Source organism: Panicum hallii, chromosome 2 (genome assembly GCF_002211085.1).
Source record: "Panicum hallii strain FIL2 chromosome 2, PHallii_v3.1, whole genome shotgun sequence".
NCBI lineage: Eukaryota > Viridiplantae > Streptophyta > Magnoliopsida > Poales > Poaceae > Panicum > Panicum hallii.
This window is the reverse complement of record NC_038043.1, coordinates 33,085,822-33,228,204: the sequence shown is the minus strand read 5'-3', so window position 1 is coordinate 33,228,204 and position 142,383 is coordinate 33,085,822. Positions and strand designations below refer to the sequence as shown.

At 47.9% G+C, this 142,383-nt stretch overlaps 8 protein-coding genes and 1 non-coding gene across 13 annotated transcripts; 3 read left to right on the top strand and 6 right to left on the bottom strand.

Annotated features, from left to right (window-relative positions):
* The first annotated feature begins 31,506 nt into the window (after positions 1-31,506).
* LOC112883675 lies at positions 31,507-31,645 on the top strand. The gene has a single exon (XR_003226929.1). It is a non-coding gene; the product is annotated as a small nucleolar RNA Z247 (small nucleolar RNA).
* Positions 31,646-40,669: 9,024 nt separating this feature from the next.
* On the bottom strand, positions 40,670-41,350 carry LOC112880955. The gene is made up of 2 exons (XM_025945681.1): positions 40,880-41,350; positions 40,670-40,786 (listed from the first exon to the last, which is right to left on the bottom strand). The coding sequence occupies exons 1-2, from the start codon at positions 41,348-41,350 to the stop codon at positions 40,670-40,672; spliced, it is 588 nt and encodes a 195-aa protein (XP_025801466.1).
* An 18,185-nt stretch (positions 41,351-59,535) lies between these two features.
* On the bottom strand, positions 59,536-60,190 carry LOC112882864 (acyl transferase 15-like). The gene has a single exon (XM_025948031.1). It carries the CDS (start codon positions 60,052-60,054, stop codon positions 59,617-59,619), a length of 438 nt encoding a protein of 145 aa, XP_025803816.1. The 5' UTR covers positions 60,055-60,190; the 3' UTR covers positions 59,536-59,616.
* Positions 60,043-60,906, bottom strand: LOC112882863 (acyl transferase 15-like). Its single transcript, XM_025948030.1, has one exon. It carries the CDS (start codon positions 60,886-60,888, stop codon positions 60,070-60,072), a length of 819 nt encoding a protein of 272 aa, XP_025803815.1. The 5' UTR covers positions 60,889-60,906; the 3' UTR covers positions 60,043-60,069.
* Positions 60,907-81,439: 20,533 nt separating this feature from the next.
* LOC112880954 lies at positions 81,440-85,066 on the top strand. The gene is made up of 3 exons (XM_025945680.1): positions 81,440-82,428; positions 82,517-83,010; positions 85,056-85,066. The coding sequence occupies exons 1-3, from the start codon at positions 81,440-81,442 to the stop codon at positions 85,064-85,066; spliced, it is 1,494 nt and encodes a 497-aa protein (XP_025801465.1).
* A 1,559-nt stretch (positions 85,067-86,625) lies between these two features.
* LOC112880179 (probable serine/threonine-protein kinase DDB_G0276461) lies at positions 86,626-95,751 on the top strand. Of its 5 annotated transcripts, XR_003226259.1 has the most exons (10): positions 86,626-86,944; positions 87,086-87,700; positions 88,227-88,392; positions 88,477-88,527; positions 88,676-88,858; positions 88,987-89,092; positions 89,296-90,026; positions 90,694-91,193; positions 95,337-95,494; positions 95,664-95,751. XR_003226259.1 is itself a non-coding variant. In XM_025944686.1 (9 exons), the coding sequence occupies exons 2-9, from the start codon at positions 87,234-87,236 to the stop codon at positions 91,078-91,080; spliced, it is 1,983 nt and encodes a 660-aa protein (XP_025800471.1). In that variant the 5' UTR covers positions 86,626-86,944; positions 87,086-87,233; the 3' UTR covers positions 91,081-91,488. The 5 variants fall into 5 exon arrangements, 2 of the variants coding, with proteins under 2 accessions (XP_025800471.1, XP_025800470.1); XR_003226260.1 differs by lacking the exons at positions 95,337-95,494; positions 95,664-95,751 and adding an exon at positions 91,930-92,255; XR_003226258.1 differs by lacking the exons at positions 95,337-95,494; positions 95,664-95,751 and adding an exon at positions 91,788-91,923.
* On the bottom strand, positions 92,385-94,646 carry LOC112880181 (alpha-galactosidase-like). Its single transcript, XM_025944687.1, has 10 exons — positions 94,186-94,646; positions 93,948-94,006; positions 93,804-93,860; positions 93,686-93,720; positions 93,447-93,550; positions 93,272-93,347; positions 93,112-93,170; positions 92,961-93,026; positions 92,802-92,882; positions 92,385-92,670 (listed from the first exon to the last, which is right to left on the bottom strand). The coding sequence occupies exons 1-10, from the start codon at positions 94,326-94,328 to the stop codon at positions 92,553-92,555; spliced, it is 798 nt and encodes a 265-aa protein (XP_025800472.1). The 5' UTR covers positions 94,329-94,646; the 3' UTR covers positions 92,385-92,552.
* On the bottom strand, positions 95,693-115,762 carry LOC112880952 (alpha-galactosidase-like). Its single transcript, XM_025945679.1, has 15 exons — positions 115,707-115,762; positions 98,231-98,289; positions 98,093-98,149; positions 97,959-97,993; positions 97,701-97,804; positions 97,493-97,568; positions 97,171-97,229; positions 97,019-97,084; positions 96,842-96,925; positions 96,596-96,660; positions 96,436-96,518; positions 96,269-96,359; positions 96,125-96,174; positions 95,907-96,047; positions 95,693-95,779 (listed from the first exon to the last, which is right to left on the bottom strand). Exons 1-15 carry the CDS (start codon positions 115,760-115,762, stop codon positions 95,693-95,695), a joined length of 1,113 nt encoding a protein of 370 aa, XP_025801464.1.
* On the bottom strand, positions 115,523-116,859 carry LOC112880763 (holotricin-3-like). The gene is made up of 3 exons (XM_025945522.1): positions 116,702-116,859; positions 116,524-116,602; positions 115,523-116,392 (listed from the first exon to the last, which is right to left on the bottom strand). Exons 1-3 carry the CDS (start codon positions 116,708-116,710, stop codon positions 115,971-115,973), a joined length of 510 nt encoding a protein of 169 aa, XP_025801307.1. The 5' UTR covers positions 116,711-116,859; the 3' UTR covers positions 115,523-115,970.
* Positions 116,860-142,383: the final 25,524 nt, after the last annotated feature.

Genomic DNA, 142,383 nt, shown 5'->3' with positions numbered 1-142,383 from the left:
AAAGACATATCCCGATCTCTTTGCTAGCTAACCTATTCGAATCTCAGGACGAGATTCCTGTAAGGGGGGTAGGTTTGTAACACCCTAATGTAATTTTCCCAAATTTAAAGGAATTTATTTGGGCTTAAATAAAGTTTCCAGGGTTTTCCCTAATTTATCTTGCATTTAAAGTGATTTTATAACACAAGGAAATAAAAATTTATCATAGGATTAGATTGATTGTGCATTCATGCTGCAGCATTGTTTTATTTGTGTTGAGTTTATAGGTTTGAATTCAAATTGTATCTTGAATTCAATTAGATTTGTTTGAATTAGTTAAGTATAGAAAAGAGGAAGGAAAAGAAAAAGGAAAGGAGAAAAAGAAAAGAGCCTAGCCTAGTTGGCCCAAACCTCTCTCCTCTCCCTCACCCGCGGCCCTCTTCTTCCTTCCCTCTCTTTTCCCCAGCCCAACTCCTCCCCAAGGCTAGCACTTCTCCCTCTCTTCCCCCCCCAGCCCAGTTCCCCAACCCGTGCGCCACCACCCCCGCTCTCTCCTTCTCCCTCTGCAAACCGGGGCCCGCACGTCAGCATCCTCTTCCTCTCTCCTTCCCCTCCCCTGTTTCTTCCCCCGCCGGCCGGCCGCCCTGCCGCTGACAGTGGGCCACTCCGCCGCACCCCTGGGCTCCCTTCCCTGCGCTCGCAAGGCCCCACTGGCCAGCACCCGAGCCCCTCTTCCTTCTAGAAGCGCGCAGTGCTCGGATAGGGTCAAGCCGCAACGCATCCACGGGAGGCGCGGGGGCCGTTGCGCGAATGACCCGCACGCCGAGGCCACCCCACCTTTTCTTAGCCCCAGCTGCTCTCTCGCGCTCCCCCTCAGCCGTCACTGCTTTCCCCAGCTTCCCCCGTGCCCTTGCGTCGCCGTGCCGCCGCTCGACCGAGGACAGCGCCGCCACAATTTCACCCTGGCGCCACCAATCTCCGACCGCTAGCTGCCGCCGTAGCACCTTGGGGTGGTAAGGATCGCGCCGTGCCCCTTCTCCCTTCCTCTCTCCCTCCGCGCGAGCGCGTCCCCCTTGCCGCCGTGACCCCGAGCCGCCCACGCCGTGGGGAGCACCGAACCGAGCCCTAATTCGCCTCCTTGAGCGCCTAGATGAGTTCCCCACGTCGTGTTCTACCTCCAGGGCTTGACCTCATCCCGGATGGAGGCCGGACGGCCAAGATAGGCCAGCTCCGGCGAAGCGCCACCGCGGGAGTCGAGCTCCGGCGACCAGCGCCGCCGCCCCGAGCGCCCACCTGTCCTGGGCCGTGGGATTCAAGGTGGACGGTCACGATTAGATCGTGCCCTAGGTAGATCAGGAGCGTCGGATCTGAATCCGACGGGTGAGAAACACGCGTACCAGTTCGGCCTTGTCATTTTGCTAAAGAGCCCCCGGCTTTTCCTGGAATCAACCCGCACTCCTGTGTAGTTCAAAAGAAATTGCTGTGAGGTCCTGTTTTATTCGTTTAAGCCCCTGAACTCCTAGGAAATTGAACCCGCCGTCCAAGCTCTGAGTTTTTGCGGGTTAGACCCCAGATCTAGCCTTTAATTAGGTTTAGGCCCTCGGTTTTTGCGCAGAACCCCTTAGAACCCTAGTTCTCTTACAAATAGGTCCCTGAATCTTGTTTTTAGCCTAGGTTTTGCGTTTTAGCTCCGATTTAAGCGCTCTTTATATCCACGCGATCGTTGTAATGCGTAGAATAGTTCTAGGCTAGTTTTGGGTGCTGTTCTATTGTATTGGTGTACTATTTTCTTATAGTTGCTATTGTTTGTGCATGTGTGTATGTGTGGACTATGCTTGATGATCGTGAGTAGACGCTGAGCCTTTGGATGAGTACCAGGAGCCACCATCTTCTGAAGCTTTTGAGCAGCAGCAGGAGAACTTCGAGGAAGGCAAGTATAACATGAACCTCCTATCACTTTTTAATACAAATTTCATATTGCATTTTAATTCTGTATGCCTATAAGGATTTCCTAGCCACCTTTATCCTTATATATATCCCTAGGTTGCATTGTGGTTAGTTTTGCTAGGTGCTGCGCTCTCACCTATGTTGGTCCTTGTTAATTAAATTTGATTAATGGTTCTATGCAACTTAATTCTGAGAGTGGTCCTCTATGCTGTGTGCTTGAGTGGCTCGCGTCTCCTTAAAAGATGTTTTTGATAGAAACATGGTTTAGGGGGCCAGCACGGTGCTTAGTGCTTGGTTGGCCACTCTCCATAAGGACCGGTTCATAGAGCGACAACCTGGGACAACCGCGCAACCACAAGACTGGAATGGGACAGTCTTGACTTACTAATTAGGTCGTGTTGGTTCGGGAGTAACTTACCTGCGTGGGCAAGAGGGGTGGTAAGCTTCAATGGTCCCTGCTCCTCCGGCTTGGTCTGTGCTGTGTGTCTTGTACCCCGGAGGTGGGCCCCATCGTCGCTGATCCAGAATCCTTAGCGGTTACGCCTTACCAACATGATCCTTTGTAACGGTCTCGTAGTGTGCTTGCTAGCCATCTCACCTAAGGAAGTGTGATGAATAACTAGCGTAGCTCACGACTTGTGGGTAAAGTTGTGCAACCTCTTGAGAGTGTAAAACTGATATATCAGCTGTGCTCACAGTCATGAGCGGCCCAGATCCTCCGTCTGATTAGTGGGGTTATCTTGGCGGTTTGGATGGTTCTCAGTAGTTCTTAATTAATATTGATGAATTTCTTATGCAATTCGGGTTTATGGTAATTCATCCACTTGTAGTAATTCGCTTTAATAAAATTTTGCCAAGTCTAAAAGCTAATGCAGTTGTGTCAGCTAACCTTAGAGCCTCATAGTTTGTGTTATACGTGTTGAGTACAAGTTGTGTACTCACACCTGTCTCTTCCTATCTTCCGTTCTCTTTGGGATATCTTCGACTGCTGCTCAGTACCAGGCGACGTGGAGGACTACATCAGCGGACTCGACGATTTCTAGGCGTTGTCTCCCAGTTGACGTCCCTGTGGCGCCCCGCCCTTCATGTATTTATTTTACGCTTCCGCATTCCTTGAACTGATTCTTGATTTAGTTGTAATAAAGATATTCACTTTATAATTTATACGCTTTTATTCGTGACATGTGTTGTGATATCTTGATAATCTGTTGTATATATGTGTGACTTGATCTTGGCGCATATATGATTGCTCGATTTATGTTCTTATAAATCGGGTGTGACAATCTCCCTAGGAACCAATGTACTAAATATTAGAAACTGAGTCCGACTAGTGCTATGCTAATAGGACCGGTAGAAGTCGAGTGATTTCCTGTCACTCGCGCGATATATAAATTGATTGATTACAATTCTGCAATCACTATAAGGATGACGGACGGGGTTATGTGTAGCATCTTGGAAAGAAAGGATACCCCGTCTGTGTTGATGAATTTGGTTAAGGTCGCAGTGTGTGGTAGTGGCAGTTAAGCGTTTGAAAGTACTAGCCACATGCCGCGAATTATGGTAAGCGGTAAGCCTAGTAACCAATCGGCCCGGCAAGTGGACTCGTCCCCCACCACTCGACTTTATTTTATGATTACATGCACCGACTGTGGGAGTGCGTTCTGCAGAGCAGACGGGAATACGGTCATGTAGTCACGCTACAGACGAATGTCCTGCACATTGGACGTACGTATGGTCCAACAGTCGCTTGTGGTGGCTTTGTTCCACGACCCGGAATGAAAGGCAAACGCTTGCTTCGGAACGTCCTGTTGGTGTTCTAAGCGTGTGAGTTAGGTTTACCTTGCAAGGGTTGAAATTCGATTCAGAATCGTCCGTTTCTCACGAAGATTGAGACTGTTTAACTCTTTTGCCACATAGAGTAACAAGAGCAATGTATGTATAAGTAATGCTGATGTATGCTTAAAAGACTCTACCTTGCTCGAGTAGTTATAAGTGCTTACCTAGAATGGTTTAAAAGAACTAGAACCTGAAAGCTAAAATATAAAATAAGGACCTACTCTTTGTTGCTTTTCAGCAAAAGCTAAATCCAGAACTTTTGCAAAGCCTGCATGGTCTAGTTATGGGCTAAGTATACCCAATACCGGGTAAGTCTTGCTGAGAATTAGAATATTCAGCCTTGCGCTATGAATCTATTTCAGGTCCTGCCCCTGAAGACCCTGCTCTTCCGATGCCTTGGCCTTATGCCTTGCCTAATGGTTGGTCCGTGGAGTGGGACTTGTCCCCGGCCAACACCAACCCTAACGAATGATGTCATGCCCTGGCTTAGCATGATGTCAGTACTGATGATGTGTATAGTTATCGTACTTTGAATTTCCGCTGCTGTAAACTAGAATGTTTAACTGGGTTGTAATAACTTCTATCAGATTAGAACTTGTACTACTCTGAAGACTTTTGTAATATAAGTGCTTGTGATCTAAAATTTAATGGTAATCGTATCTCTGGACTCACCTTCGTATGAGGTAACCTTATTTGATCCTGTATCGGTGGTTTATCGGGATGCTACCCGACAGGCCAAGGGATTATACCGTTTGAAGTACGTTGGAGCCCTCTGGAATGAACTCGCGTACTTGAGCTGATATAATTCAGGTTGGTTCTGCCACATCTGTAACTTGGGTTATGGTAATTCATCCACTTGTAGTAAATAGCTTTAATAAAATTTACCAAGATTAAAAGCTAATGCAGTTGAGTCAGCTAAACGTAGAGCCTCATAATTCGTGTTATACTTGTTGAGTACAAGTTGTGTACTCACACTTGCCTTCTCTACTCTTCTGTTCTCTTTGGGATATCTTCGACTACTGCTCAGTACCAGGCGAAGTGGAGGACTACATCAGCGGACTTGACAATTTCTAGGCGTTTGTCTCCCAGCCGACGTCCCTGTGGCGCCCTATTCTTCATGTATTCATTTTACGCTTCCGCACTTCTTGAACTGATTCTTGTTTCAGTTGTAATAAAGATATTCATTTACAATTTATACGATTTTATTCCGTGGTATGTGTTGTGATATCTCGATAATTCTGTTGTATATATGCGTGACTTAGGGGGAGAATGATGGGATAAGTCTTTGTACTGTTGGTCTTTGTGGTCCTCGGCATGGTGGTCTTGCTACCCCAACTAGGATAGCATCTTGGACTAAGCTTTTAGGACAGCATCTAGGATAGCATTGTCGGTATTTTACTGCCTGCCCACCGAGGGGTATACCCGAGGTGGTAAGTTTTAGGTAGGGTGACGCCGAGATCAGGAACTCGAAGGTGCAAGGAACACAAGGTTTAGACAGGTTCAGGCCGCGATGTGCGTAATACCCTACGTCCCGTATGGCGGTTTATATTGCCTTGGGTGTTGATTGATGTTTTAGGGGGTCCATGCCCGCTCTTATATATCCGGGAGGATAGGGTTACATGAATCCTAGTCCAACACTAGCCTAGGAATCGTACTCGAGTACAACTCGAGTAGTTTCCTTCTATACCGGCTAGTCCTACTTCGCATGCGAGTAGAGTACAACATAGATAAGGTATAGGACATGTCTTATCCCCTAATCCTGTATGAACTACGTTATGTATATAGTCCCGTAGTCCCGGATCTGACAAGCCCCCAAACTCTTCGTAGCTGAGTACTGCAGGCTCCTCGAGTACTTTCGAAGTAGTCTTCGGCTTCTTTTGAAGCTCCGTCTTGAAGTTCTTCTTCGAGTACTTTCTTGGCTGCATCGAAGCTATGAGGTGCTCATGCCCCGAATTACTTCTTTGGTATGGTGTGCGATGAAAAATTGTACTCCATATGGAGTAGCCCCCGAGCTTTAGGTTGAATCGGAGAATCGGGCTGAGGGTCACATTAGTCTTGAATCTTCCTTACTTACTTTTTGAATAAATTCAAAAAATAAGTAGTCGATGCCATGTATCCCGCAGCCCCCGAGCCTTGAATCCAAATCTCTCAGGTTTGGAAAAAAGGATCCAAAAGTCGTGGCATGCAGTGAAAAAATCCCTTCGGAGATAATTGGTGTGATGATACAGATGATGAAAGTTAGATTTGGAATTCAAAAACCCCTTTTTTCGGGACAATTGACCCTGAAAAAATGATTAATCGAATAATTTATCTAAAAAGATCCACCAAATGACCCCTCATCTTCCGAATATTTCCTGAGACGACTCTTCAACTTTGAAACAATAAATCTGTATCTGGCCGCTGGTTATTTAACCCTGCAGTAACTCCGGGTAAAATCAGTGCTTCCAATCTTCAATCCGCCAAGAAATGTCTGAATCCCCAATCAGATCCGCGCTTCGCCTTCATCCCCTTTGAGAAGCCCCAAACTAGCCAAATCTCTCCGCCCCTTTCTCCGCAGCCCCTGAGCTACTCGTGGCAAACGGATCTGGAAATGGCACCCAAGAGATCCAGCAAGAAGGATGGGAAGGGGAAGGAGTCGCAGCCACCATCTGGGGAGTGGACTTACGGTAAGTGCTCCAACAACGAACTCCTGAATCTCATTTCCGAAGGTTTGCTTCAAGAAAAAAGTCTTGTCAACTGGCGTCCCTCTTTTCGTGAACTTCCTATAGAAAATATGGACGAAATTGTTTCATTTTACCATTTTTCTGAATGGGGTTTGGCTCTCTCCTCTTGCTCTTTCTTCCGGGGCCTTCTTTATTTCTACGGGCTTGAGCCCCATCACCTCAACCCGAATTCAATCTGCCACATTGCTATCTTCATCCATTTTCGTGAAGCTTTCCTTGGAATTGAGCCCCATTGGGATCTTTTCCTCTATCTTTTCCAGATAAAACCGCAATCCACCTCCAAAAATCAGTCCATTGTAGGGGGCGCCGGCATCCAGCTTAGACAACAAGCTGGCGATAGATACCTTTTCTACAAATTCCCGTCCAACATTCTTGGATGGAAAAGCCATTGGTTCTACATCGGAAACCATGTCCCCCAGCTTCCTAAAAGACCCGGTAAACCCCCTGTCATGAGGCCAGAGTGGAACACTGAACTCTCCAGGGGGGACATGGATCAAGTCAACGAGTTGATAGCCATCATAGCAGCCCATAAGGAAATAGGAGTGACCGGTGCGTCCGTGATGTTTTCCTTCTTGAAACGCCGGATCCAGCCAATCCAACAGTGCCATACACTAGGCTTCGAGTACATATACGCTGAAGATCCATCTTGGATGTGCGTAGAGGAGCTGACTGACGATGCCGCACTCATCCGGGTCAAGCGAGTGCTGCTGGACGTGAACGCAGTTCCCTACATCCCGGAGTTGTTTTATGCGCAAAATCCTCCAAAACCGGTAAGTATTCGACTACTTTTGGAATAAGTTTTGCTGTTCTGCAACCACTAATAAAAAATCCTCTGCAGGGACACACGGAGTTGTACCGGAGCTATCCACCACAACCCGATATCCCCCAACCGGACCACCTTCTTCCCAGCGCCACGGCTGAAGCAAAAAAAGCTCAAGCAGCCGAGGCTCTGCCCGGTAGCGAAACAACCAAAAGTGGGAGCCCCCTGGCGGAAAGGGAAACCGAAGGGAAGGCAAAGAAGAACAACACCCCAGGATCATCCGTGGAGTTGGCCGAAGCCTTACCAGTGGTCCCTCAGGGTCGTCGGGTAGTGCACAAACATAAAGCGCATGTAATCGAACCCCCCAGGTATGAAGTTGCTGTCTTGTAAATTTGTCACATATCGAAGTTGTTGCATGCTGACATTGTCTGTTTTGCAGTCCCTCGGCTTCTCTACCCGACCCCAAGCGCCAAAAGGTGACCGTAACCGAATTCGCCGAGGATGATGTTCCAGCAGGTGGCGCCGCAAAAACAGCTGGGACGAACCCTTCGACTGCCTCAGCAAAGATGGTGACCACTGCCGTGGCGGGCACCTCGCAATCAGCTGGTGTGAACCCGCCACCAGCAACGAGTACCGTGGTTAAAAAACCACGGGCTCTGAGACTAAAGAAAGCTGCCATGAAGAAATCTTCGCTGTAAGTGCAGATCCTTTATCTTAATGCATATTCTGTTCTTGTCGACTTGTTTAATGATACAACTAATTTTGCTTCATTAGATCTGTGACTGCCTTGGGGTTTAAGCCAAAGACTGTCTCGGCTACTTCAGCCCCCGAGCTACCAACCCCCGAGGAGGACACGACACTACCCGACCCACCACCCCCCAAGCCCCAGCAACCCGAAGCCAGTGCCGATGGTGAAGAACAAGTCGAGGCCACTGATGCCACTCCTACAGATGGCACAAGTAAGTGTCTGACATTCCATGGCTAACTACTTAGACCACAAACATCATGTACTGAATGCGTCTTGACTTGCAGGTACCCCACAACCACCAATTGAAGAAGCTACGGGTACCTCAAGAAACCTTGAAGATCTGCCAGTGTCCGGGAGTGGATACCAGAACATCATCACCACAGATCTAGTGGATGATCCACTCCTGACGGTCAACAACATGCGATACTTCCAGAAGATCTCCAAGGAGATGTACCAATATACCGTGGTAAGGCAAAATTACTCTTCTGCCATTATACTTTGTCGAGTCGTTTGTCTTAGTCTCTCCCCTTATGCAGAATGTGGCCAAACTCTCACAACAGAAATCCAAAAAGCTGAAAGCAGTCATGAGTGGCCTCCAGGAACTTCGAGCAAAGGATCAACGCATATCAGAAGAGAAGAATAAAAACATATATCTTCAGAGAGAGCTCGACAAGCTGAAGCTGGAGCGGACGCGAGAAACGTGGCTCCTCAAGAACGATCTCTGCAACCTTGAGAAGGCCAACTCCGAGCTCCAGGAACAACTCAAAGAGTAGAAAGAGGGGCACCAAGGCAAGCCCTTTCTTCCCTCGAGTACTTTCTCTTAACAATTTGAATTGAGTGCTGAAAAATGTCTTCACCACAGAGCTTAGGAAAATCTTAACATACAAAGAAGAGTTGCTTACTGATGTGAAGAATATGCTGTATCGCCGTACAGATGACGTCAAGAGGCTGCAGAAGGTGATCACCGACACCGAACAACAGTTTGTCGACTACCTTCAGCAGATCAAGACGCTGGGCGAAGAAAAGGAGCAATGCCAAAAGGAGCTGGAGCAGCGCCATAAGGAGCTGGAGGACCTTAAGGGGGCCGCCCAACAGCTTGTGGATATGGTGGATCCACAAGAAGGCAACAAAGCAGATGGGCGATCCCTGCTGGAGCGACTTCTCGGAGCACCGCAGAAAGTCCTCAGCTTCCTCACCGAAGGCCCCATCACGTGTGTCAACCGTGCGCTTAGTTTTGTAAAATCCTTTTGGCCTGAGGCTCAACTAGAAGTATTCGCACAGGGTGTGGCTGCAGAGTGCTCCAAAGAGCAATTCAGCGAGTATCTCCTAGAAGCCCGACCTGTAGCGGAAAAAATAGTGGAAAGTGTAATACAGGATTGAGATATTGTAAAAACAAGTACTCTTCTCCTTGTATATATCTGTCAGTGATGTCTCCACTTGGATTTGCCTTGTGACTTCTGGATTATCATCCATGTTCATAGGCTAAGTAGTAGATACTATCCAGGGTGCAACGACCCTGGAAGTAATCGAAGTAGCTCCTCATAGGAACCCGTCAACAAGTTAGATATGACCCGATCGAGCGGATCTAACCAGTTAGGAAAGAACGCGAGCATCATCGCAACTACTGGCATGCTCATGGCATGAAGTTGAAACTACCCCGAGTGCAATGACTCTGGGCATAGTCGAAATAGCTCCTCATGTGAGCCCATCCACAAGTCAGATATAATCCGATCGAACGGAACTGACCTGTTAGGAAAAACGCGATCGTCATCCCAACGACTGTCATGCTCATGGCAAGAAGTCAAAACTACCCCAAGTGCAGTGACACTGGGAGTAGTCGATATAGCTCCTCATGTGAGCTCATCCAACAAGTTAGAGAGAATCCGATTGAGCGGATCTAACCTGTTAGAAAAAAACACGATCATTATCGCAACGAATGACATGCTCATGGTAAGAAGTCGATTCATATAAAACATGAACATGGCTGTAGCCTCCGTATTTAACGACCATCAAAGCTCATGGCAAGCAGTCGATTCATATAAAACATGAACATGGCTATAGCCTCCGTATCTTGACAGAAAATTTATATTCCGAATTCTGTGGCACATAGCCTCCAAATTGAATTCCGAAGAAGAAAAAATCTAGGCGCTCGGAGAATGGCTATCCCTGCATGTTGTATTTATGGGTAAAACTTGCGAAGGTTCTGAACATTCCAAGAATTTGGGACGTCTTCGCCCTCGGGGTATTATAGTCGATAAGAACCCGGTCTTGTAATCTGCTTGACAACGAACGGTCCTTCCCATCTCGAGTTGAGCTTGTGTAAGCCGGACTCATCTTGGATGCGGCTGTGACGCCCGCGTTTCTACCTAATCTAAATTACAGCACGAATCGCTCGCTAGAAAATATTCTCTCGGCAAGCTCGGGTCGATCCTAAACCCTTACCGTCCGAACCCCTAATCGTCCGACACATCTCCCGACCTTTCGCCGCCTGAATTGACCACCATCCTTTTTCTTTCCTCGACCCCCACGACGTGCCGCATGCTCAACTCCGCACTCGCGACCGTCGCCGCGAATTCCGCCGACACGGCTCTTTCCCCTCACGCGTCGCGTCGCACGCGCGCGACCTCGCCGCGAATCCCGCCGACGCAGGACCTCCCCCTCCCTCCTTTTCTTTTCCCCTACCCCTTTTCCTCTTCTTTTCCCCTTTCTCCTTTCTCTGTTCCTGCTTCCTTCGCTCCCCTGCACGCAGCACAGCTCCGAGCAGAGCTCGGCGCCGGTCACCACCCTCCCTCCATTGACGACGACACAGGGCCGGCCTAACCAGGCCCCTCCCCTGCGTGCGCCGTACCCCGCCGTGCCGTCTCGGCGCTCGCGTTGCCCCTGCCGGCCACGGCACCGAACAGAGCCGGCTGCCGCGCGTCGTCCTACCGCTGGCCGCTGCTCCTGCACCGTGCGCCCCCAGGTCGCCCCTCCCCACTACACGCCACCGTCCACCCCTGCGCAGCGGCGACCAGCCCCTCCCCGGCCTTGCTCCCCCGTACCACCGCCGCCCCACCTCCATTACTGCCGCCACCGGCCTCCACCGCGCCGTCCTCTTTCCCTCCCCCCTCGCCGGCCTATAAATACACCCCGCCGCGCCCAGCCGCCACCACAACCCTCCCCCGCAGCCCTAGCCCCCTCCCCGGCCCTGCACTGCCGCCGCCGCCCAGACCTCCGCCCGCCGCCCCTGGCCTCCGTGGGCAGCCCGCCCCGCGCCACCCCGGCCCACGGTGAGTGGAGGAATGAGTTTCCCTCGCTCCCCTCCCCGCGTAGCCCTACCCCCGGCCGCCGCCGTGCCCTAGGGCCGCCGGATTTGGGTGGCGCCGCCGGCCCCTGTCCCCCCCTCCTCTGTTCTGGTAACGAGAGGAAGAAGAAAGGCAAAATTGCCTTGAGCCCCCTGCCCTTTTGCCTTTTCCCTAAAGGACCACACCTCCCCTTAAGCCCTTTTCCCAAATAACCCCCCCCCCTACTCATCCTATTTAGTAAATGAACCCCTCCACTGCACAAGATAATTACGGATAGGTCCCTGACCCTTTTTAGAGTACCCTGATTATTTCTAGAAATTACAATGAAGCCCTCCCCTTCCCGACAGAAATCACAAATAGGTCCTCAGGCCCTATTTCCTTCCCTAAAACCCCGTTCGGCCTATCATTTTATGCGCCAAAAATCCCCCGTTTGCCCTGAAACTTTACCACGACATTTCTAGCATAATGACGGCCGTGCCATCAAGAAATCCCCCGCAAATATTATTTCTACCATTTTTTTCTTAAGTTATTTCCGATTCAGACTTGTAGATAAAACCGTTACCTCTTTTCTTTATTGAATGTTGTTTATGTGCGCCGTAGATCACGAGGTGACCGAGGGAGAGCCCGTCGACGAGCAGTGCTACGAGCAAGAGTCCGAGAACCAGTGCCGCGAGCCAGAAGGACAGTACCTCGATCAGGACTTCCCGGAAGGCTTTGTGAATGGCAAGTCCAATCCCATCCTTTGATGCATTCTTATCCTAGATTTATAAATACAACCTATTGGCCTGTTTTGTAAAGTGCATTGTTTTATTGCAAGACCTGGTTGGATAGCCACCCCTTGATTGCTATAACCCTACCCCGATGACCTAGGATTTGCTGGGCTAGGCGTAAACTACATGACAGAGAAACCTGCTACCTAGTTTTTCCTCTCGTTATATTGTAAGCCATGATTACAATCGCTTTACTAAGGATAAGGGTACGGGTGTTTTAGAAGATCAGAACGGAATGTTGGGGAAACAAAAGAAAGGCTTAACCTGGCGGGATGGACGGCGTTTTCGGTGCGAAATGCCGCTTGCGTGCTTGTACCTTTGTGGTTGAGCATGAGATGTCCGTCTAGTCGGTATAAGGACGAACTGGGGTGTCATCTTGCCTAACCCTTTTATCGTACAACCACTCGACCGTTGTGTGGGCAACGGCTTAGCATAAACCCCACTAGTTGTTCTACTAGCCAAAACTGGAGAGCGGTAAGTAACGGGAGACCATGGGGAAGGGATACGATCTGTGTGAGTGATATTCCGGTTATGACTTCATGAGTCATTAATCCCGTGGTAGCTTCCGCGTTGGCTAGCTAGATCCAGCTAAGGTGGGTAATGGCTTTGTTAGGATCCGCCGCGACACTAAGGTGTTCGTAGCGCGGTACCCTACTTGTGGGTAAAGTGTACAACCTCTGCAGAGTGTAAAAATCTATTCGAATAGCCGTGTCCACGGTATTGGGCGCGTTACGGCATGGTCACTTCAATAGATGTTTCGGGATGATTGGTTTTGTGACATAGGTTGTTCTGAAAGTATTCGGCAGTTGCGCAGTAAGCTACTGCGGACGCCGGGTCCGATGACACTAAAACTTGGATCCTTCGTGCAGGATCAACACCACATAAGATTCGATTACTATAAAAATGTTTTGAGAAAGTGCTTTTACTAAATAAACCCTTGCATGTGTAAAATCTTGCTTTATCGCAAATAAACCCTAACCCCACCCTCGATATAACCTGCATGATCTCTGTTATCACCCCCTCCGCGGGTGTGGTTGGACTTGTTGAGTACCTTTGTACTCACCCTATATATATATGTGGTTTTCTCAGAGGAAGACCCGGACTACGTGATCGGAAACGACGAATAAGGGTTGTGTCCGCGCCCAACTCTGCCTGTGGTGTTGGCCCTCCGCAAGATGCTTCTGCTAGCGTGTTACTCTGAGCCCGAGTTGGATCCCGCGTGGGTCACGCTTTGGTGTATTACCATAGCTATTTTATTACTAGTTATCGTCTGTATCGAGTGCCCGCCTCCTCGGAGGTTTGTACGGTAATGTACCATCTGATGTAATAAATGTGTATCAGCCTCCTGGGACTGATTTGGATATCACATTTAAGTCTCCTCGGATGAGGGGACGCTTCAGGTGGTATCAGAGCCGTAGGTTGGCCGTATGACGTGACCCTAAGAGCGAAACCCCTTTTAGACCATAGGACTTGTTTTTGAAATTTCCTGCACAAACACTCACCACTGGTTTTTGCCCTGTTCCAGATGGCTGACAATGGATGGGTCAACGGAGTCTGCCACGCAGAACCTGGCCTTCCTAAATTATTATTGCTCAGCCTGGAACGCGTTGGGGTTATGGAACCACCAGAGTATGCTTATCGTGAATACATCTCCGGAGGCACCCTTCGGTGCGACATAATGATTTTTGTGGAGAAGAGCACTCGCTACCCTGATGTGGACCCTTGGTTCATCTCCACCGTTGGTTTCCGCTTTCCCGACACCTACCGAAAGGCCGCCCGTAAAGCCCTGCGACGGCTGCGTGTGCTTTACAGGCACCACCTTCAGCGGACCCCAATGGGATTTTTCCCACCCGCTGAGAGAAGGGGACGCACTTGGATTGCCCGGATAAGGGGGCTTGGACGAGAAGAAGAAGATTTGGAAGATACGGTTTCCCACCTATCCATCTACCTTACCGGCTTGGATGCACTCTACCGCGAACAGACGGCCCAACTGAGGGAACTAATCCACGGGATTGAAAAGTTAACCCAGGAGCTGGAGGAACAACGGGCAAGGCCGCCAGCGCCGAGTGTTCCTTAGCCGCCTCCAAGCCCAGATGCAAGAATACAGAACCGCCAACGGAATAGGTGGATGGATAGAGGAAGAAGAAGAAGAAGAACCCATGGAAACCCACTGGGATAAAGGCACACAGACCGAAGATCGAAGCCTCCCAATAAAGAAGCGCCCTCATGATCGAGGAAGAGTTTCCATGATAGGATTAGCATTCCGAGACCTTACCCACCACGTATCCATGAAAACTGTACCACCCCTGTTGTAATAATAAAAAATTATCTACTCTCTTTGCACCTATGCCAGATTGTTTACCCTGTCCTTATTTTCAGATGGCTGAGAATGGGTGGACCCAGGGCATTTGCCATGAGGAACCTGGTTTTCCCCGCCTTTTGATCAACTCCCTAGAGCGGCCCGTATTACCCCCAGGTACTACAGCAGGGAGTACGAATACCTCGGTTACTCGTCGCTGTAGGGTGGTTCTCTCCATCGCCAGAAGTACCCGCACCCCGACATCGAACCATGGCGAGTGACTGCCACGGGATTCCACATCAGGATGCCTATCCCTTGGCCATCAGGAAAGCTCTCCGTTACCTGTGCGGATCTTCGAAGAGCACCTCATTCCCACGCCAATGAGGCTCTTTCCTCCGGTCATCAGGACGCAAGTCTGGCAGGCCCGCATGAGGAACCTGGAACGGCGCCGCCAACGCGAAGACCTTTTGTACCATGTGGTCGCATACCTCGTCTCCCTGGACAAGCTCTTTGACGAGCAAGCCCAAATCTTAAGGGAGCAAACCCACCGGGCTGAGCAAGCCGAGCTTGCAGTGAGGATGCACCAAATCCGGTGGCTCAAGCCGAAGCAAGGACCGCGGCTGCTATAAGTAGCGAAGCCGTCGCTCAGGAAAGCCTCAGACAAATCCAGGATCGGCGCATGCAAGAATGGACCAACGGCGGAACGCCCGTCCCGGCAATCGGGGAAACCCGAGTCCTAATCGGAACACCCATCACGGGATGGGGAGGACTTTTTAGGACCCCGCAAGATCCACCCGAAGGTACCGGAGGGACAGCTGCAGCCACAGGAGGAGGAGCCGTCGAGCAACCCCAGGAAAATGGGATCCTCGAAGACGACGAGGAAGAGCTACTCATTCCACTGGAAGTGCACTCCGCCCCAGAAGACGACTCACCCCGTGAGTAGTATGCCCTAGAGGTGCCCCAGGGAGAAGCCGTCCCGGCCCCGAGTTTAGAGTCGTGCCTACCCATATGTTGTGCCTTTTGTACCCGATCGTGTAGTGCGTATTCCAGCTGTGCCCACCCAAGTGTTGTACCCCAGCGTAATAAATAAAACTATTTGCACTTGTTGCTTGTTAGCCTGTGTGATTGCCGGTAGTAAATGAAGGCTGCCTTTTCAAAAATAAAACATCCCTTACTACCAAGGCAAAGTCTCATAAGGGTTTTTGCCCAATGCACAGACGGCCACCAGGCGTAATATCAGGACCTTCCAGAGGCAGGCCCATGCCACTCCCAGTGCGGAGGGGCAGCAGGGTGTGCAAGGACAAGCCCCCGACCAGGAAGATCAGGAAGATCAGGAAGTAAGCCAGCAGGGAGGAGAAAGCCAAGTAGGAGCACGACATGCCCCACCACCACCGGCCATTGACCTGGTGCAAGTATTGAACAACCAGAACCTTCTACTGCAAGCCTTGACCAATGTCGTCGCCAACCCAAGGCCCCGGAGCAGAATACAAATGACAAACTGACGGCCTTTCTAAGGACCAAGCCACCACCTTTGCAGGCTCCTACAACCCCTTGGACGCAGATGACTGGCTGCGCGTTATCAAGAGGAAACTCGAACCATTTGAGCATGGAGACCGTGACAAGGTCCGTTTAGCTGCTCACCAGCTCACCGGAACTGCCTTAGCTTGGTGGGAAAACTACTGTGCAGCTGCGCAGGATGCCTCTGCTATTACCTGGAACGAGTTTGTGGATGAATTCCGTCGCTATCACATCCCAGCAGCCACCATGAAACGCAAGGCAGATGAGTTCCGTGAACTGCAGCAAGGCAACAGGTCGGTTGAAGAGTACACATACCAGTTCATAGAACTAGCCCGCTATGCACCGGAGGAAGTAGACAAGGATGAAAAGAAGCAGGATATGTTCAGAAGGGGTTAAATATCGAACTTAAGAAGCTGCTCTCCCCATGCATCTACCCAGACTTCAACACACTGATGAACATGGCTATCATCACTGAGAGAGCCATGGCAGAAGAAAAGAGAGACAATAAGCGTAAGTTCCTAGAAGCCAAAGCTCGTCAGCAGGACCGTTTCCAGAAACCAAGGCACTTTGGCCCTTCAGTGACCAAGTCTCAAGCCCCTATGCAGTATAGGACCCAGCCACAAGCCACTGGCTCTCAAGCTCCCAACACCCAGCAAAGACAGTTCAAGAGCCAGAGCACCATAAAGGCCCCACAAAGTAATACAAGCCAAGTTACTGCCAGCAGCAATACCCGAGCATGCTACAACTGCCGTGAGACAGGACACTTCATTGCAAACTGCCCATATGCCAATAACAAGCCGGCAGCACCGGCCCTCTCCAACTCAGTAAATGGACCAAGGCCAGCCTTATCAGGAGCCAATCGTGTACCCCTCCGCAATAATAATACCGGCAACAACAATCAGCAGATGGGGCCGCCCCAGCAGTCCTTCGGACGAGCCCGCATCAACCACATCAACGCCCAGGAAGCTCAGGACGCTCAGGGCGTAGTGCTCGGTGAGTTCCTAGTCAGCTCAGCCTTGGCAACAATATTGTTTGATTCTGGAGAATCACATTCATTCATATCCTCGAGTTTTGTGGAGAAACACAATATACCTACAGTGCTACTTAAGACACCCCTATTAACCCGAACGCCCGGAGGTGACATAAAGTGCCGGCTGGGTTGTTCTAGGGTAAGGATCATCCTAAGTGGGGTAGAATTCTTAGCAGACCTAGTAGTGCTTAAGTCCAAAGGCATAGATGTGATCCTTGGAATGGATTGGTTAAGCCTGCACAATGGCCTTATAAGCTGTGCTGACAAGGTGGTACACCTAACCAACCCAGAAGGAGAGCAAGTAACCTGCCATACTCGGGGAGGTGGACCGGATCCAATGGTTTTTAGCATGGAGGCCAAATTCTTGGAAGAAGTTCCAGTAATAAATGAATACTCAGACGTTTTCCCGGAAGAACTCCCGGGGATGCCACCAGATAGGGATATAGAATTTGTCATTGACCTTGTCCCTGGAACCTCTCCTATAGCTAAGAGACCCTATAGAATGGCAGCCTCCGAGTTGGCAGAACTAAAGAAACAACTGGAGGAGCTACAACAAAGTGGGTTCATTAGGCCGAGCTCATCACCATGGGGAGCTCCGGTCTTGTTTGTCAAAAAGAAGGACGGAAGCATGAGGATGTGCGTGGATTACCGCGCACTAAATGAAGTCACCATCAAGAACAAATACCCCCTTCCCAGGATTGATGACCTCTTTGACCAGTTGAAGGGAGCCAAGTATTTCTCCAAGATAGACCTAAGGTCGGGATATCACCAGCTCAAAATTAAGGAAAGTGATATCCCAAAGACGGCTTTCGTCACCCGCTATGGGCAATATGAGTTTACCGTGATGTCTTTTGGACTCACCAATGCACCTGCGTATTTCATGAACCTCATGAATAAGGTGTTTATGGAAGAGTTAGACAAGTTTGTCGTAGTTTTCATTGACGACATACTTATATACTCTAAGAGTGTCAATGAACATGAGCAGCACCTACGAGTGATTCTGGAAAAGTTGAGAGTGCACAAGCTCTACGCCAAGTTCAGCAAGTGTGAATTTTGGCTTGAGAAAGTAGCATTTCTGGGTCACATCTTGACCGCGGAAGGAGTAGCAGTGGACCCCGAAAAGGTCGATGCAGTCTCCAATTGGCAGCAACCCACCAATGTTAGTGAAGTCAGGAGCTTTCTCGGTTTAGCTGGATATTACCGGAGATTTATTGAAGGATTCTCCAAGTTAGCCCGACCCATGACAGAACTACTCAAGAAAGAGAAAAAGTTCACCTGGACCGAGTCATGTGAGAGAAGCTTCCAAGAGTTAAAGAGGAGACTGACAACCGCCCCGGTACTAACCCTACCAGACATCCAACGGGACTTTATCATTTATTGTGATGCATCCCGTCAAGGATTAGGATGTGTCCTCATGCAAGGAGGGAAGGTAGTGTCATACGCTTCCCGACAACTCAAGCCTCATGAGCAAAATTACCCGACCCATGATTTAGAATTGGCAGCTGTAGTACACGCCCTCAAGATTTGGAGACACTATCTGATTGGGAATAGGTGTGAGGTCTACACAGACCATAAGAGCTTAAGATATATCTTCACCCAGCCAGAATTAAACCTGAGGCAAAGAAGGTGGTTAGAACTAGTTAAAGATTATAATGTGGTAATTCATTACCATCCTGGCAAAGCAAACGTGGTAGCAGATGCTCTAAGCCGAAAATCTTATGGACCTAAGAGTGCCCACCTTCAAGAAGAGATGGCACAATTAAATGTGCACATCGTTCCCCAGGGCTCCAGACACGAGTTGAGTGTTCAACCTACCTTGGAAGACCAGATCAGGAAGGCCCAAAGCTCAGATAAGGACTTGATGAGAATCCGCATGCATACGGGGGAAAACAAGGCACCGGATTTCAGAGTGGATGACAAAGGAACCTTATGGTACAAGGATAGGATTTGCGTGCCTAAGGAAGGAGAGTTCCGACAGACTATTATGGATGAGGCCCACAACTCGGCATATTCCATCCACCCAGGATCCACCAAGATGTATGTGGATATAAGACAAAAGTATTGGTGGAATGGAATGAAGGCGGACATTGCAAGATTCGTCGCCCATTGTGACTCTTGTCAAAGGATCAAGGCTGAACATCAGAAGCCGGCAGGGTTGCTACAACCCCTACCCATCCCGGTTTGGAAATGGGATGAGATAGGAATGGATTTTGTGGTGGGTCTACCCAGGACACAGAAAGGACATGACTCCATATGGGTAATAGTGGACCGACTCACAAAAGTCGCTCACTTCCTACCGGTACGGACCAATTATGGCGGTGAGAAGCTAGCCCGACTCTATGTGGACAACATAGTGAAGCTGCATGGCGTACCTAGCAGAATCGTTTCGGATAAAGGAACCCAATTCACCTCTAGGTTTTGGAAAAGTTTGCATAAGGCCATGGGCACCAAGTTGGACTTCAGTTCAGCTTATCACCCGCAGACCGACGGTCAAACAGAAAGGGTGAACCAGATTATGGAGGATATGCTGAGAGCATGTGTCCTTACTTATGGCAAGGACTGGGAACAAAGTTTACCGTACGCTGAGTTTTCGTACAACAATGGTTATCAAGCGAGCTTAGGCATGTCACCATTTGAAGCTCTCTATGGGAGAAAGTGTAGGACCCCCCTGATGTGGTCAGAAGTTGGAGAGCGTGCCCTGGTTGGACCCGCGCTCGTAAAAGAAGCGGAAGAAAGAGTGGCCGAAATTAGAGAGAAACTGAAGGCCGCCCAATCCCGACAAAAGAGTTACTCAGACAAGAAGAGACGAGAAGTAAGCTTCAATCCAGGAGACTTCGTCTATCTCAAGGTTTCGCCTATTCGAGGGACTCGGAGATTTCAAGTACATGGGAAACTAGCCCCTCGGTACATCGGACCTTACCAAGTACTGAAGAGAATCGGAGCTGTAGCGTACCGTCTAGAGCTACCAGAAGGAATGTCCGATATACACCCAGTGTTCCATGTATCCCAACTGAGAAGATGCCTGAGGGTGCCCGAAAGGGAACGGGTGCCGGAAGAAGAGATAGTTTTACAAACAGATCTTCAGTACCAGGAGGTGCCTATCAAGATTTTGGACACGGTCATAAGAAGAACAAGGAACTCCGAAGTGCGGATTTGCAGAGTTCAGTGGAGCAGACATGGAATCGAAGAAGCCACATGGGAACGCGAAGATGCCCTTAAGAAAGAGTTTCCCCATCTATTTAGGAACCAGCCGAATCTCGAGGACGAGATTCATTTTAAGTGGGGTAGGTTTGTGACGCCCGCGTTTCTACCTAATCTAAATTACAGCACGAATCGCTCGCTAGAAAATATTCTCTCGGCAAGCTCGGGTCGATCCTAAACCCTTACCGTCCGAACCCCTAATCGTCCGACACATCTCCCGACCTTTCGCCGCCTGAATTGACCACCATCCTTTTTCTTTCCTCGACCCCCACGACGTGCCGCATGCTCAACTCCGCACTCGCGACCGTCGCCGCGAATTCCGCCGACACGGCTCTTTCCCCTCACGCGTCGCGTCGCACGCGCGCGACCTCGCCGCGAATCCCGCCGACGCAGGACCTCCCCCTCCCTCCTTTTCTTTTCCCCTACCCCTTTTCCTCTTCTTTTCCCCTTTCTCCTTTCTCTGTTCCTGCTTCCTTCGCTCCCCTGCACGCAGCACAGCTCCGAGCAGAGCTCGGCGCCGGTCACCACCCTCCCTCCATTGACGACGACACAGGGCCGGCCTAACCAGGCCCCTCCCCTGCGTGCGCCGTACCCCGCCGTGCCGTCTCGGCGCTCGCGTTGCCCCTGCCGGCCACGGCACCGAACAGAGCCGGCTGCCGCGCGTCGTCCTACCGCTGGCCGCTGCTCCTGCACCGTGCGCCCCCAGGTCGCCCCTCCCCACTACACGCCACCGTCCACCCCTGCGCAGCGGCGACCAGCCCCTCCCCGGCCTTGCTCCCCCGTACCACCGCCGCCCCACCTCCATTACTGCCGCCACCGGCCTCCACCGCGCCGTCCTCTTTCCCTCCCCCCTCGCCGGCCTATAAATACACCCCGCCGCGCCCAGCCGCCGCCACAACCCTCCCCCGCAGCCCTAGCCCCCTCCCCGGCCCTGCACTGCCGCCGCCGCCCAGACCTCCGCCCGCCGCCCCTGGCCTCCGTGGGCAGCCCGCCCCGCGCCACCCCGGCCCACGGTGAGTGGAGGAATGAGTTTCCCTCGCTCCCCTCCCCGCGTAGCCCTACCCCCGGCCGCCGCCGTGCCCTAGGGCCGCCGGATTTGGGTGGCGCCGCCGGCCCCTGTCCCCCCCCCCTCCTCTGTTCTGGTAACGAGAGGAAGAAGAAAGGCAAAATTGCCTTGAGCCCCCTGCCCTTTTGCCTTTTCCCTAAAGGACCACACCTCCCCTTAAGCCCTTTTCCCAAATAACCCCCCCCCTACTCATCCTATTTAGTAAATGAACCCCTCCACTGCACAAGATAATTACGGATAGGTCCCTGACCCTTTTTAGAGTACCCTGATTATTTCTAGAAATTACAATCAAGCCCTCCCCTTCCCGATAGAAATCACAAATAGGTCCTCAGGCCCTATTTCCTTCCCTAAAACCCCGTTCGGCCTATCATTTTATGCGCCAAAAATCCCCCGTTTGCCCTGAAACTTTACCACGACATTTCTAGCATAATGACGGCCGTGCCATCAAGAAATCCCCCGCAAATATTATTTCTACCATTTTTTTCTTAAGTTATTTCCGATTCAGACTTGTAGATAAAACCGTTACCTCTTTTCTTTATTGAATGTTGTTTATGTGCGCCGTAGATCACGAGGTGACCGAGGGAGAGCCCGTCGACGAGCAGTGCTACGAGCAAGAGTCCGAGAACCAGTGCCGCGAGCCAGAAGGACAGTACCTCGATCAGGACTTCCCGGAAGGCTTTGTGAATGGCAAGTCCAATCCCATCCTTTGATGCATTCTTATCCTAGATTTATAAATACAACCTATTGGCCTGTTTTGTAAAGTGCATTGTTTTATTGCAAGACCTGGTTGGATAGCCACCCCTTGATTGCTATAACCCTACCCCGATGACCTAGGATTTGCTGGGCTAGGCGTAAACTACATGACAGAGAAACCTGCTACCTAGTTTTTCCTCTCGTTATATTGTAAGCCATGATTACAATCGCTTTACTAAGGATAAGGGTACGGGTGTTTTAGAAGATCAGAACGGAATGTTGGGGAAACAAAAGAAAGGCTTAACCTGGCGGGATGGACGGCGTTTTCGGTGCGAAATGCCGCTTGCGTGCTTGTACCTTTGTGGTTGAGCATGAGATGTCCGTCTAGTCGGTATAAGGACGAACTGGGGTGTCATCTTGCCTAACCCTTTTATCGTACAACCACTCGACCGTTGTGTGGGCAACGGCTTAGCATAAACCCCACTAGTTGTTCTACTAGCCAAAACTGGAGAGCGGTAAGTAACGGGAGACCATGGGGAAGGGATACGATCTGTGTGAGTGATATTCCGGTTATGACTTCATGAGTCATTAATCCCGTGGTAGCTTCCGCGTTGGCTAGCTAGATCCAGCTAAGGTGGGTAATGGCTTTGTTAGGATCCGCCGCGACACTAAGGTGTTCGTAGCGCGGTACCCTACTTGTGGGTAAAGTGTACAACCTCTGCAGAGTGTAAAAATCTATTCGAATAGCCGTGTCCACGGTATTGGGCGCGTTACGGCATGGTCACTTCAATAGATGTTTCGGGATGATTGGTTTTGTGACATAGGTTGTTCTGAAAGTATTCGGCAGTTGCGCAGTAAGCTACTGCGGACGCCGGGTCCGATGACACTAAAACTTGGATCCTTCGTGCAGGATCAACACCACATAAGATTCGATTACTATAAAAATGTTTTGAGAAAGTGCTTTTACTAAATAAACCCTTGCATGTGTAAAATCTTGCTTTATCGCAAATAAACCCTAACCCCACCCTCGATATAACCTGCATGATCTCTGTTATCACCCCCTCCGCGGGTGTGGTTGGACTTGTTGAGTACCTTTGTACTCACCCTATATATATATGTGGTTTTCTCAGAGGAAGACCCGGACTACGTGATCGGAAACGACGAATAAGGGTTGTGTCCGCGCCCAACTCTGCCTGTGGTGTTGGCCCTCCGCAAGATGCTTCTGCTAGCGTGTTACTCTGAGCCCGAGTTGGATCCCGCGTGGGTCACGCTTTGGTGTATTACCATAGCTATTTTATTACTAGTTATCGTCTGTATCGAGTGCCCGCCTCCTCGGAGGTTTGTACGGTAATGTACCATCTGATGTAATAAATGTGTATCAGCCTCCTGGGACTGATCTGGATATCACATTTAAGTCTCCTCGGATGAGGGGACGCTTCAGCGGCGTAGGACCAAATCGCCAATACTGAACGACCGTTCTCTGATGTTGCGGTCGTGATATCGCCGGATCCCCTGTAGGTATCGTGCTGACTGAACGAGAGCAGTACAGCAAGCCTCTTCAACAGAGTCAAGCTCTAGCTGCCTTGCTTCGTCCACCTCGCCTTCATTGTACATTTCAACCCTTGGGGATTTCAACATGATGTCGGCCGGTAAGATTGCTTTGGAGCCGTATACAAGAAAGAATGGTGTTTGCCCTGTGGCTTTGGATGGCTGAGTCTTGAGCCCCCAAACAACATGTGGCAACTCGTGTATCCACTTCCCTCCTTTCTTGTTGTTTTCATCATAGAGTCTTTTCTTGAGGCCCTCGATTATCATGCCGTTCGCCCTCTCGACTTGACCATTGGCAATTGGGTGTGCAATAGAGACGTACTTGACCTTGATGCACGCATTTTCACAGAACTTTCAGAACTGGTTAGCCGTGAAATTTGATCCCAAGTCCGTGATGATGGTGTTTGGGAGCCAAAGCAATGCAACATGTCGGAGATGAAATCAACGACTCTATCTGGTGTGAGCTTGGCTATCGGCTTGTACTCGATCCACTTGGTAAACTTGTCGATAGCCACCAACACATGGGTGAAACCACCTGGCGCCATTGTAAAGGGCCCAATCATATCAAGGCTCCAGCAAGCAAAAGGCTAGGATGGCAATATGGTGATAAAATTGTGAGCTGGGACGTGAGATTGCTTGCTAAAGAATTGACAGTTTTGGCATCTCCGCATGAGGTCCTCAGCATCAGACACTGCGGTGGGCCACCAGAAACCAGCTCTGTATGCTTTCCCCACCAACGTTCTTGAAGCTGCGTGGTTGTCGCAACGCCCTCATGAATCTCCCGCAGTATGTTGTAGCCGTCTTCTCCCGTGACGCACTTCATGAGCACCCCTGACCATGCGCCACGCCGGTAGAGTTTATTGTCAACTAGGACAAAACCTTTGCTTCTACGCATGACACGAGCTGCCGCTGCGCTTCTTGTGTCCATCCCCGCTGGTAGTCTTTGGTCCCGGATGAAGTCGATATAAGCCTCTCTCCAGTCCTCTTCAAGCATCATAACCTCCCGATCAGGCTGTTGAAGGCCAGCATCGTTGGTTACCAGAGGTGAGGACTTGATGGATGGCTGTTTCAGCTCCAGGATGAAAACTCCTGCTGGAACTTGTGCGCAAGTGGATCCCAGCTTGGATAGTATGTCTGCGCCAACATTATGTTCCCGTATCACATGATGAACCTCCAGGCCGGAAAATTTATTTTCCAGCTTGCGAACTTCTTGTACATAGGCGTCCATTGTCTCCTTGTTGCAGTCCCACTCTTTGTTGACTTGCTGAACGACCAGAAGTGAATCACCGTATACAAGTATTTGCTTGATGCCTAGTGATATCGCCAAACGTAGCCCGTGAAGCAAGGCTTCATACTCGACTTCATTATTGGATACCTCCCAAAGGATCTGGAGGACATACTTCAATTGTTCGCCTCTTGGAGAAATAAATAGGACTCCAGCGCCACCGCCGTCGAGCTTAAGAGACCCATCGAAATAAATGGTCCAGTGCTCTGGCTTGTCAACTGGGGTTGGAATTTGATTCTCTCTCCACTCAGCCATAAAATCGACTAGAGCTTGAGACTTGATTGCAGTGCGTGGCTTGAAGTTGATTGACAAAGCCCCCAGTTCCATTGCCCACTTTGATATATGCCCCGTGGCATCTTGATTGTGAAGAATATCTGCCAACGGGAAATCCGTAATCGCAGTGATCTTGTACTCGTCGAAGTAATAGCGCAACTTTCTCGAAGTAATCAGTATTGCATATAAAAGTTTCTGAACTGCCGGGTATCGTACCTTAGATTCGGAGAGTACCTCGCTGATGAAGTACACGGGCCTCTGCACTCCAAACACATGGCCCTCCTTGCTGCACTCGGCTACAATGGCACTGCTGACAACATGAGTTGTCGCCACAATGTAGAGTAGTAGATCTTCTCCCGGCAGTGGTGCTGTAAGGACCGGAGATGACTGAAGGTGTTATTTCAGATCTTGCAGGGCTCGCTCGGCCTCCTCCATCCACTGGAACTTGTCTTGGCGTTTCAGGAGCTTGAAGAAGGGTAGTCCTCTCTCCCCGAGTTGGGAGATGAACCTGTTCAAGGCTGCCATACATCCTGTTAGCTTCTGCACATCCTTGATTGTGGCCAGAGCCCCCATGTCAGTGATGGCCATAATCTTCACAGGATTGGCTTCAATTCCCCAATTACTGACGATGAACCCGAGCAATTTCCCTGATGGTACTCCGAAGACGCATTTAGTTGGGTTGAGCTTCCACCGAAACCTGCGTAAGCTGCTGAACGTCTCTTCCAAGTCTGCAATTAGGTCATCGGGATTCCTGGTATTGATGACCACGTCATCCACGTAGGCCTCAATATTCCAATGCAACTGATCAGCGAAGCACATCTGAATTGCGCGTTGATAGGTTGCTCCTGCATTTTTGAACCCAAAGGCCTAGATTTGTAGGCGTATGTCCCGAACGAGGTGATGAACGTGGTTTTTATTTGATCTTCCTCCTTGAGTGCGATTTGGTGATACCCCGAATAGCAATCAAGGATGCAGAGGAGTACACAACCCGCCGTCAAGTCGACAACTTGATCAATGCACGGTAGCCCAAAGTGATCCTTTGGGCAATGCTTGTTGAGATCGGTGTAGTCAACGCACATTCCCCATTCATTATTCTTTTTCCTTATAAGGACGGGATTAGCTACCCACTCTGGATGGATTACTTCTTTAATGAAACCAGCCACGAGGAGTTTAGTTATTTCCCGTTTAATTGCCTCACATTTGTCATGAGCAAACCTTCGAAGGCATTGCTTTTTGGGCATAGCCTGTGGGTTTACATTCAAACTATGCTCGATCAGTTCCCTGGGCACCCCTGGCATATCCGCTGGTTTCCACGTGAATATGTCTTAGTTAGCCCGAAAGAAACTGATGAGCGTGAATTCCTATTTCTCATCTAAGGCTGCACCGATAACGGCGGTCTTGGATGAGTCACCCAGCACCGATAACGGCGGTCTTGGATGAGTCACCCTCCTGAAGCTGGATCGTCTTGAGGGCCACGTCGCTGGTCGACTGAATGCTCGACTTGCTGGCCTTTCTCGTAGGGATTTCCAGCCCAGCTTGGGAGAGTTGATGTGCGGCCACGAGTACTTCTCCAGAAGCATCTGGCACATGCGCAGTTGAAGCATACTGGATCGCCTCCTGGTTGCAGTCATACGACTTCTTCAAGTTACCCCGGAGAGTGAGTACCCCACTTCGTCCTGGCATCTTGAGAAGCAAATAAACATAATGCAGCACTGCCATGAATTTGGCCAGTGCCGGTCTGCCCAGTATGGCATGATAAGAAGATTCGAAGTTGGCAACTTCAAATTTGATGAACTCGGTGCGATAGTTCTCCCTCGTGCAGAAGGTGACTGGAAGAACCACCGTGCCAAGTGGGTGCGCCGCATTACCTGGGACAATGCCGTAGAAAGGAGACTTGCTTGGAACAAGCATGTCCATTAAGTCCAGGCCCATCTTTCTCAAAGTGCCGGCGAAGATGAGGTTGAGACCACTTCTGCCATCGATGAGTACTTTGGTGAGCCTGACTTCTGCCACCACCGGGTCAAGGACCAGGAGGAACTTGCCGGACTCCGAGAAGCTTGTTCACTGATCATTGCGTGAGAACGAGATGGGGACCTCCGACCAACGGAGTAGTCGTGGTACCGCCGGCTCGACAGACATGATCTCTCAATTTCTGTTCCCGCTTGGAACTGAAGTCCTCATCTCCCCCGAAGATGACGTTGACAGTTTTTGAGGCATCCTGGAACTTCACGCTGTGTGATTTGTCCCCTTGGTCATCCTCTTCGGATTCTTTATCCGCTGGCTTGTTCTTCTTGCCACCACCGGGATTGCTGAATGTCCTCCGGAGGTGGTAGCAATCAATTGCCGCATGATTGGCACCTGGATGCCATGGGTATTTCTTCTTGCCTCGCGAAGGACGATCCACAGCTGCAATGAGGTCGTCTGGCTTGCGCTTTCAGGGTGGACCCGAGTAGTCCTGCTGGCTCTTATCGTTACGGTTGTCATTTGTGTCTCGGGAACCGCTCCCTCATCTTTTCCTCCTGCTCGAACTAGTCATGCATCATGTCACGAAGCCCTGCAATAGTTTTCGGTCTGTTCTGCCCAAAGTTTCTGTAGATGCCTGGGTCGGTGATACCGTTGTAGAAGCAGTCGATGATGTCTTCCTCCGAGATATTCGCGATGGTGGCGCGCATGTCGAAAAAACGGCGTGTATAGGACCGTAGGAGCTCGTTACGTTCCTGTTTACATTGAGCGAGATCATGACGAGTACCTGCACGGGTGATCGCCCCCTAAAAGTTGTCGATGAAGACTTTCTTGAGCCGCTCCCAGGAGTCGATCGAGTAGATGACCTTAGTGATGTTGGAGCCCCCTACGACTTCAATGGCGGTGGAGTAACAGCGTAGCCATTGCTGAGGAGCTTGCTTGCCATCATACTTGGTGATCCCAATCGGCTTGAAGCCCTCAGGGTACTTGTAACTGCTGAACCGTGCGGAGAATGCTAGAAAATGGTCGCTGCAGTCGGTACCCTTTGTCTTGGCTACTTCACGCTCTCTGCAACTGGAATCGATTATGGAACACACATTGCGTCCTTCATTGATTCGCTGGCGCAGGTCTTCTGGAGGATTCCGATGATTGGCCTGTCGAGGGTTGCCTCCTGGAGGTGGCTGCTGCCTCCAGCCAGTGGCCTGACTCCCGCGAGCGTTGTCATTGTTGTTGCTGCGCTGAGGTTGAGGACGGCCGCCTGCCGTTTGACTGTGAGCCTGGCTGCGGCTTTTGCCCATGCGTTGTTCTCTGATGGTAGATGCCGGATTTTGTTGATCGAGCTGAATCCATGCCCTCTGCGCGTAGCAAAGTGCTTGACGCAGGTTTGGATCATTACTGCGCTCGAGTATAGCGGTAACCCTGGAGATGTTGGCCACAGGAGTTCTGAAGCCCTGCTCGCTTACGGCGGTGAATACGGCATCTAGCTCGCGATGCATAGATCGCATGCGCTCGTTGACCCTCCTTCGCCAGACTGCGCGAGCTCTGTTCCTGGCCCTCCGTGCCTCATGATCGGCGTCGTTTTCGTTGCTGGCATTGGCTGTGGCCTCATGTTCGGATATCTCATCAAGTTCGACGATGGGCAAGTTGCCATCATCCTCACCCTCCTCCACCATCAGCACCTGGCGTGAGATGAGCTCATCAGAGCTCACTTTGACTAGCTCGGTCAACTCCTCTGCCACGTGGCTAATGGCCTGCCCTCCTGAAAAGGCAAGGGCTCAAGGTGTGCCACAAGTCGGTCTTCGTCCTCGAGTAGATCAGAGAGTTTCATGCCCGTCCAATGCACCCTCCGACGTGCGGTGGCTTCGGGCTTTCCGATTCGGAGTAAAGAGTCCAAGTCTTTTTCCAATGCGGAGAGGGACTCGGAGTTGTTGGCCTCCTGAAGATTAGTGGCTGAATTGCGTGGACCGAGTCGCGATCGGTTACGCAAGTCCTCAGATTGGAACGAGTCCAACCCGAGCAAGGTTGTTGCAGCGCTGGATGGAGTCGTGTCGAAAGCAGACTCCTCCTCGGTCCTCATAGTGGAGCCATGGGTTGACAAGTCATCTAGATTATCGACGAACTCGTCGAGGTCGCTATGAAAACTCGCTGCAAGAGTTTTCGGCTTCATGTCGATGATAAATTGACGAAAACTGCCCTTACCATCTGCGACGCAAACGCACGAGCCGAAAAAGAACGTCGTGCCCTGAGGGGGCACAACACTGGTGAACTTGAACGATGCCATCGAGTTCGCCGGTAGATTTTCGATGCGCACCCCTACCTGGCGCACCAGCTATCAGTGTTTTACCGTCTGCCCACCGAGGGGTATACCCGATGTGGTAAGTTTTAGGTAGGGTGACGCCGAGATCAGGAACTCGAAGGTGCAAGGAACATAAGATTTAGACAGGTTCGGGCCGCGATGTGCGTAATACTCTACGTTCTTTACGGTGGTTTGTATTGCTTTGGGTGTTGATTGATGTTTTAAGGGGGTCCATGCCTGCCCTTATATATCCGGAAGACAGAGTTACATGAATCCTAGTCCGACACTAGCCTAGGAATCGTACTCGAGTACAACTCGAGTAGTTTCCTTCTATACCGGCTAGTTCTACTTCGCATGCGAGTAGAGTACAACATAGATAAGGTATAGGACATGTCATGTCCCCTAATCTTGTATGAACTATATTATGTACACAGTCCCATAGTCCTGGGTGTGACAAGCATCTTAGACTAGCTTTTAGGATAGCATCTAGAACAGCATCTTGGCATATGCTTGGCTGACTTGGCTAGCTATAAATATGTATCCCCAACCCCTCAGGCTGGCATAGCATTGTGTGAGAAGTAAACCAGAAAATTATCCTAACCCCTAGTGTCATCCTCTCGATGAGAGTAAGACTTTCGATACTAACACGTGTAACGTTAGTTACAAAATTGTGTTGAAATGCCTGGTAAATCGACACAGGAGCTTATCTCGCCAACTCAAAGTGCCTTTGTGCCAGGTAGTTCAATCACGGATAATGCTCTAATAACCTTTGAGTGTATTTATGCCATTCAAAACTCTTCATCAGCTAGAACGAATTTATGTGCGTATAAGTTGGATCTTTCCAATGCGTATGATCGTGTTGACTGGTCCTTTCTAGAAAATATGTTAGTGAAGTTGGGCTTTCAAGCAAAATGAGTACAGTGGATCATGTGTTGTGTTACCTCTGTACGTTGCTCTATATCCGCTTCAATGGGGTTCTAACAGAACCTTTCCAGCCGACATGGGGTTTACTTCAAGGAGACCATCTTTCTCCGTACTTATTTTTGTTTTTTGCTGATGCTCTCGATGGCTTTGCAGAAGGAATTCTCGGATGGTATGATGCAGCAGCTGAAAGTTACTCACAATGCTCCTGGTATATCACATTTGCTTTCCGCAGATGATGCTTTACTCTTTTTCAAGGCTGAGACAGGTCAAGCAGAACGAGTTAAGGAGGTGCTTCACCTATTTCAAGCTGGCACTGGACAAGCTCTCAGTCCGTCAAAGTGCTAACTCCTTGCAAGAGAGGACCTGCAGAATCAAGACGTTGCCGGTGATATCCGAAGAATTTTGGGAGTGGAAAGGTTGGACTTCAAGGCCAAATACCTGGGTTTGCCTACACCGGATGGATGTCTGAAACGGGAGAGATTCCAACCAATTTGAGAGAGGCTGGCAAAAAGAATTTCTGCATGGACTGAAAAGCATCTCTCGTCGGCGGCTAAGGCGGTACTGATAGTCACTGGGTTGCTTGGGAAAAGTTTACAAGATGCAAGAGCAGGGGTGGTATAGGCTGTTAGATAATATGGATGTAACACTTACGTTGTAACTCTCTCGTACTCTATCTTCTAGATAACCGAACTCTACTCCAATAAGGTCTAGGTGTCTTAGATCAGAATATGAATCGTATAGGCATTGGAGATTGTTTAGAGTCGGTTTAGGAAGATGCTCTTGTACACGTTTCTACCCATATATAAACAGCCGAGGCACTATGGAAGGGTCATCACTTTTCCAAATTTACATGGTAATCAGAGCTACCTTTTCCACAACACATCCATGGTGTCATCCTCTTCTTCTTCGTCTACTCCTCTCGGTCCTCCCGTCGCAGAAAAATTGACGAGAGAGAACTATTTTCTATGGAAGGCGCAGGTATTACCTGCAATTCGAGGAGCGCAGCTTATGGAATACCTAGATGGATACAAGAAAGCACCAGCTGAGACAATTGAAGTCGAAAAAGCTGACAAGACGAAGGAGACCGTCATCAACTCAGAGTATACCCAAAGGGTGCTCATGGTCAGACAGGTTTGAGCTATCAGCTCAACTCTCTCTCAAAGGAGGTGCTGCAATATGTCCTGAGCAAGACTACGGCTGTTGGGGTCTGGACAACGATCGAGACAATGTTCTCGTCCCAATCCTGAGCTCGCGTGACCAACTTACGAGTCATGCTTGCCAATGCCAAGAAGGGAGATCAATCTACCGCTGCGTACTTCTCCAAGATGCGTGCTCTAGGTGATGAACTCGCTGCAGCAGGAAAACCCCTTGAAGATGAAGAACTGGTGTCATATATAATCTCTGGACTCGATGTCAACTATCATCCTCTTGTATCCTCCATCATAACTTATACTGAACCCATGGGCTTCAGTGATCTGTATGCAAAAATCATGTGCTATGATATGCGTCTTGAGCATCTATTTGGCTCCAGCAACAGCAATCAATTTCACTCATCAGCAAACAATACTTCTCAAGGAAAAGGAGGATCCAATCAAGAACGTGGAGGTGGCCGCGGCCGAGGAGGTGGCTGAGGACGTGGTGGAAGAAGCACCACACCAAGACAGGGAGGCTCCAGCAACAGACCTTCTTCGGAAAAGCCAACTTGTCAAATCTGTGGCAAGGTTGGTCGCACAGCTGCAAAGTGTTGGTATCGCTATGATGAAGATGATGATTACCAGCAGCCAGATAAAGTCGCTGGTGCAGCCTCCACTTCCTACGGCATAGATACAAACTGGTATATGGATAGTGGTGCTTCGGATCATATCACTAGAGATATAGAGACGATTACCGTCCACAACAAGTACAAAGGCAAGGATCAAGTACACGGTGCTGATGGTACAGGTATGAGCATTAATAATATTGGTCATTCAATTATTCATACCCCTTGCAAAAATCTCTATCTCAAGAATATCTTGCATGTGCCTAGTGCTCGAAAAAATCTTCTTTCTGTTAAGCGCTTAGCATCTGATAATAAAGCTTTCATTGAATTTCATCCACACTCCTTTTTATTAAGGATCAAGCCACGAAGGAAATCCTTCATCAAGGTAGATGCAAGAACGACCTTTATCCCCTAGAGTCTTCAAGAGCAAGCATCAGCAAGCAAGTCCTTAGTGCTGTTAAAACTTCTTCTGTCCAATGGCATAGTCGTCTAGGTCATCCGTCTTTTTTAGTAGTTGAGCGTGTCATAAAAAATAATGAGCTTCCTTGTTCTAGTGAAGCTAGAGAGAATTTAGTTTGTGATTCTTGTCAAAAGGATAAAAGTCATCAACTTCCTTATTCAAAGTCCCTTAGTGTGTCTATGTCTCTTTTAGAACTCATATTCTCTGATTTTTGGGGACCAGCTCCTGTATCAGTTGGGAAATATTCATACTATGTAGGATTCATTGATGACTATAGAAAATATACTTGGATCCGTTAGCAGAATACCAGGTCCTCGTGCATGAAGGAATAAATAAGAGTTTCAGTTTTAAATTAATCTGAAGATAAATTATGACCATGACGATAATAGCGTACGGAAAACGAATAGATCTAAACTGGTCATAATGTAATTTAAGATAAAATATTACAGCAGCAAGATGAACCCTAATTAGATCATACTAGGTATGAAATGCATAGTTAGTGACAGAAACCTCACGTTTCTTGTCTGACCAGAATAACTAGGCAAAGAAGACGATGACGACAATCAGCACCTCCGCGCGCTTGACGACGCCGAGTCGCGCCCCACTGACGAGGAGGTAGACGAGCCGAGGTGACAAGGATGTAGAGGACGGCGATGTGGAAGTGTTCCATCAGTCGCGCAGAGCGCTTTCCAAAAACCTTATTCGCCCTCTCCTAGTGTAGGATCGCTGAGGACAAGGTTCCGGAGACCTGCTCTCCCGATCGCCGGTGCACGCCGACAAACGGGATGAAGTAGCATATGCGGCGGCGCAGCAGATAGGTCGAGGCGTATTGTGCGTCTTCTGTTGTGTACTGTTTCTAGTCGGCACCCGTGCGTATTTATAGGAAGGAACCGCTAGGGTTTTTGGCGTCCCAAAAACCAAGTCGGTTACGAGTTCCAAAAATTCCACGCATGAAATCCGTAACAGATTCAATATGGCAAAAGGAAGCCGCCGAGGAGCAATCGGCTTTCTAAAGCCAATTTCAGGACCTTTCACGCGCACGTCACGCGCCCTTCGCCCGAGACCGGAGAGCCGATCATGGGGAACAATCGGCTCTTTCACCCGAGACCGGAGATCTGATCACGGGGAACTATCGGCTCTTTACAGCCGTAGCAGAAAATAAATCTGCAAAAGAAAGCTGATTTCCTGCAAGAGTTGGACCCGGATTTTGGCGGACCATTCACGCACCCGTCGCGCGCCCGACCCCGGCCCGGCGAGGCGAGCGAGCGCGCGCGTGTTCTTCCTTCTTCCTCTCACCCACACTTGCAAGAGCATGGAGAGCATCCAACTATTTAAGCTAGGTTTCCTCCACCTCCACTAGCAAGGTGGGACTAACTTGTTGCCATGCACCTATGCACTAATGGGCCTTTGAGATTTTATAGGAATTATTTGGATTTACATGGGCTAGGCCCAAATATTCCAACAATTCTCAACCAGATCTCAAAGTCTCATTATGGCTTTGCCTCAACCCACTGTTGTTTGATATACCAGTATTTCAATGGAGACTGTTAAGTTGAACTTCCATCTAGAACAGCAAGTTACACTTATTCACAACTTGAACAATGGACTAAGCCTTGAATTGCAAGTTTTGTGCAAATGAGTTTCAGTTACAGTCAAACTGATACTTGACCTCCAGTAGGCTACTTCACGGTTGGAGCATATAGGTCGTACTTCCTGGTCTCTTCATAAGCTTAATAGAGATCACCCGAATCTCACAGACTGCAACCGTTCAACAGTCGGGGTCATATAGGTGTATTCTTTCAAGAATGTTCTGCAGAATAACGTCTTTGCTAATTAAAGCCAACAGAATACATTAAGGCCAATGCCAACCTACCATGCAATAATCGAGAGTATTGCATCCTTCTCGAGTGAGTTAAAAGATTACTCTCATGCTAACCTCTAGCTTGTTCTTCTCAGATCCTAATTCACGGGATCTCCGATCACATAGGTTGGGTTTCCACTAGGGAATAGCTTATACGGGTCTCAAACCCATCTCCTTGGATGCATTGTCTATCATATTGCGTGACAGCCCCTTAGTGAACGGATCAGCCAGATTTTTCTCAGTGTGGACATAACCCACAGTGATAACTCTGGAGTTTCTCATTTTTCCTGACTGATTTTAACCATCTCTTGATATGTCTTGAAGACTATATATTGTCCTTTGAACTGTCTACCTTGACAATCACAGTTTGATTGTCACAGTTCATCATTATTGTCGGCAATGGTTTCTCGACAATAGGTAAGTCCATCAAGAGCTCACGAAGCCAATCGGCTTCCACTGTAGCTGTATCTAGTGCTGTGAGTTCTGCCTCCATAGTAGACCTCATCAGGATCGTTTGTTTGCATGATCTCCACAAAACAGCAGCACCGCCAAAAGTGAAAACATATCCACTAGTGGCATATAGCTCATCTAGATCCGATATCCAATTAGCATCACTGTATCCTTCCAGTACTGCAGGAAAACTGGAATAGTGAATCCCGTATTCCATAGTACCCACCAAATAGTGCATTATGCGCTCAAGCGCATGCCAATGATCATCTCCTGGATTACTAGTGAACCGGCTCAACTTGCTAACAGCAAAAGAGATGTCAGGCCTCGTTCCACTCGCAAGATACATGAGTGAACCAATCATCTGTGAATATCTCAATTTGTCTCTACCAATTCTTTTGTTCTTTCGAAGGATCAAGCTCGAATCATAGGGAGTTGGACTAGATTTGCTATCCTTATAGCCAAACCGATTCAACATTTTCTCCACATAATGGGATTGCGAAAGAGTAATCCCATTCTCTCCCTTGATCAGCTTGATGTTGAGAATAACATCAGCCTCACCAAGATCTTTCATATCAAAGTTTTGACACAAGAATGTCTTGTCCTCGTTGATTATATCAAGACTAGTCCCAAAGATCAGTATGTCAACAACATATAAACACAATATAACTCCTTGACCCCCACCATAGCGGTAATACACACATCGATCAGCCTCATTGACACTAAAGCCTGCTGATATGAGTGTCGAGTTGAATTTCTCATACCATTGCTTAGGTGCTTGCCTCAGGCCATACAAAGATTTATACAACTCGCACACCTTGTCCTCATGACCCTCTACTACAAAACCATCAGGCTATGTCATGTAGATTTCCTCTTCCAGCTCTACGTTGAGGAAAGCTCTCTTAACATCCATCTGATGGATGAGAAGACCATGCGAGGTAGCCAGGGAGAGTAGAACATGAATAGTGGTCAATCTCGCAACAGGTGAGTAAGTATCAAAGAAATCTTCGCCTTCTTTCTGGGTGTAACCTTTAGCCACAAGACAAGCCTTGTACTTATCAATAGTACCATCAGGCTTAAGCTTCTTCTTGAACACCCACTTGCAACCCACAAGTTTGCAACCATACGGTCTTTCGACCAGCTCCCAAGTTCCATTGGAGAGAATGGAGTCCATCTCGCTACGGACAGCTTCTTTCCAATCATCCGCATCAGGAGATGAGAATGCCTTAGTGATTGTTTTGGGAGAATCATCTATGAGATAAATAGTGAAATCATCACCAAAAGACTTTGCAGTCTTTTGCCTCTTGCTCCTCCTAGGAGCATCACTGCGAATCTCCTGATGATTTGATTCAAGTGTGTGTTCATCATGCTCAGAAAATTCAACAGATTCAGGAGTTGTATTCACTGTTTCATTCAGAGGTAATGAAGATATAACATGCGAGTCTTTCATAGGAAAAAATATTCTCAAAGAAAGTAGCATCACGAGACTCAAGCAGTGAATTTACATGCATATCAGGCATCTCAGATTTAACTACTAGAAATCTATAAGCAATGCTATGATGTGCATAACCCAAAAAGATACAATCCATAGTTTTAGGTCCCAACTTGTGCTTCTTGTTGATTGGCACATTCACCTTGGCCAAACAACCCCATGTGCGCAAGTAAGAGAGTGAAGGTCTTCACCCAATCCACTCCTCGTAAGGAGTCTTTTCCTTATTCTTTATGGGAACTCTATTCAGAATATGACATGCAGTCAATACTACCTCCCCCCACCATGCCTTAGATAATCTAGCGGTGTCTAACATGGCGTTAACCAAGTCAGACAACATGCAATTCTTCCTTTCAGCAACCCCGTTTGATTGGGGTGAATAGGGAGGCGTCCTCTCATGAATAATGCCGTGTTCCGCACAGAATAAGTCAAAATCGTTAGAGAAATATTCACCTCCTAGATCGGACCTAAGTCGTTTGATCTTTTTCTCAAGTTGGGTTTCTACTCCAGCCTTATAGATTTTAAAGCAGTTAAGAGCCTCATCTTTCATTTTCAATAAGTACACATAGCAAAATCTAGTTGCATCATCAATCAAGGTCATGAAATATCTTTTTCCACCTTCTGTTAACACGCCATTCATCTCACAGATATCTGAATGGACGAGTTCTAGAGGTGCCAAATGTCTCTCCTCTGCCACCTTGTGAGGTTTTCGAGGTTGCTTAGTTGCACACAACTATGGCACTTAGAACCTTTGACTATGGAAAAATTCGAAATTAAACTCATGGTGGAAAGTCGAAACATAGAGCCAAAATTCAGATGATATAAACACGAGTGCCAAACAGATGCATCGCTCTCATTTATACCATCAGAAATTAAGTTCATGGACTTATTGCAGTAATCTGAAACTGAAAAACGGAACAAGCCTCCGCACTTATAGCTTTTACCGATAAATTGTCCACACTTAGACATGATAAATTTATTGGACTCAATGATGTCACACCCGATTTATAAGGACATAAACCGAGCAATCATATATGCGCCAGGATCAAGTCACGCATATATACAACAGAATCATCAAGATATCACAACACATATCACGAAATAAAGGCGTATAAATTGTAAATGAATATCTTTATTACAACCGAATCAAGAATCAGTTCAAGAAGTGTGGAAGCGTAAAATGAATACATGAAGAACAGGACGCCACAGGGACGTCGGCTGGGAGACAACACCTAGAAGTCATCGAGTCCGCTGATGTAGTCCTCCACATCGCCTGGTACTAAGCAGCATTCGAAGATATCCTGAAGAGAACAGAAGAGTAGACAAGGCAAGTGTGAGTACACAACTTATACTCAACAAGTATAACACGAATGATGAGGCTCTACGGTTAGCTGACTCCACTGCATTAGCTTTTAATCTTGGCAAATTTTATTAAAGCTATTTTCTACAAGTGGATGAATTACCATAACCCAAGTTACATAAATAAATAACCAAAATTAATCAAGAGTCTACTGAAATCCGAGCCAAACCACCAAGGATAAACCCTACTAATCAGACGGAGGATCTGGGCCGCTCATGATCGTGAGCACGGCTAGTATACCAGTTTTACACTCTCGAGAGGTTGCACAACTTTACCCACAAGTTGTGAGCTTCGCTAGTTGTTCATCACACTTAGGTGAGATGACTAGCAAACGCACTACGAGACCGTTACAAAGGATCACGTTAGTAAGGTGTAACCGCTAAGGTTTCTGGATCAGCGACGATGGGGCCCACCTCACGGGAGTACAAGCACACAGCACAGACCAAGCCGGAGGAGCAGGGACCATTGAAGCTTACCACCCCTCTTGCCCCGCAGGTAAGTTACTCCCAGACCAAAATGACCTAATTAGTAAGTCAAGACCATCCCATTCCAGTCTTGTGGTTGCACGGTTGTCCCAGGTTGTCGCTCTATGAACCGGTCCTTATGGAGAGTGTCCAACCAAGCACTAAGCATCGTGATGGCCCCCTAAACCATGTTTCTATTAAAACATATTTCAATAAGACGTGAGCCGCTCAAGCACACAACACAGAGGGCCACTCTCAGAATCAAGTTGCATATATCATTAATCAAATTTAATTTAAAAGGACCAAGTGTATGAGAGTTCAGCACCTAGCACAACTAACCAAAATGCAACCCAAGGTATTTATATAAAGGATAAAAGTGGCTAGTAAATCCTTATAGGCATGCAGTATTAAAATGCAGTATGAAATTGTATTTAAAAGTGATAGGATGTTCATATTATACTTGCCTTCCTCAAACTCTCCAGGCTGCTGCTCAAACGCGTCTGAAGAAGGTGCCTCCTGGTGCTCCTCCGGTGGCTCAACGTCTACTCACGATTGTAATGTCCAAGCATGGTCCACGCAGGCACATACATGCAAACAAAGGCAAAAGATAAGAAACAGTACATCAATACAATAAAACAGCACACAAAACTAAGCTAAAGCTATTCTACGCGTTACAACGATCACGTGAGCGCGAAAACCTCCTAAAACAGAGCTAAGACGCGAAAACTAGGCTAAAACAAGGTCTAGCGGCTTCTCTGTAAGAAAACAGAAGGTTCTAGAGGTTTCTGTGCAAAAACCGAGGGCCTAAACCTAATTAAACCATAGACGCAGGGTCTAACGTGCTAAAACTTAAGGTCTGGACGGCGGGGTCTATATCCAAGAAGCTCAGGGGTCTAAACGCTAAAAATAGGGCTTATCTGGAATTACTTTTGAACGGGGATGGACTGCGGGTTGATTCCAAAGAAACTCAGTGTCTCTTTAGCAAAGCTGCCAGGGGGAACCGGTAACTTCTAACCTGGGCCACTAGATCTAAATCTAACGGCTCGGATCTAATCTAATCCATTGGATCCCGATCTCGCGGCTCAGATCTAAACGGACCGCGATCTAATCGGGGGCGTTGGCTCGGGATCAGACGGCTCACGGGGTTTCGGCGCGCGGGGTGGCGGCGCCGGTCACCGAAGATGATTTCCCGCGGCGGCGCGCGGCTCGGGCTCACCGGACTTCGCCAATTCCGGTGCTCCGGTGGTCAAATCGAGCGGGGCTTGGGTCTGCCGTGATCAGCGTGACACGCGTAATCCACCTGGGACACTTGCGGGCATCGGGGGTGCTCGGGGACACTGTTGCGACAGCGGAGGCGGGTCTGGGTGGTGGCGTTCGCCGGCGTGCACGCATGCATGCTGATCTGGGCACAGGAGAGGGAGCAAATGGGGCCGAGCACGTGCACGGTGCAAAGGCAAGCCAAAACAGGGCAACAAGGCGGCGGTGTAGAGCTGCAGAGGGCCTACCCCGATGGAGCGGCGGCGGCGGAGTGCCGGCGTGCGTGGTCCGGCCATAAGGGTGGGCTACAGCCTACCAGACCTAGCGCAACAAGAAGAGAAGGACCACGTGGTGCTCACCGAGGGCTCGGATCGACCAGAGAGACAGCGCAGGGTAGTCGGCGGCGAGGTCCGAGCGGCGGGGATGGGCGGCGCTCGTGGGGGAGGTCAATGCAGGGCGTCTCCGGGCTTCTGATCCCCACGGGTCAGCTCGCGGTGCGCCTGCGGAGGTGCCATGAGGGTTAAGTGGGTCGGAGGGCTACCGGCGGCAAGGAATCGAGGGCGAGGAGCAACTCACGGCGGCAGTCCTCGGGTGGAATTCTGGCGCTACACGGGTCGGGGTCGTGAGGGAAGAGCTTGGGAAGCTTCCTGGCGCCGAGGTGGAGCTGATGCGGGGCTTGGCCGGGGCTGGGGTGCAGCGGAGCGGCTGGTCCACGGCGGAGCAGAGGGCCCAATGCGCCGGGGCGAGGCGGGCAGAGGCTTAGGGTTTAGGGCGGTGGCCACGAGTAGGGGATAAAGGCGCAGGGGCTTGCGGGCGCGTTTAAAGGAGAAGGCAGGGGTCTTGGGGGGTCGCGCTCGGGGTAGGCAGGCGGGGATCGCGGTGGCCGTTGCGCGGCCGGTGCTGCGAGGAGGAAGAAAGGAAGGAGGAAGAGGAGGCGCCGACAGGTGGGGTCGAGCGGTCAGTGAGAGAGAGAGAAGGAGAAAGGGAGCGGGCCGAGCTGGCTACTGAGGGAGGCGGGGTGAGGGAGCTGGGCCGAGCGTGGGAGGGGGAGAAGTGGGCCGCAGGTGGACTGGGTTGCTGGTTGGACTGCTTCTCTATTTCCCTTTCCTTTTTCTTTTTCAAAATCAAACTCAAACCAATTGAATTCAAATAAATTTGAATCCAACTCTAACCACGCAATCAAATAAAACTTATGCACCGGCATGAATGCACAAAACATGTTGAACCTAAAATAAATTTTAATTCTTTGTGTAATTTAATTTGGTTAAATGCAAGCTAGGCAAAATAAATCCTTAGAAAATTAATGGAGCCAATTTAAATTCATTATAAATCTCAAAATTTTACATTAGGGTGTTACAAATCACTACTTTAAAACCATCCCTACATAAAAGGGATCCACTAACTAGATTCTTGCCGATAGTAGGGACATGCTACACGTTCTTCAGCTGCACGATCTTTCCCGAAGTAAGCTTCAGATCGACCGTGCCAACACCACGAACAGTAGCATGCAACCCATTGCCCATCATCACTGTAGAATCCCGAGCGGACTAGTAAGAAGAAAACAAGGTAGCATCAGAACACACATGAACATTTGCACCAATATCAAGCCACCAACTAGTAGATTGAAATACTGAAAAAACCGAAGGTAAAGAATTGTACCCACTGGTTTCCACTCCAGCCATGGTGACCGTGTTTGCAGTCTTCTGCTCAGGTGAAGGCTTCCCTCCTTTGAGGTGTGGGCACTTCTTTGCCCAATGATCGGTAGATCCACACACAAAACAGTCTTGACCTTCCTTGAACTTCTTCTTCTTCTTGAAAGTAGTGGTAGGCTGCGGCTTGATCTTTTTTTCCTTGCCCTTGCCTTTGCCGTGAGACTTCTGCACCATGTTGGCACTAGTCTGGGCCTCAACAGCCTTAGATCGCCCATCCTTGGCCCGAGCTTTTTCCTCAACATCAAGGAATGCTATCAGATCAGACACTGATATCTCCATCCTCTTGTGTTTGAGAGTAGTGGCGAAATCCCTCCATGAAGGAGGCAACTTGGCAATGATGCCACCAGCCACAAACTTGTCGGGTAGGTTGATCTTGAGGTGCTCAAGCTCCTTGGCCATGCACTATATCTCATGAGCCTGCTCGACTACAGATTTCCCATCGGTCATCTTGTAGTCATGGTACTGCTCCATGATGTACAACTTAGCTCCAGCATCTGTGCCGCCATAGTCGGCCTCCAGGGCGTCCCATAACTTTTTAGCGCCTGTGTGATGAAGGTACACATCCTATAGATGATCTACAAGTGTACCAATCACAGAGCCCAAAAAAAGTGTGTTGGCCTCGGTAAAAGCCTTCTCCTGCTCAGGGGTAAGAGGCCCCTCAGGTTTGCCCTTGGACACCCACAGCACGCTCATGGCAGAGAGCCATAGAATCACTCTCGTTTGCCATCTCTTAAATTGCTCGCCAGAGAACTTCTCGGGCCTCAGAGCATCAACAAATCCAGCCATGAAACTGAAGTTCCTATCATAAGGTTTTTGGATTGAAGGAATAAATAAGAGTTTCAGTTTTAAATTAATCCGAAGATAAATCATGACCATGACGATAATAGCGTACAGAAAATGAATAGATCTAAACATGCTCATAATGTAATTTAAGATAAAATATTGCAGTAGATCAACCCTAACCAGATCATACTAGGTGTGAAAGGTATAGTTAGGGACAGAAAACCATACGTTTGTTGTCTGACCGGAATAACCAAGCAAAGAAGACGACGACGACGATCAGCACCTCCGCGCGCTTGACGACGCCGAGTTGCGCCCCACTGACGAGGAGGTAGACGAGCCATGCTGACGAGGACGTAGGGGACGGTGATGTGGAAGCATTCGAGTAGTCACGCAGAGCACTTCCCAAAAACCTTATTCGCCCTCGCCCAGTGCAGGATCGCTGAGGATGAGGTTCCGGAGACCTGCTCTCCCGATCGCCGGTGCACGCCGACGAACGGGATGAAGTAGCATACGCGGCGGCGCAGCAGGCAGGTCGAGGCGTATTGTGCATCTTCTGTTGTGTACTCTTTCTAGACCGCTAGGGTGTTTGGCGTCCCAAAAACCAGGGGAACAATTGGCTCTTTCGCCCGACATTGGAGAGCCGATCACGGGGAACTATCGGCTCTTTACAGCCTAGCAGAAAACAAATCTGCAAAAGAAAGCTGATTTTCCGCAAGAGTTGGACCTGGATTTTGGTCGTGCACATCGTGCCCGCGCCCTTCGCCCGGGCCAGGCCGGGGCCTGGCCCGGCGAGGCGAGCGAGTGCGCGTGTATTCTTCCTTCTTCCTCTCACCCACACTTGCAAGAGCATGGAGAGCATCCAACTATTTAAGCTAGGTTTCCTCCACCTCCACTAGCAAGGTGGGACTAACTTGTTGCCATGCACCTATGCACTAATGGGCCTTTGAGATTTTATAGGAATTATTTGGATTTACATGGGCTAGGCCCAAATATTCCAACAGTGCATGTCTGTTGTAACGGCCTGCGTGCCTATCCTTTAGCTGAGATCCGGTAGACCAGGGCTGTGTCACACCCGATTCATAAGAACATAAATCGAGCAATCATATATGCGCCAGGATCAAGTCACGCATATATACAACAGATTATCAAGATATCACAACACATGTCACGAATAACATTAATATAAATCGTAAATGAATCATGAATAAATTATTTTATTACAACCGAATCAAGAATCGGTTCAAGAGTTGCGGAAGCGTAAAAGAGATACATGAAAAGCTGGGCGCCACAGGGACGTCGACTGGGAGACAAACGCCTAGAAGTCGTCGAAGCCGCTGACGTAGTCCTCCACGTTGCCGGGCACTGAGCAGCAGTCGAAGATATCCAAAATAGAACAGAAGAGTAGAGAGACAAGTGTGAGTACAAACTCGTACTCAACAAGTATAACACGAGCATGAGGCTCTAAGGTTAGCTGACTCAACTGCATTAGCTTTTAGTCTTGGCAAATTTTATTAAAACTAATTACTACAAGTGGATGAGTTACCATAACCCGAATTGCATAAGAATTAATCAATATTAATTAGGAACTACTGAGAACTATCCAACCAAAACCACCCGGGGAATCGCCCTCGTCAAAGGTTGATAATCCCACTAATCAGACGGAGGATCTGGGCCGCTCATGACTGTGAGCACAGCTGATATATCAGTTTTACACTCTCGAGAGGTTGCACAACTTTACCCACAAGTCGTGGGCTACGCTAGTTGTTCATCACACTTCCTTAGGTGAGATGGCTAGCAAGCACACTACGAGACCGTTACAAAGGATCACGTTGGTAAGGTGTAACCGCTAAGGATTCTGGATCAGCGACGATGGGGCCCACCTCTGGGGGTACAAGACACACAGCACAGACCAAGCCGGAGGAGCAGGGACCATTGAAGCTTACCACCCCTCTTGCCCACGCAGGTAAGTTACTCCCGAACCAAAATGACCTAATTAGTAAGTCAAGACCGTCCCATACCAGTCTTGTGGTTGCGCGGTTGTCCCAGGTTGTCGCTCTATGAACCGGTCCTTATGGAGAGTGGCCAACCAAGCACTAAGCACCGTGCTGGCCCCCTAAACCATGTTTCTAACAAAAACATCTTTTAAGGACGCACAAACCACTCAAGCACACAGCACAGAGGGTCGGCTCCAGAATTAAGTTGCATAAGACCATTAATCAAACTAATTAAAAAGGACCAAGATTTGTTATAGCGCAGCAACCTAGCACAACTAACCAAAAAATGCAACCCATAGGAGATATATAAGGATATAAAAGTGGCTAGGAAGTCCTTATAGGTATACAGTATTAAAATGCAGTATGAAATTGTATTTAAAGGTGATAGGAGGTTCATGTTATACTTGCCTTCCTCGTACTCTCCCGGCTGCTGCTCGAAGTGCTCGGAAGACGGCTGCTCCTGGTACTGCTCCAAAGGCTCCGCGTCTACTCACGATCATCAAACATAGCCCACACATACACACATGCATAACAAGAACAAACTATAAGAAAACAGTACAACATTACATAGAAACAGCACATGAAACTAGCCTAGAACTAATCTACGCGTTACAACGATCGCATGGATATAAAGAACGCTTAAAACGGAGCTAAAACTTGAAAACTGCGCTTAAAACAGGATCCAGGGACCTAATTGTAAGAAAAACAGGACTTCCAGGGGCTTCTGGACAAAAACCGAGGACTAAAACGTAATTAAAGCATAGACTCAGGGGCTAGCTGGTTAGAAACCTCAGGCTGGACGGCGGGTTAGATTTCCAGAGAAGCCAGGGGCCTAAACGCATAAAACAGGACCTATCCGTAATTATTTTTGACTCACGGGTGGACGGCGGGTTGATTCCTAGAAAACCCGGGGGTTCTTTAGCAAAAGAAGCGGCTGAAGCGTTATCTTCTATTCTGGATCGCTGGATTAAGATCGGACGGCTCAGATTAGATCCGTCCCGCGAAAGGGTATCTGCGGATCTGGACGCTCGGATCAAAATCGGACGGCTCAAGAGAGATCTAGGGCTTGCACTCACGCGGGCCACAGGATTTAAAACGTGCGGCTGAGATCTACACCTGACCGAGATCTAATCCGATCCGTCGGTTTGAAATCTAACGGCCTGGATCGCGTACCGGTCTGGATCTAATCCAGACCGTATGCTCGGATCGGACGGCTGAGGGAGGCTCCGGCCGGCTCCGGCGGTGGGGAGGCGCTAGGCGCGGCGGAGGCGGCGGAGGCTCGCCGGAGGACACGCTACGGAGCGATTCCGCGGGCGATGCGCGACGAGATCCGGTCGGGGAGAGAGACGCGGACACGGGGAACTCAATTGGGGCAAAAGGGGGCGGAGGCGGTGGCCGTAGCGGCCGGGCGACGGCGGCGCGCGGCTCGGGGACGCCGGCGAGCGCGTGCGGCCGCGGAGAGGCGAGATCGAGGGAAAGGAGGGGCGGGGGAGTGTCCTTACCACCCCGGGGTGAGTTCCCGAGGCTTGGACGACGGCGGCGACCAACGAGGAGGCGGGACGGCGGCGGCCCGGGGCGCGCGGCGGCGGCGAGCGCGATTGGCGGCTAGGGTTAGGCGTGCGGGGTGTGGCGGCGACAGGGGAGAACCCTAGGTGCAGGCGGCGGCTTTGTAAGGCGGCTGCGGCACCCTGGCGCGCGGGCCCGGAGCAGGGGAGCTCGCCGGAGATCTCGGGAGGGAGGTTGCGCCGGGGAGAAGGAGAGGAGAGGGAGGAGACGGGGCTGCCAGGTGGGGCCAAGCAGTCAGCGGAAGAGGAAGGAGGGCGCGGGCTGAGGGGGAGCTGGGCCGTGGCACGGCCCGTGCGGGGAGAAAGGGAGAGAAGAGAGAGGCGCCCAAGGGAAGGAGGGGAGCTGGGCCGGGGCTCGGCCCACGCGGGGGAAGAGAGAAAGGAGGGGGGGTGCTGGCCCATGCGAGAGAGAGGGGAAAGAGGAGAGAGGGGGAAGAGATGGGCCGGGCTGGGTTGGGCTGCCTTCTTTCATGCCTTCTCCTTTTCTTCTTTTGTTTTTCTAACTCATTAATTCAAACAATTCTAATTGAATTCAAATGCGATTTGAATTCAAACCTATACACCCAACACAAATAAAACAATGCTGCGGCATGAATGCACAAATACTTTAATCCTATGATAAATTTTATTTTCTTGCGTTATAAATTACTTTAAATGCCACGAAAATTAAAATAAAGCTTGGAAAATTTGTTTAAGCCCAATTAAATTAATTAAAAATTTGAGGAAATTACCTTAGGGTGTTACAAACCTACCCCCCTTACAGGAATCTCGTCCCGAGATTCGGATAGGCTAGCTAGCAAAGAGCTCGGGATATGTCTTCCTCAGCTCATCTTCTCGCTCCCAAGTAGCCTCATCCTCCGTATGATGACTCCACTGAACACGGCACATCTTAACCTTCTTGTTTCTAGTAACTCTCTCAGATGTCTCCAGAATCTTTACCGGATGCTCAACATAGGTCAGATCCTCCTGCACATCCAACCCTTCTATCGGTGCTTGCTCTTCTGGCACTCTCAAGCACTTCTTCAGCTGAGACACATGGAACACATCGTGCACCCCCGACAGATTGAGTGGCAACTCCAGACGATATGCCACCTCACCTTTCCGTTCCAACACCTTGAACGGACCAATGTACCGAGGAGCTAGCTTCCCTCGTACATTAAACCTGCGGATTCCTCTCATCGGCGAGACCTTCAGATATACATGATCACCCACTGCGAAGGTCAAATCTCGACGACGCACATCCGCATAGCTCTTCTGACGAGTCTGAGCGACCCTCAGATTTTCTCGCACCTGCTGTACTAGCTGTTCGGCCTCCTCAACAATATCCGGACCAAACACCTGCTTCTCACCAATCTGATCCCAATACAGCGGAGTCCTGCATTTCCGGCCATACAGAGCCTCAAAAGGAGATTTCTTCAGACTGGCCTGATAGCTGTTGTTATACGAAAATTCTGCATATGGCAAGCATTTATCCCAGCTAGTACCATACTGAATAGCGCAGGCTCGAAGCATATCCTCCAACACTTGGTTGGTTCTCTCTGTCTGTCCATCGGTCTGGGGATGATAAGCCGTACTGAAGCGCAGCTTCGTATCCAACGAATCATGCAACTGCTCCCAGAACCGTGAAGTGAACTGAGATCCTCGATCAGATATAATCTTCTTCGGAACACCATGCAGACAGACAATCCTGGAAATGTACAACTCTGCGAGTCTAGCACCAGAATAAGTAGTGTTTACCGGAATAAAATGAGCAACCTTCGTCAACCGGTCCACTACTACCCATATGGAGTTGTACCCTTTCTGAGTACGAGGCAAGCCAACAATGAAATCCATAGTGATTTCCTCCCATTTCCACTCTGGAATCTTCAACGGCTGCAATAATCCTGCTGGCCTCTGATGCTCTGCCTTGACACGCTGACAAGTGTCACAAATAGCCACGTACTCCGCAACGGAACGCTTCATTCCAGACCACCAGAATCGTTCCTTCAGGTCGTAATACATCTTCGTGCTGCCCGGATGGATAGAATATGCTGTATCATGGGCCTCACTCAGAATCAACTTCCTGAGATCTGCTACATCCGGCACACATATACGACCCTTGTACCATAAGGTACCCTGCTCATCCTCTCTGAAATGAGGAGCCTTGCCAATCTTGAGCAACTCACGAATCTCCTGCAGCTTCTGATCCTCCTTCTGATGCTGCCTGATCTCGGCCTCTAGAGTGGGTTCCGCCTCGAATGACGTACCCGAGGTGTGATGCAAGAAACCCAGGCTCAACTACTCAAACTCCTCGCATAACTCCCGAGGCATCTGAAAAGCCACGGCCATGTTAACATAGCTCTTCCTGCTCAGAGCATCTGCTACAACATTGGCCTTGCCCGGATGATAGTGAATCTCCAGGTCATAATCCTTGACCAACTCTAGCCATCTTCTCTGCCGCATATTCAGCTCACTCTGGGTGAAAATATACTTGAGGCTCTTGTGATCGGTGTAAATATCACACCTCTGCCCAAACAAGTAATGCCTCCATATCTTCAGAGCATGCACAACTGCGGCTAACTCCAGATCATGAGTGGGATAATTCAGCTCGTGCCGGCGCAGCTGCCGCGAAGCATAAGCTATCACTCTGCCCTCCTGCATCAGGACGCAACCAAGACCATCCCTCGAAGCATCACAATACACGGTGAACCTCTTGCTCTGGTCCGGCAGAGTAAGGACTGGCGCCGTAGTCAACCTCTTCTTCAGCTCCTCGAAGGCACTCTGACGCTCATCAGTCCAAGAAAAACCCACATCCTTCTCCAGCAAGGAAGTCAAAGGCTTCGCAATCCTGGAGAAATTCTCAATGAACCTCCGATAATAACCTGCTAAGCCCAGAAAAGAGCGGACTTCCTTCACCGTCTGCGGTACAACCCAGTCAAGCACATCCTTCACCTTCCCGGGGTCCACAGCAATACCTCCCTTGGAGATAACATGACCGAGGAACGGAACCTCGTCAATCCAGAATTCGCACTTGCTGAGCTTGGCATACAGCTTGTGCTCTCTGAGCCTCTGCAACACAAGCCTCAGATGCTTCTCATGCTCCGCTTCTGACTTGGAATATATCAGGATATCATCAATAAATATCACCACAAAGGTGTCCAGATAATCCATGAAAACCTTGTTCATCAGATGCATGAAGAAAGCCGGAGCATTAGTCAAGCCGAAGGACATGACCGTATACTCGTATAAACCATACTTGCAGGTGAATGCCGTCTTCTGAATATCCTCAGGACGAATCTTCAGCTGATGATAACCCGAACGCAGATCAATCTTCGAGAATACACAAGCACCCTGAAGCTGATCAAAAAGATCCTCAATACGGGGCAATGGATGCTTGTTCTTGATAGTGACTGCATTCAGATCCCGATAATCGACGCACATCCTCTTCGCACCATCCTTCTTCTCTACAAGCAACACAGGAAAAGCCCAAGGAGAGAAACTGCGACGGATATAACCCTTAGCTAGCAACTCGTCGACAGTCTTCTTAACCTCCTCATGCTCGACAGGAGCCATACGATAGGGCCTCTTAGCAATAGGAGCTGTGCCAGGCAAGAGATCAATAGAAAACTCAATGTCGCGATCAGGCGGCATACCTGGCAAATCATCCGGAAAGACATCCGGGAATTCAGACACCACGCGAATACCATCCGTGGGTCTAGCCTCCATCTGATGAAGAAATCCAGAAGGCTCTGTAGCTCCAACAGTGACCTCCTGACCATCCGGTGCTGATAGGAGAACCGTCCTCTGAGCACAATCTATTCGGACTCCCCACTTAGCAAGAGTCTCCATTCCGAGGATCACATCAATACCCTTGGAGTCAAGCACCATCAGATTTGCACTGAAATCTACCCCCCTTATAGCCACACTAACTCTGGGACAGAAGACATGAGACCTCAACTGCCCTCCCGGTGAAGATACAAACATGCACCTCTTTAATGTGCTAGTAGGAATACCATGATGCTCAACAAAAGACTGGGTGATGAAAGAATGTGTAGCACCAGTATCAAAAAGCACTGTAGCAGGATGGGCATTAACCATGAACGTACCAATAACCACGTTAGGAGCCTCGGCTGCTGACTCGGCCGTCACGTGGTTCACCCTGCCCTGAGCTGGGGCCTTGGGCTGTGCTGCACGCCCCTGCTGCCCTGCCTGCGCCTTCCGAGGGCAGACGTTGGCGTAGTGCCCTGGCTCGCCGCAGTGGAAACACACTCGAGGAAGTGCCGGAGCCTGCTGCCCAGGAGGAGGAGTGGGCGCTCCCTGCCTCTGAGCTGGTGGAGCCGGAGGCGCTGGAAGCCTCTGACCCTGTCCCGCCTGCTGCTGCTGCTGAGGACGAGGCGGAAACTGCTGCCGCTGCTGGTACTGCTGGGGCGGCCTCTGCTGCTGCTGCTGCTGTGGAGGGTACTGGTAGCGGGGACGGGTGTTGCTGCCCGAAGAGGATGGAGCCATCTTCCTCTTCTTATCCTCAATCTCCCGGCGCTTGCGCTCGGTGTTGAGGGCCGCATCAACCAGCTGGTTGAAGTTGTCGAAGCGGTGGTTCAGCAGCGCATACTGGATGTGATCATCCAGTCCCTCCTTGAAGTACTCCTGCTTATCGCTATCACGAGCGACGTCGGCAGGGGCGTAGCGGGCAAGCTGAAGAAAACGGTCACGGTACTCCGTCACCGTCATAGATCCCTGAAATAACGAACACAGATAACAAGGATGGAAAACGCTCAATTGGTCAGGTTACAAAAGAATCAAGGATGGATCGAGCTCAAAAGGAATGGTAGGGAATTCCGTTAAATTTTACCTGCCTAAGAGCACGGAACTCCTTCTGCTTCATCTTCATGATGCCCTCAGGAATGTGATGGTTCCTGAAACGCTCACGGAACTGGTCCCACGTGAGAGCGTCACGATCTCGAGCTGGGTAGGACTCCCACCAGTCAAGAGCGGAGCCTCGCAGCTGCCCTGCTGCGTACAAAACCCGCTCTCGGCCGTCGCACTGCGCAACAACCAACTGGCGCTCCACCGAACGAAGCCAGTCGTCCGCCTGGAGTGGGTCCGTGGCGTGAGAGAAGGTCGGAGGGTGACCTCTCAGGAAATCCGCACGCCTGTCACGGGGCTGAGGCGGCGGAGGAGGCGGTGGCTGGGCATGGATCTGCTGCAGAGCCTGAACGGTGTTGTTCAGGGTGGCCATCATCTGCATCTGGAGCTGGAAGAACTGCTCCGGGGTCAGTGGTGGCGGCATCGGCAGCGGCTGACCAGTACCCTGGTTGTTCTGCTCCTGCTGGTCAGAACTGGAACCGGTGCGTCTAGTGTTCACCATCTGATTGCAACAAACGAAATTTATGAGAATAAGATATGGTGCCGCTGAGGAGATGAAACTTCGATAGGATATAACAGAGAGAAAAGATTATAGGTTTTACCCCCAACGATCTAACTCAATTTTTTTATTATTTAGTCCAAGTTGGGTTAGGTCGATTTGCATGAACAAGTTTAACTACTAGCCTATACAATCAACCAAAAATCCAAATCAGACATTTGCACAATAACAATCATTCAATATTCACAACTTAGTCGAGTTTTCCACACTACTCGACTAACACACTCGTTCTAGCGTAATTTCATCGGGACAACCTAAACTTATAACTTACCGGATTAGGCGACTCAGGCCAACGTCTACGAAAAACTCCAGCTACTTCTCCGGAAAGGCGGGAAAAACAGCAAATCGAGGGATTAAGACTCAAGGAATAGGAGCAGAAAAACGATGGCTGAAGATTTGCGGAGGCAAGCAAGAGAAATGAAGTCCTAAACTCGACCAATTCTACCTAGGCTTCGTCCTACAGTCGACACGGCTCTGATACCAATCTGTCACACCCGATTCATAAGAACATAAATCGAGCAATCATATATGCGCCAGGATCAAGTCACGCATATATACAACAGATTATCAAGATATCACAACACATGTCACGAATAACATTAATATAAATCGTAAATGAATCATGAATAAATTATTTTATTACAACCGAATCAAGAATCGGTTCAAGAGTTGCGGAAGCGTAAAAGAGATACATGAAAAGCTGGGCGCCACAGGGACGTCGACTGGGAGACAAACGCCTAGAAGTCGTCGAAGCCGCTGACGTAGTCCTCCACGTTGCCGGGCACTGAGCAGCAGTCGAAGATATCCAAAATAGAACAGAAGAGTAGAGAGACAAGTGTGAGTACAAACTCGTACTCAACAAGTATAACACGAGCATGAGGCTCTAAGGTTAGCTGACTCAACTGCATTAGCTTTTAGTCTTGGCAAATTTTATTAAAACTAATTACTACAAGTGGATGAGTTACCATAACCCGAATTGCATAAGAATTAATCAATATTAATTAGGAACTACTGAGAACTATCCAACCAAAACCACCCGGGGAATCGCCCTCGTCAAAGGTTGATAATCCCACTAATCAGACGGAGGATCTGGGCCGCTCATGACTGTGAGCACAGCTGATATATCAGTTTTACACTCTCGAGAGGTTGCACAACTTTACCCACAAGTCGTGGGCTACGCTAGTTGTTCATCACACTTCCTTAGGTGAGATGGCTAGCAAGCACACTACGAGACCGTTACAAAGGATCACGTTGGTAAGGTGTAACCGCTAAGGATTCTGGATCAGCGACGATGGGGCCCACCTCCGGGGGTACAAGACACACAGCACAGACCAAGCCGGAGGAGCAGGGACCATTGAAGCTTACCACCCCTCTTGCCCACGCAGGTAAGTTACTCCCGAACCAAAATGACCTAATTAGTAAGTCAAGACCGTCCCATACCAGTCTTGTGGTTGCGCGGTTGTCCCAGGTTGTCGCTCTATGAACCGGTCCTTATGGAGAGTGGCCAACCAAGCACTAAGCACCGTGCTGGCCCCCTAAACCATGTTTCTAACAAAAATATCTTTTAAGGACGCACAAACCACTCAAGCACACAGCACAGAGGGTCGGCTCCAGAATTAAGTTGCATAAGACCATTAATCAAACTAATTAAAAAGGACCAAGATTTGTTATAGCGCAGCAACCTAGCACAACTAACCAAAAAATGCAACCCATAGGAGATATATAAGGATATAAAAGTGGCTAGGAAGTCCTTATAGGTATACAGTATTAAAATGCAGTATGAAATTGTATTTAAAGGTGATAGGAGGTTCATGTTATACTTGCCTTCCTCGTACTCTCCCGGCTGCTGCTCGAAGTGCTCGGAAGACGGCTGCTCCTGGTACTGCTCCAAAGGCTCCGCGTCTACTCACGATCATCAAACATAGCCCACACATACACACATGCATAACAAGAACAAACTATAAGAAAACAGTACAACATTACATAGAAACAGCACATGAAACTAGCCTAGAACTAATCTACGCGTTACAACGATCGCATGGATATAAAGAACGCTTAAAACGGAGCTAAAACGTGAAAACTGCGCTTAAAACAGGATCCAGGGACCTAATTGTAAGAAAAACAGGACTTCCAGGGGCTTCTGGACAAAAACCGAGGACTAAAACGTAATTAAAGCATAGACTCAGGGGCTAGCTGGTTAGAAACCTCAGGCTGGACGGCGGGTTAGATTTCCAGAGAAGCCAGGGGCCTAAACGCATAAAACAGGACCTATCCGTAATTATTTTTGACTCACGGGTGGACGGCGGGTTGATTCCTAGAAAACCCGGGGGTTCTTTAGCAAAAGAAGCGGCTGAAGCGTTATCTTCTATTCTGGATCGCTGGATTAAGATCGGACGGCTCAGATTAGATCCGTCCCGCGAAAGGGTATCTGCGGATCTGGACGCTCGGATCAAAATCGGACGGCTCAAGAGAGATCTAGGGCTTGCACTCACGCGGGCCACAGGATTTAAAACGTGCGGCTGAGATCTACACCTGACCGAGATCTAATCCGATCCGTCGGTTTGAAATCTAACGGCCTGGATCGCGTACCGGTCTGGATCTAATCCAGACCGTATGCTCGGATCGGACGGCTGAGGGAGGCTCCGGCCGGCTCCGGCGGTGGGGAGGCGCTAGGCGCGGCGGAGGCGGCGGAGGCTCGCCGGAGGACACGCTACGGAGCGATTCCGCGGGCGATGCGCGACGAGATCCGGTCGGGGAGAGAGACGCGGACACGGGGAACTCAATTGGGGCAAAAGGGGGCGGAGGCGGTGGCCGTAGCGGCCGGGCGACGGCGGCGCGCGGCTCGGGGACGCCGGCGAGCGCGTGCGGCCGCGGAGAGGCGAGATCGAGGGAAAGGAGGGGCGGGGGAGTGTCCTTACCACCCCGGGGTGAGTTCCCGAGGCTTGGACGACGGCGGCGACCAACGAGGAGGCGGGACGGCGGCGGCCCGGGGCGCGCGGCGGCGGCGAGCGCGATTGGCGGCTAGGGTTAGGCGTGCGGGGTGTGGCGGCGATAGGGGAGAACCCTAGGTGCAGGCGGCGGCTTTGTAAGGCGGCTGCGGCACCCTGGCGCGCGGGCCCGGAGCAGGGGAGCTCGCCGGAGATCTCGGGAGGGAGGTTGCGCCGGGGAGAAGGAGAGGAGAGGGAGGAGACGGGGCTGCCAGGTGGGGCCAAGCAGTCAGCGGAAGAGGAAGGAGGGCGCGGGCTGAGGGGGAGCTGGGCCGTGGCACGGCCCGTGCGGGGAGAAAGGGAGAGAAGAGAGAGGCGCCCAAGGGAAGGAGGGGAGCTGGGCCGGGGCTCGGCCCACGCGGGGGAAGAGAGAAAGGAGGGGGGGTGCTGGCCCATGCGAGAGAGAGGGGAAAGAGGAGAGAGGGGGAAGAGATGGGCCGGGCTGGGTTGGGCTGCCTTCTTTCATGCCTTCTCCTTTTCTTCTTTTGTTTTTCTAACTCATTAATTCAAACAATTCTAATTGAATTCAAATGCGATTTGAATTCAAACCTATACACCCAACACAAATAAAACAATGCTGCGGCATGAATGCACAAATACTTTAATCCTATGATAAATTTTATTTTCTTGCGTTATAAATTACTTTAAATGCCACGAAAATTAAAATAAAGCTTGGAAAATTTGTTTAAGCCCAATTAAATTAATTAAAAATTTGAGGAAATTACCTTAGGGTGTTACAGGCTGGTACCTAGGAGTCTGTTACGGCACGTTCATGCCCTGCACATGTACAAATACACACTGAGTCAATACAATCGTTGTCGATTTGGCTCCACTCTCTTTCTTCTCTCTATTCCTCTCTCGTTCATGGTATCAGACGAGCGCGAAGATCTCTTTGTCAATCCCTTCGCCTCGCGATCCTCTCCTCATGCTTCCGCTCCAATGGATGGCCTCTTCGACCAGCACTCCGATGGCTCTTCCCCACCAAGCTCCCCCGACCAACTCCACGATGTTCTGTTTCACGCTAGCCGTGGCGGCAGCACCAACGGCTCCTGACCCTCCGGCGCCCACGGCTCCAGCCCGCCCCCTCCTCCGCCTCCTGCGACTACTTCGGCAGCCACCATCGAAATGGTGAACATCCTCGCTCATGATCTGGTCATCCTCGACATGTCCAATTCGAACTACGGTCAGCGGCGCTGGTTCTTTGAAATGGTGTTCACCAAATTTGGTCTGCGCCACCACATCGACACCGTCACTCCGCCGCAGAACCCCGACACCGAGTGGGTCATGAACAATGATAGCATCGTCAACTGGTTCTGCACCACCGTCACCACCGAGCTCCGCGGCTTTGTCATGCAGCCCGACGGCACGGCGTCCCAAATCTAGCGCGTGATTGAAGGCATGTTCCGCGACAATGTCCTCACCCGCGCCGTGTACATTGAAGCTGAGTTCCGGAGCCTTCAGCAGGGTAAGATGATGATCTCGTAGTATTGCAGTCATCTCAAGTCTCTCGCCAACCAGCTTCCCGACCTCAGGTATCCTGTTCGCGATGAAAATCAGGTGGTCAATCTCATCCGCGGCCTCAGTCCTGGATTCCGGCATGTTATCCCCTCCATCACCTCTCAGCGCACTCCACCCACCTTCCTGGAGGTTCGTTCGTCTCTGTTCCTTGAGGAACTTTGCAATGATCAGGATGCAAAATAGCAGTCTGGTCATGCCCTCTACACCGGCCGTGGCGCCCCCGGCGGCTCCCCGGCAACACCCCCAGATGGCTCCTCGGGTGGGCGCATGAAGAACAAGAAGAAGAAGGGTAATTTCCAAAGTCTTGTCGAAAGACAGTTCAACAAGAAAATTCTCTCTATGCAAATAGATTAGGGTGGCGAATATGAAAAACTGAATTCATTTTTTCAACAAGTTGGCATAACTCATCATGTCTCTTGCCCACATGCTCATCAACAAAATGGTTTGGCTGAAAGAAAGCATAGACATATTGTTGAAGTAGCTCTTGATTTATTGGCTAATGCTTCTATGCCTCTCAAATTTTGGGATGAGGCTTTTCTCACTGCCACCCATCTTATTGATCTGCTCCCTAGCAAAGTCATTAATATGGAAACTCCTTTGGAAAAACTTCAACATACAAAGCCGAACTATAAATTTCTTAGGACTTTTGGCTGTGCTTGCTGGCCTAATCTTTGTCCTTACAACTCTTGGAAACTTGCCTTTCAATCACAACAATGCATGTTTCTTGGCTGTAGTCCTTTGCACAAAGGGTATAAATGTCTTGATGTTTCCACATAACGTGTTTATATCTCTCGGGATGTACTTTTTGATGAGCTTGTGTTTCCTTATGAAAAACTTCATCCAAATGCTGGTGCTCGTTTGCGCCATGAAATCCTTCTTCTACCCTACCATCTTGTGCATCCGAGTTTTGATCAAGGGGGTGGTGATTGTGATGATAAAATTATAATGACTCTAACCCTTGTGATCAGCAGCATCTGTCCAATACTGTTCCTGCAGGTTCTCATGCTCATGAAGAAGCAAGTTCTAGAAGAAACGGTGTACAAAATTCTCCTCAAACTCAGTTTGAGTCTGCTGCTTACCCGATTGGGGTACACCACAATGCTGGGGCTGACTTCGAGATGGATCCCAGCACCAGATCCAATGATGATCTCGGCACAGCGGCAGGCATCGGATCCAACGCATATTTTATTCCAGCGGCGGCTCTTGGCTCTTCTATGCAGCGGTCTCCAACAAGAGCTGTGGGATCTTCTGCGGCTGTCGATCCAGCGTCGTCGCCTGCGCCACAGGGTTCTAGATCAGGTGCGACTCCTCCAGGATCTCCTGTGCCGAGTCATTGTACAACATCTGATGTTGAAGATCAAGCTGCTACACAACAAGCCTCTGCTCCTCCGCCTGTTACATGATTGCAGCATGGTATTTCAAGGCCAAAGCGTTTCACTGATGGCACTGTTCATTGGGGCTTATTTGGTACAATGGAGAACCGAAGGATTTGTAGGCTGCAATGCTTGATTCCAAGTGGAAGGATACTATGAACAATGAGTTTTCTGCTCTCATCAGGAATAAGACCATGCATTTGGTGATAGCAAATAAAGGCAGCAACTTGATTGATTGCAAATGGGTTCTATAGAATCAAAAGAGAGGTAGATGGTTCGATTGATAGATACAAAAGAAGATTAGTGGCAAAAGGTTTTAAATAACGCTATGGGATAGATTATGAGGATACTTTCATCCCTGTTGTTAAGATTGCTACCATACGTTTGGTACTAGCAATTGTTGTTTCTAGAGGATGGTGTCTCAAACAACTGGATATTCAGAATGCGTTCTTACGTGGTATTCTGAAAGAGGAAGTTTATATGGAGCAACCTCCTGGGTACGAGGACTCAAAGTTTCCAAACTATGTGTACAAACTTGACAAGGCCATCTATGGATTAAAACAAGCTCCGAGAGCTTGGTATTCTAGGATGAGCAATAAGCTTCAACAGCTAGGCTTTGCTTCTTCCAAGGCAGACACTTCACTGTTTATCTTCAACAAATCAGATGTCATGATATTTTTTCTTATATATGTTGATGATATTATTGTGACTAGCTCTTCGAGTCAAGCCGTGTCAACTCTATTGAAAGATCTTCGACAAGAGTTTGCGCTGAAAGATCTTGGAGACTTGCATTACTTCTTAGGAATAGAAGTAAAGAAGACAGATGATGGGATTCTACTTTCACAGGAAAAGTATTCTCAAGATATTTTGACTAGAGCTGGGATGTTAGCGTGTAAACCTTCACCAACTACTATCTACTTCAGAAAAGCTGTCGGCATATGAAGGAGAGCTACTGAATGCAGAAGATAGCACAAAATATCGTAGCATTGTTGGGGCACTTCAGTATTTGACTCTTACAAGACCAGATCTTGCCTTCTCAGTCAATAAGGTTTGTCAATTTCTGCACCAACCTACTGCAGCTCATTACACAGCAGTAAAAAGGATTTTGCGCTATATAAAACACATTAGGACTTGGTCTAGAGATAAGGCGGTCCTCTTCTATATTGCTGAGTGCTTTTGCTGATGCTGATTGGGCGGGTAGCTTGGATGATAGACGATCTACAGGTGGTTTTGCTATATTCTTTGGAGCAAATTTAATTTCTTGGAGTGCTAGAAAACAAGCCACAGTGTCAAGGTCAAGTACAGAAGCAGAGTACAGGTCTTTAGCCAATGCTACTGCTGAACTTATTTGGATGGAATCACTTGTCAAGGAACTTGGCATAAAATAAACTTCAACAAGCTCCATGTTTGTGGTGTGAAAATATGGGAGCAAAGCACCTTACATTCAATCCGGTATTTCATGCAAGAACAAAACATATTAAGATTGATTACCATTTTGTGAGAGAACGTGTTGCAAGTAAGATGCTTGACGTTCAGTTCATTTCAACTCATGATCAAGTAGTAGATGGCTTTACAAAGACGTTATCAGTGAAAGATTCTGAAAAGTTTCGACGCAACCTGAACTTGAGTAAGTTGAGGTTGAGGGAGGCTGTTAGATAATATGAATGTAACACATACGATGTAACTCTCTCGTGCTCTATCTTCTAGATAACCGAACTCTACTCCAATAAGGTCTAGGTGTCTTAGATCAGAATATGAATCGTATAGGCATTGGAGATTGTTCAGAGTCGGTTTAGGAAGATGCTCTTGTACACGTTTCTACTCATATATAAACAGCCGAGGCCCTATGGAAGGGTCATTATTGCTTTCCCAAATTTACATAGGCTTCAGAAACTTCCAAATTTTTAATCAAGCATTGTTATCACGACAGGCATGGAGGCTGATCGAGTCCCCTGATAACCTGTGTGCATGAGTACTGAAAGCCAAATACTTCCCTGACGGAGATCTGCTCGACACCGTGTTCGCAACGCCCGACGCAGGCTTCTCCGACCTGGAAGACAATCATGTATGGACTTGATCTGCTCAAGAAAGCAGCTATATGGCGTGTGGGTAATGGTACAAAGATCAAGATTTGGGGACAGGCATGGATCCCAAGAGCTATTCACCTAAAACCTGAGGGTAGCAAACGAAGATGCAGATTGAAATGGGTAAGCCGGCCAACTGATTGATGAGGGAGCAGGGACATGGAACGAGGACTTACTGCAACAGTTCTTTTTTCAGCATGATATAGATAAAATTATCAAAATTCAGATACCACGAAGGGCTGTAGAGGACTTTGTGGCATGGCACTTCGAAAAATCAGGCTGCTTCACGGTCAGAAGTGCAAACTTTGTGGCGCGGCCATTGTCAAGTATCTGAACAAGAAGGAGAAACAGAGATCGCCAGCCAGCTTCATCAACGAGACGTTAGAGGAAGCTTCCAAGCTGCCTAGGATGGAGTTCCATCACATAGGAAGAGAGCAGAATTCCTTAGCACACTCTCTAGCTCACCTGGCAAAGCGCTTGTTCCATAGTGCAGTATGGCGTGAGCGTTTCCCTGCGTGTGTGGAGCACATTGTGGCTCAGGATGTAATGCAGTTGGATAATCCTTAATAAAGCTCTTTTCTCTCAAAAAAAATTAGGGGCGTTGCTGGGGACAAACAACATCGTTAGGGGCGACCCTACACAGGAGCCGGCTGGCGTTGAATCCAGTTGGAAAGAGTGAGGGAGCAATCGCATGAGTTTGGGTCAGCAGCTATGGAGTGTCAAGGGAAAAAAGAACAAAGCACGAGAAGGGAAGGATAATAGGCTAAAGAGGAAGCCCATCTGAAAAGGTTGGATCTGGATCCAAATGGCTTAAAGTTTGAACCCCACAAATATTAAACCTAGAGGCTTGCACAACGAAAATTTTTTCAACGAATCTTGCACAATTAATTCATCTCCACGACACATACTTATAAAATTACAAGAGGCAGAAATGGCACGATAGAACGAAAAAGGGAGATCTCACACCAACTTGGCTAATTCTGCAAGCAAAGCGTCCGCGTGCTCCTCCGTGACCAAGGCCGCCAGCACACTGACGCTATCCCTCCCACTGGACAGAAAGCCCTGCACGGCCGGCGCTGGTGGCATATCTTTCCCGGAGGACGTCACTCTCGCCGGCCTCCCGCTCCCGAAGTCCACGCGGTCGAAGCCAAGGTTCCGCCACGACGACGCCATCATCATGTGGTACGTAGGCACCTTAAGCTTGCACAGCTCCTGCTGAGCCATCATCTTCAGCCGGCCAGGTATCTGATCCTTGGCGTGCTTGATCGCCATGATTACGTCCTTGACGTCTCCGTCCGCCACCGCGCCGCTAGTAGCCACGACGAACTGATCAATGATGCAGTTGCCGTAGTAGCCTTTCTTAGCACCGACGTGCTTGCGCACATCGGCGACGAACATGAGCAGGACTGGGGTCTATGGGTCGAGCCTGATTGCTCGCGTCCGGCACCGCCACAGGACGGCGAGGATCGCCTCGAACGTGGTGCATGGCTGGTCATGGAACCTGCCGCTGAAGTCAGATCTGATCTGGTCAATCGATTCCAAGGGGATGGTGATGTCCAGAGTGGCGAGATCGCCGTTCAGTGGATCGAGGCTCAGCATGTGCTCCTGCTCTTCGAGGACGGAGGGAGAGAGGCTCGGGAGCGAACCGTCCCACCTGACTGGAGCGACGGACGGCGATGGCAATCCGCCTGCGAGCTCGCCGACGGCCTGCAAGAACTGGCTCATCCCGGCGCCGTCGGCGACGCCGTGGTTCCAGATCACCCCGAGGACGAAACCGCCGCACGAGAACTCGGTCACCTGCACCATCAGCAGAGGGTCACCGGGGCCACAGATCGTCATGGCTGGGTAGTAGACGACAAGCTCATCGAGCAGCTTCCTCGCGTCCGGCGACCAGTCGAAGCAGATGACTTCCTTCAGGGCGTGACTGGTGGACGCCGCTACAAATACCACGCCCTCGTCGTTGCACTCGATGTAGGCATCGTCACCGTCGTCGCCGCCTCTGGCAACGATGCGACCAGCAATAGGGTAGTAATGGGCCAGTGCTCGGGACAGGGCAGCCTGTATGGTCCCGGCAGCGTTATGGATGGGATGCTCAAACAGGAGCAACGATGTGTTCGGAGCATTGTTCAGACCCTTGTCGAAAGACGAGAGTTTGATGGTGCCCCTCATCGTCACCGGCTCCGGCGATGGCCTGACCACCACGGGTGAGGACTTTCTCACCGCTAGGCTCATTGTCCTGTGTCTAGTATTGATGCACTAACTAAGGGCGGAGCTTGGCCACCAGCTTCCTTGGTTTATTATATAGTGGTAGCAGAAGCTACAATAATGTGCAAAGTCAAACATCTTGGCATCCATCGATGAAAAATAAATCAGATTTACTCGCCGACAGTCGATTGAAATTTGGTTATGCATCAATCGTCGACAGTCGCAGCATGTGGGGGAGCCAGAGAGCGCGGTGTGTGGGGGTCAGCACCGTGTTGATTTTTTTTTCCATTTTCATACCGCGAACGGATGGATTTCGTACTTTCCTGGTGGGGGTTTGGGCTTGGGACTAGGTGGGGTGGATCTACAGTCTTACCCAAGGTGGATCTGCATGTGGTGTATTTTTAGGTTTTGACGCCAAGGTTAAAAAAGGATCTGAAATGTGCTTACTGTTTTTAATGTGGGTGGAAAACTGCTCATATCTGTATATGGATCTATGTAAAGAATCTATTTAAAATGGTAGAGCATTTGTGCTGATTTTGTGTGTCTTTTATTTTGTTACTTTGCTTTTAGTAGCATTATGTTTAGTGTACTAGTTTTGTAAGTTCAACTGTCAAAATTATTGTCCATTTATTTACTGCGCAGGACAGTAGCGGTAGCTTCTTCAATTTCAACTTCCCGCCAGGGGGTTTGTCGTGTTGTTTCTCTGAATTTCTAGTAGTTTGGCTCAGAGCAGCTCACCGTGGTTTCATTTTCCGTCGAATAATAGTAGCAACTAACTTTTTTAGTGCTTCTTATGACCAGTAGAATACTGTTTGTATTTAGAGAAGTAATCTTTTGTGGTATCCATTCTAGTGGTTTAAAGTGTGCCCTTAATTCTTCACCAATGATTTTGCATGTAAAGCCAAATCTAACCGCTACAATTAAAGGCAAGTCCAACAGCTACCCCCTCCTGACAACATTGTTTTAATTAGAACCACAAATAGAGCCATCTTTTTGGTAATCAATGGTTGCTTTTTGTCTTTAATCCATTTATGCTTTGCACTGTATTCCTAGTTTTTGTTACCCAATAATTAGCGAAGTCTCTCTTTTTGTTTTTTCCTCTCGCGATGCTTTCATAAGTAGTGTGTATAAATATTACACTGCTATCATTTCTGTTATTCTAACATAATTATACTATAACTTTCTATCTTATTTCAATTTTTTGAAGGGTATCTCATTTAAATTTGACTTTGGTTAATCTTAATGAGCAATAGGCTGGCCAGAGAATCCTCACTCCATTTTTCTTGTGCCATCATGTTAGTTTTTGGCGGCCCCCTGTTGAAACCAGCCAACTACAAAAGTCTGAAAATGAAATATAATCCTAGGAACAGTACATATATTTCTAATGTAAAATCACTACTATCTTTTACTTCAGTAGAAGTTAATATGAGGTTTGTTGAATGTTATAAACGATTATGAAGGACAATTTTCCAATGAAATATGATCATTTGACATTTGTTAGCATGTCTATGCAAAATGTATTGTTGAAAGTTTGAAGTAGGACTGGTTGCTGAATTATAAGATCCCTTTTTTATCTTGTGCATTGCATGTGGTGCCTTTATGTAGTGTTTCTACTTTATCTTATCTTTCTTATCTGAAATTGGTTATCTGTATATTTGGCTAAAGGTGGCAATGTCCAAAATTTTAATTCATAATCTTAATCATAGTTTGAATTTTAGATCTCTTACAATGTAAGTTTTAGTGTAATTTGTGCATAAGACAACTGTAAGAGCCCTTTGGATCTTTATATTTCACAGTATTATAGTGTTATTTTTTCATCTCTGTGATTCTAAAAAATATGCATGTGCCCCTTTATCATTACATGTACTGTATGTAGCCCCTTTGCCATGTGCTTGTACTTTCATGATTCCTTCTTGTGTAGGGGCTAAAAGGATGTTAGTTTCTTTCCAACCAGTTCTTATTCTAACGATTCATATGATTCATTACTAATTATAATGTGTTCCTTTGTTCTTTCCTCCCCTAAGCAGAGCAAAAAAAAAAATCTCTCCACCTTCACTACAAGGGTTCAGGGTCTTTTTTTTGCAAGCAGGGTATTTTTCAAGTTTCTTTCCCAATTATAGTTTAAATATGTTATAGTTACATAGATGTTTTTGGTGTATATTGTGTGCACGCTTGCTGTAAATTTTTAGACTGAGGGGGTAAATCAATCCCCTTTGATTCAATATTCAGTAGCATCTGTTCATATATGCATCTTTGTGGACTTTATTTTTGGTATATAGGCTCATGCTTTTCTGGTAGGATGTACCGCTTCTTTTTGTTTGGCACATTTATCTGTAATATTTTTTGGTGATGCTACTTCCTTGTAATTGGACTCCTTTTTATTTCAATTACAGTTGCCTAATACTGTACCTACACCCAAAATTTTTATGGCTACTGTAATTAAAAAGATGTGCGTACAACTATACAGCAATCTATTTTTATTCATTCTCCAGCAGCATCTCTTGCTACTATGCATTTCTATTGCCACTTCTATGCTTTCAGATTCCACTTTGTGCTAACTCTAAATACTTTTTTGAACTCTAAACATGTTGCAAATTACTTTAGTTCTGCATGGTCCTATGGGAAAACTTATGTGGTCATTGTACTTAATTTACAACTAGAGAAGTTTGTGTAATTTCCATATTATTAATTTGTACTTTTTTCTGCACAGTAGAGAATGTCTGAATTATTTGGTCTAGTAAAGTTATATAGTAATATTATGAGCTTGTTTTGTTTGTGAAGATCAAGTAGTTAAATATAACTTCCATATTGTTCTGTTTAGGCTCGTAATGCTTTCATCATCTCATCAGATCAGTGTTTGTTCATTGATCTGACATGTTCTGTGTACTTCCAGATCTTTTCTTCTTAGTCTACTCAAAAGATCATTCAAGTAAATACATACATATTGTTTTTCGGTAGAAAATTTTCAATACTTTTGTACCTTTGTTTCTCTATCATTATGATATTTGGTCATATATAGCTCATGTTTGCCAATATATCAACTATCCGTATCTGTATATGAGTGTTAATGAAAACATATGGTAATGTATATGAATGTTACAGTGCTTGCATTTCTCAAATTTTAATGTACCAAAACTTTAAATTTTTTGTTTCTTGATTTAAATTTATCTAGATTCTCATTTTTCTATGTATTATTCATGTCATGCCAAAATAGACCTGTGAACATTTATGGCATATTTTTATAATGCCATAATAGGCTGCAGATATAAGTTGCAGCTTTCATTCGCCATTACTGACCTTTCCCTTTCGCCGCAATAAGTGACAAGAAATTTGAATGCTGCTTTTGCACAAGGCTCTGCTGTTTTTTTTAATCTTGGACTGCATGTCCTGTGATAGTATGGACCACCACTGCATGTTATACTGCTTTGTATGTGTAGATGGTTGATACGGATAGATGGAGTTCAATATTTGTTCTCAAGCTGGTTTTTAATTATTTTTTTTACTTCATTAGCTACGGGTTGCAAAAAGCCTGGCACATGTGCACAGTATTGCTCGATATTTGTTGTCAGCTCCATTGGATTGTCAGTTAGGACAATAGCTGTTGGAGTAATGTATCAGGCTAGTGTACAAACTTATAAGGAAGACTAGTGTGGTAGAAAATGTATTTGAGATAGATAAAAAAAGACTAGTTTTAAATACAAAATCACTAAAGATTTACTAGATTTTACACCTAATGTAGCAGTGCACTTTTTGGTGTTCTTACTGTAGTTTCCTGTATAAATCTGTGTGGTGTTATATTATTACAATTTCCTATATCTTTTTGGAGTGGGACTTCTTGTCTAATATCAAGAAATTGTGATAGATTTATATTGACTGCTGACTTTTCAATTTCTGCTAATGGAGCAGGTAAGAACATCTTGCTCAGGTGGACGCAACTCTGTTTTGGGCATGCTTTGTGTTGTTTTGTGCCATTGAGTTCAAGTGGACGCAACTCCTGTTGTTTTGTGTAAAATTTAAAATCTGTGTTAGCAGACATGTCCAAGATAAGGTACAACCTTTTGTATATAGTTTAACCGTGAAATATTGGCCATATAGCCCAAAATAGATTGTTGTATATGTTTCTTGTTTGGAATATGTGAAATAGGCATAAATTCTGAACAGACAGGGAGCTAAATGTTCCTTTTTCTTCAAAATTTGAAAATCCATATGTTAATGGACAGATGGTGTTATTGGTCTATTTTTGCGCTTAAAGTTGGTACAGAGAGCTGCTAACGGGTCCAAATCAACTCAAATAGGTTAAATGGGTTCGAAACTTACAAATAGTGGACCCGTTATTGCTTACAGGGCACACAACAAAAGAAAAGGTCGGACCCATTATGCTTGTATCGGTGTGGAGTGGTAGATAAAAGAGAAAATTTCCTATTTTTTCACGAACCTGCCTGAGCACGTATTTTAGCAAGAAGAAAGCAATAAGACTGTTACAATAGAGGCTATTAAGACGGTTATAAAATACCACCAAGCGAATGGCAGGCGACCCCAACAGAGCATGAACAGCAAGAACAATAGGGAGGGAACACACGCCAACCCACGAACCTAGACACAACCACACCTCTGACCCTGCTACAAGATACAAAAATGTCAAGGGTGCACAAAGTTACAACACGTCAAAGGTGGCTAAGCAACCACCTGACCAGAGCAACCAAGGCGGCCAAGCATCCACCTGAAGAGAAGCACCAACGCGACGACGGCAGCAAAGCATCCGCCAGAGCGAGCAAAGAAACGGCGGCAAAGCATTCGCCAGAAGACGACCTATGCAACCCAGACGACAAAGCAAAGGCAGACGCAGAAGCGGAGAGCAGACGACCACCGCCGGGCCAAGCGAAAGGGACTAGCGCATGGCATCGGCAAACACCAGAGCTTCCAAAACGATGCCTCAAGGGAGGGGCGACGGCACAGGCGCCGTCATCGTCCGACCAACATGGTCAAGGTTTTCACCCGGAAAGCTGACTAGATAGAAGGGAAACAGGGTGGAAGAATACGCACTCAAGAAGGTAAACGGCGCCAAGGGCGTTGCCGTTATTGGTCCGTAAGCAGACCCAAGGCTTTCGCCTTAGCCCCGCTCCCTCCCTAGAGCTGAACAAACCACCACGGGACCGAAAAGCACGGCGCGGACCGGGACAGCCCGCTAGCCGGATCCCTGCCACCGTGGGCCACCAGAGAGGGACGGCCAGTAGGGGTAGCAGTTGACCGCCCAGGTACCACTAAGAGGGGCGGGGGCGACACCCCAGGCCGAAGGATGGCAACCGGCCACCGAGTTATTGGTGCACCGAGCCCCCAGCGACCCAGGACGAAGTCGATCCCAGACCCACCGCGGGGCATGCAACAGGGAGGCCACGCATCCACGGACCCACTGCGGAGCAAGCGTAATAGCATGGCCGGACAAGCGCCGGCAGGGACCCACGCCCCCGCGGCCACACGAGGGACGGGAGCTAGCAGGGACCGCGCACCCGCACCCACCCCCAAGATGAGCGCCGGCAGTGTCAGTGTTTTACCGGCTGCCCACCGAGGGGTATACCCAAGGTGGTAAGTTTAGGTGAGGAGACGCCGAGATCAGGAACTCAAAGGTGCAAGGAATACAAGATTTAGACAGGTTCGGGCCGCGAGGTGTGTAAAACCCTACGTCCTGTATGGTGATTTGTATTGCCTTAGGTGTTGATGTTATGTTTTGAGGGGGTCCCTACCCCCCTTATATATCCGAGAGGATAGGGTTACATGAATCCTAGTCCAATACTACCTAAGGAATCATACCCGAGTACAACTCGAGTAGTTTCCTTCTGCACCGACTAGTCCTACTCTTATACGAGTAGAGAACAACATAAATAAGAGATAAGACAAGCCTTATCTCCTAATCCTGTTTAAACTACGTTATGTACACAGTCCCGTAGCCCCGGGTCTGACAAGCCCCCGAGCTCTTCGTAGCTGAGTACTGCAGGCTTCTCAAGTGCTTTTCGAAGTAGTCTTCAGCTTCTTTTGAAGCTCCATCCTGAAGTTCTTCTTCGAGTACTTTCTTGGCTGCATCGAAACTATGAGATGCTCATGCCCTGAATTACTTCTTTGGTATGGTGTGCGATTGAAAAATCACACTCCATATGGAGTAGCCCCCGAGCCTTAGGTTGAATCGAAGAATCAGGCTGAGGGTCACATTAGTCTTGAATCTTCCTTACTTACTTTTCAAATAAATTCGAAAAAATAAATAGTCGATGCCACGTATCACGCAGCCCCTAAGCCTTGAATCCAAATCTCTCAGGTTTGGAAATAAGGATCCAAAGGTCGTGGCATGCAGTGAAAAATATTCCCATGATAAATAACTGGTGTGATAATACGAATGATGGAAGTTAGATCTGGAATTCGAAAAAACCCCTTTTTTGGGGACAATTAACCCTGAAAAAATGTTTAATCGAATATTTTATCTAAACAATCCATAAAATGACCCCTCATCTTCCGAATATTCCCCGAAACGACTCTTCAACTTTGAAACAGTAAAACTATATCCGGCCGCTGGTTATCTAACCCCGTGGTAATGCCAAGTAAAATCTGTGCTTCCAATCTGCAATCTGCCAAGAAATTTCCAAATCCTCCAATCAGAGCCGCACTCCGCCTTCACCCCCTTGAAAAAGCCCCAATCTAGCCAAATCTCTCCGCCCCTTTCTCCGCAGCCCCCGAGCAACTCGTGGCGAGGGGATCTAGAAATGGCGCCCAAAAGATCCAACGAGAAAGATGGGAAGGGGAAGGAGTCGCAGCCGCCGTCTAGGGAATGGACTCATAGTAAGTGCTCCAACAATGACCTCATGAAACTTGTTCCCGAGGGTTTGTTTCAAGAAAAAAGTCTTGTCAATTGGCGCCCCTCTTTTCGCGAACCTCTTCCCATGGAAAATGTAGACGAAATCGTCACATTTTACCATTTTGCCGAACGGGGTTTGGCCTTCCCCTCTTGCTCTTTCCTCTGAGGCCTTCTTTATTTCTACGGGCTTGAGCTCCATCACCTCAACCTGAATTCAATTTGCCACATTGCCATCTTCATCCATTTTTGTGAAGCTTTCCTTGGAATTGAACCCCATTGGGATCTTTTCCGCTTCCTTTTCAGAGTAAAGTCGCAACCCACTGCCAAAAATCCATCCATCGTAGGGGACGCCGGCATCTAGCTTAGACAACAAGCCGGCGATAGGTACATTTTCTACATGTTCCCCTCCAATATTCCTGGATGGAAAAACCATTGATTCTACATCGGGAACCATGCCCCCCAGCTACCTGAAAAATCCGGAAAACCCCCTGTCATTAGGCCAGAGTGGAACACCGAACTGTCCAAAGGAGACCTGGACCAAGTCGACGAGTTGCTTGCCATCATAGCAGCTCATAAAGAAATAGGAGTGACCGGAGCGTCTGTGATGTTTTCTTTCTTCAAACGCTGGATCCAACCAATCCAACAACGCCACACACTAGGCTTCGAGTACATAGGCGCTGAAGATCCGTCTCGGATGTGCGCAGAGGAGTTGACTGACGACGCCGCGCTCATCCGGGTCAAGCGAGTGCTGCTGGACGTGAACGCAGTTCCCTACATCCCGCAGTTTTTTTCTACGCAAAATCCTCCAAAACCGGTAAGTATTCGACTACTTTTTAGAACAAGCTCTGCTGTTCTACCACTGCTAACTGAAAATCTTTTGCAGAGACACACAGATTTGTACCGGAGCTATCCACCACAACCCAACATCCCCCGACCAAACCACCTTCTTCCCAGGCCGTGGCGAAAGCAAAGAGGCTCAAGCATCCAAATCTCAACCAAGCGACAAAACAACCGAAAGCGAGAGCCCCCTGGCGGAAAGGGAAACTGAAGGGAAGGCGAGAAGGAACAACTCCCCCGGACCATCCGTGGAGTTAACCGAAACTCTGCCTTTGGTCCCGTAGGGTCGTCGGGTTATGCACAAACGGAAAGCACATGTAGTCGAATCCTCCAGGTATGAAGTTGCTGCCTTGTTGAATTGTCAAATATCGGAATTGTTGCATGTTAACACTGTCTTTTTTGCAGTCCTTCTGCTTCTTCTCCCGACCCCAAGCGCCAAGAGGTGGCCGAGACTGGACTCGCTGGGAATGATGTTCCAGCAGATGAAGCCGCAGAAACTGCTAGGACGGACCCGTCGACTACTTCCGCAGGTGTAGTAACCATTGCCGTGGCGGGCACCGCGCAACCAGCTGGTGTGACCCCACCACCAGCAACGAGTACCGTGGTTGAAATACCACAGGCTCTAAGAGTAAAGAAAGCTGTCATGAAGAAATCTTCACTGTAAGTGTAGATCTTTTCTTACATAATGTAGATCCTATTCTTTTCGACTTGTGTAGCAACATAACTGATTCTGTTGCATCAGGTCCGTAACTGACATGAGGTATAGGCCAAAGCCCACCGCGGCTACTCCAGCCCCCGAGCCGCGGCTCTTGAGGAGCCAGCCCCCGAGGAACCAGCCCCAGAGGAAGACCCAACACTGCCCGACCCAATACCTCCCGAGCCCCAGCAACCCGATGCCACTAATGCCGCTCCTGCAGATGGTACAAGTAAGTGTCTGACCGCCCACGGCTAGCTGCTTAGACCACAGACATCATGTACTGAATGCACCATCAACTGAAGATGCTGCAGGGACCACAAGGAGCACTGACGAGCTGCTGGTGTCCGGGAGCGGATACCAGAACATCATTACCACAGATCTAGTGGATGATCCGATCCTGATAGACAACAACATATGATACTTCAAGAAGATCTCCAAAGAAATGTACAATTTTACCTTAGTAAGGCATGATTACTCTTCTGCTAGTATACGTTGTTGAGTTGCTTATCTTAATCTTCCCCTTTATGCAGGATATGATCAAGCTCTCGCAACAGAAAACCGAAAAACTGAAGGCAGTCGTGAGTGGCCACTAGGAGCTCGTTGCAAAGGAAAAACGCATATCAGAAGAGCTGACGAAGAACATATATCTTCAAAGAGAGCTCGATAAGCTGAAGCTGAAGCGGACGCGAGAAACGTGGCTCCTCAAGAACAATCTCTGCAATCTTGAGAAGGCCAATTCCGAGCTCCAGGAACAACTCAAAGAACAGAAGAAGGCGCACCAAGGCAAGCCCTTTCCTCCCTCGACTACTTTCACTTAACAATTTATCTTGAATTCTGAAAATATCTTCACCGCAGAGCTTAAGAAAATCTAAACATATAAAGAAGAGCTGCTTACTGACGTGAAGAATATGCTGTATCGCCGTACAGATGATGTCGAGAGGCTGCAAAAGGTAATCACCGATACTGAACAACAGTTCGCCAACTGCCTTCAGCAGATCAAGACGCTGGGCGAAGAGAAGGAGCAGCGACAGAAGGAACTGGAGGACCTCAAGGGAGCCGCCCAAAATCTTGTGGACATGGTGGACCCACAAGAAGCCGGCGAAGCAGACGAGCGGCCCTTGCTAGAGCGACTTCTCGAGGCGCCGCAGAAGGTCCTCAGTTTCCTCACTGAAGCGCCCATCGCGTGTGTCAGCCATGCTCTTAGCTTTGTAAAATCCTTTTGGCAGGAGGCTCCACTAGAGGCGTTCGCGCAGGGTGTGGCTGTGGAATGCTTTAAAGAACAATTCAATGAGTACGTCCAAGAAGCCCAACCTGTAGCAGAAAAGATAGTAAAAAGTGTACTACAGGATTGAGATGTAGTAAAAACAAGCACTCTTTTCCTTGTATATATTTGTCTTTGATGTCTCCCCTTGTATGTGCCTTATGACTGAATTGTCATCCAAGTTCAAAGGCTAAGTAGTAGACACTACCCCGGGTGCAGTGACCCTGGAAGTAGTCGAAGCAGCTCTGAGTAGGAACCCATCCAACAAGTTAGATATAACCCGATCGAGAAGGTCTAACCAGTTAGGAAAGAACGCGAGCATCGTCGCGTGACTGCCGTGCTTATGGCAAGAAGTCGAAACTACCCTGAGTGCAATGACTCTGGGCGTAGTCAAAATAGCTCCTCATATGAGCCCATCCAACAAGTTAGGTATAAACCGATCAAACGGATCTAACTTGTTGGGAAAAATACGATCGTCATCGCAAACGACCATCAAAGGTCATGGCAAGAAGTCGATTCATATAAAACATGAACGTGGCCATAGCCTCCGTCAAAACTCATGACAAGAAGTCGATTTATATAAAATATGAACGTGGCTACAGCCTCCGTATGTTAATAGAAAAAATTTACATTCCAAATTTTATGACACGTGGCCTCCAAATTGATTCGGAAGAAAAAGGCCGCCTGGGCGCCCGAAGAACAGCTATCCCCGCACATTTTCTCATGGGTAGAATTGCGCAGGTTCAGAACGTTCCAAGAATTCGGGACATCTTGGCCCTCGAGGTATTGTAGTCGATACGACCGTGGTCTTCTAACCTGCTTGACGATGAACGGCCCTTCCCACCTCGAGTTGAGCTTGTGTAAGCCGGACTCGTCTTGGATGTGGCATAGGACCAAATCGCCTATACTGAATGACCGTTCTCTCATGTTGCGGTCGTGATATCGCCGGATCCCCTGCAGGTATCATGCTGACTGGACAAGAGCGGTGCAGCGAGCCTCTTCGACAAAGTCAAGCTCTAACTGCCTTGCTTCGTCCGCCTCGCCTTCATTGTACATTTCAACCCTTGGGGATTTCCACATGATGTCGGCCGGTAAGATAGCTTCAGAGCCGTAGATAAGGAAGAACCATGTTTGTCCTGTGGCTTTGGATGGCTGAGTCCTGAGCCCCCAGACAACATGTGGCAAATCGTGTATCCACTTTCCTCCTTTCTTGTTGTTTTCATCATAGAGTCTTTTCTTGAGGCCATCAATTATCATGCCGTTCGCCCTCTCGACTTGACCATTGGCCCTTGGGTGTGGAACAAAGACATGTTTGACCTCGATGAATGCATTTTCATAGAACTCCCAGAACTGGTTGGCCGTGAAGTTTGATCCCAGATCCGTGATGATGGTGTTCGGGAAACCGAAGCGATGCAGGATATTGGAGATGAAATCAACGACTCGATCTGGTGTGAGCTTGCCCCTCGGTTTGTACTCAATCCACTTGGTAAACTTGTCGATGGCCACCAATACATGGGTGAAACCGCCTGGCGCCATTTTGAAGGGCCCAATCATATCGAGGCTCCAGCAAGCAAATGACCAAGATGGCGGTATGATGATGAGACTGTGAGCTAGGACGTGAGATTGCTTGCCAAAAAATTGACAGTTTTGGCATCTTCGCACGAGGTCCTCAGCATCGGACACTACGGTGGACCACCAGAAACCAACTCTATATGCTTTCCCCACCAGCGTTCTGGAAGCTGCGTGGTTGCCACAAACGCCCTCATGAATCTCCCGCAGTATGTCGTAGCCATCTTCTCTCGTGATGCACTTCATGAGTACACCTGATCGCGAGCCACGCCGGTAGAGTTTATTGTCAACTAGGACGAAACCTTCGCTTCTGCGCATGACACGAGCTGCCTCTGCGCTTCTTGCATGCATCCCCGCTGGTAGTCTTTGGTTCCGGATGAAGTAGATATAAGCCTCTCTCCAGTCCTCTCCAAGCATCATAACCTCCCGATCGGGCTATTGAAGGCCAGCATAGGTGGTTACCTGAGGTGAGAGCTTGATGGATGACTGCTTTAATTTCTGGATGAAGACTTCCGCTAGAACCTGTGCATGGGTGGATCCCAGCTTGGACAGTATATCTGCGCCAATATTATGCTCCCGTACCACATGATAAACCTCCAGGCCGGAAAATTTATTTTCTAGCTTGCGCACTTCTTGTACATAAGCGTCCATCGTCTCTTTGTTGCAGTCCTACTCTTTGTTGACTTGCTACATGACCAGAAGTGAATCACCGTATACAAGAAGTCGCTTGATGCCTAGTGATATCGCCAAACATAGCCCGTGAAGCAAGGCTTCATACTCGGCTTCATTATTGGATACCTCCCAAAGGATCTGGAGGACATACTTCAGCTGTTCGCCCCGTGGAGAGATAAATAGGACTCCAGCGCCGTCACCATCGAGTTTAAGAGACCCATCGAAGTACATGGTCCAGTGCTCTGGCTTGTCAACTGGAGTTGGGATTTGGTTCTCTCGCCACTCGGCCATAAAATCTACTAGAGCTTGAGACTTAATTGCAGTGCGTGGCTTGAAGTCGATGGACAAAGCCCCCAATTCTACTGCCCAATTTGATATACGCCCCGTGGCATCTTGATCGTGAAGAATATCTGCCAACGGAAAATCCGTAATCACAGTGATCTTGTACTCGTCGAAGTAATGGCGCAACTTTCTCGATGTAATCAGAATTGCATATGAGAATTTCTGAACTGCCAAGTATCGTACCTTGGATTCGGAGAGTATCTTGTTGACGAAGTGCACGGGCCTCTGCACTCCAAACGCATGGCCTTCCTCGCTGCGCTCAAGTACAATAGCGCTGCTAACAACGTGAGTTGTCGCCGCAATGTAGAGTAGTAGATTTTCTCCCGGCAGTGGAGCTGTAAGGACCGGGGGAGACTGAAGGTGGTGTTTCAGATCTTGCAGGGCCCGCTCGGAATCCTCCGTCCACTAGAACTTGTCTTGGCGTTTCAGGAGCTTGAAGAAGGGTAGTCCTCTCTCCCCGAGTCGGGAGATGAACCTGTTCAGGGCTTCCATACATCCTGTTAGTTTCTGCACATCTTTGATTGTGGCCAGAGCCCCCATAGTAGTGATGGCCGTAATCTTCACAGGGTTGGTTTCAATTCCCCGGTTGCTGACGATGAACCCGAGCAATTTCCCTGATGGTACTCCAAAAATACATTTAGTTGGGTTGAGCTTCCACCGAAACCTGCGTAGGCTGCTGAACGTCTCTTCCAAGTCTGCAATCAGGTCATCAGGATTCCTGGTCCTAATGACCATGTCATCCATGTAGGCTTTAACGTTCCGATGTAGCTGATCAGCAAAACACATATGAATCGCGCGCTGATAGGTTGCTCCTGCGTTTTTCAATCCGAAAGACATAATTTTGTAAGCGTACGTCCCAAACGGGATGATGAACGCGGTTTTGATTTGGTCCTCCTCCTTGAGCGCAATCTGGTGATACCCCGAATAGCAATCAAGGAAGTAGAGGAATACACAACCCGCTGTCGAGTCGACAACTTGATCGATGCGCGGTAGCCCGAAGTGATTCTTCGGGCAATGCTTGTTGAGATCGGTGTAATCAACGCACATTCTCCATTCATTATTCTTTTTCCTTACAATGACGGGATGAGCTACCCACTCTGGATGGATTACTTCTTTAATGAAGCCAGCCGCGAGGAGTTTAGCTATTTCCCGTTTAATTGCCTCACGCTTATCGTGAGCAAACCTTCGAAGGCATTGCTTTTTGGGCAGAGCCTGTGGGTGTACATTCAGACTATGCTCGATCAGTTCCCTGGGCACCCCTGGTATATTCGCTGGTTTCCACGTGAATATGTCTCGGTTAGCCCGAAGGAAACTGACGAGCGCGAGTTCCTATTTCTCATCTAAGCCTGCGCCGATAACGGCGGTCTTGGATGAGTCACCCTCCTAGAGCTGGATTGACTTGAGGGCCACATCGCCGGTCGATTGGATGCTCGACTTGCTGGCCTTTCTCAAAGGGATCTCCAGCCCGGCTTGGGAGAGCTGCTGCGCGGCCGCGAGTACTTCCCCTGAAGCATCTGGCACACATGTAGTCGAAGCGTACTGGATCGTCTCCTAGTTGCAATCATATGACTTCTTCAAGTCGCCTCGGAGAATGACTACTCCACTTTGTCCTGGCATCTTGAGAAGCAAATAAATATAATACGACACTGCCATGAATTTGGCGAGTGCCGATCGGCCCAGTATGGCATGATAAGAAGATTCGAAGTTGGCAACTTCGAATTTGATAAACTCAGTGCAGTAATTCTCCCTTGTGCCGAAGGTGACTGGAAGAACCACCGTGCCAAGTGGGTGCGCCACATTATCTGGGATGATGCCGTAGAAAGAGACTTACTCGGAACCAGCATGTCTGTGAAGTCCAGACCCATCTTTCTCAAAGTGCTGATGAAGATGAGGTGGAGACCACTCCCGCCCTCGATGAGCACCTTGGTGAGTCTGACTTCTGCCACCACCGGATCCAGCATCAGGGGGAACTTACCGGGTTTCGAGAAGCTTGTCCACTGGTCATCACGGGAAAACGAGATGCGGACCTCCGACCAATGGAGTGGTCGTGGTACCACCGGCTCGACCGACATGATCTCCTGGAGAAGCAGTTTCTGGTCCCGCCTGGAGCCGAAGTCTCCATCTCCCCCGAAGATGACGTTGACGGTCTTTGAGGCATCCTACAACTTCGCGTTGAGCGATTTGTCCCCTTGGTCATCGTCTTCGAGTTCTTTGTCCACTGGCTTGTTCTTCTTGCCACCACTAGGATTGCTAAATGTTCTCCGGAGGTGGTAGCAATCAATTGCCGCATGATTGGCACCTAGATGCCATGGGCATTTCTTCTGCAGAAGCTTTTCGAACTTCTCCTGCGTCGTTTTCTTCTTGCCTCACGCGGGACGATCCACAGCTGCGACAAGATCGTCTGGCTTGCGCTTTCAGGACGGACCCGAGTAGTCCCGCTGGCTCTTGTCGTTGCGGTTGTCATTTGGATGCCTTAGGCTGCTATCATTGTGCCTCGGGAAACGCTCCCCCATATTTTATTCCTGCTCGAACCAGTCGTGCATCATATCACAAAGCCCGGCAACAGTTTTCGGTCTATTCCGCACAAAGTCCCTGTAGATGCCTGGGTCGGTGATGCCGTTGTAAAAGCAGTCGATGATGTCTTCCTCCGAGATATTCGCAATAGTAGCACGGACATCGAAGAAACGGTGTGTATAGGACCATAGGAGCTCGTTACGTTCCTGTTTACATTGAGCAAGATCGTGATGAGTACCTGCGCGAGTGATCGCCCCCTGGAAGTTATCGATGAAGACCTTCTTGAGCCATTCCCAGGAGTCGATCGAGTTGTTGCTGAGGCTCTCCAACCACATGAGCGGCGCAGGGTCCAAAGCCATCGGGAAGTAGACGACCTTGGTGATGTTGGAGCCCCCTGCGACTTCAATGGCGGTGGAGTAGCAACGTAGCCATTGCTGAGGAGCTTGCTTGCCATCATACTTGGTGATGCCGATCGGCTTGAAGCCCTCAGGGTACTTGTAACAGCTAAACCGTGCGGAGAAAGCTGGAAAACGATCACTACAGTCAGTACCCTCTGTCTCGGCTACTTCGCGCTCTTTGCACTTGGAATCGATTACGGACCGCGCATCGCGTCCTTCATTAATTCACTGGCGCAGGTCTTCTAGAGGAGGCCGATGATTGGACTGTCGTGGGTTACCCCCTGGAGGTGGCTGCTACCTCCCGCCAGGGGCCTGACTCCCGTGAGCGTTGTCGTTGTTGTTGCTGCGCTGAGGTCGGGGACGGCTGCCTGCCGTTCGACTGTGAGCCTGGCTTCGGCTTTTGCCCACGCGCTCCTCCCTGAGGGTAGACGCCGGGTTTTGTTGATCAAGCTGAATTGAAGGCCTCTATGCATAACGAAGTGCTTGACGCACGTTTGGATCGTTACTGCGCTCGAGTATACCCGTTACCCTGGCGATATTGGCCACCGGAGTCCTGAAGCCCCGCTCGCTTGAGGCAGCGAATTTGGTGTCAAGCTCACGATGCATAGATCGCATGCGCTCATTGACCCTCCTTCGGCGGGCTGCGTGAGCTCTGTTCCTGGTCCTCCGTGCCTCATGATCGGCGTCGTTTTCGTCGCCGGTGTTGGTTGTGGCCTCATCTTCAGATACCGCATCAAATTCGACGATGGGCAAGTCGCCATCATCCTCGCCTTCTTCCGCCATCAGCACCTGGCGTGAGATGAGCTCATCAGAGCTCACGTCGACTAGCTCGGTCGACTCCTCTGCCACGGTGGCTAATGGCCTGCCCTCCTGAAAAGGCAAGGGCTCGAGGTGTGCCACAAGTCGGTCTTCGGCCTCGAGTAGATCAGAAAGTTTCATGCCCTTCCAATGCACGAAACGCCCCTCCGAAGTGGAGGTGATCATCAGACCGTTGGCGCCAAAACAACCCGAAGCCCCCCGACATGCGGTGGCTTCGGGTTTTCCGAGTTGGAGTAAAGAGTCCAGGTCCTTCTCCAATGTGGAGAGGGACTCGAAGATGTCGGCCTCCTGAAGATCAGTGGCCAAATTGCGTAGACCGAGTCGTGATCGGCTACGCGAGTCCTCAGATTGGAACGGGTCCAACCCGAGCAAGGTTGTTGCAACGCTGGATGGAGTCACGCCGAAAGCAGACTCCTCCTCGGTCCTCGTAGTGGATCCATGGATTGACAAGTCGTCGAGATTATCAACGAACTTGTCGAGGTCGCTATGAAAACCCGCCACGGGAGTTTTCGGCTTCATATCGACGAGGAATCGACGGAAACTGCCCGCACCATCTGCGACGCAAACCCACGAGCCAAAAACAAACGTCGTGCCCTGAGAGGGTACTGACCTGGTGAATTTGAACGATGCCATCGAGTTCGCCGGTGGATCTTCGATGCGCTCCCCTATCTGGCGCACCAGCTGTCGGTGTTTTACCGGCTGCCCACCGAGGGGTATACCCAAGGTGGTAAGTTTAAGTGAGGACACGCTGAGATCAGGAACTTGAAGGGGTAAGGAACACAAGATTTAGACAGGTTCGGGCCGCGAGGTGCGTAAAACTCTACGTCCTGTATGGTGATTTGTATTGCCTTGAGTGTTGATGTTATGTTTTGAGGGGGTCCTTGCCCCCCTTATATATCCAGGAGGATAGGGTTATATGAATCCTAGTCCAATACTAGCCGTACCCGAGTATAACTCGAGTACTTTCCTTCTGCACCGACTAGTCCTACTCTCATACGAGTAGAGAACAATATAAACAAAAGATAAGACAAGCCTTGTCTCCTAATCCTGTTTAAACTACGTTATGTACACAGTCCCGTAGGTCCGGGTCTGACAGGCATGGACCCGCTCTGCCAGAGACCACGCCCGCACCAAGAACAGGGCCGGCCGGAGGGGTGGGGAGGGCGGCGAAACCGGCTGGGGACGGCCAGATCCGGCCGGGCAGACCCCGGATCCGGTGACAAGGAGGCCGGATCAGGCCCCGGCGGCCGGCGGCGGAGGGACCACATCAAGGTTTGGAGGTCGGGGGAGGGGAGGCGGGAGAGGAAAGAAGGGAGGGGAGAGGACGCGAGCTGAGCCGGTTTCGGCTCATCCGTAGGGCCGCCGCCGCCCGTGGCCTGGAGAGGGGTGGACGGCGGCGCGGTGGTCGCCCCCCCCCCCTCCCAAGTCGTTAGGAGAGCAACGCGGGAGGGTGGGGGGGTGTTCTCAACCCTATAGTAGAAAATTCCCTATTTGGCCCTACTAAATTTACCTTTCCTTCCTTGGCTTTTTTTTCAAAACTTTCCTATTCGATACCACAATATTCATTATTCCCTAAACTGGTCTTTCTATTACCTCCATTAGGTACCGCCATGAACTCCCAATGCAAACTTGTCAGATCTTTTAGGAACAGACTAAAATGCCCCTTCGTACCCCCACCAACTGTGGCAGCCACCAGCTGCACACCGCACACAACATCCACATTTCACCAGCTGCATGCCTGCACAGCATCTCGAGCGCCGCTGCAGCTCACCGTGCGTCCGCACGAGCACCTGCTCCAGCCTGGCGACCAAGGCCTGCGCAGCTGCACCACCTCTCCCACGCAGCGGGCACCACCTCCTCCTACAGCGACAGGCCCTGGCCGCGAGCGGCGCGTGCTAGCCGCCGGCCACGGGCGGCTCGTGCAGGCAGGCTGCCTTGCCCGGCCGCGGAAGACATGTGCGGGCCGTCGGCCACCTGGTCCCTAGCCGCGGGCGGCGCGTGCAGGCCGACCGTTGGCCCCTGGCCTGTCGAGCACCCCTCGGCCGCTCCTCTCTCCGAAGCTCATGTTTTTTTTGGATTTGTAACGGGTCAGGATCTGGCTCATGATCTGGTTCAGAAACGTGTACCAATATCAATTTGGTTATAGAAATACAAATAGAGGTAAAATGGTCTTTTCACGTGGCGGTTAATACCGTCGGTGCTCAAAACTGATGGAAGGGCCAGTTTAGGAAAGAAGAGAAGAATGAATATTGTGGTTTCAAATAGGAAAGTTCTAAAGAAAAGATCAAAGAAGGAAGATGTAATTTAGTAGGGCCAAATAGAGAATTTTCTCTAGATAAAAGGCTCGGAGTAATCTGGACGGTTGATATACCATCCAATGGCTGGTGGAGGTGATTGAGAGATAACACATATCTCAATCGATTGACATGGAGATACCTCCAAAATAAATAGGTATGGATCGGAGTTTCGTGCTATATATATTATTATATGGAAACTTTTTATTTCGTGCTCATATATGTTAATATGTCGAAACATTTTAGACAATGGGCATGTGTACTTTATTAATTAAACCGAGCTTATGCTGTTTATGAAGAATTGAAGATCTACATTATTCTCTCCGTCCACAAATACAAAGGATTTTGAGTTTATCCTAAATCAAACTGTTCTAAGTTTGATCAAGTTTTACGGAAAAGAATAATAATATCTATAATATCATGAGCATCATTGGATCCATTATGAAACATATTTTCATAGTTTATTTCGTTTACCCGGTTCTTTATGAATTTGATGAAACATATGATAATATTTCTTAGAACAAACCAACCCACTTAGTGCACTCTAGCTGTGATGAGCAACGTGTAAAATCAATTCAATACTCCCTCTATTTTTTTTCTACAAGGTGCACACACATTTTAATATTACAATTAAGAGAGCAATCATCACAAGGATTTCCATTAAAAAAATGGATACTATGGAGGCCGTGACTCCGCCAGCCTCTGCTCGGGGCTAGGCGCTATTCTACGACTTGGCATGTCTTCGTGATTTCGCCAGCCTCTCTGCTCAGAGGTTAGGTGCCATTCTACAACTCAGCGTGTCTCCATGATTCCGCCGGCCTCTTTGCTTGGAGGCTAGGCGCCATTCTTATGACCCATGATTCTGACCCTCGAGATTGTTCTGCGACCTTCTCAAGGCTCGGGAGCAACATCTAACGGGTGCTTCCAGGGTCGCATCCCGTTGTAAAACTTATGACTTCTCAAGCGAATGACCACTCAGCTGCCTGGTGCTCTGGGCTTGACGGAGGTAGATCCTAGGTTGTCCTTACATAAAGGGGGCCCAGATCTTCAGAAAATGGCCCCAGACTACGTTCCAGAAGTGCAAGGCACTAGGATAGATATGTGCCGGGTCCTTCGTTGATCGGATCTGCGTTGGACTCTACATCCCTAAAGTTGTAACCTAATCCAACTTGTTTCCTTGTAAAGCAACCCTTGATAGATTTCTAGCCTAACTTGTAACTCACGGTTATCATACTATATAAGGTGGTCCTGAGGATACCGCGTGTTTGTAAACCTTAGCCAACACCTCGTCGTAGCCCTAAGCTTCACCGAGTAGCAAACAGATGCAGGGTATTACGTGAGCTCCTCTCCAACGAGCTCACGGTTCGAACGTGGAGGAGCAGCTCGCGACCCTGCACATAAAGGAGACCGTACTTCTAGAGGGGGTGGGCATAAGCGACTACCCTCGGAAAACCTTACCTTCAGATACGGTCGCTTTAAGACACCCACATCTCGATTTCCATAGACAGTTCTTCAACCCTTTTGCTTGGCATTGTCCAGTTGGCCCTCTCACTGTTTGAACACCACGTTGACTCCATTAACCTGTCGGGAGACGATAATATATGTGTTTCCGATCCATCTCCAACTCACCACCTTGGCCGTTGGCTAGCTTACATTGGTCTCAAATCGTAACGATGCATAATAATAATAAAAATGCAAACATGCTCACGCAATCCCAAAGCCTTCATTCAGAGATCATGATCAATTTCACAACTTACCAATCACTCGTCGCAAAATACGTGGGACCTTCAATACAATGGATAGGTTTACCACCTCCCCCACGCATTTAGGTTATTTAATTGGTATATAAAGTTTATTATTTTCAGTTCGTTTCCATAATACACAGTAATCATAGGGACAATTGGTGGATGCCAGCCAAACAGTGCGCGTGGCGCTGACTCCGGAAGAGGGGAATACGATCGAGAAGGAAGAGGGAAGATGAGATGAGCTGTCCAGGCCATGGGGGTCACGCAGGTTTGAGTCAACCGACGGGAGATGCGCTGCATGCTCCCCACTCCCCAGCAAGCATCGTGGACCATGTGCAGCTCAGATCGAGTCAATGCCCCCAGCGAATATATATGACCATATAATAATACACTTGATCAATCTTTTATCTGCTATATATTCATTTTAATTTCCCTCTTCATTTCGTGATACTAGCTAGTAACAGATATTCAGACTGAAACCTTGTACGATCGGGGGGCAGGTCCGCGAGTTTAAGGGAAGGAACGAATGCTGGGGAGCAGGGCGGCGTGCGGGCGGCGGCGACAGCGGACGCCGGCGCTGCCGCTGCTGATGACCGCGGCGGCGCTGCTGGAGACCGCCAACGAGTGCCTGCTGCCGGCAATGTACAGGGAGGTGGGCGCCGCGCTGGGGGCGTCGCCCGTCGCGCTGGGCTCCATCACACTATGCCGCGCACTCGTGCAGGCGCTGTGCTACCCGCTCGCGACGTGGGCCGCGGCGCGCTCCGACCGCGCGCGCGTCGTCGCCGCGGGGACCTTCCTCAGCGCCGCGGCCACCGCGCTCGCCGGCGCCTCCACCACGGTCCTGCAGATGGCGGTCTCAAGGGGCTTCAACGGCGTCGGCCTGGCGCTCGTCCTGCCCGCGGTCTTCTCCCTGGTCGCCGACTACAGCGACGACGACACGCGCGGCTCCGCGTTGGGGTGGTTGTTCATGGCGCAAGGCGTGGGCGCCGCCATGGGGACCTCGCTGGGCGTCCTGCTTGCCCCCACCACGCCCTTCTTCGGCGTCCCTGGCTGGCGCCTGGCGTTCCACGCCCTCGCGCTCGTCAGCGTCGCGATCGCCGTCGCGACGTGGCTGCTCGCCGCCCACTCCAGGCCTGGAACGCGGAACACCAAGGCCGTGCCCACCGTCGCGGAGCTCGCCCGGGAAGCCAAGGCCGTGGTGAGCGTGCCCACGTTCCGGATCATCGTGGCGCAGGGGGTAGCCGCGCAGGTACCGTTGTCCGCGCTCACGTTCATGGCCATGTGGTTGGAGCTCGTGGGGTTCACGCACGGGGAGACCACCGTGATCACCAGCCTCAACTCCCTCTCCCTAGGGCTCGGCTCGCTGCTCGCGGGGTTCGCCGGCGACCTCGCGGCGCGGCAGTTCCCCTACACGGGCCGGATCGCGCTGGCGCAGGTGTCCAACGCGTCCACCGTCCCGCTGGCCGCCCTCCTACTTCTGCCTGCGCGGGCCGGCTGGCCAATGGCGGGTGCCGTATACGCCGGCGGGTTCCTGCTCTTGGGCATTGCTATCGCGTGGAGCACGGCTTCCACCAGCAAGTGGGATCAGACGATGACAACACCATTTTTTCTTGCTCCGTGCATTCCCATCTGCAAGCTAACTCGATTATCTGGCCTCGCCTGGCAGCCCTATCTTGGCAGAGATCGTGCCGGAGAAGGCGAGGACGGCCGCGTACGCTCTCGACATGTGCTTCGAGAACGTTGTCGCGTCGTTCGGGCCGCCCGTCGTGGGCATCCTGGCGGAGCGCGTCTTCGGGTACCAGCCGCGGGTGGGCGCCGACCGGGAGAACGCGGCCGCTCTGGGGAAGGCGGTCTTCGCGGAGATCGCCGTGCCGGCGACCATCTGCTGCCTCACGTACTCGGCGATGTACTGGACTTACCCCGCGGACAGAGGGCGGGCGCGGATGATCCTGCAGGAGGCGTCAGGTGGTGACCGGGAGAACAGCGGCTTTGAAGCAAGTGGGCCTTGTGTTGCTTCTGCGGCTGATGATGGCTTCAACCAGGCCTTACTATCTGTAAGGCTATCTCCAACGATATCCCCTAAATCTCATCCTCTATATCCATTCTCCATATCAATTTCATTCTCTATACCAAATCGAGCTCCAACGATATCCTCTATTTGCATCCTCCATACCCCACATTCTTATTTTTCTTTACTTTCTTCCAACGGCCGTTTCCACCGCCCCGCCGCCCCGCACGCCTCCGCCCGCGCCGCCGACCGCGCCGCCCCTCCCGCCCGCGCGCCCCTACCCCGCCGCCCGGCCGCGCTCCTGCTCCACCCGGCCGCGCTCCTCCGCGCCCCCCCTCCTCCTCCGCCCCCTCCTCCTCCGCGCCGCCGCTCCTCCTCCGGCCCGCCGCCCCTCCGCCCCTCCGCCGCCCCTTCCGCCGCCCCTCCCGCGCGCCGCCCCGCCGCCCCTGCTCCGCCCCTCCGCCGCCCGCGCCCCTCCGCTCCTCCGCTCCTCCGGCCCGCCGCGCTCCTCCGCTCCTCCGGCCCGCCGCCCCTGCTCCGCCCCTCCGCCGCCCGCGCCCCTCCGCCCCTGCTCCTCCTCCGCGCCTCCGCCGCCCCTGCCGCGCGCCGCCCCGCCGCCCCTTCCTCCGCCCCTCCGCCGCCCCTTCCTCCGCCCCTCCGCCGCCCCTCCCGCGCGCCGCCCCGCCGCCCCTCCTCCGCCCCTCCGCCGCCCCTTCCTCCGCCCCTCTGCCGCCCCGCCGCCCTTCCTCCGCCCCTCCGCCGCCCCTTCCTCCGCCCCTCCGTCGCCCCTTCCTCCGCCCCTCCGCCGCCCCTGCCGCGCGCCGCCCCGCCGCCCCTTCCTCCGCCCCTCCGCCGCCCCTTCCTCCGCCCCTCCGCCGCCCCTCCCGCGCGCCGCCCCGCCGCCCCTCCTCCGCCCCTCCGCCGCCCCTTCCTCCGCCCCTCCGTCGCCCCTTCCTCCGCCCCCCCGCCGCCCCTTCCTCCGCCCCTCCGCCGCCCCTCCTCCGCCCCCCCGCCGCCCCCTCCTCCGCCCCTCCGCCGCCCCTCCTCCGCCCCCCCGCCGCCCCTTCCTCCGCCCCCCCGCCGCCCCTTCCTCCGCCCCTCCGCCGCCCCTTCCTCCGCCCCTCCGCCGCCCCTTCCTCCGCCCCTCCGCCGCCCCTTCCTCCGCCCCGCCGCCCCTGCCACACGCCGCCCTCCGCTCCTCCGGCCCGCCGCGCGCGCGCCCCGCCGCGCCCTCCGCTCCTCCGGCCCGCGCGCCACACGCCGCCCTCCGCTCCTCCGGCCCGCCGCGCCCGCGCCCCGCCGCGCCCTCCGCTCCTCCGCCCCTCCGTCGCCCCTTCCTCCGCCCCCCCGCCGCGCCCTCCGCCCCGCGCTCCTGCTCCGCCCCGCAGCGCCGGCCGCCCCTTCCTCCGTCCCTCCCGCCCCGCAGCGCCGCCGCCCCGCGCGCCGTCCTGCCGCCCCGCGCGCGGGAGCCGCCTCGAGCGCGAACAGGGCGGGCAGGAGCGATGGAGGACGCCGCTCGCCGCTCCCTCTGTGCGGGACGCATGCCGCTTCCTCCATTTTACCGGACGCTTTGGAGTACACCGATGGAGCGCTAGCGGGCTACAGTATCCTCCGCGCATACGGAACCGAACGGTTTACAGCGCGTCGCTGGAGATAGCCTAACAGCGACAGAGTAGCAAACTCTGACGAGCAGTGGAGTACAGTACGGCAATCCTAGTACTGGCTGCATGAGCAAAACGGATGCCCTGATAGTGGAAGTGGAACGGAATGCAAAATTATTGGATTTCTAGCTGAATGTTTCAAAAAGATTGGTGGAGACGGAGTACAAACGCGGCCTCCGTCAATATATACTTAGTAAAAGTTACTTACGTGTTTTTAGAAAACCTAAACAAAAATTTTATGGTCATAAAAAAATGTAGTAAACAATTTATAGTTATAGCAAAGATGTAGATGTGGGAAGGACGTATTTTCAAAAATTCTAATAAATAGAATTATAGATTAATTAACTAACAATTTGCTGACCACAGATATATAAGTACTTAATAATTAACACACACAGAAATGATTTTGCATTAAATAAATTAACACATATGTTATAATTTTGCATTAAATAAATAAATTGAAAGAATTAAACTTGATCTTTTATACCATTAGTAATATTATAATTAACATCGTTGGTCATTTGTCATATGGATAGGTTTTAAATAGTCTAAATGGTGTACATCATTGAGTAATTAGTCACATGAGTAAGTTTAAAATAGTATGAAGGAACCGTCCCATTTATACTGGCTCAATCGACAATTAACAGGACAATAAGGCTAATGCTCCTGAAACGGTATAAACTCGGTAGCTCGTTGGGTGATTCGTGAATATTCCACTTACTAATTGTTCCGTTCTCATTGTTTGGTGCACCGGCTGGGGAATATACATCGTCATCTTCTTAGCTCGATAGCTAATACTCAAGATGCAAGAGTTTATACCAGTTCGGGTGGAAGACCTGCGTCCGATTTGGGTGGTACGGGGGTGAGTTCATGTTACTTGCGTTCAAACATTGGGTGCTTACAACGGGTTGCTTGCAAACATGCGTGCGAATGAGTTGTACGTGCATGAGAGTCGAGAGAGCAAAAAAAGAAAACCCAGCTCCCCATATATAGGCTGGGGTTGACTACAACGAGAAGGAACGGATTCTTCAACTCTGAGGTCGACATCCCACGGGCGAGGTCGGGAGTTCTACACGTATCTAACTAAGGGGTCTGTAGGATCGTTGCGTTCCGTCGTGTCGTGATCCTGTGGTGAGTCGTATCGTGACATGAGTGCAGCAGATCCACGAACAAGAGATAAAGAGGAGGGTGGAGTGAGGCGAGTGTGGGCATAGGCTGCTCTAGTGATAGCGTGTGCCAAGAATTGAGGAAGATGTCGGCGAATAAAGAGAACATGGGTAGAAATAAGGAGGCTGCTCAATGATATCTTGTACGAGGCAATTAGGTGTAGGAGTGGTTTAAAATACTGATATAAACCGACATAAGTCTTAAAAATTATATGGGTAGATCTTTTTAGAATACGTAAAAATATAGTTTATTATGTCCAATAAATATTACTATATACAAAAATTATAGTATGTTTTCAAGTTGTTGATACTTAAAACGCCATTTATTTGCGCCATATTTAGCCCTATCCTCGTGTATGTTTCCACGCGTTTTCGTGTTGTGACCAATCTACTAACGCTAGTGAGAAAGTCTAACCTACCTCATCGACAGCCTAAGAAGGATCTTCTGATTGCTTCTTTCTCCGTATCAGCCCATCTTGCACAGAAAAAAAGGACTTCGTTGAAATTTTTCGGTTTCTCCGACTCCAAGGGCCCTTTCTGTAAAATCGAGGTCCCACAACATCTCATTTTGATCAAGGTACTGTGTGGTCCGGGATTAAAAATAAATTCCTATATATTTAACATCAATTAAAAGTATCAAATATAGTTTAATTATAAAACCAATTATATAAATGGAGACTATTTTGTGACACCTATTAAACCTAATTTATTTAAAAATATTGTACTACAGTAAACATATATTAATGATGGATTAATTAGGTTTAACAGGTTGAATTAGTCTCTATTTATATAATTAATTTTATATTTAGATCATATTTAGTGTTCTAATTAGCATCCAAATTTCGGACACGGAATAAAAATAAGTCACGGCAGCCGAACACGCTAATAGGATGATTAACCCACAGCTGCAGCGTTGAAAAAAAAAAAATCCGCCAGAGGTGTTCGTTTCTAGTGGAAACCAGAAAGCAACAAAATTGACCGCCGCACCAGAATCCAGAGGGTTCGCTTCCCTGTTTCCTCTCCCACCGCCGCCACCCGCTGCACCTCGGCGCCGGCGACCTGACCGCCGGCCGGCGAGGGGCACGACGAGCCAGGCCTCTCCTTCCACCCAAGTCCTGCTCTCTCTCTCTCTCTCTCTCTGTGTGTGTGTGTGTGTGTGTGGGAGTTGCCGTGTCGGTGCCGCCCTCTACTGGTACGGGTGTCTGGCGTGGAGCGCAGATCCACCCCGGCCGCACCTGGATCGATCTCTTCGTTTGTTGGTGAGCGACCCTGACTGGCTTGAACCCACTGTTCTAGGATTTCCCTTTTGTTCTGGGGGATCTTCCATTTACTTTACTGTGACGGCAAGCCATCGAATCCGCATCGGTCGAATCTGATTCGTTCATCCATGATTCAATTAGGTTCCTTCTTATCGCGCAAGATTAGCATTCCCGTGGTGCCGTTGCACTCTCTTTCTCAAAAATTTGAGGGGTTGAGCTAAACCCCCAATCCATGCCCAGCTGTCACTTCGTCCCTGCAAGGTTTCTCTAGGATTTTGCAGAAACAGCCATGTGGAGGCTCAAGCAGTTCATCCCCAAGGAACAGCCTAGCGGCCTCGAGGGCCGCACCATCGATGTCGGCAATGTCAAGGTGCACGTCCGGGACGCCATTGCTGAGGGCGGGTTTTCCTGCGTGTACGCCGCCCGGGACATGGTCAACCCCGCGAAGCAGTACGCGCTCAAGCATGTGATCGTGCAGGATGAGGAGTCAATGGAGCTGGTCCGGAAGGAGATCACGGTCATGAGGTCGCTCAAGGGGCACCCTAATGTGGTTATGCTGGTCGCGCACGCAATACTTGATATGGGCCGGGCAAGGGAGGCACTGCTGGTGATGGAGTTCTGCGAGAAGTCGCTGGTTTCTGTGTTGGAGGACAGGGGGGCAGCCTACTTTGAAGAGGAGAAGGTGGCATTGATCTTCCGAGATGTTTGCAATGCCGTCTTCGCGATGCACTGCCAGACGCCGCCTCTTGCTCACAGGTGATTCCGCTACTTCCCATCCTGCGAATTGGATTGGAGTTCCTCTACATAATATTTTGGCAAGCAATACTCAGTTTTGCATACATGGCTGACTCTTTTTTCTGTGGTTGTCTTTCCATGAACTTATGTGCTTGTTGAACAGCATTGATGTAACTATCTGACAAGTGAAAATAGCATAATAGTCATATGGCAGTTGGTCTATTGTATGATGAACATAACACAACATTATCTCACAATATTATTCTACTGTATATCAAGTAGAACAAGGTGTGGAGCTGCAGTTGGATCAATTTATTTTGTTTTATAGCCGGCTTGCACACTAGACAATAACAGGAGTATTTTTGTGTGTGTGATGGCTTATTATACTTCTTTTTTGTGCTGTCTCATTTATTTTTAATACATTCTTTTGGTTGGCTGCTGTCTAAGGCATTCAAGACTATAGTTGGTTGTAGCTTGCTATCTATAGTTGGAACTTCTAGGTGAGTTTTATTTCAGATATATTACAGAAAACATAATTTATGTGCAGGGACCTAAAGGCTGAAAATGTTCTTCTTGGTGCTGATGGGGCCTGGAAACTATGTGATTTTGGTAGTGTGTCGACAAATCATAAATGCTTCAACAAACCTGAGGAGATGGGCATCGAAGAGGATAACATTAGGAAGCACACCACTCCTGCATATAGAGCTCCTGAGGTTTATATTGAAAATCCCTATTTTGAATCCTTGCTCAGCCTGTTCCACACATTTACTTGTTTTATGCTTGTTTACTGATTGCAGATGTGGGACTTGTACAGGAGGGAGGTTATCAGTGAGAAAGTAGATATATGGGTAAGCCATCTCTTCAGCTATTATATTACATTCTGGTTCAATGTAATCCGATATTATCTATTGTATTATTGGATTGCCATTATTATCTTTTTATCTGATTAATTAGTAATATTGCGACTAGTTAAGGTGGTATTGTGGTATTTTGCAGGCTCTTGGATGTCTCTTGTATAGAATCTGCTACTTCAAATCAGCATTTGATGGTGAATCAAAGCTTCAGATACTTAACGGGAATTACCGTATCCCAGAATTGCCAAAGTACAGTTCTTCCATTACAACTCTGATCAAAGACATGCTTAATTCTTCTCCAGATGCCAGACCGGACATTACACAGGCAAGGGCTTTGCTTGATTGGCCATTCACTTCCATGAATTTAGGTTAGTCTTAATTAGTGCATATGGGATGAAACTGAAACGTAGGAGGTCTTCTGTTTCTCTGTTGTTGATTAATGTTTTGTTATAGGTGTGGTTCCGTGTTAATGAGTTACTTCCATTGGAGCTGCAAAAGGATTTACCTGATGGATCCCCGTCTGGGTCAGCATTTGAATCTCATACTGCTATCGATGAAGGTTTGCGTACTAGCATCTTGTACTTTTGGAGAAATTAAGCCACTGTGTCTACATAATGATCAGGAAGCGTAACAAATGCTGTAGCATGAAATCTCATATACTTTCATGTAAACCAAAAACCATCTGATTTGTTAATTGCGCACTCTTTTCTTTTTCTGAGTCTCAATTTTTCCTTTGCCTGAACCTAAAATTATTTGTTGCAGCACCAAGGAGACCATCTCAAAGGAGTGCTGCTTCATCATCAAGAGGAGACCTGAGGAGTACCTCTCCTAGTCATTTTTCCAACCTGATGGCACAAGATCCTCCGAAAGCTATGGAGAACAGGGGTCCTATGGGTGCATTCTGGTCAACTCAACATGCTCAGGAGCTAGCTTTTGCTGATGACAAGGAACCAGCTTTTGATCAAGAGCCCATTAGCCAAGTCACCTCAAAGCAATCACAAACTAAGAACCAGAACACACCAGTTCATAATTCATCTCGGAAATCTCTGTCTGCATCAGTTGATAGTTCTCCTGGAGATTTTGAAATTAGGTTTTCTGCAAATGGCTCGGAGTCTGGGTTAGAGAAAACCAAAACAGAAAATAAAGCCAGCATACAAGCTATGGCCTTCAACTCATTCATGGCAGACTTTGATAACATCAAAATGAACTCACAAAACAATGCTGACAATGTAAACTTGCTTAGCAAGTTGAAAGAATGTCAACTGGAAGCAGAAGTTACTTTACTGAAGGAACAATTAAAGATAGCAAACCTGGAGAAGGAAGAAATTTCATTGAAGTTTGATAAGTTGTCTGCCATTTGTTCTTCTCAGAGGCGAGAGATACAAGAGCTTAAGCAAGCCCTAGCTACCGCTTCTGTTACGCCGCCAGCTAAGCAGTTCAGAGAACATTCGAAGGTTGAACTCTCCCCACCCAGCACAAGCCTTGATACTCCGGTATGACTACTGCTATGTGCCTGAATTCCCCTCTAGTTAATCATATCCAGGTTCAAATTCCCTCTTCTTGGTCCAGCTAACTAGCGAAAACGTGAAATCTTGAGGATAGAATTCAAATTGGCTGGCTTGGTCATATCACCAAAGTGTTTGGATTTACTTATAGAGGGTGTGTGCTAGTTCGTGCCCTAATCCTGACCCACCATTCTTTCCTACCAATGGTTAGGATTAGCCCATCCATACCCTAATATTCATCCTACCTCCCCTATTTCTAAATCTAAAGTGATTGAGGGTGTGTGCTAGTTGGTGAGCTAATCCCAACCTTCCCTTCTTTCTTATCAATGGCTAGGATTAGCCCATCTGCACCCTAATATTCATCCTACCTTGCATATCCCTAAATCTAAATGCTCTATAAGGTTTAAATTACCATAGACTTTCCATTCTTTCCTATCAATGGCTAGGATTAGCCCATCTGCACCCTAATATTCATCCTACCTTGCATATCCCTAAATCTAAATGCTTTGTAAGGTTTAAATTACCACAGTTTAGCCAGTTTTCCTATTTGACATTTTTTTTTTAAAATTGATTCATTGTGTATAGACCCTGAGTATCATCTTTGATTTTGATATGTATCAGAATGGTAATATATTATTATTTTTGGCTTTCACAGCCGAGGGAGAAGATTGAAGGAACCCCTCCAGAGCTCCGGCAAGGCCTATTTACTTCAAGGCCAGGGACACCGAGCCCTGACCCAAAACCATGGTCAGGTTTTCCTGAAGAGCCAAAACCTCAAGCAGCTGTGAAGAGTGCCCACCCCAGGTCAGTCCGAACTCTGCGGGCATCAAACAGCAACAAAGCCAGCTCACTTGGACAATCGAATGTAAGTTCTAGCGCCGATCCATTTGCCTTTGGTCAAGATAGCTTTAAGGCTGCTCCTTCTGGAACCGTACATCCCAAGTTATCGAACATGGGGAATACTGCTCAGCTCCTCAATAATCAGACTGCTGAAGAAAAGAAAGATGGATCGTACCAACCAGCTGGATGGACCGGGTTTTGATTGTGCTACACCAATTTACAGTGATACTATATGCCAAAAGAGTCAAAGAGTACATATGGTCTTGGTGGTGTGGCAGACTGAAGAGCCACCGAGGAATGCCTGCACTTATGGAGGTATGTGTGGCAATGCTTTTGTACAATTGTTCTGGTGCTGATCTTGCATAATGATGCATCCAGTTGTAACTTTAGTGTGAATGTAAGTTGTAACTTGCAAATAATTGCTAGATGTTAGAAATAGGAAAATGTTTTTTTCTGTTCTGTAGACGAGCCTGTTGTGTCATGTCAATATCTACAATGAATTTTGGACACATGCTATATAGATATAGTTATCTGTTACCATGTCAAAAATAAAAGGTCACCATTTACTGGTAAATAAATGGCCACAATATATTCACTTTGTTTGATCCTAGGTGTTTTTCATGTTGAGGCACCCAAGCAAGAATCCTTGTGAATTCATCGTGGTACATTTATATTTTTTGAATTGATTTGTTCTACGATATAACATGTGTTGAAGATCCATTCTATTTTGGTGTCACAACATACATCTTACAAGCATGAGAATCCACTGTTTCCTTTAGTTCTCCTTGCACTGATGATATAACCTCATCCTGCAAACAAACAAAATAAGACACAAAGAAGTTTAAGAACAGCTGCAATATGAAATTCATAGAAAATGTGTTAATGTGTTCCCTCTGTTCATTTTTGTAGGGGCGTAGTTTGACTGCAAATCGATCTTTTTTTGAGCACAAAATTGATCTTTCTTTGACTGCATTATAAAAACGAATGGACGGAGTGTTATGGTACTATGTAGGATTTATGATAGAGAAAAATGCATGCTTACTGTCCACAGATCATGAGCATCAGCGACAGTTGATGCATTAAGTGCAATGCTGCTCCAGCTGGCAGTGATGGATGCTTCAGTTGATCCTCTGTTCCATAGAACCATAGCAATTCTACCTCCACTAAGTGGACCAGCCCAAACCTAAGCACATGATTATGGCTTATAAATAAGTGTTAAATATCACCGCTTTTGCTTGTATAGTTTATCTTACTTCTTGGTCTCCATCTTGTTGCACTTTGTGCCCTTGTACCCCAAGCTCATCTGTTCATAATCATGTAAGCTTAGGATCGTATCATCTCTAATTTGGAGAAATGAAGTAATGATCGGTGCGTTTTCGTGACCTTGGTTAACTGCAATGACATTTTGATTGCTGAGGATTTCCTTGGTTTCTTTGCTCATTGAGCGGATGTCACAGCCAATCAAGAGGGGTGCCTGCTTAAAGGTGTGCACGGTTTGTTGGATAATGTTGTTCTTGACCTTGGGTAACTGCAATGACACTAAGCTCAAATGTAGGCATATCATTACCTTCACTAGAGCCCATATGCTAAAATGGGAGCGGTACTCTTCTGTTGTCATACCCCCATTTCCAACTTCTAGCATGTCTGGGTCTGAAAGCAGAGGCAGCTGCCCGTTCAAGAGAAAGCATACTGGTTGCTGGAAATGTTTACAGGCCTGAAGGACTTACCATTCCATCCACCAGGCCCAGCATATGATGCCCACTTGTTGTTCTTGTCGGCAATAGCTGTCATGCTGAAACATTTAAGGGCAGTAAGATGCATCGTCCATTTATAAGACAATGGAGACAAATCAGGTCAAATTCCATGCAAATTTTGCCCAAAATCAGTCAGGGCCGTTATAGCCTGTCAGGTCTGAAACTTCACCTTGCCCAAGTGTCCTTGATGTCACCCGTAGTTCTCCAACTGTTTCCTACACCTGCCCATGTCCCTGGGTCATCCACTCCCCTACACAGCAATGTCATTTTAAAACTGAACGATTGAATTCAAATCATATTTGAGCCACACAAAAAATGTAACAGTTACCATTCACAAAGGGAGAAGAAAATATTCCTCCCAGAATTCAGAAGTGCTTTGCTCATCGCGTTATATCTGCATTTTATCGTATGAAAATTCCAGTCTCCCAAAATAGGATGAACAGATGTAACTGTCAATAGTTCTTGTGATTCCTGGTCACCTTGGCTGAGGACTCATTCCCTGGTTATTGCAGTTGTCATACTTTAAGTAGTCGACTCCCTTTGAATCATCAAATGATCAAAATCATAATTCAGTTCGGAAGCAGGAAAGAAAGTTGCTTGATGTGTTTAAAGTTTTGTTCTAAGTGGGACTTAAGGTACCCAAGATGCAAAGGTTTTTGCATCTTTGTCTTCGTACCCAAGCGAACCGGGCATCAATTTGCTGCAAGTCCGTGACCTGAAAGTAGAAAGATGATGAGATTTGAGAAAGAAAACTATAATTTAAAGCATGGCATCCATTCAACTTTGTGTTTGTTGTTTTGTTATGAATGAATACCCTGCATCACCATAGATCCCTAGCTTGAGCCCTTTTCCATGCACATAGTCTGCCAAGGCTGGTATTCCCGATGGGAACGTTGATGCATTTGCAGCTAGATTGCCCTGTGAAAATACAGAAAGCTAGATTACCCCCTCTAGAATCTTAGTTCATCTTTACTTTGGTGAAAATCATTTTTGTAATCTTTCTTTTGCTACTAATTGCTTGCTGCATATACGAGTCTATCATCATTTACTCACCTCGGAGTCCCTATCATATGCTGCCCAGCAATCATCTGCAGTTTCACAAATGTTCAGTTGTCATCTGACTCAACTGAGCATCAGCTGCACAAGTAAATAAGAAATCTCGAGAAACTACCTATGTTGATATACTCATATCCAAGCTTTGCAAGGCCGTTATCCGCCATAGCATCAGCTGCACAAGTAAATCATGACCTCTGCAGCAGTTTGTGGTGCGACTGCAACTGATTTTGAGGCAGCAGTGTAGTCGTAGTAGTCTTACCGATTTCTCGAATTATCTCTTCGTTTATTTTGCAGTGGAAGTGGTTCCAACTATTCCAACTGATTTTTTTTCCAAATAATAATAACAATAATTAGTGACAATTGGATGGAATCATGAAAACGGTAAATGGTGAGAAAACCAGGCCACCGAGGTGAAAAACCAAATCTCATCATCAAGGACCAAGGGCTGAAAGCTGAAAACTAACACCTTACAACAAACTCTAAGACCAGCAGTTTACCCCATCTGGGGAGTCCGGCCAAGGCCATTCTCCAGTGCCGCTCTCCTAGCCGCCGCCGCCGCTGACCTCGCTGGCCTGATCGCGGCCGCTGACGTCGATAGCAAGAGGAAGAAGAAAGCACACAAGGGTGCCTTCCCCGCCATGTCGAGAGAAAAATGTGTGCCTCGGCGCTGCAAGTGCTGTGGTGTTCAGCAGGTAAGGTGGTTATATATAGGAAATTGGCCAGTATTAAGACAAGAATCTGTTCACGAGTTTCGGATCCCACGGAGCCGGACACCATGGCCGGCAGAGGCCAATATACTTTGGGTACTCCGATCCATACGCGGATGCAAGCTCTATCGTCAAGGATTGATAGGTGGCTGTCTCTTGTTATTAAAATCTTCGTAAGTTTGTATAGCAACAAGGTTTATTGATCGTGGGATTGAGATATCCTTCCACTTGGATTCAGACAGAATTTTAAATAAAGCACTTCAATGTAATATTCGAAAAAATTTTCGGGAATCTTATGTTAGGTCTATAAAATTCCTATGGATTCGAGCACTGCACATAAAATTCATAGAATATTTTTTTGTTTCAGAGACATTTATGAAAAATTTGTATCGGATTGGCACTATATGGAATACATTATTTGATTTAGTTTCCTTTGTTCCAAATAGACCTTAGTGTCGTAAACATAGGCACATTCACTACAATAGTTCCAAGCTCTAGGAACATTTTTGCAGTCAACAACTTAAGCATGTTTTCAGAGGAACTTTATTTAATTTTTTGCATGGAAACTTTATTCCGTTTGTCACAAATCCACATCAAAGTGCTCTCTTAAACAGGGAAGGCCAACAATTACTTAAGCCACGCATCTGAATGGCTCTTCATAATAATTTTGACGCTCTGCAACCAAAAGAAATAAAATCACTTGCTGGAACTATCTTAAAACAATTGTCTAATATTCATATATCTGGACTTTATTCTGCATGCATCCTTGGACATTGAGGCTGGGATTTGAATAAATCCCATTATCTTAAAATATGTCTGGACTTCGAAATTATTTGTTTATACGAGGGAACCAATTTTATGATGTCATAATCTTTATATGATCATTCAGCCAGAACAATATTTTTTTTAATAATATATCCAATAATGTATTCACATTGCAGCAACATTCCAAGGCAACATTTCCACAGTAACACAGGTTTGGACGTAGTTCACAGTAATTGAGGTTTGGAGGTTACCAGCCTGACGACAGAGCGTCAGGTACCCTGAGGAGGAAGACAGATCAAATTCTCACTTTCTAACAGTGGAGATCAGGAAGCTGGTATAATTGCGTATTGCAATTTTACAGCTATTTGCATGTAAAATACAAGGCCACAATGTACTCACTTTGTTTGATCCTAGGTGTTCACATGGAGCCATTCATATAAGTAATTGTCTTTTATCTATTTCCCGTAATTCTTTGGGACGCTTGAATCCGTTGATTCTTACAGGTACATGCAAAGGTGAGAATCCAGTCAAGCTACTTTGGGGTCAACACATACATCTTGCAAGCATGAGTATCCACTGTCTCCTTCAGCTCTCCTTGCACGGATGATGTAATCTCATTCTGCAACCAAGAAAAATCACACTCAACAAAAAAGTTTGAGAATTCATCACAAAGAAAAAGAATAAAGATTGAGACAACTGCAAGAAAAATAATGACTTGTCTATGATCAGAGAAAATCCATGCTTACTGTCCACAGATTATGAGCATCAACGACGGTTGATGCATTAAGACCAATGCTGCTCCAGCTTTCAGTGACTGATGCTTCAGCAGACCCTCTGTTCCATAGAACAACTGCAACCCTCCCTGGACTCAATGGCCCAGCCCAGACCTGATCACAAGATCATGGATATAACTATATCAGCTACTTTGCTACTCATGACATTGTGCAAAGCTTCTTGTATTTACCTCTTGGTCTCCATCCTGTTGCACTTTGTGCCCTTGCACCCCAAGCCCATCTACTCACGAATCGTTGAAGCTCAGTATCGTATCAGCTCATATTTCATAATAGGAGAAAAAACCGAAGGAATGGATGCAGTTTTTTTACTTTACCTTGGTTAACTGCGATGACATTCTGATTGCTGAGGATTTCCTTGGTATCATTGCTCATAGAGCGGATGTCGCAGCCAATCAGAAGAGGTGCCTGCATCACGGCGGTTCAGTGCCATGGGCATGAAAACGAGCAGTTCTACTGTTCTGATGGTTATGCATTTCGTTACCTTCGCCAGAGCCCATATGCTGAAATGGGAGCGGTACTCCTCTGTTGTCATTCCTCCGTTTCCGACTTCCAGCGTGTCTGGATCTGACAACATAAATAGCATTTCATTCAGAACTGAAGTAATGGCAAGCCCAAAGCTTACATGAGCCCTAAGGACTAACCATTCCATCCACCAGGTCCTGCATAAGATGCCCACTTGCCGTTGGTGTCAGCGATAACCGTTATGCTGAAACATGACCCTGCAAGAATATGCATCAGACATTGATGGCAATAATGAGCAGGGCATGTTCCTTGTGAACTTCACCAAAAATTGGCATACTTCTTCATCACAGTTGTACCCTGTCATGGTGTCATGTACTAATGTTCGATGATCTCATCAAAAGAAAAAAATGTGTAATAATGTTCACCTTCCCCAGTTGTCCTGGATGTCACCGGTTGTTCTCCAACTGTTTCCTACACCAATTGCCCATGTTGCTGGGTCATTCACTCCCCTACACAACAACTTTTCCAAAACTAAACAACTGAATTCAAAGTTCAAACACAAAATTCGATCAGCTTCAAAAGATTGAAAGAGCAACAGTTACCATTCACAAAGGGAGAAGAAAATGTCCCTCCCAGAATTCAGAAGCGCTTTGCTCATGTTGACATATCTGAATAATGTCGCAAGACAGTTTCAGTTTCTCAAAATAGCAAGATAAAGAGGACCTATTAAAATCGAATTATCTTTCATGCACACCTTGGTTGTGGACTCAGTCCCTGGTCATTGCAGTTGTCATACTTCAAGTAGTCAACTCCCTTTGATTATTTTTAATGAAAAAGAAAAAACATCAGTTGAGGCATTAAAGAAAGGCGTTGTTTTCATTTTCTCACACGCTTAAAAGCTTTTAGGTGTCAGAGGCTAGAATAGCCCCTTGCGTTGCATAACGCTAGTGACCAGGTTCCCTCTATGATGCGCATAGCCGAACACGTTAAAAAAGTTTCGATCTAGATGACACAAAAGGTTGGATATAGAGGCTCGATTTCTATCCATTATCTAAAAAAGATGACACAAAAGGTACCCATGATGCGAAGCTTTTTGCGTCTTGTTCTTGATATCCAAGCGAACCAGACATCTTATTGCTGCAAGTTCGCGACCTGAAAGAAGGTTTACATTATTTTAGAGGGAAAACCACAATTGAAGCATGGAATTCTTTCTGTCATCGAATTTCTATTTCTGCCAGCTAATTTTGTCAGTCATACAACTTTGTGGTTTTCAATTATGTGTACCCTGCGTCACCATAAACTCCGAGCTTGAGCCCTTTCCCGTGCACATAGTCTGCCAGGACCTTTATTCCTGATGGGAATGTTGATGGATTTGCAACAAGATTACCCTGTAAAAGAAAAAAGCTGTTCATTTTACTGATCGGGCAGAGTGTACCCATTTCAGCAGTGTCATCTAGTTTTACTTTGCTGAGCATAAGAATGAAACAGGAAGTTTTGTTTTCTACTCTTTATTCAACAATTACAGTTCTACTTAATGCACACCTGGGAGTCTCTATCATAGGCTGCCCAACAATCATCTGCAGTTTACGAAATATTCAGTTCTCAAATTTCTTTTTCAACTGAGAAATGGACCAAAGAAAATAGGGAAAGAACAAGATAGCAAATATCAAGACTACCTATGTTGATATAGTCATAACCAAGCTTTGCAAGGCCGCTATCCACCATCGCATCAGCTGCACTTGCAAATCATCATTTTTGCATCATTTGGTAGCGCAACTGCATCACATTCAAGGTTGGAGCAGTGCAAGCCTTACCGATTTGTCGAATTATATCTTCGTTTATATTGCAGGCGAAATGATTCCAACTATTCCACCTGAATGTTTCACATATTTTAAGAGATGCGCTAGTTCAAAAATAATGCTAGTGCATTATAAAATTCCAGTACTTTCTATGTTCACAGTGGCCTTTTGAGGCAAAACTGGTGTTTACAGTGTTCTTATGCACTTGGAGCTGAAACAAGGATTTTAAGAGATGAGAGGACTCTGTTTTAGGTGTGTACCGTAAAAGAGCTCTAAAAAAAGGGATCTCGTCTTCCGTCAGGAAGTGACCACCAACCTGTGCTCGCAATTGGGGTATTTTTACCATTTTTTAAAGATGAGTAGCATGGAGGTACAAGCCTCGGTAATGAATATTTTCTGAGTTAGTTTGGAAAGAAAATCTGAAATAGTTAAAAATTTCGGATTTGACTGTATTTAAGATCATCAGTTTTTTGACAGTAGTTAGGAATTTTGGATTTAGTTGTAAGTGCCCGATGAGCCATGATTCTATGTTATAATGATATGAAATAAATATTATTCTGTTACTTCATATGTGTAATATCCAGGTAGTTAGACAATGGGATACTAAGTTTGGATGTATTATATGTATGCATGATATGGTGTATATACGTTGTACAAAGCACTAGGGGTATAATTGTAATTTAGGAATTATGTAAGTACTTGAGTGTAATTGTGTAAAAGTACTCTTAAGTGGTAAACCTAAATGATTATAGAAAAGAAAAGTGCAAAAGTTAAATAAACCTAAGAAAAATAGACTTTTATTGGAAACTAAGGACTTAGGTGTAATTAACACAAAGGTATAAGGGTTTACATGTGAAATGGTTGAAAGATAAAAGTAAAACTCAGATTTACTTAAGGGCTAAAGTGTAAAAAGAGCTAGTCATGATTACTGCAGGCAATCTTACAAAAAGACCCTAATCATTAAAGCATTGTGTTTGAATTATAACAAAAAGTTTATAATTTGAATTTTGTTTAAAAGTTTAAAATAAAACTGTATCCTTTGAGGTTTTGAACTGGAACCCTAAAGCATTATTGTAGGGTTTGAAATTCTTTACAACTTTGCTTTAGACATTTTTCTCACTAGGGTTTTCTATCAATGGGAAATATTTCTTTACAGAGGAGTCCCTGGAAGTTTTCATTTCGCAAAGGGGTCCTTCTGACTCCTGTCTGCCTTCTTCCTCCTGTGTCACCCTCGCTTCTCCTCTGCTGCCGTTCTGCCACCGCCGCTCACCGCCGGCGCAGTCCCCCGAGCGCCACCTCCTGCTGGATTTCCCTTCCACGCGTCGCCCCTTGCCTTCCCCACTTCTACTCCCCTCCCTCCTTGGCATCTCCTGCACTCGCCATGCATGCACCACCGCCGCTCGGCCGCCACCGAGCCGCCGCCGTGGCGAGCCCCAAATCGAGTGCCCAGCCCCTGTGTTTGCGCGCGCTTGAGTACTACCGCTACCCCGCCGAGCTGTTGGTCGCATTCTTCTCCTCTTTCTCCACTCCCACGCCTCGGAACGCCGTCGCCATCGCCGCCCGAACACCGGCGAGCTCGAGCTCACCGTCGCCCCACCCCTCCACGGCCGCTCCGCCTACACTGGTCCCGTCTTTAGCTCCACCGCATCCCCGCGCAGTTGTCCGACCAATTTCCTTCCCCGCTCAGGCACCGGAGCGCCGCCGCGCCGTTCTTCCCGGCCGCCGCCTCGGCCTCGCCGTGGGCAGGCCCGTACAGTCCTCCCCGACCCCATCCAAAACTCTCAGAAGGTTGCCCTCAACTCCCTCATGCTGTTCCCCCTCTTCTTCCCCGCCGCCGGCGACGAGCCTCGCCGGAATCGACGGTCAAAGATGTCCTCCCCGCTCTGACTCCGGCTAAGGGCTACATTGCAAGCATTCAAATTCTTCTAGGGTCCTTTATGCAAAGTTTCAGTCCCTTCCTCTATTTCAAATTAGTGAAGTTCAAAAATGTGTAGGAATTCATAGAAAAATCATAAAAATACCAAACTTGTTGGGTTAGAATCCTTATGATGAGTTCTACAACTTTTATTTCACAGTAAAGTTATGAAAATGCATAGTTTGTTCTGTATTTTAAATACAAGTAAAGGGATGTTTTAATTGAATCTTATGATCTATAGCTTTGCTGCTGTTGATTTTTGGAGCATATGTTGCATATGATTTGAGTAGGCTTGTGTAAATTTTTGAGGCATAGATCAGCCCTTTAGCTAGAGTATTTTGTTACTTTTGTTATATGTTCGTGAAAGCTTCACAAATTAATTTCAAAAGCACCTGTGCATATTTAGGGAAGCAATTTCTACCATAACTTGATCTTTATAAGTATAATCCATCATAAAAATTTGAGAATCAGAAACCTAATATAACTTGAGTTATAAATTTCAAACTTAAATTCAAAGGTATTTCTTAAATAATAATTATTATGCATGAAAACTTATGAAACTTTTCTGGAATGCTAGTCTTGAGTAGTTTATGATGTCCTTATGTTTTGAACCCTAGTTTTAGTGTAAAACTCCAGATATAATTTCATCTTGAAATTTTAATCTTGATCTTGTTTAATTTTATGGCTTAGTTCTTTTTAGAATAAAATTCCAATAAAACTACAGTAATTAGATCTAATACCAATCTATGTTCAGTAAAGTTTGTAGCTATTGTTTTGAAATATCTTGCTCTGTAAAAATTATTCAAGTTAAACATATTATTCGATTAAGTGAATTGTTCTAATTATCTATTATATAAAATATTTAGAGAAATATTATTTCAATTAAACCCACTTAGGATAAGTTTCATAAATATTAATTTATTTTTCCTAATATAATATTGGCTTAACTAATCTAAAGTTAACCATAATTAAATAATAACCTAAGGTTAATTACAATGTTTAGCTAATAAAATAAATGGAGATTGTTAAGTGTATTTAGAATTGCTTATGGTAACTAGATATGCCACCTAATGTAGTTAATTGGATGTTTAGGGTAACCCCCCGGTTGCCTAATGAGACTAGTTAGTTTAGTTAATACTCAATAAATGACTGCCCAGTGCAGGATAGTCAGGTTATTTGTTGTAATGTAATGTTCTTTTGTTTGGATTGCAACTTTATTGTGAATTAACATAAAAGTACATGCATTCCATAACTTGTAACTTTGCATCTCATATAGACTCGACCACTCTCGCTGACGGGGATTATCAGCTAATTCCGGAACCAGAAGGAGTTTGTTCTGAAGATCCCGGAAGTCTCATCGCGGAATTCTCTAAAGCCCCGAACCAAGGTTCGGAAGAAAATTTGACTAACCCCAGCCCCACCAGCGAAGGCAAGCCCCGGACATAACCCTTACTTTATCTACACTGCGAATTATACTATTTATATATATCTTTATGCATTAAGTTCTTAGGAATTGTTTGAAAACCTTAGTTGCATAATTCCAGGAACCAATGTATTGTACACTAGAACTTGAGTCCGACTAGCTACTATGCTTATAGGACCGGTAGAAGTCGAGTGATTTCCTGTCACTCGCGCGATATAGGAATTGTGATGTTTACATTCCTGTTATTATTATAAGGATGACAGGCCGGATCTTGTGAGGTATCATATTGAGATGATACCCGTCTGTGTATGGAATTTGATAAGGTCGCAGTGTGTGGAAGCGGTGGTTAAGCGTTTGAAAGTACTAGCCACATGCCGTGAAATATGGTAAGCGGTAAGCCTAGTAACCAATCGGCCCGAGGAGTGGACATACCCCCCACCACATATATTTGCTTCTTTTGGTTACTTTGTTCGACGTGTAGGAATACGTGTTGCTGGGCAACCAGGAGTACGGGTTTTGTAGTCGCGCTACAGACGTACGTCCTGCATTTTGGAAGTGCGTATGGTGCTGTAGTCGCTTGTGGTGGATCTGATCCACGAGTCGGAATGAAAGGCAAACGGTTGCTTCGGAACAACCCTTTGGTGTTCCAAGCGTGTGTGTTAGGTTTATCCTTGCAAGGTTTTGAATCTGGATTCAGGAATCGTCCGCCTCTCACGATGAATGAGACTGCTTACCCCCTTTACCACATAGAGTAACAAGAGCAACTTTGTGATTATCAAAGATGGTGTTTGATTAAAGATTCTACCATGTTTGAATAGTTATAGATGCTTACCTAGAATGGTTAATCCACTAGAACCTGAAAGCTAAAAGTTGAAAATAAGGATCTACTCTTTGTTGCTTTTCAGCTAAAAACTCTACCTAAAGCTAAAAGCCTTCATGAGTCTAGCTATGGGTTAAGGTATACCCAATTCCGGGTAAGTCTTGCTGAGTATTAGTATACTCAGCCTTGCTTTTGTTGATTTACTTCAGGTAATCTTCCTGATGAGCCAGCTTTCATTACACCGTGGCCCTACCCCTTGCCTGATGGTTGGTCCGTGGAGTGGGATCCGTCCCCGGCCAACACAGATTCCGCCGAGTGATATTATGCCAGGGCTAGCATAATATCTGTAATAACGACGTGTACAATGTTTACGCTTTTAAACTCCGTTGCTTGACTTATAACTTAAACCTGTTTTGTAATAATCTTCCCTCAGTAGGAGCTACTGATGCTTTGTAAAATTTTTGTATTATCTCTGCCTGTGGTGTAAAATGTATTGGCATTTATATCTCTGGACTCACCTTCGTGTGAGGTACCTTGTTGGATCCTGCGTTCGGTGGTTTATCGGGACGTTACCCGACAGGCCAATAGGATTATACCGTTTGAAGCACGAGGTAGCCCTCCAGAGAGGACTCGCGTACTTGAGCCGGTGTAATTCAGGTTGGTTCTGCCACAGCTGGTATCAGAGCTAACAAGTGTACCCTGGAGATATAATTAGCCCTAAAAGTAATTTATAGTATAAAATTTGATTAATCAAGTATTTGCGAACTACGTTGGGTTCGTTAAGGTTTATGTATAGTACGTAAAGCCCTAGGGTAATGTTATAAGGGAAAATTAGAGGTGGCTGTACTATATATATATAAATCTAACTTCCAGCATTACTTTTCTGTTGAAACTTAAATTTATGCACAACCTAACCTTACTTTCAGTAACGACATCTTCGATCGTGAGGTAAGAAGGTAAGGATCCTCAGCCAACTGAGGGAGCTTGGCCTTCCTGTCGGTGATGCGAACCGAACGCTGTTTCTCAAGCAGTGGCTTACTTGAGATGCTGCCAATGTACCAACTTTGGTTGACTACATTGGGAGTAGATGGTTCGGCGCAGGGTATGGCGATCGCTGTTCATACCCCCGCATTTTGCGGTACCCCCGTGAATACGTTGTTTCAATAACGTATGTTAACGTTGTCTGTACGGCGGTAATTGTACAGATGCTGTTTCTATAGTGAGCAGTAATGAATAGGGACGCTTTCATGACATGCTGGCATGAAAGGTTCATTGGATATATATATGTGTATTGTGGTTTTCTGCAGGTACACTAACCACGATTACGAAACTAGGACGGATAGAACTTATCGACTAGTTAATAGAGAGAGACGTATTTATATTGTGCCACCGTAAGACCAAGGTTACTTGGCAGTTATTTTTGTTTGTGAGATCGAATAGTGCGTGCATGCATAATACATTAATCAACAAAAGGTATCTTTAATTCTATTGCTTTAAGAAATAGGTAACCTATTGGTATTTCTTAGTTGGGGTAAATAGCAATCTTTAGCTCTTAAGTATCCATCTGATTTCCAGCCTTTGCTGTTACCAGAATTAACTATCTTAATCCATTTACCTTGTGAGTTTTCCGCAGGGTAAATATATCTTACCATTTGCAATGTTGTCGCAGATGGCTGCTCCTTCCAATGCCTTTTGGGATCAGGAGGGGCACTTCCACACCAATGCTTTACATTGGGAAGGGTTTCCTCGTCTCTTATGGGAATCCTTAAGTCTGTTCCACTATACAGAGCCTCCTCAATACGATGGGGTAGAATATCGTGAGGAAGGAGTTCCTCGGTGCAGGGTTAAGATGACAATTCCTCCACACCCTTTCCGCTCCTCATGGCATTCCATAGAAGTGGAAGTGGTTGGATATCGTCTGGTTGATACCCTCGAAACTGCTGCCTTGGAAGCTATCAAACTTTTCTGCAATCAGCATCCGACTGAAGTTGCCGCATATCCTATTGGTTTATTTCCTACCATTGACCCTGATAATTTGGAATGGAATTTTCGGACAGAGCATCTTGGTCATATGCTAGGAGATCTGGCTGAAGAAACCGTCCGTATCATTACCAGGTTCATGGATGTGCAACATCATTACCAGATTCTACTGCGTCATGGTATGAATCAGATAACTGGTGTGGCTCAAAGCCACTATCAGAATGCTGACCGTCAAGTGACCCAAATAGTGGAATTACAAGCCTTGGTGACTCAAAAGGATGAAATCATTGCAGCAAGGGATGAGACAATCCTCCATCGAGAAGATCAGATCAATGAGAGTGATCATATTATCACTCAGCGTGACACTGTTATTGAGTTCCTACAGGCACAAATTCATGATCTGATACTTGTAGCTGATGATGCTCAGGCTCACATTGAGGAACTGCAGCAGCAACTGATACATCCCGCTATACCCATAATGCCTGAAGAAGAAGAAGAAGACCCAGAAGAGATTGAGGGTGTTTCAGAGATTGACTCTGAGCATGGGGATCCTGTTCTTAGTCCCTATCATTCTCCCTCTGGCAGTCAGTCGTCTATAGGCAACTTCGACGATATCTAGTGTCGTAAATTGTCGACTAGCTAGATGTAACATATGGGAGTGTAATAACCTAGGTAGTGTGTAACTTAGCTAGATCTCATGCCATTTGTTGTAACATAGATGGCCTGCGTAGGGATCTTTCGGATGTGTGAAGTGGAGAACGATCAGGATCAGTGTTGTAATATAAGTTTCCTGTTTATTCATCTTGTTCACAATCTTTATGATTCTGTAATGAGATGATTGAATGGAGTGTGTGTATTGTTTATCTAAGTCATATATCTTCTGAAATTGGGAGTAAGGCTATATGGTTAATGATGGACATCTCCTTTGTTTCAGATGGTTGGAGCCACGCGCGGAACCCCGGAAGGTTTCCGGGCAGATCAGGCTAGCGGTTCCCAACAACCTTCACCGCCACCTCCTAACCTTGCTGAGGTTATGGCTCGGCAAACTGAACTGCTCAACTTGCTGGTTCAAGCACAACAGAATCAGCAACATCAACAGTTCCGCGGAGGTCGTGATGACCGCAATCCTCCTGTGGCTAGTTACCAGGATTTCATCAGTACACAGCCTCCATTCTTCAGTAAAGCTGAAGAACCCTTGGATGCCGATGCTTGGCTCCATATCATTGAATCGAAGTTCGCTCTATTGACAATACCTTGCGCGGACTCAAGCAAAGCTTCCTTTGCCGCCCAGCAACTCCGAGGTGCTGCTCTGATCTGGTGGGACAATTTCTATGCCATGCAACCTGCAGGGCATGATATCACCTGGGATGAGTTTCGGGCAGCCTTTAGGGCACATTATATTCCTGAAGGATTGCTGGAGCGAAAATTGAATGAATTCTTGGCACTTACTCAAGGCACCAATACAGTCCTGCAGTATGCACAGAACTTCAATCATCTGAGTCAATATGCGGGATATCATGTGGATAATGATGCCAAGAAACAAGATCGTTTCCGTCGAGGCCTTAATACCAAGCTCAAGGAACGCCTGAATCTTGTGAAGGCTAATACTTTCAGCGAGCTGGTTAATATGGCTTTAACTCAAGAAGATTGCATCGTGGCACATCATTCCGAGAAGAAAAGGAAGACTCCTACTGGACCCTCGAGTGCTCAATCACCGAGGTATCGGGTTGTTCCCAATACATCGTTCAGAGCACCGCAGCGGAATGCCCCAACTAGTAGATTGGTTCTCAGGCCGCCCCAACAGCAGGGAAGGTATAGACCTCCCATTTCTCAGCAACAATCACAACCATCTGGCCCACGGCCAAATGTTCAACAAGTGCCACAGAGAGGCAGTAATTATCGCTGTTTCAATTGCGGGAGTGCGGATTATTTTATCCGAGATTGTCCGCGGCCCAAGAAACCTAATCAAGGGCAAGGCTCTACTCAGGGTAACCAGAACAAGGGCAAGAAGCCGGTGATGCAAGTCCGGCAAGGACGGATTAATTTCACCACTCTGACAGAACTTCCGGATGGAGCTCCCGTCATGTCGGGTACATTTTCTATTCATCACAAACCAGTTGTTACTTTATTTGATTCTGGAGCAACACATAGCTTTATTAGTAACAACTGTGGTACCCGGATAGGACTTGATTCTTGTTTCACTCAAGGGTCATATATGATCTCTACCCCTGGAGGAAAAATCACCTCCAACCAAATGGTTAAAAGTGTACCAATTCAGTTAGGTAGCATAGAAATAAAAACTGATTTGGTTTTACTAAGTTTGAAGGGTATTGATATTATACTTGGGATAGACTGGATGACTAAACATCAAGTGCGGTTAGATATTTCTTCCCGAGTTGTTGAAATTGATTCAGATATTTCTTGCCGAGTTGTTGAAATTGATTCACCATACTATGGGATCACCACCCTTATTCTGCCTCAGCCAGAATGTCTACATCCTTGCACTTATGCCATCGCAAATATCCAAGTCAAGGATATTCCTATAGTATGTGAATACCCCGATGTATTTTCAGACGACTTGCCTGGAATGCCACCAGATAGAGACATCGAGTTCATCATTGAACTTCAACCGGGCACCGCTCCTATTTCAAAGAGGCCGTATCGCATGCCTCCAAATGAATTAGCAGAACTGAAAATTCAGCTCCAAGATCTTCTTGATAAGGGTTATATATGTCTAAGTGCCTCACCTTGGGGTTGTTCTGCTCTCTTTGTCAAGAAGAAAGACGATAGCCTAAGGCTATGTGTCGATTACCGTCCACTCAATGCGGTTACCATCAAAAATAAGTACCCTCTTCCCCGCATTAACATTTTGTTCGATCAGCTAGCCGGAGCTAAGGTCTTCTCTAAGATTGACTTACGCTCTGGTTATCATCAGATCAAGATTAGGCCTTGTGATATTCCAAAAACGGCCTTTTCAACTAGATATGGACTTTATGAATATCTGGTTATGTCATTTGGACTTACCAATGCACCGGCATACTTTATATATCTCATGAATTCAGTATTCATGCCAGAACTCGACAAATTCGTCGTGGTCTTCATTGATGACATTCTAATATACTCCAAAACTAAAGAAGACCATGCTAATCATTTACGTGTCGTTCTACAACGACTACGTGATCATCGCCTTTATGCCAAATTCTCGAAATGTGAATTCTGGCTGGATAGTGTGAAATTTTTGGGACATACTATCTCTAGTCAAGGCATATCGGTTGATCCAACCAAAGTCCAAGAGGTTATGGACTAGAAACCTCCGACTTCAGTCCATCAAATTCGAAGTTTTCTTGGATTGGCAGGATACTATCGCCGATTCATTCCAGACTTCTCCAAGATAGCCAAACCAATGACTGAGCTACTTAAGAAAGAAGTTAAGTTCCGTTGGGATGATAGGTGTGAGGAAGCATTCCATACCTTGAGACAACTTCTGACGACTGCTCCTGTATTAGCTCAGCCAAATAACACTCAGCCTTTTGATGTCTATTGCGATGCTTCCGGAATTGGCCTTGGTTGTGTCCTTATATGCAAAACAACCGGGTTATTGCTTATGCATCCCGAGCACTCCAGACTCATGAGCAAAACTATCCAACGCATAATCTTGAATTAGCATCAGTTATCCATGCTCTCAAGATCTGGAGACATCATCTTATGGGCGCTAAGTGTAACATCTACACTGACCATAAGAGCCTCAAGTATATCTTCACTCAAGCTGACTTAAATATGAGGCAAAGGCGTTGGTTGGAATTGATTAAAGACTATGACCTTGAGGTACACTATCATCCGGGCAAAGCTAATGTGGTTGCGGATGCACTTAGCCGCAAGTCACATTGTCACTGCTTATCCGTATCCACCTTTAGTGACACTCTTTGCCATCAAATGAGAAAACTCAATCTAGAGATTATTCCTCAAGGTAGTCTGAATCTGCTATCCATTGAGTCTACTCTTCGAGATAGAATCATCATGTCGCAACTACATGATGAGGGTATCAAAATCATCAAATCAAAGCTATCTCAGGGAGAAGCCAAATATAAGTGTTTTCACACTGACCATCAAGGAACATTATGGTTCAACAATCGAATTGTTGTGCCCTAAAGATCATCAGCTTCGCAAGCAAATCCTTGAAGAAGCACATTTATCCAAGTTCTCTATTCATCCTGGTAGCACCAAGATGTATCAAGATCTGCGGCAACATTTTTGGTGGACCAGAATGAAAAGAGAAATTGCTAAATATGTATCCGAGTGCGATACGTGCCAGAGAGTCAAAGCCAGTCATCTTAAGACATCTGGTACACTTCAACCATTACCCATTCCGTCATGGAAATGGGAAGACATTAGCATGGATTTTATTGTCGGTCTTCCCAACACATTTCAAAAGCATGACTCCATATGGGTAATCATTGATAGACTCACAAAAACAGCTCATTTTCTTCCTGTGCATACCACTTACTCTGCTAAGAAGTATGCCGAAGTCTATCTGGACCAAATTGTTCGATTACATGAAGTTCCAAAAACCATCATCTCTGATCGAGGGCCCCAATTTATTGCACGGTTTTGGGAGCAATTGCAATCAGCTCTAGGGACCAAATTGATTCGAAGCTCCACGTATCATCCCCAGATTGATGGGCAGACTGAGCGAGTCAATCAAATTCTTGAAGACATGCTCCGAGCTTATATTATTCACTATGGTACAAGTTGGGACAAGTGCCTTGCTCTAGGTGAATTCTCTTACAACAACAGTTATCAAGCTAGTCTTCAGATGGCTCCTTTTGAAGCGTTATATGGTCGCAGATGTCGAACTCCTTTGAGTTGGTCCGAGACCGGTGAACGCAAAATCTTCGGACCAGACTTAGTCGTTGAAGCCGAAGATAAGGTTAAGATTATTCAGTTCAATCTTAAAGCCGCTCAGTCCAGACAGAAAAGCTACGCAGATAAGAGGAGGAAACCTCTGCAATTTCAAATAGGAGATTTTGTTTATCTTCAAGTATCTCCTACCAAAGGTGTCCAACGTTTCGGCATAAAAGGGAAATTAGCACCCCGGTATGTCGGACCCTTTGAAATTCTCAATGTTTGTGGCCCAGTGGCTTACAAGCTTCGCCTTCCGTCTCAATTGGCTGCTATTCACGATGTCTTCCATGTCTCCCAACTTAAGATGTGTGTCAAAGTACCCACGGAAATCGTTGAGACATGTGCCATTGAGATTGAACCCGATCTATCGTACATCGAACAACCTCTTCGAATCCTGGATACCAAGGAAAGATTCACCAGAAGAAGGGCAGTTAAGATGTACAAAATCTTATGGGATCATCACACCGAGGAAGAAGCGACTTGGGAAACAGAGTCTTATCTTCAACGGAATTTCCCAGACTTCCTTCAAGCCAATCCCCAAATCTAATCATTCGATTCTGTTCAAGCGTCGGAATCTCGGGACGAGATTCTTTTTAAGGGGGGAAGGCTGTAATATCCAGGTAGTTAGACAATGGGATACTAAGTTTGGATGTATTATATGTATGCATGATATGGTGTATATACGTTGTACAAAGCACTAGGGGTATAATTGTAATTTAGGAATTATGTAAGTACTTGAGTGTAATTGTGTAAAAGTACTCTTAAGTGGTAAACCTAAATGATTATAGAAAAGAAAAGTGCAAAAGTTAAATAAACCTAAGAAAAATAGACTTTTATTGGAAACTAAGGACTTAGGTGTAATTAACACAAAGGTATAATGGTTTACATGTGAAATGGTTGAAAGATAAAAGTAAAACTCAGATTTACTTAAGGGCTAAAGTGTAAAAAGAGCTAGTCATGATTACTGCAGGCAATCTTACAAAAAGACCCTAATCATTAAAGCATTGTGTTTGAATTATAACAAAAAGTTTATAATTTGAATTTTGTTTAAAAGTTTAAAATAAAACTGTATCCTTTGAGGTTTTGAACTGGAACCCTAAAGCATTATTGTAGGGTTTGAAATTCTTCACAACTTTGCTTTAGACATTTTTCTCACTAGGGTTTTCTATCAATGGGAAATCTTTCTTTACAGAGGAGTCCCTGGAAGTTTTTCATTTCGCAAACAGATCCTTCTGACTCCTGTCTGCCTTCTTCCTCCTGTGTCACCCTCGCTTCTCCTCTGCTGCCGTTCTGCCACCGCCGCTCACCGCCGGCGCAGTCCCCCGAGCGCCACCTCCAGCTGGATTTCCCTTCCACGCGTCGCCCCTTGCCTTCCCCACTTCTGCTCCCCTCCCTCCCTGGCATCTCCTGCACTCGCCACGCACGCACCACCGCCGCTCGGCCGCCGCCGAGCCGCCGCCGTGGCGAGCCCCAAATCGAGTGCCCAGCCCCTGTGTTTGCGCGCGCTTGAGTACTACCGCTACCCCGCCGAGCTGTTGGTCGCATTCTTCTCCTCTTTCTCCACTCCCACGCCTCGGAACGCCGTCGCCATCGCCGCCCGAACACCGGCGAGCTCGAGCTCACCGTCGCCCCACCCCTCCACGGCCGCTCCGCCTGCACTGGTCCCATCTTTAGCTCCACCGCATCCCCACGCAGTTGTCCGACCAATTTCCTTCCCCGCTCAGGCACCGGAGCGCCGCCGCGCCGTTCTTCCCGGCCGCCGCCTCGGCCTCGCCGTGGGCAGGCCCGTACAGTCCTCCCCGACCCCATCCAAAACTCTCAGAAGGTTGCCCTCAACTCCCTCATGCCGTTCCCCCTCTTCTTCCCCGCCGCCGGCGACGAGCCTCGCCGGAATCGACGGTCAAAGATGTCCTCCCCGCTCTGACTCCGGCTAAGGGCTACATTGCAAGCATTCAAATTCTTCTAGGGTCCTTTATGCAAAGTTTCAGTCCCTTCCTCTATTTCAAATTAGTGAAGTTCAAAAATGTGTAGGAGTTCATAGAAAAATCATAAAAATACCAAACTTGTTGGGTTAGAATCCTTATGATGAGTTCTACAACTTTTATTTCACAGTAAAGTTATGAAAATGCATAGTTTGTTCTGTATTTTAAATACAAGTAAAGGGATGTTTTAATTGAATCTTATGATCTATAGCTTTGCTGCTGTTGATTTTTGGAGCATATGTTGCATATGATTTGAGTAGGCTTGTGTAAATTTTTGAGGCATAGATCAGCCCTTTAGCTAGAGTATTTTGTTACTTTTGTTATATGTTCGTGAAAGCTTCACAAATTAATTTCAAAAGCACCTGTGCATATTTAGGGAAGCAATTTCTACCATAACTTGATCTTTATAAGTATAATCCATCATAAAAATTTGAGAATTAGAAACCCAATATAACTTGAGTTATAAATTTCAAGCTTAAATTCAAAGGTATTTCTTAAATAATAATTATTATGCATGAAAACTTATGAAACTTTTCTGGAATGCTAGTCTTGAGTAGTTTATGGTGTCCTTATGTTTTGAACCCTAGTTTTAGTGTAAAACTCCAGATATAATTTCATCTTGAAATTTTAATCTTGATCTTGTTTAATTTTATGGCTTAGTTCTTTTTAGAATAAAATTCCAATAAAACTACAATAATTAGATCTAATACCAATCTATGTTCAGTAGAGTTTGTAGCTACTGTTTTGAAATATCTTGCTCTGTAAAAATTATTCAAGTTAAACATATTATTCGATTAAGTGAATTGTTCTAATTATCTATTATATAAAATATTTAGAGAAATATTATTTCAATTAAACCCACTTAGGATAAGTTTCATAAATATTAATTTATTTTTCCTAATATAATATTGGCTTAACTAATCTAAAGTTAACCATAATTAAATAATAACCTAAGGTTAATTACAATGTTTAGCTAATAAAATAAATGGAGATTGTTAAGTGTATTTAGAATTGCTTATGGTAACTAGATATGCCACCTAATGTAGTTAATTGGATGTTTAGGGTAACCCCCCCCGGTTGCCTAATGAGACTAGTTAGTTTAGTTAATACTCAATAAATGACTGCCCAGTGCAGGATAGTCAGGTTATTTGTTGTAATGTAATGTTCTTTTGTTTGGATTGCAACTTTATTGTGAATTAACATAAAAGTACATGCATTCCATAACTTGTAACTTTGCATCTCATATAGACTCGACCACTCTCGCTGACGGGGATTATCAGCTAATTCCGGAACCAGAAGGAGTTTGTTCTGAAGATCCCGGAAGTCTCATCGCGGAATTCTCTGAAGCCCCGAACCAAGGTTCGGAAGAAAATTTGACTAACCCCAGCCCCACTAGCGAAGGCAAGTCCCGGACATAACCCTTACTTTATCTACACTGCGAATTATACTATTTATATATGTCTTTATGCATTAAGTTCTTAGGAATTGTTTGAAAACCTTAGTTGCATAATTCCAGGAACCAATGTATTGTACACTAGAATTTGAGTCCGACTAGCTGCTATGCTTATAGGACCGGTAGAAGTCAAGTGATTTCCTGTCACTCGCGCGATATAGGAATTGTGATGTTTACATTCCTGTTATTATTATAAGGATGACAGGCGGGATCTTGTGAGGTATCATATTGAGATGATACCCGTCTGTGTATGGAATTTGATAAGGTCGCAGTGTGTGGTAGCTGTGGTTAAGCGTTTGAAAGTACTAGCCACATGCTGTGAAATATGGTAAGCGGTAAGCCTAGTAACCAATCGGCCCGAGGAGTGGACATACCCCCCACCACATATATTTGCTTCTTTTGGTTACTTTGTTCGACGTGTAGGAATACGTGTTGCTGGGCAACCAGGAGTACGGGTTTTGTAGTCGCGCTACAGACGTACGTCCTGCATTTTGGAAGTGCGTATGGTGCTGTAGTCGCTTGTGGTGGATCTGATCCACGAGTCGGAATGAAAGGCAAACGGTTGCTTCGGAACAACCCTTTGGTGTTCCAAGCGTGTGTGTTAGGTTTATCCTTGCAAGGTTTTGAATCTGGATTCAGGAATCGTCCGCCTCTCACGATGAATGAGACTGCTTACCCCCTTTACCACATAGAGTAACAAGAGCAACTTTGTGATTATCAAAGATGGTGTTTGATTAAAGATTCTACCATGTTTGAATAGTTATAGATGCTTACCTAGAATGGTTAATCCACTAGAACCTGAAAGCTAAAAGTTGAAAATAAGGATCTACTCTTTGTTGCTTTTCAGCTAAAAACTCTACCTAAAGCTAAAAGCCTTCATGAGTCTAGCTATGGGCTAAGGTATACCCAATTCCGGGTAAGTCTTGCTGAGTATTAGTATACTCAGCCTTGCTTTTGTTGATTTACTTTAGGTAATCTTCCTGATGAGCCAGCTTTCATTACACCGTGGCCCTACCCCTTGCCTGATGGTTGGTCCGTGGAGTGGGATCCGTCCCCGGCCAACACAGATTCCGCCGAGTGATATTATGCTAGGGCTAGCATAATATCTGTAATAACGACGTGTACAATGTTTACGCTTTTAAACTCCGCTGCTTGACTTATAACTTAAACCTGTTTTGTAATAATCTTCCCTCAGTAGGAGCTACTGATGCTTTGTAAAATTTTTGTATTATCTCTGCCTGTGGTGTAAAATGTATTGGCATTTATATCTCTGGACTCACCTTCGTGTGAGGTATCTTGTTGGATCCTGCGTTCGGTGGTTTATCGGGACGTTACCCGACAGGCCAATAGGATTATACCGTTTGAAGCACGAGGTAGCCCTCCAGAGAGGACTCGCGTACTTGAGTCGGTGTAATTCAGGTTGGTTCTGCCACAATATGGTGATGAGTTTATCTTATATTCAACCTTGCTTGTATTCCATTTCTATTTATAGCACCCGAAAGCAACTCATTTCTATGAAACCCAACTAACCTTGTCCCAAAAAACATTTAAATCAATGTACCATTTTCACAAAGAACCTAATGTCTATTCTAATGAGTACCATCCGCAGAATCTTGAGTCGTACTTATCGTACTTCGACTGAAAAGTCCAATCAGTTACCAAAAGAGAAGCAACATGTGCAAGTTTAATATTATACCTATAATTTCCGACCTTAGCTTGTTTGAGGCCTACTTGAGTTGTTGCTTCACCTTATTTAGCTTATTGGTAGTCTTTGCAAGCTTCCTATTAGCATTCGCCAATTCCTCCTTTCACATCTTTGCATCATCTTCAGCTTTCAACTTTCTCCTCGTCAGTATCACCAGTCCTAATAAGCTCCCAATCAAGATCAACCCAGTTACAGGTCCCGCATGGGTTCTCGTCTTCCTGTAGACACTACCTAAACGCCGTTAATAATGCCAATATGAAACTGCAGAATCAAAATTTCTATGAAACAAGTAGTCAGGTACCTTTGGGCACCATGCAAAACTAGCAGCCAGCAGGGCTGAGAAAGGTCCAAGCGTGTTGTATAGCGATAGATATGCATGTCCTAACTTTACCAATCTTAACATCTGTTAGTCCATTCTGTGATCACAGAAGTAAAGTGCACATAAGATGTATTCACTCCGTTCCAAATTATTAGTTACTATTAGTTGCTTTGGATTTTCCAGATACATAAATTTTACTATATATTTAGACATAACAAGATGCATAGTAAAAGCTAAAACGACTAATATTTAGGATGTAGTATATGAAACGTGTGCATTTCAAGAGATAGTCATCATCCTACTAAGCCTCCATGGACGCTACGCACGCTCCATGTGAAAATTGAACCACTGAACCGGTAACTACATGGGGGCTGCAATCTGGCATCCCGTGTGTACCTCAATTTCGGCGTTTAAGGTACGGGATGGATTGGTGGTGGCCACAACTAATTTACATAGATCCTTGATATGGATCAGAGTGGTATCGAGGAATCCCCAAATTTCAGTGGAACCATGTTGCAGCGACACTGTAGGAACACACGTGTACGGCTCTGCGCTATCCCTTGCTGTCTTCGTTGCAGAGGGACACTATGTTATTAGTAGGAAAGAAGCAAAGGGATAATGTGCAAGCAATACGGTGGTACTTCTATATATGTAAAATAGTACTTCAAGAGTACTAAAATAAGGCTTGAACTCAGGACCAATATGCTGCCACCTTACATTGTTTGATCTAATTATATGTGAACAACGTGATCAATTCATCAAGAAACTGAAGGTGATCCTTCAAAAAAAAAAAGAAAGAAACTGAAGGTGACGAGCAAAGCCAGATGAGTTACATACTCAATTATTTTGCAAACATAGGCACAAGATATTATTGTACAGATTTTCTTTTATTGCCTCCTTTCTCCAACAAACACTACATCTTCTTTCCCCCACCAACAAAGAAACCAAAAGAAAAACTCCTGCTGCTAGTCAGTTTGCACTAGAATCATCACCATCTTGTACCAAGCTTCCGTAATAACAGCCCCGCCTTCCCTTCCATGAACTCCATCACTCTCAACTCTGCACCCACCTTCTTTTGCTGACCAACAACCCTGTACATACTCACTGATGATGCTCAGTTGCTCAAAGCTAGCATCACATCCAGCCTTGCTCAGTTGAAGCCTTTATGCAGCATCTTGGCAACGAGTGCATCTCCAAGTTTTTGCCACCTTCGACTTTGCAGATTAACTTGGACAGAGCACAAGAGGCTCTTAGATTTACATTATACTGCATCCAGGATCCTGTTCTTGCTGCGGGTAGGCAGGGTAGGAGTAGACGGGGTAGGACGGCATCGCGTTGTACTGCTGGTAGGCAGGGTACGAGACCGGCGCCACCGCCTGGTACTGGCCATAGCCACCGCCACCGCCGCTGCCCTTGCCGCCGCCGCCGCTCTCCTTGCCCTCCTTTCCTTCCTTCCCCTCCTTGCCACCACCGAAGCCGCCGCCGTAGCCCATGCCGCCGCCGCCGTAGCCGTAGCCGTAGCCGTACCCGTCTCCCTTCTTCTTGTCATCGCCGGAGCTGACGCTGAGCAGCTCCGCGTAGCCGAGGCTGCGCCGGAGCATCGTCGTCAGCGTGATCGGGTCCACGCCGTCGCCGACCACGATGATCTTGTCGCCCTCCATCGTGGCGGATGTCACACCTGCGGGATTCGGTAACTTGATTGTCAGAATTGATGGAGACTTCTCGCAAACAGAGTTGATTATGTTTAATTATTTTGAGCCTGATGATAACGGAGCGGCCAATCAAATTGCTGCGATTAGTTGATCTTACCATTCATGCCAACGGCAGCCTTGAAGGCCTTCCTCTTCTTCCTCTCGTCATCCAGGGGCAACTTGAGCACAATCTTTTGCTGCAGCGACAAAGAACCCCCAAACAAATTCAGAACAAAGACATTCAGACCAAAAAGAAAATCAAGAGATGAAAAGCTTGCGCAGGATCAGGAACCAACCTTGCCCATCTTTCTTGCACTGAACTGAAATCTTCACAGGAATATCCTGTCCTGGCCGTACAACGGTACTGGACTGTACTTGGAGTCAAGACTGTTGTGCGACTGGTGATGCAGGACGAGCTGCGGCAAGCTCTGTGAGTTGTGAGAGCGGAGATATTGTCTCACCCTATTTATAGGCAGGCTGCAGGCAGAGAGAGAGAGAGAGGAAGCAGCAAAGAAGGCTCTAGAGAGAGAAACAAAGCTTAGCAAAATGGAACAAAACAAACCACCAACCGATCAATCAGCAAGCAGCGCACGGCTACTGAAATGCGTGAATAATCCACGAGTCGCACTGTGCCAAATGCCCAGCTCACGCTGAAGCTGGCTTGGTGCTCGTGGAAACTCAACATCAGCGAGTGGCTGGTAGGGTCTGGTCGGTGGTGGTGTGGCAGAAGTTTCCACACATTTGATTATAGCGGATTTGAACACAACACAACACAGGTCAAATCGCTCTCTTTCCATATTCTACTTCTCTCTCTCTCTCTCTCTCTCTCTCTCTCTCTCTCTGCTGATTGCAACAAGTTTTTTTTAGGGGGAGGGGCTGTTTGCTAAGGTATAGCAGTATTCTTTATCAAGTAGTTGGGTTAAGCTTAATAATATAATTGGGGCTAGTTGTTATCTCATCACGGAATTTTTAGTAGTTAGCATCGTCATTATACTAATTATTTGATACCTAGGAAATGACTAGGGAAGTCATATGGAAAATGAAACTTACGAAATTTTCGCTCTTGGCTGCTGAAAAATGATTTAAACCGATAGCTGGCGATCGAGCAGCATGTTCTGTTTCTATAACGTTGGAGCATCCTTTAGCTGTTTTGTGCTGTCTGCTGTTGGTGATAGTTTTTGGATGCTCTGTCGTCCCATTTAATGGTAGTGAAAGAGATGGGCATGACAACTACCAAAAAAACTGAAATCATGACATTTGAAGTTGAGGCATTTGGAGCTTCCCTTTCGGCGCGATATATCTTGACCATTTCTGATGCATGGCATTTCCAAATCAATGTTGTATGCTTGACCAAACAAAAAGTTTGCTGTCAAAAGCTGAAGATAATGGCCAAAAATTGATTAAGCGTATATCAATGACGTTGACATAATAAGAAAGGAAATCGGTGCTGGTGGGCTAAGAGGGGAGGGGTGAATTAGGCACTTTCTATTTTCCTTAGCCTATGGCTACAGCTAGTTTGCATAAAACATAAACTAGATCATACTATCTAGACGTGCAATTAGGGTTCAACTATGTGAAAACCTCATCCCAAAAGAGTTTTGCAACCTATAGCCAATTCTAGAAAAATACTACGCTAAAAAAGTAAAGGCACACAAGTTGCAGGTATGAAGTACGGAAACGTAAAGAGGGGATGAGAGGAAGTAAACTCTTGATGCGAGGATTTATCCTGTGGTATCGGTAAGCACTTAGCCATCCCTAGTCCATGTTGTTGAAACACTCACAGAGAGTATTGCTTCTCGGTCACCAAGTTTCTTCCGGACTCCCCTTGACTTGCCACAAAAGTTTGACCACTAAGGCTCGCGCTAAGTCTTCCAATCACCTTGATGCCGCCTTCACTACAAAGCTTTCTAAGAAGGAGGGGTCTCCTCATCCTCCGCACAAAGCCGTCGTCGTTGTTCCATACCAAGCCGAAGGGTCGATGACTTGCCGATGAGCCACGAAGATTCCAAGAGGCCGGTACACCGAGATACAATCTTGAGGTTCACTCAAGAACCAGCACAAGGTAACAATACCTTGCTCTCACACTCTCTCTAGAGCTAGCCTAGCACTACACCTCATAAAACTTATGCTAAACCTAAGAATTTGATCAATGAGCTCTTTGGTTTGTTTGGAAAACTTCAGTTCTGTAGCTTTTCACGAACTCCAGCAGTCTCAAATGGCCAGGGGTGAGGCCTTATATGGGCTAGAGACTCACTTATAGCCGTTACATGCCTTTTTCCAGAAATGCATAAAGCGTCGGTTAAACCGGTTACTACCATCGGTTTAACCGGTCACACTGGGCCTGCATGCTAGTCGTTGAACTCCAACATCCTCCTTTTGTTGACGTCATTGCACCGACGTATTGCACCAACGGGTGTCGGTTCAAACGGTGCTGAAGATTTAGTCACTCGAACTCTTCTGATGCTTGAAATGCTCTCTGTATGATCACAACACTAATGCACTGACGTCTCTGACCATAGCGTCGGTTTAACCGGGCGCACTGTGATTTCTATACTAGATCGCCATGGCACTTGACAGATGCACCGATGTCTTCCTTCTTATAGCGTCGGTTCAACCGGTGCCACTGTTCTAGTCACAGTAGCAATTCCCTAATACACCGGTCAGTTCATTTTCTTGACCGTTGGTTTAACCGTTCATCTTCTCTTGATTGCCGTTGCAACTCTTCATTGCACCGACCAGTTGTATCTTGAAGGCACCGGTTTAACCGGTCCTCAGAAAACTGCCGTCACATGTTCAAATCGTGGCGGCTGTCATTTGGACACCCCAAATATATTCTCTGAGGTTTTTCACTATGATTTGGATACCTTGACAGCGAATTGGACACCTTGGATGTGGTTTGGACTTTATCCATAGGATCTAGAAATCCTGCAAACTTGAACTTATTAAACTCGATAGTCCCATTGACTATGTTGTCACACAATCACCAAAATCACAACTATGGTATACTAGGACCATGTTTCTTACATAATCCCGCTACTATGCTGTTTATTTATATTCTTTCTCAATTTTTTAAAGCCTGATTGGGATCTCAGACTTCAGATGATATCCAGAAAATAATATGGAAAAATGGCGAAAACCATGATATCACCTGGATACATATAGTTACAGTTTGAACATGTACACGCGAGCGTTTAACACAGTTGCTGACATTGTTGTATGGTGCAGGATAGCTTAGATACTGTTACATTATTTAGAATTTAGCCAAAGATCGCAGTCAACCAGAAAGAACAAAAACATGTATGCTATTATCTAGACCATGTCTCCTTAAAAATTTTAGTGTGCTGCATCACTATCAAAGTACTCTTCATTATTAGCTAACCTTTTCTAAGAACAATTATTGGAGGGACCCCCGAAAGATCTTTATGTTATTGTAACATCACTACTAAGTACGAAGCACACAAGTCAGTGGAAGTTTCGTATGACATGCAGAGTCTGCTTAAAAAAGAGCAGTGATGCCAACAAGAGATAAGCAATACAATAAGATAGAAAAGCTTGAAGATCGTTATGAAGTAGTAAGTGTAAGTGATATCATCTGTAACGGATAGGTATGGTTTTCTACTGAATACTTTTTAACTTGTTTCGTTTCAAAGAATACTTTTTATCTTGTTGGACAAACACAAAGTTGCCGAACTTGAAGATCAAAAACAGGTTGCTATCCAAGTTGTCGCTCGACGAAGATATTTACATGGCATATAGTTGAATAATTAGTATACTTATCTAATTGACAGCTATCGCTGGATAAGTCTCACATTTGTGCGTCCATATATCTAGCCCTCTCCAAAGACGGAGGCCTGCGACGCGCGGGGTCGGCAGGCGGTCGACGAGCTGGATGTTGTGGCGGACGCGCGCAAGTGTCTTAGAGGCGTATGGAGTGGAGGCACGCTGAGCTCGGGCTCGTGTGGCCTGGACTCCGTTAAGAACGAGTTCTCCACCAACTCCGGCCCACGACGACCTCCGCATGGCTCGGACCACTATGTGAGACTTAAGGGGAGAACATTAGATAAGTCTCATATTTATGCATCCATGTATCTATCTATATTACTAGATAAGCCTAGGTATAGCCCCTCAGGTGATCTCGACCGTCGATAGGATCACAATGATTTTAATGGCCTTCTGTGGCCGCCTAGGTAGAACCAGGGTTAAAGAGGTGACTTGGCTGCCAGGTCTCCCGCCCCTATATATGTAACCTAGTGCCCCTTGGGCTCATTGGTTGAGAGAATAGAATCTATTTGGGCCAACAGCTATTGATTAGAATTAAAATAAGTTCACTTAAATTGTCTCTTAGCGCAGACAAATCAGCGAAAAAATAGTGTCCAGTGAAGTGCGCTTGTTTAATGTGATATTCTGATCCTCTAGTTCTCATGTATAATTCCTAGCCTAGGCTGTTTTCACTTTCATATGTTATTCTAGTAAAGATGGACAACGATTTATTCCTATGTTTGGTTTAATGTGAATTACTATATATACAAATAAAAGCATAGAGTTTCATAATTCCTGTCAAATCACTACTACAATTCATTTTCACTGCTGGCCCTAAATCTATTTTCACCGCCAGTTTAGGTGCCGGGGTGAAATATCGGCGGTGAAAATACCCTTATCGCGGTTTTTCAACTGGCAGTGAAAATAGGTTATCACCGCGGGTCCGTGCTATAAGCCGGCAGTGAAAATATGATTATCACTGCCGGCCAGTGTTACGGACCGGCGGTGAAAATATGGTTATCCTTCCCGCTGCTTATTCCAGCACCATTATCAAAATTAAACCGCATTTTAATTATTTTATACAATTCACATGGGTACACAATTGTTGCAAATCATTCTCATAATAAATACAACAAATCTCACATAGTAAACACATATAATTCACTCTCACAAAGTGTCACATGTTCATACACCGATACAAACCACAAGTCCATACACCGATTACAAACCACAAGTCCTTACATCAAACATAGTCCATGCCATGAGTCATACATAATACAATGTACAACTTTAAAACAAAATACTTCAAGCTAGATAAGGCAGAACTCCGCACCCGGATTCACTACGTAGTCCACGATAAAGCTAGCAAGCTCTTCTTGAAGTGCAATGATATCAGTTAGTAGCAACTCTGAAGTTCGAATCGCTACACGATGCAGCAAACAATGAGAACAGAAAGAATGTATTAATATACTGGATATCTTTTCAGATTAAAGATAATCAAGTTATCCTAAATGATGCAACAAAGAATGAGAATAAAAAATATATTGAAATATAAACATAACTAACCTGATGTGGACGTGCAGACATATCATCTCCGGTGTGGACGTGCATAAAATGCATCACATAGAACCCATAGTAATCATTGCCCGAAGGCTTCCTTGGCATCACTTACAATGAAATCCTTCCAGAAAGGTCTATATACTTTACCTTTTTTACGGCACTTCGCAAAGGCCCTATGTGACAATAAGAACAATGAATATAATTAGATGTGCGTGTATCTAGCGAAGTCATAATAATGAAAGGTTTATTGTCTTTATTTACTTGTTTAACATGTCGATGCAAGGTTGGATTAAATCTTTTGACCCAATCTTTTGGAATCGTAAATGCGGATCGTGCTCTTGTCTAGGTTGATCTCAATAAGAATATGACGGTTACTGCATTTAGGACATCTAACATGAAGATTACTCTTATGATTGTCAAACGGAAATAAATAGGAGTTGGGATACACGTATTGATGGTTGTAGGGCAGAAAAATCAATTTCTTATCTTGCATATCAAGTAAGGCATCACACATAGCGTCGACGGTGCTCTAAATGGACTGTAGTTTCATTTATAGAAGTAGGATCAAAAGGCCTATATTATTAATTCATTTTTCCTTGCATTTATGTGCCTCCATCCTACAAAAGAAAGACATGCTAAACATAACCACTAAAATGAAAGTTGGAAGCTTCCTTATGAGATGATCCAATTCTGTTAGATGAATTAATCATTTAAGTCTTTGGTGGTGACGATGAACTTTGGTATTCCTTTTGAGGCAGCGGACTGTAGCGTGAAAATCATTTTTACGGTCGGCCCTATAGCCCACTGCGTCAACCAGCCGGCGGTGATACAAGAACCGGTAGTGAAAATGCCGGTGCTAAAAAATGCCGGTGCTAAAAACAGTTTCTGTAGCAGTGAATTCTTACGAAGAAACACTTATTTGTTTGATTAGCCGAAGAAATATCTTTCAAATAGAGATTCTAGTTACAGACTTGTGTGGTTCTTTTTATATTTGAAAGTTGTTCGTCCTGCAAAATTTTAGCGAGGAACAAGCATACAAACCAGTGTGTCATGATGTCTCACAACCCCGCCGCCCCCACCCACCCCCACTGGACCATCATTTGATTTCTTGAGTTGCAAGTGTTTTTTGTCGTGAAGCCATTAATAAAATCAGAGGACGTACGGTTGCCCACACCGCACCAAGATAGAAGTTGCTTCGGTCTTGTCCCATCTCGTCCAGCCGGCCTAGCCCGTGCCTACCATGCAGGCCTGCAGATGTGGCGCGCCCGCAGTGGACGTGTCCGGATGATGATGAGATCAATCATGCGTTTTGGTCGCTTATCTTCCATCAGCTACAAGAACGATGCTGATATTTCGATGAAGCTCCAGGAACGTGTGCCTAACAAAAAGAAAAAACCTGAACCTCGTGTGCGTGGTGTGGAGTACAGTGTTCTAGGTGTTGATCTCCAGATACTGCTAGTTTGTATCTCTCCTGGTTAGCTCGCCTATAAAATTGAAGAAACCAAACTAATAATAACCCCACTAGTACAGAAAGGGTATTTGGTCATGCACATTTATCTCGACCGTATTGGGCTCAGAACCAATGAAAACTTTAATCCCGGATCCAACGGCTAGAGGCCGGGGGCTTTTAGTCCCGGTTGCAGCCACCAACTGGGACCGGAAAAGTCCCTCATTTGTCCCGGTTGGTGGCTCCAGCATAGACCAATGGGCAGCCACCAACCAGGATAAATTGGAGGCTTCCAGTCTTGGTTGGTGGCTCCAACCGGGACCAACATCCCTTATCCCTTTATTCCCTTCTTCCTCCCCACGCCCGAGCCATTCAGCTCCTTTGTTCTTGTTGTTCTTGGCTCGGGTGGGGGGAGCTCGTACCCATCGTCTACACGTTTTGTGAAGAATTTTGATTCCCCATCCATCCAACAGTTCTAAAGGTTAGAAACTTTATCCTCTCATCTTACATTGCTAGGGTAGCTCTTTTCATGGTTTAGAAATAAAGAAATTTGAGGATTTTTTAGATTGGGGAAAATGTTGGATTTTTTTTCGATTTATACACCACTTGAGCTCAAGTTTTCTTAAGGTTTGCATACCTACATATGATTTACTTGTATTAGTTGATCAAAATAAGTATATAGAGTAGAATGTTATTTTTTTGAATGGGAGGATATAGAGAGAGAGATAGGAATTGCATTTACAAAAAATATGGATATGAAAATGAGTATGGTAGAAATTTTTTACTTTTCAAATGAGAGTATATCTATATATGACCGTACGTGGATTTGAATGTGAAATGTGAAATTTCAAATTGAATATTTATGTGAAATGTCAAATTGCATAATTATTGAAAGTGAAAAAAATGTATACTTGGTATTTATTTTTTGTTATGAATGAATTATTTTAACACTCTAATGATGTATTTATTCAGGCTCAAATGAAACCATCGAGAAGTAAAAAAAATCTTTGTTTTGGAACACGTATCTATCCTTAACCTTGACCATATGGTGATGACACTGCCACTCGGGACCAACATGAAATCCGTGAAACGGTGCGGTATAAGGATGTGATGAAGGAGTATGGTCTTGGTTCCAATGAAGAAATCCTCACCATTGAGCCAGGTGAGGACGCCACAATTCGGACCAAAGCTGTACTCCTTCATCAAGTCCTTATAACGCACGGTGTCACGGATATCAATGTTGGTCCCGAATCGCAGTGTCATCACCGCAGGATCAAGATTAACGACAGATACATATTTTAAAAAAAGATTTTTTTATTTCTCGATGGTTTCAGCATATTTCGCCTGAAAAAAGTTGTGAACCTTGATTGCATCCCATATGGCGTGGGATGACGAGTGTTCGCCTCAAACTGAAGAGTGTCAAAATAATTAGGGATTAGTAATAGTGAATGTGAAATGTGAAGATCAATATGAATGCAAAGATGTAATTTGAATATAGCCAGTGATTATGAGTATATTTTCATTGTAATTCTAAGAATTTATTCAATTTTTTACATTTATTTAATAAGTGTAGTGTCGCGGGAGTCAGTTATTTTTTATTGTAGTTATATTCATTTTTAGTTTATTTGATAAGTGAGTGTGAGTATATTTTCATTCTAATTATAATTATTCAATTTTGTACATTTATTTGATAAGTGTAGTGAAATAACTATGAATATGGTTCCGTAAAAATGGCTTTGCAACATGATGCATTGGAGCAACCATTTGAAGCGCACCGGATATTCCCTTGAGTTCCGACCTGAAGAGTGTCTTGGACTTGTTAGCAGTTGTATTCATCCTTGGATTAAGAAAGCATTTGGTTGCCTCGCGCTAGGTGTTGCAAGCCGCAAATTTGAGCGTGAATTTGATGTCGAGTTGCATGGTACCGATGATGACCTAGACTTGATGGCTCGACATAATGCAAGGTGCGAAGCATTGGGGATGGCAGAAATTAACCGTTTGGTGTTGAGAGTTCGCGAGGCGGCTCATGAGGCATACGTCAATAGGTCTCATGAGTAGTTTGTACTAGCATGTAGCTTATTCGGTATTTTATATCTTTTAATTAATCATATTGTGTAATATATAATTTATACCTTTGAATTAATCATGGTGTGTATGGATATCTGGAGCTTTTAATTAATCATGTTGTGTAATGGATAATTTAGACCTTTTAATTAATCATTATATGTGATGGATATTTGGACCTTTTAATTCTAGGCGTCTTAATTTATTATACATATCGTGTGATGGATATTTTTGGAATAAATAGTTAATGGTAACTCACATAATACAATAATGCAGATGAACCGGTAATGGATGTACAATGCTGACCGACATTCCAACGAGTTCATTGATGGCCTGCATTATCTTTTGGATATGGCCAAGGCAAACATGCGGAATGGTTTCATGTGCTGCCCGTGTGGAGATTGCCAGAACCAGAAGGATTACTCCTCTTGAAGGATCCTTCGCAGCCATATTTTTGCTAATGGTTTCATATCCAATTATATTTGTTGGACCAGCCATAGAGAAAAGGGGGTTATAATGGAAGAAAATGAAGAAGAAGATTGTGACAACAACTTTCCTGGCAACGATGGATTCGGTGCCTTTGACGATGATATTGCCATGCAAAATCCTGAAGGAGAGGCAACAGATGGTGATCCCACCAACAATCTTGGGCAGGGATAGCGCGGTGCGCTGGAAGATTGTGAAAATGAAAAGGAGAGGATGAAGTTCCTGCAGATGTTAGAGAACCACCGCAAGTTATTGTACCCAAGCTGCGAAGATGGATTGAAAAAGCTTGGCAACACCCTAGAGTTGCTGTAATGGAAGGCAACACATGGTGTATCTGACAAGGGATTTGGTGAATTACTGAAACATTTAAAAAATACGCTTCCTAAGGATAACGAATGACCTACCGCAACATATGAAGCAAAAAAACTTGTTTGCCCTCTAGGATTGGAGGTACAAAAGATACATGCATATCCCAATGACTGCATTCTCTACCTCGGTGATGAGTACGAGAATTTGGATGCATGTCCCATATGCGGTGCATTGCAGTATAAGATCAGGAGAGATGACCCTAGTGATGTCGAGGGGGAGCACCCTAGGAAGAGAGTTCCTGCCAAGATCATGTGGTACTCCCCTATAATTCCATGTTTGAAGCATCTATTTAGAAACAAAGAGCATGCTCAGTTGATGCAATGGCACAAAGAAGAACGCAAGCAAGACACGATGTTGAGACACCCAGCTAATGGATCTCAGTGGAGAAAAATAGATAGAACTTACCCTAACTTTGCATTGGAAGCGAAGAACATAAGGTTTGCTTTGAGTACGGATGGCATGAATCCTTTCGGTGAATAGAGCAACAGCCACAGCCCTTGGCTTGTGACTCTATTTATGTACAATCTTCTATGATGGCTCTACATGAAGCGAAAATTCATCATGATGCCGGTGCTTATCCTGGTCCCGAAGCAACCTGGTAATGATCTTGATGTGTACCTAAGGCCATTGGTCAAAGAAACTGTTATTGCTGTGGCGTGAAGAAGGTGTACGGATGTGGGACGAATACCTGTTGGCACTCCATAGCCTATACGAACTAATCCGCAAGCGTACGGATACCGATGTAGCTTTCACTAGGGAGTTTACCTAGGATATTGAATCCAAGGAATGATAAGTGCGATCAGACCTAGAACTATTCAACCGGACCCACTAGGGGAGAAGAGGTAAGAGGGTAGAGGGCTTAACTTCAGTTAGCCAACTCGTTACCCAGATAACTTGCTATCCACTAGCTTGATTTGCTTCGGCGGCTGGAAGAGGAAGGACTTCAGAAAGGGGTGAGAGGGGAGTCCAATGGCAACCTGCTACTGCTACTATAAAAACACTCGAACGTGGTGGACTACGAGGGACTGACAGGGCTGTCACCACCTGCCGCCTACCACACTGTTCCGTAGGGTGGAACACAATTCGAGGTAACTAACCAAGTCTAAGCACCATGCCTAGACTATCGAGTCACTGACTTCAGCCTTACGTTAAGGCTAGAAGAAATCCCAAATGGATAGAACTTGCTAACCATGCAGACAAGACATCCCACAGATCAATGAAAGTAAATGAACAAATTACTGAAAGTAAGAGAAGAACTAGCAAGATACTAAAGATAAACAAGGAACTTACTTCAATAAGCTTTATTCCTCCAAGGTGGCTATAGAGTCGGAGTAGGACCGAGGGAACCTGGCTCCTCTCTAGCTTGGCTCTCACCCAAGCTCTAACCTCACTCTCTCCCTATTCTACACTACGGTAGAGTGACTAAACCAAGAACTCAACTTCTCTCCAAGGATGGTATGTTGAGAGTGGAGGTATGGGCAGCTATTTATAGCTCTTCAAGGTCGGTACTTGGACATGTGCTTAGCTTCCATGTAGGTACGGTGGTTGTGTAACTTCCATGCGAAGGGGGGACACACGGCGCAGCAGGGTTAGGTCGGCCAGCCTAGAGATGTTGCCGTGTGTCATCGCCCTTCTCGTGGACGCTCCTGATCTTCTCCTAAGGTCGGTGGTGGTTGCGTCGGTCTGAGGCTCGACAGTTAGAGGCCGGCTAGCCTGGTCAAGGCTGATCGGTCTGGCTCTAGCTCCTCCCAGCCCTCCGTTGCACCGCCTTGTTGATCAACGCGTGCATGTTACTCAGAGAGGCGGTTCAAAGCTTGAAGACTAGGGTAGACGCTGCATGTGAGCCCATCAATCCATGGCTCAAGCCTTTCGACTGTAGGATGTTCTACTTGATGATGTGCTGGTTAGGGTTACTTGGACCTGTGTTTGTAAACATGCAGGTGAAGTTTGAGCCTGAAAGGCCACAGTGCCAGGCCGGCTGGCCTGAGAGTTCTCCCAAACTGGCCAAACTTCGCACAGTGAGCTTCTGAGATCATTCTTCAGCATTATGACATATCTCCTAGTTCACCTTGCCAAAGAGATTGATATCCTCGGACCTGTATTCCTACACAATGTGTTCCCTTTCGAGAGGTTCATGGCGGTACTAAAGAAATATGTTCGTAACTATGCTCGTCCAGAAGGAACCATCGGCAATGGCTATGCAACAGAGGAGGTCATCAAGTTTTGTGTTGACTTTATTGATTACCTTAAACCGATTGGGGTTCCTGAATCGCGGTATGAGGGGAGACTACGTGGAAACGGCACACTAGGAAAGAAACCCTATGTCTGTATAGATGATGACTCGTTGAAAAAAGCGCATTACGCAGTTCTTCAACAATCCTCCTTGGTGGATCCGTATATCTAGGAACATAAAAAGATCTTGTGCTCCAAATTCTAAGAGAAGTCTGAGGTCTGGATTACAAGTCGACACATGAACACTTTCAACAGCTGGTTGCGGAAGCATCTAATGCATAACATGGATATCAGTGACGAGCTGGCCTGGTTGGCTAGGGGGCCATCATGGAATATCTTAAGATTCCAAGGGTACAAGATAAATAGGAACATATTTTACACAATAGCCTAAGATAAAAGGAGCACCAACCAAAACAGCAATGTCTGTATGGATGCCACAGACATCAATGGAAAAAAGGAAACATATTATGGTTACATAGAGAAGATATGGGAACTGGAGTATGGTCCCCTTTTGAAGGTGCCTCTGTTTTGGAGAAAATGGGTGAAGCTGACTAGAGGAGGGGTAACAAAAGATCAGTACGGCATGACAATAGTGGACCTCAACAATCTTGAGTACAGAGATGAGCCATTCGTCCTAGCCCAGGATGTCGCTCAGGTATTCTACGTGAAGGACATGTCCAGCAAGCCAAATAAGGGGAGAAATAAGCAAACGGATGAGTCAAAGCGGCACATAGTTCTTTTAGGAAAAAGAAACATCGTTGGAGTCGAGGACAAGATAGACAAGTCAGAGGATTATAACAAGTTTGTTGAGATTCCGCCTTTCGTAGTTAATGCTGATCCATGCATCCTGCTAGCCAATGAGGATGCTCCATACTTGCACCGCGATCATAATCAAGGCACATATGTGAAGAGGAAGTCTATTCCGTACCAGCAGATGCTGATGTTTAATAGGGTTTAGGATTATTTTGTGAACATGTGAAGGAAAATTTGAATATTTCGATTATATGTACTTCATCATTGTTCGTTGTATTTTATATAATTTTGAGATAATTTTTTGGGTCATTACTCACTCTCTCTCTCTCTCTCACACACACACACAAACACACACACTCACACACTCAAATTTGTAATTATTATTCATTGTAGTGATTAAAACAACGCAAAAACTCAATAATTCCATAAAACGGCTTATTATTGACAATAATGTTATGGCAAAAGTCATTTTAACGTTAATATGGTGGGAAAACTCATTTTCTGTCAAAAACCAATATTTTCAAAAATTCCATTTAGATAATACATACTTGTATGGTCAAAATGAAAAATATAATGTGTAGCAAGTTATATATTTCATGGATCAAAACATACAAGTAGCAAGATTTTTTGTGTATATATCAAATTTAAACAGACAAAAACTTTGTTTGGAATGTTTTGGACCAATAAATTATTTACTATGTAATTAACAAATGTCAGCCCTTTCATAAAACAAATAAGGGAAAACAACCCATTTGTAAAAGAAAGGAATGGAAAAATTGGCGGGAGGGCCCCTTTTATCCCGGGTTGTAGATCCACCAGGACTAAAGGTGGGCCGAAAGTTTCGCCGCGACCCTCCAAAACACCCTTTGGTCCCGGGTGGTGCCACGAACCCGGGACAAAAGACCCTTTGGTCCCGGGTCCCTTTGGTCCTGGGTCGTGGCTCCACCCTGGATCAAAGCACCCCGCCCCGCTATATCCTGGCCCGTCCCCTCCTTCTTCCTCCTCCACACTTGGGCATTTCTTAATCTCCACCTCCGCTGCCACCGCCTCGCCATCATCGTCGTCTCGTGCTCGGGCTCTGCCTCTGCCGTGCCATCCCAGCGCTCCGCTACCGCGCCGTGCCCGAGCGCCCGCATCGCCGTCGCCATGATCTCGCGCGTGCCCTCGCGCGAGAGCTATTCTCTTGATCGCCCCGTCGAGGGCCTCCGGCGGCCGTCATCTACTGCACCGCGTCCCTATGCGCACCTCCCCCGTATGTGCCACGCGGCCCCTTGGCAAGTGCGCCGGCCGCCCGCCAGTGTGCGTTTGTGTGCACGTGTGATCACTGGGCTGGTGTGTGCATGGGTGTGTGAGTGGGCCCATGTGGGCCGTGTGTGTGTGATGAGTGGGCCCATGTGGGCGGTGTGAGGTGTGTTTTTTTAAAGAAAAATCATTTATGATGTGTGTATATGTATGTGTGTATGATGTGTGTATGTGTGTAGTATATATGTGTGTATGTATGTGTATGAAAATGTAACTAACTAGGATATTTTCATTTATGTAGTCTCTCGCGCATCGACGTTTGATCCTCGCCGGCACTGCCATCTTCACCCCCGTCCTTAGTGTCGCGTGCGAACATTCGACCGGCACCGCCGCCTTCGCCCCCCGTGCTCGGCCTTGCGCGCCGACAACAACGAAAATGTACATTTCTAGAAAACTTTTAGATATTTGTATATTGAAAATTTAGTGAGTTTAGTGACTGGACATAGTTCTTGAAAATTTAATGTGTATTGCATAGTGACTTTAATGACTAGAACAAATTCTAGAAAATTGTATATTTACTTTAATTTAAGTATTCATAGTGATGTTTCAAATATTTGTGTGATATTATTTATTGTATTGATGTATATTTTGTAAAGTGTTGTATTATTGTCTTAGTTTGTTTTATTATTTAGTTATCTAGTTGTTTTATATACTTAGATATTTAAATTTAGATATGGAAGTATAAGTTGTTTAATTTTGGAATTTCATGTATATGTATTCTAAGGATGTAATTACAAAGATGTATATGTATATGTATATAAAATATTATTTAATGGAACCATATTATTACATGGAAATGTGTAATTTTTGTTCAAGCATATATTATACATGTAAATGGCGTGTGCACACACATGCACACTCTCTCTCACACACACGTTCAAGTCCTTAGAAATTATATAGGGCTAAGACACTTGTGAATGAGATTTCAAATTTTTTTTGATAAAGTCAATTACTTAGTCTTTTTTGCTAACCTTAATTAGTTAGTTTAAGTCTAGTTTGTTTAGGTTATTTGATAGAACTAACCCTAAAATCTATAGTTAATTACGTCTAAGTCCTGAGAAGTTGTATAGGACTACCACGTAAGGTTATTTTATGCAACTGACCCTAAAGTCTACAGTAAATCACATCTAAATCCTTAGAAATGGTACAGGGCTAATACTCAGAGTTATTTTACACAATTTGTATTTAAAATGTATTTTTATTTCTTAATTGTTTCATTTGCATTATATTACTAGTTAATTAAGATGGACCCAAGAGATGATGAAGAAGCTCATAATTTCCTAACGGGCATGATTGCCGGTGGTGCGCATGTCGAAGAAGCCGGTGATGATGGCAGCAATATCGACATGTATCTCAATATGGCCGGTGTTGGAATTGAGCATTCCGGAGATGACGCTGATGACCAAGCTCATAATGCAGAGCAAGAAGATAATGTACATATCTAACATATATATCATACCAGCAGCAAGCCTTCTGTATAAATCATATTTACAATGAGTATTGACGACCATTACTATATGTATATATCCTTTTTTTAGCCCTCTACATCGGAGAAGCCTGCAAGAAAGAAACGAGGCCCGACCAAAAAATTGGAAGGGCAATACATTATCACAGAAGTGGGACATGATGGCAAACCAATTGCTCCTGTCGAAGCTGCAAAGAAATATATAAGACAATATGGATGTCTTGTAAGGGACCACATCCCGATCAGCTGTAGGTTATGGAAATCTAACAATCTAGACAAGCAAAGGGATGTGGTACCTGAAAGAGAAAAGGAAATGCTTTGGCGAGAACTAAGGAAGCACTTCACATTTCCAGCAGGATCAGAAGCATTAGTTAAATATTGGACCATGAAGAAGATGGCCACACAACTGCAGACTTTTAAGAAAAATTTGAAGAAGAATTATATCAAGAAAGGGAAAATGCCAGTATTTACTGGAGAGCTAGAAAAGCAGAAGGACCAATGGAATGCATTTGTAGAATACAAGTGTTCGGAGCTTGGGATTCAGTGGGTGGAAAGGAACAAAGAAAATGCATCAAAGAAAAAATATCATCACATGTCAGGGATAGATCCCCTGGGTACCGCAAGGAAGCTACCCATGAGAAAAAAGAAGTATGATTCTTGCTAGGATTCCACTGTAATCCTATTAGGACTCATACCTTATAATCCTATTAGGACTTCTACCTTGTAATCCTACTAGGAACCCCGTTACCTTGGATATATAAAGGAGGGCAGGTGTCGGAGGAATTCTCCAGCCGGGTGGCGGAAAGCACCCGCCTAATCCTAGTTAAGGATGGGTTTGGAGGAGACTTAGGAGCGCTCGATCGGTGGACAGATGAACACAGGAAGGACACGAAGATTTAAAGTGGTTCGGGCCGCCGGAGCGTAATACCCTACGTCCACTTTGGTGTTGTATTGGCTGTGTTTCTGATTGTTGAACCTTGTATTCTAACGAGTACACTCTCCCTTTTAGAGTGCAAGGGGAGTGCTTACAGCGTGCGGGACCCCGACAGGTGGGCCCGGCCAATAGGAGCTGTTCTACGAGAGATATAGAGGTCATCTCCTCGAGCTCCTCTCCGTAGTCCTCTCGATCGAGAAGTTGATGTGCGTATCTACAGCCAGGATATGACCGTGTACAGCCTTGTCTTGTACAGTGTCCGGCGTCAGCGTTACCCAACAGTGAAGCCATGCTGCCACTGTTGGGATGGGACCTTCGGTCAGAGGGCGAGAAGGAGCTGTCCCGCGGCGCGCGCACTGTTACAGCGCACGCCTTGGCTCGCCTATTACAGGCCATCATCACGCGCGCAGCGCCGTGACGGGGCTGCACACAGTCCGCGTACTGTGCGCGGTGATACGACGCGCCGCCTTGGAAACAGACGGGCTTACCGTGGTGTCAGCTTACCTGCCCCGTGTGTCAGTGGCAGGCCGCACCTTTTGACTTTGGCGCGCCCGACTCAGCTACCGCATTGAATGCGGGTAGGTGAGGAGGCGACCCGTAAGGGGCCTCAGGCCGCAGGCACGCGGCGGGGCCAGCCCCGCTCCTCCCGCTGGGCAACACGTGGTGGCGCCGGACCCCTAATCAGGGAAAGGGGGGCCCGGGGCCGCCGAGACCGGTTGGAACGGGCTGGTCTGTGATGGTCCGGCCATCACACGTGGCGGCCCCGGACCTCCCAGGGGAGACCGGGTCCGCAGGGGCTACCCGAGAGCTCTCCCGCTCACCTGGGTGTGCAGAGACCCCGGGCCTCGTGGAGCTCGGGGGAGGGTCCGGGGACCGCGGTCCCAGCTGTCAGGCCCGGTGGCCGTATGCCACGTGACTCAGAGGTGAGGGGGTGTTTATGGATTATGAGAAGCCAAGGGCCTGGACACCCTAGCAGGAGGTACCCCTATCTGTGTGTACCGACAGAGGCCCCCGGGCCCACCTCGGGAGAGGGATGAACCCGCAGGTGGGGCCAAATCCCAGCATCGCGCCGGGTGGACAGCTCGTTCCCGCCGGGCAAGGGCATGGACGTCCTTTCGCCCGAAGCGGAATCCCCGAGGGGCCCGTCCTCCGCGCGCACCGTGCGCGTCAGACGGTTCAGATTCTTGTCTTATTTGAGCCCGTCGCGCGGCTCGGGCGGTTCAGATTCCGCCCTTCCCACGACCCTCCAGCACCCATGCCAATGACAGGTGGGCCCGAGCCCACTGGTCATAGAGTGTGAGGGATGGGAAGGCGGCGCTGGCGACCGCTCGGCTTCTCTTCGGTCGCCGCGGGACGCTAAGGGGGGAGCAGCCTTTTGCATAAAAGGTAAGCGCCGAAAGGAACGGCTACCTTTTCGCACTTGCCAACAACAGACGCCGTAGCGCCCCTTCGTCTCCACATCCCTTTTCGCGATTGGCTCCCTTACGCCCGGCACCTCTTTCTTCCTTCTTCCTTCGCAATCCTTGCCCAACAATCTCCATGGCTTCACTTCCTTTCCCGCGCCGCTTCCAGACCCGGGAACAGCTGGACGCGGTGCGGCGCCTTCTGGGGTGGACCGCGCCGGCAAACGCCGGGAAGGTCAGGGCCGGCAAGGTTCCCCTCCGCGACCTTGCCGCGGGGGAGTTCGTCCTTTTCAATTCGTACATTATGTGCGGGTTGGTTCCTCCGATCTCCTCCTTCTTCCTCCTACTCCTGGAGGAGTTCGGCCTCCAACTTCATCATCTCACCCCCCACTCCGTCCTCCTCGCGGCGGTCTTCGCCCATTTCATGGAGATGTTCGTGGGGGTGCGTCATTGCACCACCATCTTCAAACATTTCTACTCCCTGGTTGGGACCGGGAAGAAGCGCGGCGAGATTGGCGCTTACTACTTCCAGCTCCGGCACGGGATGGCGGGCTCCTACATCGCCGCATTCTCCAGCTCCAAGTGGGAGGAGTGGCGTGAAGGCTGGGTCATCGTGGCTGACGAGCCTCATGACCGCCTGGAGCTGCCAACGGAGGGCCCCCAGAGCAACCGGAGCACCTGGAAGGCCAGGCCGACAATATCGGCGGAGCTCGACCCAGTGTTGTACCGGATCAAGAAGCTGGCAAGGAGTGGCCTGACTTCTATGATGGTGCTGGGTGACTTCTTGAAGCGGCGAATCGCGCCCCTACAGCAGCGGTCCCGGATGGCCTACGTGTACACGGGGCTGAACGACTGCTGCAGGATCGCACGCGGGCCCGGCGGCGACTTCACCAGGGCGGAGCTGGAGGCAGCGGTCCGGGCGATGACCGGCGAGGCGTTCATCCCGGAGTCCCTGGTCCTCCCGAGCGGGGTTAAGGCCCTGTGCAAGGACCAGGCATTGCGGTCATCGGTCCTGTCGTTGATGCCGACCCTGGACGAGGGCGGCTTGGCGGTCCGACAACTAGGGGGCGACCCCAACCGCGGGCTCCAGATCCCTGGCGCTTCTCCGGACCGCCAGCATCGCCCCAGCGAAGGTGCTGGGGAGCCGGGACCCAGAGGTCCGGCCCCCAGCAGGAAAGGAAAGGAGAAAGTGCCGGCGCCAGAGCGCCGACAGAAAGATAGTGCGGGTGCTGCCCCGGGCCAAAGGAGCGACGAGGCTCAGGGGGCGGCACCTGAGCGGCGCAGCCAAGCCGAAGGGAGCAAGTCCCGAAGGCTCCAGCGCGGCGACGGTTCCCTAGTCGGGGAACCGGCGCCGAAACGCCAGAAGACGGCGGGGGTAGAGGAGCAGAGCAGAGCTCCTCCACCCGCGCCACAATGCCAGCAGCCGGAGAGGGGTCCGGAGGAGACACGTCAGCCTCCTCCGCCACCGCCACCAGAACGGCGTCCGGCGACGCCACCACCACCGCCCGAGGCCAATCTACTGCCCCCATCACCGCCACCAGCAACTCCGCTGGCGAGGGACACCCACCAAAGGTCCGGGGGTCCTCGGCTGGGAGGAAAGTCCCCCCCGCAGCCCGGGGCAGATGGGAGTGGTCCGACTTCCCGTAAGTGGTTTTGTCATGGTTTTTCATTTTCTTTCTTGGCTTCCGGTCCTTAACCATACAGGTGATACGGCAGGCCGCAGTCTTCGGATGCTCCCAGTGGGGGATCCGGCCCCCAGCCAGCATCGGGGCCCTCGGCGCCGCTCCCAACAGGGCCCCCGCCTGGAACAGCTCCAGAAGCCCCCGGACCCATGGGCCCGGAGCCGGAGGCCACCACACCGCCACGACCCGAAGCTGCCCCCCAGGAGGAGGGCACCAGGTCAGCTGCGACGACCGAGGCACCGGCGACAGCGCCGGGTGTTGAGGTCGGGCCCTCACCAGCTGACCTAGCAGCAGAGGGGGCCACTGCCACGGCGGAGGCTGCTGCGCCAGAGGCAGCGGAGGTGGTGGAGGTCGCGGCACCAGAGGCGGCAGAGGCGGCTGCACCGGAGGCGACAGAGACGACGGCTCCAGAGCCAACAGGGGCAGCGGCTCTGGAGCCAGGAGGCAGTGGACCTGGTCGCGGCCCGCCTCCGGCGACGTCCTGAACCTGCAGAGAGTGGGAGTGCCTCCGGACCACCAGAGCAGTAGTGCTAGTATCTTTTTGTTATTTCTTTTGTAATACAACTTTTGTTATTGTAAGATAATATTGTGCATATTCAACGCAATTTTTGTGAGAAACTTAGCTGTTTTCCTGCTGTCGGTTTGTAAGGTGTTCTTGTGCATACCAAGGTCCTGTGTGGCCCCCTGGGAGGTAGTCGCGATAGGACGGGACTAGCTGCCATAGAACCGAGGTCCTGCACATGACTTAGATCGATGCTTAGTAGACGTCCCCACGAGGTACCGGTCCGGCCAGCAAAAGCCTACTGCGTTGCGTAACGAGTCAGAGCACCGGAGCCATAGTTCGGGAATCTAAGGGGTCCCGGCCCCCGGGTCCATTGTTCAAGGTACAACGATACCCGTCCTAGGGGGGCAGGGCGTGTAGGCTTAGGGTACGGAACCAGGCTAAGCGGCTACACAGCCCTGGACCCCAGCAAAGAACGAGCACGCCTCCCTGAAGCCAGTTCCCGGGTGCCCAGTTCCTTTTCTTCCGCGAGACAGGGGTCCCGGGCAGAGACATAGTGTAGCAACCTAAGTAGGACCTTCGACACGACACAGACGCGAAAAACCACGTGGGGGTTAGCGTAACAAGAAGCGAAAAAACCTTAGAATCGCATAGAGTTCAAGGACGCGTTTGAGAACAAATTTCCCCTTAAATGAATTGGTACAGGAGAGTTGTGCGATGTACGCCAGGGGCCGGGTTTACGAGGGCGGACCTCTACCGCCCTAGTCCGCACGGCAATGCTACCAATTACAAAGGAAAAATTTCCTCTCAACCAGGTCCTAGGGATAGAACTTACGGAGGTGCTCAATGTTCCATGGATTGGGTAGTTGCATTCCATCCTCCGCAGCCAGGCGAACAGATCCGGGTCGGCACACCTTGGTCACCTTGAAGGGCCCCTCCCAGCTGGGGGAGAGCTTATGCATACCCTCCCGGTTCAAGATTCGCCTTAGGACTAGGTCCCCGACCCGGAGTTCCCTACTTCGCACGAACCGTTGGTGGTAGCGCCGGAGCGCTTGGTTGTACCGTGCGTTGCGGACTGCTGCTCGCCATCTACGCTCGTCTACGAGGTCCACGTCTTGGCGACGCTCCTGTTCCTGCATCTCTTCATCAAAAGACCGGACTCGCAGAGAGCCCATGGTGATCTCCGGGGGAAGGCACGCTTCGGCCCCGTAGACCAGGAAGAAAGGGGTTTCCCCTGTTGCGCGGCTGGGTGTGGTCCGGTTCCCCCATAACACACTCGGAAGCTCTTCAATCCATCTTGCGCCATGCTTCTCAAGGTCACAGTAGGTTCGGATCTTGAGCCCTCTGAGGATTTCAGCGTTGGCCCGCTCAACTTGGCCATTGCTCCTGGGGTGCGCCACCGAGGCGAAACAGAGCTGAATGCCCATATCCTCACAGTACTCCTGCAAGTACTGGCTCGTGAACTGGGTCCCATTGTCAGTGATGACCCGGTTCGGGACCCCGAACCGGCACACGATTGACCTGAGAAAAGCAGTTGCTGACGCCTTGGTGATGTTGACCACTGGGGCTGCCTCTGGCCACTTAGTGAATTTGTCAATGGCAACATAGAGGTACCGGTACCCGCCAACGGCCCTAGGGAAAGGTCCCAAAATATCCAACCCCCACACGACAAAGGGCCAAGAGGGAGGAATCATCTGCAGTGCCTGAGCTGGAGTGTGTATTTGCTTTGCGTGGAACTGACACGCTTTGCAGGACCTTACCAACTCAGCTGCATCCTGGAGTGCTGTCGGCCAGTAAAAGCCATGCCGGAAAGCTTTACCAACCAGCGTGCGGGATGAAGAATGACTTCCGCACTCGCCTCCATGGATCTCCGCAAGCAAGTCGCGGCCCTCTTCCTGGGTGATGCACCGCATGAGGACGCCGTTGGCGCCACGGCGGTAGAGATCCTCTTCTACCACTGTGTACCGCTTAGCCATCCGGACAATGCGCTCAGCAGACGCTTGATCTTCAGGAAGGTAATTATCTTTCAGGTAGTCCCGGACCTTAGAGATCCATGCATCGGGACCTTCCTGAGAAACTGGGCATGGCTCCCTGAGGTCTTCGGGCCCCTCAAGGGAGCACACGACCCTTGGCGGGCACCACGGATGGAGCACCGCCGGGACCGCTAGCTTCGAGGTGCTAGTCCGACCCCCATCGCCCAGGTCGGCAGGCTGGGCGGAAGGCTTCAGCAGACGCCTTTGGAAAACGCCCTCGGGCACGGGTGCCTGAGTCGATGCGCTCGCGGAGAGTGCATCAGCTGCTGTGTTGCCTTCTCGTGGAACATGTTGTAGTTCCAGCACATCGAAGTCCTTCTCGAGCCTCTTCACATGAATGAGGTAAGCTGCGAGCTGGGGGTTGTTGCAGCAACATTCCCCCCGGACCTGCCTGATGATGAGCTGGGAGTCCCCTTTGACCAGGAGCTCCCGGACCCCAGGGACAGAGCCGCCGTGAGCCCAAAGATCAAGGCCTCATACTCCGCCATGTTGTTGGTGGCCTCAAAATCGAGGTGCACCATGTACTTTAACTGCTCGCCACGTGGGTCGATGAGGACCACGCCCGCCCCGGCCCTCTTGCTGCGGGCGGACCCGTCAAAGAAGAGGGTCCAGTGAGGTCCGGTGAAGACAGGAGCCCTGACCTCCAGACGTGGGGGGTCCGTCCCTTGGTCCGGACCCCCGGAGGTGCTTGGTGCAGGCGTCCATTCCGCGATGAAGTCAGCAAGGACCTGGCTCTTGATGGCGTGACGCGGCTGGAAGTCGAGCTGAAACCCAGCGAGCTCCGCTGCCCACTTGGCAATGTTGCCCGTGGCGTTGGAGTTGTGAAGGATGGCCCTTAATGGGTAGGAGGTCACCACCACAACCTTGTGTGCCTGAAAGTAGTGGCGGAGTTTCCTGGACGCAACAAGTATAGCATAAAGGAGTTTATGCGTCTCAGGATACCTGGCCTTTGCCTCATGAAGGACCTCACTGACGTAGTAGACCGGCTTCTGGACGGTCCTGACTTTGCTAGGCGGACTGGATCCTTCAACTTGAGCTGGGGGCCCATCGGCCCCCATGCTGCTTAGCACTTCTCCGGGTCGGAACCCGGCCGGACCTTCCGAAGTAGGGCCGGTCGCTGGAGTGGAGGAGGCCGGACCTCCTTCTCCTGCAGGGGGGTCCGCAGGGGCCCCCTGCGAGGGAAGCTCGGACCGCTCGGTGACCAGCACCATGCTGATCACTTCGGTCGTTGCTGCAAGATAAAGAAACAGTGTCTCACCTGGGTCCGGTGCGACCAGGACCGGCAAGGAGGTAAGGTACTGCTTCATCTCTTGGAAGGCACGTTCTGCCTCTTCGGTCCATACGAATGGGCCGGACCCCCTCATCAACTTGAAGAAGGGAAGCGCCCTCTCCGCCAGCCTCGAAATGAAGCGGCTGAGGGCTGCAAGGGACCCCGTCAACCTCTGTACATCCTTGAGGCGCGCAGGGGGTCTCATTGCCTCGATCGCCCGGACCTTGTCCGGGTTGGCTTCGATTCCCCGGTGGGAGACCAGGAAACCAAGGAGCTTTCCCGCCGATACGCCGAAGACACACTTCTCGGGGTTAAGCTTGGTAGAGGTCGCGCGTAGCTTGTCGAAGACTTGAGCCAGATTTTCTAAGAGGGAACTCGACTCCCTAGTCTTGACAACGATGTCATCGACATATACCTCGACTATATCTCTAACCAAATCACCTAGAGTGATGTTCATTGCACGAGCAAAGGTGGGTAGAGCATTAAGCAATCCATAAGGCATCACTATATAACAATAAAGACCATCCACTGTTACAAAAGCTGTATGTTTCCTATCATCACTAGCCATCTTGATTTGGTGGAAACCAGAATAGGCATCTATGAAGGACAGCAAATCACACCCGGAGGTGGAGTCTACAATCTGGTCTATACGCGGAAGTGGATAAGGGTCTTTTGGACATGCCTTGTTTAGATTGGTGTAGTCGATGCACATCCGAAGCTTCCCGTTGGCCTTTGGGACCACAACCGGGTTGGCCAACCATACAGGATGGTAGACCTCCTCGATGAAGCCAGCCTGCAACAGCTTGCGGACCTCTTCACGGATGAAGTTTTGCCGCTTGATGGACTGCTTGCGTGGCTTTTGCCGGACCGGCTTGGCGTCGGGGTGGATCTTCAGATGATGCTCAATCACCTCCCTAGGGATCCCGGGCATCTGTGACGGTTCCCAGGCGAACACGTCGACATTTGCCTGGAGGAAGGCGACGAGCGCGCTTTCCTATTTCTCCCCCAGGTTGCCACCGATGCGGGTGGTCTGGGAGGCCTCCGCTCCGACCTGGACGGTCTTCACGGGAACATCGTCCGTGTCGGACGGACGGACCTTCGGTGCCTTGGCCTGAGCCTTGGCACGTGAGGTCGAGGGGTCGGACCCCTGGGCGCCGGCTGCAGGGGTAAGCCCCGTGGCCAGCGCATGGAGCTTTTCGACCGCCACAACAGCCGCGGCACGATCGCTCTGGACAGTGAGGACGCCTGCCGGAGAGGGCATCTTCAGGACCAGGTACCCGTAGTGGGCGACGGCCATAAACCGATACAGGGCCGGTCTGCCGATGATGGCGTTGAAGGGGAGGTTAACTTCCGCGACCTCGAACTGCACGTTCTCGGTACGGAAATTGTCCTCCGTCCCGAATGTAACCGGTAAGGTGATGGTGCCCACCGGGTACATGGGATCCGGGCCCACTCCTGAGAATGGGCGTGATGGAGCCAGCTTGGACTCCGGAATCTGCAGGTGCTTGAACGCTGCATAGCTGATCACGCTGAGGCCGGCTCCTCCGTCGATCAGCACATGGTGAAGGCGAACATTGGCGATGGTGGGTGCCGTGATGAGCGGCAGCACCCCCGCGCCCGCCATGTTCTCTGGGCAATCGGATGGCCCGAAGGAGACGGTGGTGCCTTTCCACCGCTGATGGGGCGCCGCCTTCGGCACCCCTGGCTTCACCGAGAGGACCTCCCGGCGAAGGGCCTTGACGTCCCGCCGGGAGACGAGCTCCGAACTGCCGCCGTACATAACGTACAGCTTCTTGCGGCGCTCGTCCCCGCCGGACTCGGAATCGGACTGATGGAAAAGTCCCTTGAGGTCTTTGTTGGGGGCTTGATACCCCAACTCTCTCTCCGTCGCGGCTGCGTTGGCATCGGAGGCTTTCTCCTTACCGGACCGGCGCGGTGGGGAGGAGCCCTCCTTGGAGGCTTGATCTCGCCTCTTGCTGAGGCGCTCCGCGAGCTTCTGGATCTCGCGGCACTCGGTGGCGCTGTGGCGAGCCCCCGGATGAACAGGGCACGACCCGGGGTCGGTGCGCTGCTGTCGCGGGCGCTTGCCACGGGAGTTCTGGCCCCCGGTCGTCGCAGCTGCAACGGCCGGACCCCCAATCCGTGACTTGTCAAAGCCACGGGCCTTCTTGTTTTTCTTCTTGCCGCTGCCGGGGGCAGCGTCGCTGGGTCCGCTCGTCTGAGCGGGTCCTACCTGGGTTGCAGAGTGCCATGCACGACCTTCTGCAGCCCAGGCGCATTTGTCCGCCAGAGCGAACAGGGTGGTGACGGCTTCCACTTGGTGGGTCGCCAGCTTCTCTAGCATTTTCTCGTCTCGGACCCCCTGTCAGAAGGCCGTGATAATAGACGCATCGGAGATACGCGGGATCGTTCCACGTACCTTGGTGAAGCGGGAGATGAAGGCCCGGAGGGTTTCCCCGGGTTGCTGCCTCACGGCGTGGAGTTGGGCCTCCACGCCATGCTGCTGGTACGCGCTGGCGAAGTTCGCAGTGAACTGCGCGCAGAGCTCACCCCAGGACTGGATGGTTCCTGGGGTAAGATTCATGAGCCAGGTCCGGGCTGGCCCGGTCAAGGCTACATGAAAGTAACTTGCCATGACGGCTTCGTTACCTCCGGCCGCCGTGATGGCGGTGATGTAGACCTGCAGGAACTCTGACGGGTTGGAGGACCCGTCATAT

What these genes read in the sequence shown, in the direction of transcription:
- LOC112880955 (XM_025945681.1), bottom strand. Translation starts at nt 41,350, where the DNA reads ATGGCCAAGGAGCTTGAGCACCTCAAGATCAACCTACCCGACAAGTTT. An exon ending in GGTACAATTCTTTACCTTCG is followed by an intron (nt 40,787 to 40,879) that starts GTTTTTTCAGTA and finishes TCTTCTTACTAG; the next exon opens with TCCGCTCGGGATTCTACAGT.
- LOC112882864 (XM_025948031.1), bottom strand. Translation starts at nt 60,054, where the DNA reads ATGTTCGTCGCCGATGTGCGCAAGCACGTCGGTGCTAAGAAAGGCTAC.
- LOC112882863 (XM_025948030.1), bottom strand. Translation starts at nt 60,888, where the DNA reads ATGAGCCTAGCGGTGAGAAAGTCCTCACCCGTGGTGGTCAGGCCATCG.
- LOC112880954 (XM_025945680.1), top strand. Translation starts at nt 81,440, where the DNA reads ATGACCGCGGCGGCGCTGCTGGAGACCGCCAACGAGTGCCTGCTGCCG. An exon ending in AGCACGGCTTCCACCAGCAA is followed by an intron (nt 82,429 to 82,516) that starts GTGGGATCAGAC and finishes CTCGCCTGGCAG; the next exon opens with CCCTATCTTGGCAGAGATCG.
- LOC112880179 (XM_025944685.1), top strand. Translation starts at nt 87,234, where the DNA reads ATGTGGAGGCTCAAGCAGTTCATCCCCAAGGAACAGCCTAGCGGCCTC. An exon ending in ACGCCGCCTCTTGCTCACAG is followed by an intron (nt 87,701 to 88,226) that starts GTGATTCCGCTA and finishes ATTTATGTGCAG; the next exon opens with GGACCTAAAGGCTGAAAATG. An exon ending in CCAGACCGGACATTACACAG is followed by an intron (nt 88,859 to 88,986) that starts GCAAGGGCTTTG and finishes GTTTTGTTATAG; the next exon opens with GTGTGGTTCCGTGTTAATGA.
- LOC112880181 (XM_025944687.1), bottom strand. Translation starts at nt 94,328, where the DNA reads ATGGCGGGGAAGGCACCCTTGTGTGCTTTCTTCTTCCTCTTGCTATCG. An exon ending in AGAGATAATTCGAGAAATCG is followed by an intron (nt 93,861 to 93,947) that starts GTAAGACTACTA and finishes TTACTTGTGCAG; the next exon opens with CTGATGCTATGGCGGATAAC. An exon ending in CATATGATAGGGACTCCGAG is followed by an intron (nt 93,551 to 93,685) that starts GTGAGTAAATGA and finishes GTATTTTCACAG; the next exon opens with GGCAATCTAGCTGCAAATGC.
- LOC112880952 (XM_025945679.1), bottom strand. Translation starts at nt 115,762, where the DNA reads ATGGAGTTCATGGAAGGGAAGGCGGGGCTGTTATTACGGAAGCTTGGT. An exon ending in ATCCAGGACAACTGGGGAAG is followed by an intron (nt 96,661 to 96,841) that starts GTGAACATTATT and finishes GTCATGTTTCAG; the next exon opens with CATAACGGTTATCGCTGACA. An exon ending in GCATATGGGCTCTGGCGAAG is followed by an intron (nt 96,360 to 96,435) that starts GTAACGAAATGC and finishes GCCGTGATGCAG; the next exon opens with GCACCTCTTCTGATTGGCTG.
- LOC112880763 (XM_025945522.1), bottom strand. An exon ending in GGCTGCCGTTGGCATGAATG is followed by an intron (nt 116,393 to 116,523) that starts GTAAGATCAACT and finishes CGAATCCCGCAG; the next exon opens with GTGTGACATCCGCCACGATG.